Below are 121,896 nucleotides of genomic sequence, written 5' to 3'. Positions count from 1 at the left end.
GATAGATTGTTATACGTGAAGGCGCATGTCTCGTTGATGCTAATTTTCATTGGCTACCCCTAATTATATCGATTAGCTGGGTAATTTTGATTGGCTTGTTTGTTAAACACCATTCCCACTCTTTTTTATTTCGACACTTACTTTTATACATAAGTCTATAAAAAATTTTTAATTAAAAATTTTGTAATGTACAAAAAAATTAATTAATTTATCAGTTATTAAATTTGATAGTTGAAAAAAAAAAAATAACTTGCTAAGTTCTGAAATGACTTTTAAAAAAATTATCAAAATATTTAATTGGTGTAATTATTATTTCGACACTTGAGGTTGCCAATATAAATTTAATATTTAATTGATTGTTCATGGAATTAAAAGGCGATGTATGATACAATTATAGATACTTTATTACTCATTGTTATCTTATAAAAATTTTGTAATAAAAACAAAGTTAAAATTAAAGTAGTTATCTACAAGTCGTCGTGGCAAAACCAAAGTCCTTAAATTGAGAGAATTATCTAATTTTTAAAATTATTCATTGATATGCATAAGATGTCGATATTAATAATATTTATTGCATTAATTATCTTTGAAGTATATTTAATTGAGTGTAATATTATTAATAACGGCAATGACTTAAAAAAATCATTCGAAAATAAAAAATATGAATGGGTTGTTGTTATCAAAGATGTTTCGGTTAAATCTAAGTTTTGTAAGTACAATTATTTATTTTTATTACTATTATTATTACACAAAAAAAATTTACTTGATTCAAGAGGAAAATTCTTGAACCAAAAAAAAATTTAGAAGAATTTCGTTGTCTTGAATCAAGTAAAATTTACTTAAACCAAGAAGAATTTCTTAGTAGAAGCGCCACGTTACATTATATGTAATTTTTCTCTTTTTCTTTTTTTCCGTGAAATCTTTAAGGATGTTAAATTATGATATTAATGGACTTGATCACTTTATTTTGTAATAAACTATTTATTGTTGATACGCAATTGATACTATTCTTAAAATTTGAATTAAATTTTATTTTAAATTACCAGAATCTATACTAATAAATGGAGAGCTAGTTTTTTTGTCCGGTTATACTGCGAAAACTACTGAACCGATCAGAATAATACTTATACCATAAAAATTGATAGAAATATATAAAACTGTGCAAAGAATTGTTGCGAAGAATCAAGAACAATAACAATAACATTTTTTGTCATTATTATATTCATTAACACTTATTATATTATGATATTTATCATTTTACTTATCCGGGCGGAAAGTGACAACTTTCGTCCCGCTGCGCTAAACTAAGTTGCCGCTTTCCGCCTTCGTCGGACAAAAAATAGTATACACTCCTCGGGAAGTAAATAAGAAAGCCTCAGATCACATGTTTGTTGACCTCGGCTTCGCCTCGGCCCTTTAATTTAAAATCTCTTTTAAAATCTCATTTAAATCTCCCACATTTCGGAGAAGGTTTTAGTATATGATATGGAGGTGATTACTTATCCGGAAGCTATATTTTTTTGACTTAGAAATAATGAATTTTTATTGTAACTACATTTATTCTATTCGATTGTCATTTGTTTAAAATAAATTTTTTAATTCTATTGGTTATGTTTAACTAGGCAGATTTCTTCACTTATGAGACCTTCAATTTCTTTAACTGAAACTTTCAATGCTCATTACAAATTTTTTTTTTATATCAATTATTAGGGTGGCGCAAAAAAACCGACTATTCTTTTTTTTTAAGTCTCGAGTGAAAAAATGTTAGTTTTTGATGTTTTAAGAGCTCTCTCCAAAGGACAGCTTAAAAAAAAATTTTTAAGATGTCGCTCCAAATTTTTTTAAATTTCAAAAATCGTCAAAAATCGAATTTTTATTTTTTTTCTCGTTACGGTATAATTTTATAGACTAAAAAAATAAGTTTCTGAAAATTTCAGTTCAAAATTTGAATTTTGAAAGGTCGCTCATAATTTTTTTCAATTTATTAGTGCATTAGTTTAGATTTTTTCGAGCGACCTTTTACTATTCAAATTAAAATTCCATGCATTTTTTTTTTTATTTAGTACAATAATCGATAAAAATACATCACGAGATGAACTAAAAATCAAGCACAACATAGAAAATATAATTTTTTTTAATTTAATAATTTTATTTAATCAACTGCCAGGCGTGGATTCGAATCCCAAGCTGGTCTTAGAAACCAGCTTGGTTGAGATTTGACCTTGCCGCGTAGGTTAAGATTTTTTCAAACCAAAAAGACCCCAACGTACCACTCCCAACAGTTAAAAGTCGGCGATATGACTAATTAAAGAAAAAAAAAAAAAAAATTATGAGCGACCTTTCAAAATTTGAATTTTGAACTGAAACTTTCAGAAACTTATTTTTTTTTGGTCTATAAAATTATACCGTAACGAGAAAAAAAATTAAAAAAAAAAAAAAATTCGATTTTTGAAATTTTAAAAAATTTGGAGTGACCTCTTAAAAATTTTTTTTTGAGCTATCCTTTGGTGAGGGCTCTTAAAACATCAAAAACTAACATTTTTTCACTCGACTCAAAAAAAAAAATAGTCGGTTTTTTTGCGCCACCCTAATCAATTATTATTAATTTTTGTAAGAAAGACACGGGAATGTTATAATGATTGCACATTAAAAGTTACAATGAATATTAGCTAGAATTATTACATGGAGAAAAGGTGCATGCCAATTCGATAGAATTGGGAATCTGTGCAAGTCAAAACAATACTCTAATTAAATTTCAAGTCTAGATCTAAAAATGCAATTCTATAAAGCGCCCAGCAGAGCGGGCGAGTAACATTATTTTCTACAATATGTTAATGATTATTGTTGCAGACATTAGTTACGGGTTTATTATTAGTCCGCAAATCATATTAACATCAGCGCTGGCAATATCAGGGTAAGTCTTAGCTACAATAAAATTAAATAATTTTTAAAATAATTGCAAATCCTTTATTAAAAAGTTGGTGTGACGTTTTCATTGTTGTCGCTTTTCGTTACTATGGTGACCACTTTGGCAACGTTTACCATGGCAAAGATTATCATAGCAACGGTTACTATGCCAACGGTTACCATGGTAACGGTTAAATATTAATGAGTAAAATTAGTAAAAATATTAATTAATTAAACTGTCAATAATAAACATTTTGACAGAAGCGCGCAAAGCGCGTTCGATTTTCTAGTTATAATTAAATGTGAAATAAAAATTGATAAAATTTCAGAAGAAAAGCAAGCGACCTAATCGTCAGAGCTAACTGTACTAGCGGTATAATTAATTGTAAGGACAAATTTGTAACAAAAATATTTTTACCAATCTCTGTGGACACTTCTGAATTTTACTCCAACGATTACGCACTTTTGACTCTCAAAACACCCTTCTACTTCGCTATCAATAACCCCGATTTTAGCAGAGTTCAATTAACTGAAAATTACAGCGAAATTAACAAGTCCAAATGTTTTATTTTCCGATGGAAGTATAATTTTTCCCCAAGTAGTAAGTTTTCAATTTTATCAATTGTAATTTAGATTTTTTTTTTATTTTAAGGTATTAATGATAAAAGTTTATTTTTAGAATTTAATTTCGTTTTTTATTGATAAGAGTTTGAAAGTTGTTACTGATAAGACTTGAAGGAATAATTTTTTTTTAATTCTAACATTTTATTACTTAGAAAATAAATAATTTTTATTAAATTTAATAATACAACATGAATTTTAAATTGTAGGATTTAAAAAAATGTCGTACGATATTAATATTTGTAAAAAAAATGTAGTATCAATTAAAGCTTATGAGGCTGAAAAATTACTCAAAGATAGGGATGGAATAATATTTTCTACCGAATATGATACTGAATTTAAAGTAACTATGGTAAATATTTAAATTATTTATCAATTTAATTTAATTATTATTGCTTATTCGTAAGATTATCTTGCACTAATTTTTTGAAAATTTCAACAGAGTTTTTATGGAAGTCCATTGATTTGTGATGCTGTTGACAACTCTCAGAAAAAATATTTGTTTGGAATCTCAATATTCGACGCTGAAGTGACTTATATGTCCGTTAACAGAAAGAAATTTACTCCGACAGTTAAATTAATTGGATCGTACTTTAATATTGTCGATAATTATTATCAACTACAGGCAAAAATTTATGAAGCTAAGAAGTATATAAAAAATCATAAAAATAGCCAGTTAACAAAATATGTTTAACTGTTAAAATTTTTTTTTAATCTACACGGAAAGAAAAATATGGGAACTATTCCCATAATTTTATGGGAACAGTTCCCAGGCAATTATAGGAACTGTTCCCATGAATTATGGGAACTGTTCCCATAATTATAGAAAATTTTCCCAGAATTATGGGAAAATTTCCCATAATAATGGGAATGGTTACCATAATGGTATAGGAATGATTTCTATAATTATAGGAATGATTCCTATACAATTATAGGAACTATTCCCATAATATTATGGGAAATATTCCCATAATGATATAGTAATGGTTCCTATATCATTATGGGAACTATTCCCATAATGGTATAGGAAAGATTCCTAAAATATTATAGAAATCATTCCTATACCATTATGGGAATCATTCTCAAAATAAAATAAAGATACTGGTGACTGTTAGCCGAGTCGTCTAAGGCGCATGGCCGATAGAGAACTCGGACTAACTTACCGGCCAGGCGTGGGTTCGAATCCCAAGCTGGTCTTAGAAACCAACTTGGTTGATATTCGGCCCTTGCCGCGTAGGTTAAGATTTACACAACCCAAAAAGACCCAACGTACCACTCCCAACAGCTAAAAGTCGGCGATATGACCACAGCACTTAAAACCGACTGTAAATAATAATAAATAAAAAAAAAAAAAAAAAAGGAATAAAGATAAAATCTTCGTGAGTTCGAAATGATTCCTATAATATATACACGGAAAAAAAAATTGGGGCAGCCACATGATTTTCATGTTGCAGGCAATAATAGTTAAAACAACAATAATAATTAAATAATAATAATCTATATTATTAAGAGAATAAGGAAAATTTTGTGGCCAGTGTATTTATGTGATAAAATGGGTTTTTGCTTGGAGTTGAGCCTTTTCAAGGTTTCATATCATTCTTACCAATAGTCAATTTATTATAATAAGAATTTAGGCTGCGTTCGAAAATGCTCTGTGTCTAGATACATAATGAAGAAATGACCTTGTATCTGGTAAACTATTGGCATTTTTGAAGATATAAGCTCATCCCGATGTTACACTCATCAAGAGCTTTCATTTGAGTACCCACATGCATTTTTTATATATTTTTTATATATACATATATATAATATATATATAAATATATAAAATATATGAAAAATTGATGTGGGCACTCAAATGAAAGGTCTCGATGAGTGTAATGTCGGGATGAGCTTATATCTTCAAAAATGTCAATAATTTACAAGATACAAGGTAATTTCTTAATTATTGATATTTTTAAAAATATAAGCTCGTATTGATGTTACACTCATCAAGAGCTTTCATTTGAGTACCCACATGCATTTTTGATATATTTTTTATATATACATATATATAATATATATAAATATATAAAATATATGAAAAATTGATGTGGGTACTGAAATGAAAGGTCTCGATGAGTGTAATGTCGGGATGAGCTTATATCTTTAAAAATGTCAATAATTTACAAGATACAATAATTTACAAGGTCATTTCTTAATTATTGATATTTTTAAAAATATAAGCTCGTGTTGATGTTACACTCATCAAGAGCTTTCATTTGAGTACCCACATGCATTTTTGATATATTTTTTATGTATACATATATATAATATATATATAAATATATAAAATATATGAAAAATTGATGTGGGTACTCAAATGAAAGGTCTCGATGAATGTAACTTCAATATGAGCTTATATCTTTAAAAATGTCAGTAGTTCACAAGATACAAGGTCATTTCTTAATTATATGTTTAGAGATAGAGCATTTTCGAATGCAACCTAAATATCTATTATAAATTGACTATCGACGAGAATGATATGAAACCTTGAAAAGGCACAAATTCATGTCAAGTCCTTTGCAATGACCCTAAATTTCACTAAAAAATCGATTTCATCATGTGACTATCCAGGAGACAAAATTTTTCTTATTCTCTTAATAATATAAATGATTATTATGATTATTATTTAATCATTATTGTTGCTTTAACTATTATTGCCTGCCACATGAAAATCATGTTGCTGTCATATGAAAGTCATGTATCTTCCACCGGAATGTTTCATGCGGCAGTCCCAATTTTTTTTTTTTTCATCTAAGATTTAAACCTATATGTTTTGGGAACCGTTCCTATACTATTATGGGAATGGTTCCCATAAATTATGGAAACCATTCCTATAATAGTATAGGAATGATTGCTATAGCATTATGGGAACCATTCCCCTAATGGTATAGGAATAGTTCCCATAATTTTCTTTCTGTGTAGTGTCTTAATTGTGAAATTTTTTTATGTAATTAGTTTAAAAAAAAATGCAAAATTGTATTACATAAAATCTATAATTATAAATTAAAAAGTCTTTTTTTATTTTGACTGAAAAAATTACTAAACAAATATACGTAAAAATTTAATTTACACTTTTTGGTTGAGAAAATAATAAATTTTAGTTATAAATTTAAAAATTCATTATTTTTTATGTACATATTTATTTACATGGAAAAAAATTGTTTGGGAAAATTACAATTGTAATATCATAATCCAGAACCAGACTTTTAATATTTTAACTTTCATAATTTACATATTAAAATTCACGATGTTACATCGTGAAAATTCGCAAATTGGTTAATTTTATACTTTATAATTAAGTGAATAAAACGTAATAATTTTATTGTAGATTGACTAAAAAAATTTGAATCAAGAAAAAAATTCTTAAACCAAGAAGATAATTTTGAAGAGTTACATTTTCTTGAATCAAGGAAAATTTACCTCAATCAAGAAAAATTTCTTACACTAAAAAAAAAACTAACTTGATTCGAGAGAAAAATTCTTGAACCAAAAAAATAATTTTGAAGAGGGTAATTGTCTTGAATGAAGACAAAAAATTTTTGAATCAAGTAAAATTTCCTTAAATCAAAAAAAATTTATTAGTTCAAGAATTTTTCTACTCAAATCAAGAAGATTAAGTTCTTCAAAATTATATGCTTAATTCAAGAAAATTTTTTTTTCTGTGTAGTTTAGAATTTTTTTACTCAAATCAAGAAAATTAATTTTTTTTAATTTATTTACTTGATTCAAGTAAATTTTTTTTTCTATGTAGGAAGTAGATTTATTAACACTTCAATTAATCTACTGAATGTCAGATCTTTTTTTTTTTTTAATTTTCACTTGCTTAAAAAAAATTTATAAAACTGCAATGCCAGAGAACATCTCTTAATTTAAAAGTAATTTTTATTTTGATTCGACACTATCAATATAATATATAAAATAAAAAACAATTTTTGAGGATAAATGTTGATGTAAATTGTAAAAATTGTTTTACTAAAAAACATAAACAAATTTAAACTCAAGCCCAGCGAAGCGGGCAATTGATAGCTAGTGATTATATAAATAAATAAATAAATAAATAAATAAATAAATAAATGACTGTCTTGAAGTTAAATAAATATAATTAAACAAATATAGGTTCACCTATAAACTTACAAAACCTCAAAATGTTTTAAAGAATCAATCAATCAATCAATTAATTGACAGTAAATTTTTTTTCAAAACTTCTATCAACAATTTATGGCTAATTTATAACCAAAAAATGGAGTCCAAAAATTTACTGTCAACAACCTTTGATGGTAGGAGCCGGACGAAGAGTAAAGAGCGGAAGCTACGTCCAAGTAAGAAGTTGATGTGAAAAATAAAGTAAATTATATTAAAGCTATTTGAACATTGAAGGGATGTCAACTATAAGATACAGCGTGCAAATGGAAAGAGAGTCCAATGATACCAGAGAAGGAAGACAATTGTTGATTAAAAACGAGAGCAAGTCATTGAAACGACGGTGGGCAGCTTTGGGACTTTTTTGTGCGCTCAATAGTACCCAGTGTTGTGTCTGGAATACGTGGGGCCCAATTGGAAAATCGGTTATTGAAGCTTTTCCTAATTGGAATAAAAATTCATTGGCACTTATTTCTAATTGGGGGTGTATCACTTATTTGACTTGTTGTTTGCCTTGTTGTTGGCTGCTTAACGAAACAGGTATTGAATTTTATATGTATTTATATATTTATAAATTATAATTTATAAATTATGATACGCACGGAAAAAAATTATTTGAATCAAGAAAAAAATTCTTGAACCCAGAAAATCATTTTTAAGAGTTTTATTGCCTTGAATCAAGGTGAAAAATTATTTAATCAAGTAAAATTTATTTAGGCCAATAAATATTTGTCAATTAGAATTTTTTTAATTGAATCAAAATAATGAAGCTCTACTGAAAAAAAAAATTAACTTGAATCAAGAGAAAAATTCTTGAACTAAAAAAATAATTTTGAAGAGTTTCAATGTCTTACATCAAGAAGAAAAATTTTTGAATCAAGTAAAATTTACTTAAAGAGATCCAAGTACCCTCCTAGTGTAAAGAATGTCTATAAAAAAGTAATACGTAGAAATACTATTGTTATGCATCTTAAAATTAATTTTTAAATTAATTAATAACATTTTTGAGGGAATTTCCGATGAATTTACTCGTTAAATAATTATTATTTAATTGACTAATGAAAAATATAGCACTCTGAATTACCGGTATACACTTGACAACACCGCAAGAGTTCCCTAACCTTCAAATTTATTCATGTTTACTGTCTAACTAAAATGACTAAGATCTTCTAGCATTTTTAAAAAACCGCGGTTACTTATGCGCCGAGTAACTGCGCAAGCGGTGTTGCCAAGTCAAATACAAGACTTTAAAGAACGCAAGTTCCGAGTGATTTTTCATAAAAAATATAAAATATCTCCGTAATACGTTCGGAAAGGTACTTTTTTATTGTTTTAATCGAAAGCTTATTATTTTTTCAATCAAATTCAATGAAAATAAAATTTTTTTAAAATCGATTGCATTAAATTCTTAACCAAATACACGGCTGGTGGAATCTCCATTTACCTACATGTAAAAATTACAATTTTCAAACCTAATTATTTGATTAAATATCCTGGAAACCTGTTTTTTAATTTTTTTATTAATTATTCGGCTACGTATATTAAATTTACAAATTTTATTTTAATTAAGTTAAATTTTATTTTAATCAATTATTTAAGGAGATCCAAGTACCCTTTTAGTGTAAAGAATGTCTATAAAAAAATAATAAGTAGAAATACTTTTGTTATGCATTTTAAAATTAATTTTTAAATTAATTAACAACTTTTTTGAGGAAATTTCCGATAAATCTACTCATTAAATAAATATTAACATTTAATTGACTAATAAAAAATATAGCACTCTGAATTACCGGTATACACTTGACAACACCGCAAGAGTGTCCCTAACCTTCAAATTTATTTATGTTTACTGTCTAACTAAAATGACTAAGATCTTCTAGCATTTAAAAAACCGCGGTTACTTATGCGCCGAGTAACTGCGCAAGCGGTGTTGCCAAGTCAAATACAAGACTTTAAAGAACGCAAGTTCCGAGTGATTTTTCATAAAAAATATAAAATATCTCCGTAATACGTTCGGAAAGGTACTTTTTTATTGTTTTAATCGAAAGCTTATTATTTTTTCAATCAAATTCAATGAAAATAAAATTTTTTTAAAATCGATTGCATTAAATTCTTAACCAAATACACGGCTGGTGGAATCTCCATTTACCTACATGTAAAAATTACAATTTTCAAACCTAATTATTTGATTAAATATCCCGAAATCTTACTGTTTTTTAATTTTTTTATTAATTATTAGGCTACGTAGATTGATTTTACAAATTATCAGGAAGTTTTAAAAATTTGACTACTTCGCGTGGACCTCCTTGAACCAAGAAAAATTTCTTAGCTTAAGAATTTTTTTACTAAAAGAAAAAAGTTCTTCAAAATTTACTTGATTCAAAATTATTTTTTTTGATTTGTTAATTTTTTTTGTGTATATATATTTTTATTTAATTTTATAACAATTTATCAATTATTTTAAACATACATGATTATTAACTATTAATTGTTAATAAATAAAAAAAAATTAATAATAAATTATTACAAACAGATCTATCAACGCCATTAAAGATAGCCGCCATTTTGTCGACACTCGCGACTTTCATCCGTTGTCTTTCAATGCAAGCGACAGTCTTCACCACGTAGGTGCGATATTTTTCCTAAAAAAAATAAAAACCTGCCACTAAATTTCTCATTATTAAATCATAAATTTTCAATTTAAAAAAAAAATTAGAACCGCTCATATCGCAGCAATAGTTAACGGATTATCCGGAGTGATAATAGGACCCGCAACAGCGCTAGTATCAGCGGTCTGGTTTTCAACTGGAGAACGAACAACAGCCACAGGAATTTCATCAGCTGTCAGCCAAGTTGGCATGGCGATTTCTTACGTCCTGGGACCAGGATTAGTTGGAATAAGTCATGTCAATAACACAATTTCTTTGCGTAGCCAAAAATCAGCGAGTATTTATCGGATGTTTCCGCTACCCGGAATGTCCTTTAATTTGACCGGGAAAAACCGCAGCGCCATTCCCGCAGAAACGTCCGTTTATCAAACTACTCTTCAAATACAAATCATGTCTTTAATGAGAATCGGTATATAAGCTATTGTCTTAATTATATGCGTAATTATTGAGTGATTCATATTAATAACGCTTGAATTACTTACAGAGTTCGTTGTACAGTGCTTGGTATTGATCGGCATTCTCACGTGCTTCCCTAAGCAGTCGCAAATATCCAACTCAAACATCCAAGTTTCGACGCCTGGGCTCTCGGAGTCTCTAATTAAATTGATCAAGTAAATAATTGAGATTTTAAGGAAATAATTAGTGATTTTAAGGATCAATATAAAAGCTAGGTTTAAGTAAGACTATTTAGCGCCTCACCCTACGAAAGTCCCTTTGGCGCAGAGGATAGCGCGTTGGACTTCTAATCCAAAGGTCGTGGGTTCGATCCCCACAAGGGATGACAACTTTTTTTTTAAACTAAATATTTCAATTGTTCTTATTAAAAATGATAGAAAAATTAATTAAAATAATAATTCAGTTATTGTAAAGTAAATATTTGAATTATGGAAATATTATCAGTCTTATCAATTTTAATGATGATTTCAATGATAATTTTAATTGATAGATGTGACTTTTATTTGTATCACATTTATGTGTTTTATGAAAATATTTAGTATGTTCAGTATTATAAACATTATTTAACGTTATAACTAAAGGTACAATTCGATAAAATTAATACTACATATTAGGTACTGGTCTTTGGAAACATGTTATTTTTTAGGATGATTTTTTTGCCTGCCTTTTTTGTTATTTGACTAATAAGATAATTTTTTTATTTTATACTTAAATCAGATTAATCTATATAATTAAGAGAGTAAGAAAAATTTTGTGGCCAGTGTATTTATATGATAAAAAAGGTTTTTATGGTTAAATTTGGTATCATTAGAAAGGTATTGACTTGAATTTGTCCCTTTTCAAGGTTTCATATCATACTGACCGATAATTTACGATTATAAGTATTTAGGCTGCATTTGAAAATGCACTATTTCTAGATACATAATTAATAAATGATCTTCTATCTTGTGAACTATTGACATTTTTAAAGATATAATCTCACCCCAACATTACACTCATTGAGACCTTTCATTTGAGTACCCACGTCAATTTTTCATATATTTATATATATTATATATATGTATATATGAAAAATATATTAAAACGCATGTGGGTACTCAAATGAAAGCTCTTGATGAGCGTAACATTGAGATGAGCTTATATTTTTAAAAACGTCAATATTTGAGAAATGACCTTGTATCTTGTGAACTATTGACATTTTTTAAAATATAAACTCGTCCCGATGTTACACTCCTCAAGACCTTTCATTTAAGTACCCACATCAATTTTTTATATATTTATATATGTTATATATATATGTATACATGCAAAATATATCAAAATGCATGTGGGTACTCAAATGAAAGCTTTTGATGGATGTAACATCGGGATAAGCTTACATTTTTAAAAACGTCGATAGTTAAGAAATTACAATGTAATTTAACAAATATCTTGTGAACTATTCTTATTTTTAAAGCTATAAGCTCATCTCGATGTTACACTCATCAAGACATTTCATTTAAGTACCCACATCAATTTTTCATATATTTATATATTATATATATATATATATAGCAGCATATATATAGCAGCATATATATATATATATATATATATATATATATATATATATATATATATATATATATATATATATATAAGCATATATATATATATATATATATATATATATATATATATATATATATATATATATATATATATATATATATATATATATATTAAAACGCATGTGGGTACTCAAATGAAAGCTCTTGATGAGTGTAACATCGGGATGAGCTTATATTTGTGAAAACGTCCATAGTTAAGAAAATACAGTGCAATTTAACAAAAGTAATTATTTAATGAAGCAAAATTTTTGTTTATTTATAGTTCACAAGCCACGGCAGTCACATAGTGACTGCAAGATTGCTAACTTTTTTTAAATATTCAATTTAAATTAAAAATTTTTCTATGATTTAGGAATAGAAGTATGTGGTTTCTTTGTCTTTCTGCTGCATTGACCCAAGGTATGACTGGTCCGTGGTTAGCGATGATTACAATGGCTTTTGGAACCATAACATCGGTAATTACATCACTAAAATTCTTTTGTATTGATAATAATAATGATAATAACATACTGACAGGGAGAAGCTGACAAACTAGGATTTTGGACAATAGTTCTGAGCAGCATCCTTTGCCTGGTAGTATCAAGAATGACGGATATATTCCAAGGACATCTAAAACTCGCAATATCAAGCCTACTGGTGATATCATCAGTTATGTTCTTTTGGATAATTCTCCTCGATAGCAAAGTATTGCCCTTTAATAGATACGAGCTCTACGCAGCAGTAGTACTTGGAATATCTACTAATTGGTCAACTTCTGCGCTCTACCTGGAGTTGGCTTCTGAAATATCTTTCCCGATTTCCGAAGCTATCGTCGGGGGATACATGATTTTTATGTCGAATATCGTCGGGATGATATTTTACTTGTCTTACTGCATTCCCGGAATGGGTAAATATTTTTCTTAAAAAATTAAATAAATAAATTAATTAATTAATAAATAAATAAATTAATTAATTAATAAATAAATAAATAAATAAATTAATTAATTAATTAATAAATAAATAAATAAATAAATAAATAAATAAATTAATTAATAAATTAATTAATTAATTAATTAATTAATTAATTAATTAATAAATTAATTAATTAATGAAAGAATAAATAAATTATTTAATAAATAAATTAATTAATTAATTTTATTCTTTGATTTTTAGGTGGAAGATGGTCAACTTGTCTAGTGTTTGCTAGCATTTTTGTATCCGCCATTTTTATTATTTGCGTTGAAGAACAATACAATCGCACTAAGGGAGAAAGTCAGCTTGTTTCTGAAAATATTTCCTGAAAAATTTATTAAATATAAAATTTAATTTAGTATGTTTTTATTTATTGGTAATTTAATAAAAATATCAGAATATTTTTAAAATTTTATATTTTTTACTCAGTTTTTTTGTTACCTTGAGAGTAATTCTTTAATTTTAGTTTTAAAATCAACCGCTCGGTGACTCTAGTTTCTGGATCATGAAGAATTTTAAATCTGTAGTATTTTTCGAGCTGTAAAATTTTTTTTTCATAGCAAATAGTCATTTTAAAATTTATTATTTTCGAAAATATTTTAAGTTTATTTTATTTTTTATATAAAATGTTTTTTATCTCAAAATTAAATGTCAATACAGAAATTTATTTTGTAAAAATAAGCGATAAATTTTTATCAACAAAAACGAAGTTTTATTTATAGATCTTAGTCATACGTTTTTTTTTTTTTTTTATTTCAGCGGTTAATTGTTGAATAAAAGAATACGAATTTTTATTCATTGAGAAAATTAATTGTTTTTTTAATTTATAATAATAACTTGTTCTAATTTAATACTAAAAATAGAAGACAAACTTTTAATTAATTCTCTAATATTAGATAAAATTATTGTTAATTTTTAAAATATAATAATAATAATAATAATAAAATTTGTTTACACAAAAAAATTTATAAAATTAAAAAAAAAAAATTATTTTATTTTTAAGAAGACGATAAGTTTAATTTTTTTATTAAATTTATCATGATTCATTATTTTGATATTATATAATTTGTTTTGGCGGTAAAAATTATGGCATTATTTTATTTTTAAAAAAATCGAATGAATTTATCAATAAAAACTTTTGTAAAATTAAAATATTTTTTTTTTATTATTTCCATGACTTTTAAAACAATTTTTTGCTTGCATTAATATACATTTTATCATATTCCACAAAAACAATAACGTCATCTGTCTAAAATAACGTAATTCATTCCTTATTTTAATTTTAATTAGTCGAGCGGTTTAACATTAAAAAAATGTACTCTCAAAATTCTTGATACAAAAAAGGTCATTTAATTAGTTAATCATGAGAAGATATTAATAGAAACTAAAATAATTAAAAAATTTATCATTCATGTATTGATTATGCATAATAATTATTATTCATGACTTGTAGTAAAAAAAATATATATATTTTTTCAGTTAAGAGTACCGAGTCTACTTGCAATTGAATCGAGAGTTTTAAAAGTTTGCAAGGAGATATAACATAATACACACAACACATAACATAAGAAGAAGTCAGCCTTATATGGTTGGAGAAACCGTGACGTTATTCAGAATAGAAGGAGAGTAGGCCGAACGGTTTACATGTAGTAATATATAAATATAAGAAATATGCGTGTAAGTGTATAATGCACTCAAGATCCTCGCCCACGGAGAGTCACGATTCAATGACGCCTGCAAATGTTTAAGTAAATAAATTTTATACTAACAAATATAAAAACAACAATTATTATCTAAAGAGGCGATTTTTTTTTCTAAATTAATATTCAATTAATTATGTTTTATTTTTATTATCATTTTGGGTCGTTTTCAAGCTCATCAAGTCATTACTTAAGAGATTAACTATCAATTTGATAAGTACATAGCTCTGAAGATGTGCTGGATTGATTTTATTTATTATTTATATGTTATTGTGATATAAATAAATTAGAATGAAAATATTACAATGTAAATTATATTATATGTTGTATATGTTAGAAAGAAGTCAGAAGAAGTCTGGTCATGCTTCGATTATTTAGGAGCTGGAGCATGACGAAATACAGATAAAATTCTCAACTATTATCATCATATACTATTGAAAGTTATTCTTCAATGTAAGGCTGCTGGCTATATGTTTGCTCAATTATTTTTTTATTTTAAATACTTGCCAACCTTCTTCTTCTTCTCTCTACTGTTTGTGGGAGGAAGTTTTTTTTTTTAATTAAATTAATAATAATAGTAAAAATTATTATTATTATTTAAAAATAATATTTTATAAATTCTTGTAAAAAAACAATAAATATTACAAAATTTCAAAATAATGAATCGTAATAAATCTGATAAGAAAAACTTAATTCTTATCATCGTAAATAAAACAATTTTTTTTTAATTTTATAAATTTTTTTGCAAACAAATTTCATTATCGATATTATTAAGAGAATAAGCAAAATTTTGTGGCCAGTGTTTTTATAAGATAAAGTGGGTTTATATGGTTAAATTTGGTATCGTTGGAAAAGTCTTGACCTGGAGTTGTGCCTTTTCAAGGTTTCATATCATTTTCACCGATAGTCAATTTATGATGATAAGTATTTAGGCTGCATTCGAAAATGCTCTATCTCTAAATTCATAATTAAGAAATGACCTTGTATCTCGTGAACTATTGATATTTTTAGAGGTATAAGCTCATCTCGATGTTACACTCATCAAGACCTTTCATTTAAGTACCCACATCAATTTTTCATATATTTATATATATTATATATATGTATATATGAAAAATATATGAAAAATGCATATGGGTACTCAAATGAAAGCTCTTGATGAGTGTAACATCGGGATGAGCTTATATCTTTTAAAACGTCAATTTTTAAGAAATTACAGTGCAATTTAACAAATATCTTGTGAACTACTGACATTTTTAAAGATATAAGCTCATTCCGACATTACACTCATCAAGACCTTTTATTTGAATACCCACATGCATTTTTGATATATTTTTCATATATACATATATATAATATATGTAAATATATGAAAAATTGATGTGGGTACTCAAATAAAAGCTCTTGATAAGTGTAACATCGGAATGAGCTTATATCTTTTAAAACGTCAATAGTTAAAAAAGTACAGTGCAATTTAACAAAAGTCATTATTTAATGAAACAAAATTTTATTTATTTATAGTTTACAGGCAGTCACGTAGTGACTGCCAGATTGCTAGTTTAAAAATAATAATTTGTAAAAAAACAATAAAAATCCCAAAACAATAAATCTAATTAAAAATAAACTCCTATCTTCCCAATAATAAAATAACTCAAAATAAAAAATAAAACCAAACCAATTCAATTTTTTTTTTTTGTAACGAGATTAATAAATAAAAAAATAAAAAAATTCATATAAAAAAGAAACTTTCACTTGTCATTGGAACCCCATGTAAGTAAATACTCGCCAATCGATACTTAAAAAAAAAACTTAAATATATTCCCACGATTTTCGCCACTGCTATCCAGAATTTTCTCCATACCAAATGACATCCAGCATTATTCTACATATAATACATATACAGCAATTGTCTCGAGTCTGACTAGAGTCTCTTAACTTAATTATCCGTCTGCCTCCAGACAAAGCGATCCCTACATACTCAGTAAATCTAGTACAACAATAACAAAAAAATAATATTTAACTTCCTCAACAATACATCCATACATCCTATGCATGCATGTATACATGCCTTTATTTCTCCAGCGTGGGTTTTCAGCTGGAAAAGAGACAAAAACAAAATAAAAAACATGCTCCCGCCTGCCTGACCTCATCGCCGTAAATGGTACTCACCAGCAGTCTGACGTCACTTATTCAATGACACTGGTATATGGTACAGTACTCGTAATTAGATATTTAATAATACTATAAGTTAAATTAATCTACATTACGTTAAATCTCATTTTATATTTTCAATTCGCAAATTTCTAACTTCTAGCTTAAGGAGGTTCGAGGGAATTTAATGTAAAAAATAACTTCCAACTTTGAGCTTTGAATTTAAATATACGTATAAATAAATACGTAATTTATCTAATCCCAAAATTTGAAAAAGATTCACCGTTTAGTTACTTAGATATTAAATTAAAAAAATCACATATTTTATCTCCTTATACACGGGCTCTTATGGCGGGCAAACGTTTCGTCGAGACTTTAATTATTTTTTTCAATATTAACCTTCCAACTTTAACGGATAAAAAACTATACACAAGAAACTTTGATTATTGCAAAATATAAAAACAATTTAATAATAATACATTACCGATATAATTTTTGAAATATTTAAAGTCAAATTTTATGCTTGTAACTCGTTTATCGTCAGCCATTTATTCGAATAAAGATTTGACAACATCGCTTCAACAGCTGAGAAAAAAGAAAAGGATAGAAATATAGTTATAGAGAGAGAAATGTTTAACTCACACACTCATCCACGTCTCTGTTATGGGTATAATCAAGCGCGCTATTGCCAAATCTGTTTATTTATTCCGGCAAGTAATAAATACAAAAGTCATTTTATTACTTTACTTTATTAAATAAGTAAAAATCATCAATTATTTAATTATTTAAATTATTTTAAATTAAAATAAAGAATTTTGACGAATATTCGGAAAACTAAAATTTAAATAAAATTTTAACATTATTTTGACTCATCAGTTACGCTCGAATTTCCTTAAAAAAAATGATTACAATTAGCAACAATATTAAGGAAGTTCAAGCGAATCTAATATAAAAAAATAATTTCCAACTTTGAGCTTTGAAATTAAGTATACGTATAAATAAATACGTAATTTATCTAATCCCAAAATTTGAAAAAGATTCACCGTTTAGTTACTTAGATATTAAATTTAAAAAATCACATATTTTATCTCCTTATACACGGGCTCTTAAGGCGGGCAAACGTTTTGTCGAGACTTTAATTATTTTTTTCAATATTAACCTCCCAACTTTAACGGATAAAAAACTATACACAAGAAACTTTGATTATTGCAAAATATAAAAACAATTTAATAATAATACATTACCGATATAATTTTTGAAATATTTAAAGTCAAATTTTATGCTTGTAACTCGTTTATCGTCAGCCATTCATTCGAATAAAGATTTGACAACATCGCTTCAACAGCTGAGAAAAAAGAAAAGGATAGAAATATAGTTACAGAGAGAGAAATGTTTAACTCACACACTCATCCACGTCTCTGTTATGGGTATAATCAAGCGCGCTATTGCCAAATCTGTTTATTTATTCCGGCAAGTAATAAATACAAAAGTCATTTTATTACTTTACTTTATTAAATAAGTAAAAATCATCAATTATTAAATTGTTTAAATTATTTTAAATTAAATTAAAGAATTTTGACGAATATTGGGAAGACTAAAATTTATATAAAATTTTAACATTATTTTGACTCATCAGTTACGCTCGAATTTCCTTAAACAAATGATTACCATTAGGAACAATATTAATAATAAATTCGTTTTAATTTCACGGGCACTCCAGGTTATCGGCCCCTTCATGAACCGTGTCAGAATAACTGTTTGTGCATTCGGACGTTAAAATATATTTTTATTACATGCAATAGCTATTATTAAAACCCAGTTGTAGTTAAATTATTAATTAATAACTATTTTAATATTAATAAAAAAATACTAACTTGATTTTCCAGAGAAGAAGTTCGTTGGACGCATAATATAGAGATAGAGAGCATATTCTTCATTACTCATATATATATTTATATGTAAGCCTTTATACTATTTTTAGCCGTTGTCTCGACGCAGCGGAAACAAGGACTATGTTTATTTCATTTTATTAAGTCAAAGGTATTCCTCTAGGTACAAGAATTCTAAATTCGTTCACTGGTACATTCTAATTATTTTTTTATTGTAAATTGTCATCACCAAAATATTTATTTTATTATTTTTATAATTTTCCTAGAAGGTAAAAATAATAAATAAAATAATAGTAAAGATTAGAAATAATTTGAATAAGGATTTTTTAATTAATTAATTAAATAGAGTTAAAAATTAAGGTTTAATTTCAAGAATAAGTCGCGTGGAGCTTGGTAACGAGAAAGTGGGGTCACCGAGGCTATAAAAGTCCCGCGGCAAGACAAACCAAGCCAGAACGTACTAGAACGTTTCAATCGCCGGCAACTTCTGTTTTTTTATCTCTACTTTACATTCTTCACCATTAATTATATATATTTATACATCCGAAAACTATATAAATATATAACGGAGTTTTGTAATTAATATTTTATTACAGTTTTTTGTGATTTGTGATTGGATCTTGATCTTATTTTTTATTTAAAAATGGTAAGTTTTTATTTTTTTAATTTTTTTTAAGTGCCACGTGGGATAAATTTATTTTTAGATATTTTGTTTAATGACACACTTGATTTATTTTATTTATTTTACCGAGAAATTTTTTAACAAATTTAAACAGAAAAAAAAAAAACATTTTTTTTGTATAAAAAAAATTTTCAGAATTTTTCTAATTCGTGTGAATTTTTTTCCGTGTTTTAATTAAAGACTAAATTGATTAATGCGATGTTATTTATAGCGTGAGTGTATCTCAGTCCACGTCGGGCAAGCAGGAGTTCAGATCGGTAACGCTTGCTGGGAGCTGTACTGCCTTGAGCATGGAATTCAGCCGGATGGGCAGATGCCCTCAGACAAAATGCTCGGCGGGGGAGACGACAGTTTTAACACGTTTTTCAGTGAAACCGGGGCCGGAAAACACGTACCCAGAGCTGTTTTTGTAGACTTGGAGCCTACTGTTGTCGGTAAGTTGGAAAATTTGTGTATTGGAGGCCCTTATTCCCCCTCCGGAGCTTGGTTAACCACTGAGAGCGTCCTTATCCCCTCCTGTCCCCACTCCGCGGTCCTTTAACCATTTTCGCAATTGAAAAATTTATTTTTTTAGAAATTTATCTATTATAGACGATTTTTTATCGTAATTTAAAAAAAATTTTGTCTTCTTTGTTTCACTTTGTTAAATTATATCGATAAATAACTAATTTTTCTAATTATTCTAATGATAAATAATTTGATCTAGTTTAAAAATGACTAGGAATTTAAATTGCGCGCTTCGCGCGCATTAATTTTTTAACCAATAAGGAATCGGGGACCAAATTTTTGCGATAATTCGATACTTATTTAACTTCACACTTATTTTTATTTCATCTATTTTAATTAAGAGGATAAGAGTCAGTCAGTCAGTCATTTTGAGAACGAGAAGCATTTAAAAATTTTTTTTTTATTTCTTAAAAATATTTTTTCGATTTTATTAAATTAGATAAATTCATTTTTAATTTCAGCTAGTATTTGTTGACTTTTAATGAGTTTAAAAAAATTAGTCTTCATGCATTACTATATGAATCCTATTTTTTTTTTTTTTTTCAAATTTTCCTAAGAAACCTCGATGTCGGTTGTGGCGCTTTTGCACGCCTCATAGCGCGAAGCGCTCGAGGTTGTGTTTTACACTCGACTCGTCAAGGCCAAGCAATTTTGTGGTCTTTAAATGCCTCTATCACAATCATATTGCACTTGTACAATAATATAAGTATTATGATGAATTAAATCATCTTTTACTTTCTAAAATCATTTTATGTTGCTATTTTGAAAAAAAAATAACGTATCGAAAAAAATTTTATGTGGACGTTCTGATGTCACTCCATTTTGGATGTATCAACGATTACTCCCGAACAAATTGATTTTTCGAGACCGGGCTTTTTTTATTAGTTTAAGAATTCGATGAACTGGTGCCGTATTTCATATCAGTAGCCTAATTTACGTATTTTTTTTTTTATATTGAATTTTTATTAAAATCCACTACGATACACACGTACAAAAACAAACGAAATTTTCTTATTTCTCTCACGTGAAAACTATGGCGCCACTTGATCAAGCTAGATTTTTTTAGACCGCGTGCACATATAAGAAAAACGGGCACTGATTTAAAAAAAAAAATGAAAAATACTGTACACAGTAAAACATTTTGCGTCATTGCGTCGAAAAACTTAGTGTTAAAAATTTTTGTGTTAGATATTTAATAGTTTTATGTGTAAATTCAACATTAATTTTGTTAAATCAACACAAAAAAGTGTTAAATATTTAACATAAAAATTTTTAACACAAAATTTTTTGACGCAATGACGCAAAATTTTTTACTGTGTAAAAAATTACTTAATTATTAATTTTTTTGTTTAATCAATTCCACAATTTATTTTTTTCTTAAAAAATGAATGAGGCGTAAATTTTTGGATTTTCCAAACTTTTTAACTAATTTTCTTTATAAAAATGACCAAATTTAATTTTGAAAAATTATTTTCAGATGAAGTACGAACTGGAACTTACCGCCAGCTGTTCCATCCAGAGCAATTGATAACCGGAAAAGAAGATGCAGCAAACAACTACGCCCGAGGCCACTACACCATCGGTAAAGAAATAGTAGATTTGGTATTAGACAGAATCCGTAAATTGGCCGACCAATGTACCGGTTTGCAAGGATTTTTAATATTCCATTCCTTCGGCGGCGGTACTGGTTCTGGGTTCACATCGCTTTTAATGGAGCGACTGTCGGTCGATTATGGTAAAAAATCAAAACTTGAATTCGCGATCTACCCCGCGCCCCAGGTATCAACAGCGGTTGTCGAGCCATACAACTCGATCCTGACGACTCACACCACATTGGAACATTCCGATTGCGCGTTTATGGTCGACAACGAGGCCATTTACGACATCTGTAGACGCAATTTGGACATTGAGCGACCAACATACACCAACCTAAATCGTCTAATCGGGCAAATAGTGTCTTCGATCACGGCCTCGTTGAGATTTGACGGAGCACTTAACGTCGACCTAACGGAGTTCCAGACAAACTTGGTACCTTATCCAAGAATCCACTTCCCCTTGGTGACCTACGCTCCGGTAATTTCCGCGGAAAAGGCTTACCATGAACAATTATCAGTTGCGGAGATTACCAACGCTTGTTTTGAACCTGCGAACCAAATGGTAAAATGCGACCCACGTCGCGGAAAGTACATGGCTTGCTGCATGCTCTACCGAGGCGATGTCGTCCCCAAGGACGTAAACGCCGCTATAGCGACCATCAAGACCAAGCGTACCATTCAGTTTGTAGATTGGTGTCCTACCGGCTTTAAGGTTGGTATCAATTACCAGCCGCCGACAGTGGTACCTGGCGGAGATCTTGCTAAGGTCCAACGTGCTGTCTGTATGTTGTCCAACACAACGGCCATTGCTGAAGCTTGGGCCAGATTAGATCACAAGTTCGACCTTATGTACGCCAAGAGGGCTTTTGTTCATTGGTACGTCGGCGAGGGAATGGAAGAGGGCGAATTCTCCGAGGCCAGAGAAGATTTGGCTGCTTTGGAGAAGGACTACGAAGAAGTTGGAACTGACTCTGTTGAAGGAGAGGCTGAAGGCGCAGAAGAATACTAAATTATAATATTTTTTATTTATTTGTTACTGAGGCTTGTTTCTTTGTTAGTTGATGCGAATTTTTAGGGAAAAGTTGTGATAAAATTTTACAAAATAAAATATGACCGCTTGCTAGGTCCAAGGCATTTTTTTTTATGGTTAAGTCTGATTAGAGGTTATTGTAATTAACTTCTGTTTTTGGATTAAGATTTTTAAAATTTCGCATCAATTTAATGAATTTTAAATGCACGGAAAATTTATATGAATTTTAAATTTTTATACAAGAGTAATTACTGTTTTAATTTTGAAATAAATTTAATGAAAAATAAATATTATACAAATTAATGCATTTTTTTCTTATTTAACTACACTGAGAGACGTTTATTTGGCTAATAAAGGAGAAGGGCTCGTTGTAAAATTTTTATACTATTTATTTATTGAGATATTCATGAAAATATATTTGAATATATTATAATTAATTGATGAATATTAATTTTTTTTTTTTTCAGACTAGATTTGTTTCAATGACTTAATATTCGTATAAATGACAGCAAATGGAAGCGACGCTCGTGGCTATTTTAATAAACATATATTAGTATTTAAGAAAATTTTATTCATATGAAATATAATTTTATCAATATTAACTGAGTTTTCTTTTCAAGTCCAAATAAACTTTTTTATTACTATTAAATAAAATTGTCTCTCAGTGTAGCTTTTACTCGCCCGCTCCTCTGGGCGCTTTATAGAATTGCATTTTTAGATCTAGACTTGAAATTTAATTAGAGTATTGTTTTTACTTGCACAGATTCCAAATTCTATCGAATTGGCATGCACCTTTTATCCATGTAATTATTCTAGCAAATATTCATTGTAACTTTCAATGTGCAATCATTATAACATTCCCGTGTCTTTCTTACAAAAATTAATAATAATTGATATGAAAAAAAAATTTTTAATGAGCATTGAAAGTTTCAGTTAAAGAAATTGCAGGTCTCATAAGTGAAGAAATCTGCCTAGTTAAACATAACCAATAGAATTAGAAAATTTATTTTTTTGCTCAACGGGTAGAAAGCGTCAACTTTCGGCCCTCTGCGCTAAACGAAAGTGCCGCTTTCTGCCTTCGTTGAGCAAAAAAATAGTAGGGGAAGGACGGGCAAAACGGATATGTTAATTTGAAAATGAAATAACAAATATATATTACAATCATATGCATTCTTAACTTTGGCTAATAATTTTTTGGGTAATTGAAGTTTGTAATTAAAGTAAAATAAAAATAATAACAAAGAAATTCTTCTTCGAAATTAAAAAAAAAAAAAAAAGTCAACATTATCCGTTTTGCCCTACCAGGGCGGGCAAAATGAATACTCAGGTCGCGTAAAACGAATACTGATTGGAAAATACATTTCAATCAAAACAATCGTCGCAAAAATATCAACCGCGTCCTGAATATGAAGAAAAAAAATCAAATCTGCATCGTCCTTAACAACATTAAACTAAGTATTGTATACTTACGATTTAAAATTTTATTTTTTTTCCTAAATTTCAATATTTATAAAAAAAAATTCCCACAAGTATGCAAAACCAATGCTTTATCGATAACGGTAAGTGTAGTTACATAATAGATTGATAGATTGCTGTCTAAAATGTTTCTATCGACCGACTAGCGATTTAAAACGATTATTCATTTTACCCGCCCTCTCCGTCTTGCCCGTCCGTCCCCTATACACTCCACGGGAAGTAAATAAGAAAGCCTCAGATCACATGTTTGTCAACCTCGGCTTCACCTCGGCCGACAATTACATGTGATCTGAGACATTTCTTACTTTACTTCCCTAGGTGTGTAATATACTATTAAACAAATGACAATCGAATAGAATGAATTTAGTTACAATAAAAATTCATCATTTCTAAGTCAAAAAAATATAGGTTCCGGATAAGTAATCACCAACATGTCATATATACTAAAACCTTCTCCGAAACATGCTGCATCTTATGGTATAAATATTATTTCGATCGGTTCAGTAGTTTTCGCAGTATAACCGGACAAAAAAAAAACGGCTCTCCATTTATTAGCATAGATTTTTAAATTTGCATATAAATTGAAAATTTAATTATTAGTAAGAATGATTTTGTTTATTATGATATTGATTTGTTTAAAGAAAGTCGATTTTTGATTTTTTTTTCAAAGCCGGTATTATTCTAGAAATTTTTATGAGTAAAACTAAAATTACACAATTATTCAGCAGATAATGAAAAATGTGTACTTTCGAAGTAAAAAAAAAGTGTGTAGGCTCCATCTAAGTAGTTAGTTTTAAATTTTGGGAACTTGAGTTGCACAGTATGGAGACTATACACCATATATAGTCTCCATATTTTCCATGATTTTGGGTTTTCTTACCACGTGTTTCGCTACAATCAATCCCAGCGTTGTATTCTAGTCACCCACGTTGCATAAAAATTTTTTCAGGAAAGTTTTGTTGAATGTAAGTTTACAATTGTTAATTTCTGACTTTTTTTTTAATAAAATTTTCCAAAAAGTCAACATTTTTTATTGTAACGCTTGGGTACATTCAAAAACTTACCACTGAAAATTTTGAAATTTTAAACGTGAATTCTGAGTAAGTAAACTATTTTTAATTATACAAGACAATTTTAAAAATTTTTTCACATTAATAAGAATCAAATAATTTTTTAAATGGTTCGGCTGTCTCATTTTGAAATACAGTAAGGTAAAGTACCGAGTAGCTACTCAGGAACCAGTACCTGCCCACTCTGTGTATTTGTATATCTATATTCACAAATGCAGATATACAAATACATGGCGTGAGCAGGTACTGGTTCCTGAGCAGCTACTGGGTACTTTACTTTAACTAAAAATAGTTAGACCTGTTTTTTTTTCTTATCGTTACATTTTCTTGTACTTTAAGGAAGTTCGAGGGTAACTAATGAGTCAAAATAGTGTTAAAATTTTTTTTTAATTTTAGTTTTCCCAATATTCGTCAAAATTTTTTATTTTAATATAAAATAATTTAAACAATTTAATAATTGATGATTTTTACTTATTTAATAAAATAAAGTAATAAAATGACTTTTGTATTTATTACTTGCCGGAATAGATAAACAGATTTGGCAATAGCGCGCTTGATTATACCCATAACAGAGACGTGGATGAGTGTGTGAGTCAAACATTTCTCTCGCTGTAACTATATTTCTATCCTTTCCTTTTTTCTCAGCTGTTGACGCGATGTTGTCAAATCTTTATTCGAATAAATGGCTGACGATAAACGAGTTACAAGCATAAAATTTGACTTTAAATATTTCAAAAATTATATCGGTAATGTATTATTATTAAATTGTTTTTATATTTTGCAATAATCCAAGTTTCTTGTGTATAGTTTTTTATCCGTTAAAGTTGGGAGGTTAATATTGAAAAAAATAATTAAAGTCTCGACAAAACGTTTGTCCGCCATAAGAGCCCGTGTATAAGAAGATAAAATATGGGATTTTTAAAATTTAATATCTAAGTAACTAAACGGTGAATCTTTTTGAAATTTTGGAATTAGATGAATTACGTATTTATTTATACGTATATTTAAATTCAAAGCTCAAAGTTGGAAGTTATTTTTTACATTAAATTCGCTCGAACCTCCTTAAGCTAGAAGTTAGAAATTTGCGAATTGAAAATATAAAATGAGATTTAACGTAATGTAGATTAATTTAACTTATAGTATTATTAAATATCTAATTACGAGTACTGTACCATATACCAGTGTCATTGAATAAGTGACGTCAGACTGCTGGTGAGTACCATTGGAAAGACTTTGAGGAATATTAATGACAAATTATGCCTAAAAATGTACATAACAATAATAATAAACATAATAAGTTGTTGAATAATTTTTCAAGTAAAGGCATTATTTAATTTAAAAAGACAATATACATGGATTGTATTGCTGCACACTTTAATAACGAAAACATACAATGCACTAATATTCACTAAATTATTATTAAATTCAATTTTGATAATAATAATCATAATATTGATATTAATAATGATTATATGCATCTAAAATTATTTCTTCTTTATTTTTGACAGAAAATGGTATCCCATTTGTGATTATTATAATAAAAACTAATAATTCATTGTAATAAATATGGATAAAACTAAAATTACGCAATTACTCATCAGATAATGAAAAATGCGTACTTTCAAAGTAAAAAAAAAATTAGGAAAATGGTTGACCCTGAAGGCCATCCCTGCAACTTCCCGCTACTGTCGTAATTAAGCGCTCAAAATCGCAATTAGTACGTTTTTGAGATCTTCGAGCTTAAAAATATAATTTTTGTGTAGTTTTGAGCTCTGCGAGCTCAAAAGTCTGATAGAAGTTTAATAAAACACTATTTTTTGAATTTTCAAACCGCAATAACACTTGAATCAATGTACCGATTTTCACGTGGTGGGTGGCATTTGACGCAGTTTTTAAAATTTTATGATATATTTTCAAACACAAATTGATCAGACCAGAAATTTCAGTGTAATTCGAAAAAAACACTTTTTTTCGATTTCTTTCGTCAACGATAACTCACGAACGAATCAACTGGCACCGATTTTGACTGGCTTGGTGGCGATCGACGTGGTTTTTTGATGTTAAGAGCTGATTAGTTTTTGAAATTGATCGGTTAAGCCGTTTGAAAGTTATTAAAAAAAAATCACATTTGAAAAAAAATTTTTTCGCAGTTTTTTTAAGATTTCTCAAAATTTATCGGTCCGAATCGGTCCAATTTGTATTCAAGATATAAGTTCAGTCGAACCCTTTCGAATGGCGCCAACCGCGATCAAATTGGTCAAGCCGTTCAAAAGTTATGAGAGGTTTACATACATACATACATACACATACACACACACACACACACACACACATACACCCACACACACACATCCATACAGACATACAGACACCATTGCGGGAATAGTCAGGGAAGCTTCCTAGGACCTCAAAACGTCGAGATCTGATGAAAACTCGATTTTCGAAAAACGAGGTAAAAACAATAACTTCCCGATTTTTGAAAATTTTCAATTTTCTTAGCGGGAAGTTAAAAAAGAAAAAGTACCTGTAGGCTCCATCTAAGTAGTCAGTTTTAAATTTTGGCAACTTGAGCTGCACATTAGTGCACAGTATGGAGACTATACACCTTATATAGTCTCCATTTTTTCCGTGATTTGCAGTTTTCTTGCAACGTGTTTCGCTACAATCAATTCCAGCGTTGTATTCTAGTTATCCACATGGCATGAAAATTCTTTCCGGAAAGTTTTGTTGAATTTAAGTTGACAATTGTTAATTTTTGATTTTTTTTTTAAAATAAAATTGTCCAAAAAGTTAACATTTGTTTTTGTAAAGCTTGGGTACATTCAAAATCTTACCACTGAAAATTTTGAAATTTTGAACGCGAATTCTGAGTAAGTAAACTATTTTTATACAAGACAATTTTAAAAATTTTTTCACATTAATCAAATTTAAATAATTTTTAAATAGTTCGGCTATCTTATTTTGAAATACAGGAACTAAAAATTGTTATACCTATTTTTTTTTTTTTTTTTTTTAGTACTGTTACCCTTCAAGTAACTAATCATATTTTTTCATCGATATTTTTGTTGATATATCTTCTACACTTAAATAAAACTTTTTATTAATTTACCGTACGAACTTTTTTATTTTTAAGTAAATTTAAAAAAATCTAAAAAATTTCTATTACTGTTTTGAAATGAAGCAGCCTAACTATATAAAAATTTCATACGATTTTTCACATTCACATGATTTTATATTTATAATGTTTTACTTTATTTTGTATAGATTTTATTTAATACAAAAAATTATTTTTAATTAAACAATAATAATACTAAAATTGAGAAATATTTGATAATTTTTATAATAAATAAATCATAGCAAGAAAAATTATTTTTAAAAATTCCATTTTTCGAAGCTCAAAAAAAATTATAAATGCAAATTTTTAAAAATAATTTTCTCGGCCTGGTTTATTAAAAAAAATCATACAATTGTCAAATGTCTAAAAACTTGTGTCATAAAAAATATTACAAAATAACCATATTTTTATAGAAAACAATACCTATAATGGCCAATCTTTCAAACATGCTTGCAAGTGTAAAAATTCCGAATATCCGCTTACACGAAATCAATGTAACAGCTGTCGAGGAATTATTAAATCAACCAAACAATAACGTCAACATGATAGTTTATAACGAGGGTCGAGCACTCCGTAATTGTAAAATTCTTTTATGCATGGCCGCGATGTACTGTGCCATGAGATTAATAAACTATTTGATTAATCGAACAGGTAATTTAAAAAATTTTTTCACATTAATAGAAATCAAATAATTTTTAAATGGTTCGGCTGTCTCATTTTAAAACGTACTATTTAAAAATTGTTAGACTTGTTTTTTTTTTTTTTTTTTTTTTTTTTAGTACTGTTACATTTTCTTGTACTTCAAGAAATCATATTTTTTTACCGATATTTTTGTTAATATATCTCCTGTGCCTAAATGAAATTTTTTATTAATTTACCGCTCGAACTTTTTTTTTCTAAGGTAAATTTAAAAAAATCTAAAAAATTTCAATTACTTTTTTCAGATGAAGCAGCCTAACTGTATATAAAAATTTAATACGATTTTTCGCGTTCACATGATTTTATATTTAAAATATTCTACTTTATTTTTGTATAGTTATTACTTAATACAAACAATTATTTTCAATTAAAAAATAATAATACTAAAATTGAGAGATATTAGATAATTTTTAGAATTTTTATAATAAATAAATTTTAGCAAAAAAAAATTATTTTCAAAAATTCAATTTTTCGAAGCTCAAAAAAAAATTATAAATGCAAGTTTTTTAAAATAATTTTCTCGACTTGGTTTATTAAAAAAAAAATCAAAAAATTGTTAAATGTCCGCTAACTTGTGTCATAAAAAATATTACAAAATAACCATATTTTTGTTCAGACTGGCAGGCAAATACGAGAATTCCGAAAATTAGCTCAAGAAAAAACAATGTAACCGTTGTCGAAGAATTCTTGAATCAACCAGACAACAACATCAGCAGCATAGTTTTTGTCGAGGATCGAGCATTCCCTAGTTCTCGTTATTCAACTCTTTTATGCGTGGCCGTGGAGAAACGCGACGAGGAATTAATAGAATATTTGATTAATCGAAAATCCAATCGAGTTGGTTCGGCTTATGGGAATAGAAATCCTTTGTATATAGCAGCCGTAAACGGAGACACCAAAGTGTTCAAAAAATGGTATCACCTGGGTGCTAATATTCATTTAAAATCTAAAATACGTTTGTCACCGTTAATGTTGGCCGCTCGCTTTGGACACTTCGAAATCATAAAGTTCCTGATTGAACAGGGCTTAGATGTGAATATAACCGAACGAAAATGTGGTTCTAGCCTATTGCACCACGCTGCTGCTAGTTCAAACTATAAATTAGTGAAATTTTTGCTGGATAATAACGCGGAAATTGACGCCAAGAAACGTAATGGTGAAACTCCAATCTTGTGTGCTATCTCCAACGGAAGAATCAACATTGTCAAGTTATTAATTGCGAGAGGAGCTGATATTAACAACGGTCAGGGCACTATTAAAAGATCTTCGCTAATATACAAAACTCATAAAAAAAAATCGAATCTTAAATATTTACCGAGTTTCGACGAGCCGATAACTGATGTTCATATTTTCAACAATTTGAGACAGACAGTTCTTCATTATAAATTGTCAAGCTTCGATACCTGCGCTAAAAGTTGCAGCGTTGACTTTAACGTTCAAAATTCAAACGGTCAATTTGCTTGTGTTTGTATGATGATTTCTAACCATTTTGCCAAACATGCCATCATTACACGGCTCATTATCACGTTAACATCAGCTGGTTTAACAGTTTGTGAGGGAAATCGACAAGCTGTTAAAAAAGGCTACGATGGTTTAATAAAAACGTGTCTCGAAGAGCTCCAAAAAATGAAAATTAATAAAGTCGGTGTGAGTAATATCACATTTTTTAACGTTTTACATATGAGTTTTCATTATTTAGCGATCCGTTTGAAATTTGCGAGCTTGGATCAAGTTATCAATAAAGGAAAATTAAAAATTGCGTATCCGTTGTACGAAGGATTGCTTTTTCATAAATTGTCCAAGGTTCAGCAAAGAATAAAATACTTGGAAGAAGTTGAAGAATTTTTTGAAGGAATGTTATGGGATTTAGGACTTCCGTCCACTTTTATAAGAGAATTATGGTCCTATTTTACCAATACACAGTTGCAGAAATTAATCTTGCATAAAAAAGATAATTTAAGTAGGTTTTAGTAATTTTACGTGTAAGAATTTTTAAACAAGACTGTAAATATAATTTTCTTGCTCTCCTAGCCGAAAGTACGCTCTTCCTGGCAGCAATTTACTCCAGGAAGAGCAACTTTTATGGCCTGCTCTAACGCATGCGCACTACGCATATTTTCTGGAACTTTTTACAACTAACTAACAACTATTCGCTCTGTGCACAACTTCAGCGCCACGGTACGTTTGAACTACAGGGGGCTATTGTAATATATTTTATTATGTATTGAATGGCTGTTAGTAATAATAATATTAAATAATAAATAAAAGAATGCTTTATTAATTAAAGGGAGTATTTATAATAAATATTTGTTACCGTAAAGTGTTCTTGTGCACTAAAAAATAAAATGTAAGTATAGTTAATACCGAAAAAGTAGATGAAAATTAATTTAGCAGATATTTAATAATTTTAAGAATTTTTCTAATAAATAAATTACTGGATAAAAAATTGAGAAAAAAAAATTGATATTTAAAAAATTTAATGAATTAAAAATGCAATTTTAAAAAAAAAAAATTTCGAAACAATTTTTTTTGTTAAATAAAATTAAAAAATGGTCAAGTGACAGCTAACTTTAATATCATAAAAAGTAGCATAGAAGTTAGCACACATAAAGATTGGTTAACGTCAGATTAAAATCAAATAAAAAGAAAATAGAAAAAAATTTTTTTTAAAATTAAAATTATAATAAAACTTGAATAAACGTGAATAAACATTTAATTATTTTTTTTTTATAAATAAATTTTGATTCAACGAAATTATCAAAATCTTTCATTGTTTCAAAATTTTACAAATTAAAAGTGCTGATTGTTTTTGAGTACAAAAAAATAGATTATGTTTGTTAACTAAAATTTACATATTAAAATTCAATAATAAAGCTGGGAAAACTTTTTTATTGATTAAATTTATCATTTTTAATTTTATTTTTTCCTTTGATTTATTTTCCAACTTGCTGTTGGAAATTTATAAAAATGACAAGCACATTTTCTACTTGTATTCTTACAACTTACAACACAACAACTTTTGTGACTCATTTTATGTATTTCTTTTTAAATAATAATTCGCTTGTATATTTAGCTAACTCGAAACATAAAAATATCCCCCCTTAGTATCGGATATAGCCACTCGTGGCGCTGACGGTAAATAAGTTTTTCCCCCACCATGGCTTCGCACTGAGCGAATAGAGTTCCTATTGGGATCCTTAGGATAGGCGTGGCTTAGGTATTAGACCTCTGGTATTCAAAAATGAACTACTCAAAGTAGGCTACACATGTACACATGCCGTAAGATGGACGGCGGAGTTTATAAGAAAGTCCTTCTTTACAAGCATGGAATGTGTGTTTTCCATACATGCTTGTAAATTTACGATTCTAGTAAAAAATTTTCTGTTATTTATAATTATAAAAATAATAATTATAATTATAATTATAATAAAAATTATTATTACAATAATAATAATAATAATAATATTTATAATTATAATTTCAGAAAAAAAAATTACTCAGAATAAAAAAAAAAAAAAAAAAAAAAATAATTTTCATAAAAAATTTCCTCAACAAAATAAAAAAATTGTATAATTGTAATTGTAAAATAATTAGAATAATTAATTGTAGAATAATTGTAAAAAAATTGTATAAAAAAAAAAAACATGTATACAAGATTAGCCTACCTTGAGTAGTTACACTTTGAACCGCTAGTTAGCGTATCAAAGTTCTAAGTTTCCCAATAGCAAAATTTTTTTCTCCGTGTGCCCTTGGTGACAAATGTACTATTATTAGGTTTTTGTAACTTTACGTGTATGATAGAATTTTTAAACAAACCTAATTGTAGATGAAATTTTAAAATAAATTAAATAAAAAATAATTTCTAAACAAAATCATGCATTTTTTCTTTTACTAGAATTCAAATTTGCGCGCGCAAGCGCGCGCCTCATATTTATGGTCATGATATATTTATGTGTCGTTTATGTATATTATATTCACTTTTAACCAATCAGAATGAGAATAAATATTTTCAACCAATCACATCACGAATAAATTGGTTTCACATATATTTCATCTCAATTTTATTATGGGATTTATTTGAATACTTGCACATTAATATTAATTATTTAATACTATAGAAATTATATACCATTTGAAAGACTTTGTTAAATATTAATGACAATAGTTATAATAATAATAATAATAAACATAATAAGTTGTTGAATAATTTTTCAAGTAAAGGCATTATTCAATTTGAAAAGACAATATACATGGATTGTATTGCTATATACAGACATTAATAACGAAAACAAACATTACATTAATATTCACTAAATTATTATTAAATTAAATTATAATAATACTCATAATACGCCAATATATCGCATCTCTAATACAGTGAATCGCTTTTATCAATGGGAACCTGCACTTGATATGTTGAATTGTCCTAATGGCTATGTAACTGCGTTACTTGGCAAACTAGCAACTAAGTGGCGTTAAAGATGTGCAATTATGAATTAATAGTTAATAAGTAATTTTTAATAGGTAATAATTAATAAGTGATAAGCAATAATTACTCAGCAATTTTTATGAGTATAAATGAATGAAATCACTATGCTAGCTATGTCATCTTGTTATACATCAAAAATTTATTTTTCTTATGTACTAACGATTGTATTATTAACCCTGTTAATGGCCTAGGCTGTTGGGTTTGTTTATTGAAATAAAATAAAATAAAATAAAATAAAATAAAATAAAATAAAATAATATCAATATTAATAATAATAATAATATGCAACTGTAATTTTTTTTTCTTTATTTTTGACAAAAAATGTTCGCTCATTTGTGATTATTGTAATAAAAAACTAATAATTCATCGTAATAAATATAGGTAAAACTAAAATTACACAATTACTCATCAGATTATAAAAAATGTGTACTTTCGAAGAAAAAAAAAATACCTGTAGGCTCCATCTAAGTAGTCAGTTTTAAATTTTTGAAACTTGAAGTGCACAGTATGGAGACTATACACCATATATAGTCTCCATATTTTCCGTGATTTGCAGTTTTCTTGCAACGTGTTTCGCTACAATCAATTCCAGCGTTGTATTCTAGTTATCCACATGGCATAAAAATTCTTTCCGGAAAGTTTTGTTGAATTTAAGTTGACGATTGTTAATTTCTGACTTTTTTTTAAAGAAAATTTTCCAAAAAGTCAACATTTCTTTTTGTGAAGCTTGGGTGCATTCTAAAAGTTACCACTGAAAATTTTAAAATTTTGAACGCGAATTCTGAGTAAGTAAACTATTTTTAGTTATATAAGACAATTTTAAAAATTTTTTCATATTAATAAAAATCAAATAATCTTTAAACGGTTCGGCTGTCTCATTTTAAAATACAGTAACTAAAAATTGTTAGACCAATGTTTTTTTTTTTTTTCTTCATTACTGTTAAACTTCAAGTAACTAATCATATTTTTTCACCGATACTTTTGTTAATATACAAAAAAATAATAGTTTAAAAAAACTAAAAACACGCTTTTTATAGAAAACCAAACTAAAAAATAGAAAATAAATTTAAATTAAGAATAGTGTTAAAAATTTCAATAAATATAAATTAATAATAATGTAAATAAAAATGTATTTTATTTTAAAAAGCGTGGGGTGCTTTTTAAGATATTATCAAAATGATAATCACTCTACTCATATCTGTCAATAAAATATTTATAACTATTGACACCATGCACCCCACGCTTTTTTTAAAATAAAATACATTTTTTTATTTACACTATTATTAATTTATATTTATTGAAATTTTTAACACTATTCTTAATTTAAATTTATTTTCTATTTTTTAGTTTGGTTTTCTATAAAAAGCGTGTTTTAGTTTTTTTAAACTATTATTTATTTTTTTCTTTTTAGTTTGGTTTATTTATAAAAGCGTGATTTTTTAGTTTTTTTAAACTATTATTTGTTGATTATCAAAAATATTCAGGCGCGCAAATTACCCACGGAGAGTTACATACTGACATACTGACATACTGACAAACTGACATACAAGTGAAGCTAATATAAAGCGTGTAATATTGTATCTTCTGTGCCTAAATGAAATTTTTTATTAATTTACCGCACGAACTTTTTTCTTCTAAGGTAAATTTTAGAGAATCAAAAAAATATCAATTACTGTTTTAAAATGAAGCAGCCTAACTATTTATAAAAAATTCATAAAATTTTTCGCATTCACATGATTTTATATTTATAATATTTTACTTCATTTTGTAGGTATAGTTATTATCTGAATAAAAAAAAGTATTGAGACAAAGAAAAAAGTATTGAAAAGTATTAGATTGACTAGAAAACCAATACTTTTTTCTTTATCTCAATACTTTTTTTTATCAGGGTTATTTAATATAAACAATTATTTTTGATGAGAAAATAATAATACTAAAATTGAGAGATATTTGATAATTTTTAGAATTTTTACAATAAATAAATGATAACAATGAAAATTATTTTCAAAAATTCCATTTTCGAAGCTCGAAAAAAAATTACAAATGCAAGTTTTTTAAAATAATTTTCTCGGCCTGATTTATTAAAAAAAAAAATCATAAAATTGTCAAATGTCTGTTAACTTGTGTTAAAAAAAATATTACAAAATATCCATATTGTTGTAGAAAACAAAATGTTTGCCAACCATTCACTTACGCTTGAATGTATGGAAATTCCAAAAATCAGCTCAAAAGAAATCAATGTAACCGTTGTCGAAGAATTATTGAATCAACCAGGAAACAATGTCAACATGATAGTTTATGACCAGGATCGACCATTCCCTAGTTATACAACTCTTTTATGCACGGCCGTGACGAACAGTGACGAGGAATTAATAGACTATTTGATTTATCGACAAGCTAATCTAGATCAGGATTCACTGTATGGGAATGAAAATCCTTTGTATTTAGCAGCCTTAAAAGGAGACACCAAATTGTTCAAAAAATTGTATCACTTGGGTGCTAATCTTCATTCAAAGTCTGAAATACGTTTGTCACCGTTAATGATAGCCGCTCGCTGTGGACACCTCGAAATCATAAAGTACCTCATTGAACAGGGCTTAGATGTGAATATAACCGAACCGGACTGTGGCTCTAGACTATTGCACCACGCTGTTACTGGTTCGAACACTGAATTAGTGGAATTTTTGCTGGGAAATAACGCGGAAATTGACGCCAAGAAAAATCATGGCGAAACTCCACTCTTGTGTGCTATCTCCTTCGAAAATATCAACATTGTCAAATTATTAATAGCGAGAGGAGCTGATATTAACACCCCTCGGAGCTCTATTAGAAGATCTACGGTAATGCACGACGTTCATCATAAAAAATCGATTCTTAAATATTTACTGAGTTTAGACGAGCCGATGACTGATGTTAATATTCTCAACCAAGCGAGACAGACAATTCTTCATCATCAATTGTCAAGCTTCTACCCCTGCGCTGAAACTTGCAGCATTATTCTTAATGCTGGCGTCGACGTTAACGCTCGAGATTCAAAGGGTCAACTTGCTGTTAATTGTGAAACGTTTTTTAAACATCATAACGAACATTCCATCCTTGAACGGCACATTGTCAAGTTAATATCAGCCGGGTTAACAGTTTGTGAGGGAAATCGACAAGCTGTTAAAAGAGGCTACCATGATTTGAGAAAAGTGTGTCTAAATGAGCTCCAAAAAATGAAAATTGATAAAGTCGGTGTAAGTAATATCACATTTTTTGACGTTTTACATATGAGTTTGCATAATTTAGCGATCCGCTTGAAGTTTGCGGGCTTGGATCAAGTTATCGATGAACAAAAATTAAACATTGCGTATCCGTTGTACGGAAGAATGATTTTTTATAAATTGTCCAAGATTCGGCGAAGAATAACATACTTGGAAGAAATCGAAGAATTTGTTGAAGGAATATTATGGGATTTAGGACTTCCGTCGACTTTTATCAGAGAATTATGGTCCTATTTTACCAATATAGAGTTGAAGAAATTAATCTTACATGAAAACAATTATTTTATTAGGTTTTTGTAATTTTACGTGTAAGAATTTTTAAACAAGACTGTCAATATAATTTTAAAATAAATTAAATAAAAAATAATTATTAAATGAAATCATGCATTTTTTCTTTCATTTATTTGAACACTTGCACATTAATATTAATTATTTAATACTATAAAAATTATATACCATTTGAAAGACTTTGTGAAATATTAATGACAAATTATGCCTGAAAACGTATATAATAATAATAATAATAACAATAATAATAATAAACATAATAAGTTGTTGAATTATTTTTCAAGTAAAGGCATTATTTAATTTAAAAAGACAATATACATGGATTGTATTGCTATATACACACTTTAATAACGAAAACAAACATTACATTAATATTCACTAAATTATTATTAAATCCAATTATAATAATAATAATCATAATATTAATATTAATAATAATAATATGCATCTAAAATTTTTTCTTCTTCATTTTTGACAAAAAATCGTCGCCTATTTGTGATTATTGTAATAATTAACAGTGGCTCGTTTTAACCCTGTGATTGTTTAAATAATAAACGTCCACGCTGTCAATAATTATTAAATTTTCAATTATTAATAATCTGTTTTAGATTAAGAAAGATGATATGAAGAAGAAAAAATGCGATTATAATTACAATAAATCTATACGATTGTATTTTCCTTACACAATAATAATAATAATAATAATAATAATAATTAATGTAATTAAATAGCATATTATAGTGCGATGTCTAAAAAAATTTGTCTTTTATGCTTAATCAAATACACTTTACTCATAAATTTACATGTTTATTATTGCCCTTACAAACTTATCGAGCTTTAATTAATAATTATTATTTATTAATTCTATCGCAAATAAATACGCGAGTTATTAATTGATTAAATTTTAAGTTTTGTTCCCGCCTTTAGCGGGCCGTCCCGCGTAGTGAGATTAATTAGTACGTAATTTATTTATTTAAATAATGTGTGTGATTATATACAGTTCAAACAATTTATATAATTAATAATTATAATAATAACGAAATAATAAAAATAAGATAGTAAATAAAATATTTCTTGAAGTTATTTAAGAAAAAAAATTGCGGACTGATTATTTCTAATTATTAAAAGCTCGATATAATCTAAAAATTGAATTAATATATATTTATATATTTATAGATGTATACATTTTTATTTATAATGATAATTATGTAATTATTAATTAACCTTTCATTTTACAGTCCCTTTTTTTTATTGTTTTTAGTTTTAAGACTAAACATATATTTTGGCTCACGTTTATAATGATTATTAATTTTTATGATTAATTGTTAATTTATTATAAATTATAATTCAAAAAATTAATTTTTAATAATAAGACATAACAAAACAAAGTGTCTTTAATTTTGAGCAAAAAATTCAAAATAAAATTATTGATAATAATAATTAACATTAATAAAAAATATCAAGTAATTATAACTATAAATTAGCCAACAACTATTCTAATTATTAATTATTAATATGTTAAAAAAAGGTGTGTTATATATCGTGTCCTCTTTTTGCAATTATAAAATATATATGCTCCGAGGATTATTGGACCCCGTTTTTGGGTTAATAGTCGTGTATCACAATTTTAATTTTAGCAACTTTGATAACATTTTATTTAAGAGGACAGATAATTTAATCGTACAGCAATTATTTTTAATATTAACAAATTGATAATATTTTTTAACAATTTTGATCTACACAGAGAAAAAATTTATTTTTTAAAATATGGACATTTTTATAAGAATTTGATTTGTTGAAAGTTTTCATAAATTTTATTTTTTAATTGGTGAAGTAAAAATTTTTCTTGCAATAATTTTTTTGTTGGAAAAAAAAAATTATTAAAAAAAACTTGAAAATTTTTATTAAAATTATTTTTTCCAACAAAAAATTTGATTTCTTTAGCTAAGAAATAAAATTGTCTAAAATTTCCAAAAAATTAATTTAATTTCACAAAAATATTTAATTTTTTTTTTTTTAAATAAATTTTTAATAGACAACTTGAAAATTTTTATTAAAATTATTTTTTTCCAAATTTCTTTCAATAAAAAATTTGGTTTCTTTATTTAAAAAAATAAAATTGTTTAAAATTTCCAATAAATTAATTTAATCTTATAGAAATATTCATTTTTTCTCTTCAAAATAAATTTTTTCTCAGTCTAGAATAATTTTTAAATATTTTCTCGCTGCGCTAACCAAAAAAAATTATTTTTTAAAATTATGGGCATTTTTATAAGAATTTAATTCGTTAAAAATTTTATTTTTTAACTACAGAAATAAAATTTTTTCTCACAGTAATTTTCTAGTTAGAAAAAAATAATTTTTAATAGAAAACTTAAAAATTTTTATTAAAATTATTTTTTTCTAAATTTTATTCAACAAAAAATTTAGCTAAAAAATAAAATTGTTTTAATTTTCCAACAAATTAATTTAATCTCACAAAAAATATTTATTTTTTTTTTCAAAACAAATTTTTTCTCAGCCTAGAATAATTTTTAAATATTTTCTCGCTGCGCTAACCAGAAAAAATTTATTTTTCAAAATATGGGCATTTTTATAAGAATTTAATTTGTTGAAAATTTTTTTAAATTTTATTTTTTAGCTAAAAAAAATAAAAACTTTTCTCACAGTAATTTTCTTGTTAAAAAAGAGTTTGGAAAAAAATAATTTTTAATAGACAACTTGAAAATTTTTATTAAAATTATTTTTTTCAACAAAAAATTTGATTTCTTCAGCTAAAAAAAAAATTGTTAAAAATTTTCAACAAATTAATTTAATCTTACAAGAAAATTGATTATTTTTCTTCAAAATAATTTTTTTCTCAGTCTAGAATAATTTTTAAATATTGTCTCACCAATTTTTAATTTCCAAATGTATATTAAAGATTAAAAACCTCAAAAGTATAGTCGATATGTATATAAAATTGACAAAAATAAATTTAAAAAAAAAATTAATTAGAAATATGTGTGTTGTGTGTGATGTGTAGATTACAATAAATTTGAATACAATTTTATTTATTTATTGAATATGAGATAAAGCACTCGTTCAGCCGAATAATCAAGTTTACAATTGCAAGCCTCATTACTTCATTAGATTTTTCCTTACTAGTTAACAGTAGTTACTTTTATTTAATAAAGCTGTTTTCTTATTTATTTATTTATTTATTTATTTTTTTTTTTATTAATTAATACAATAATAAATATTATGAATTTATTTACTGTCAAAGTTGCATTATACTTTAAAAGTTATACGTTTTAAATATTTTTTCTTCAATTATTTTTATTTAATTATTATTTCCGGTTTACGATACAATTGAAAATGAAATCTCACTTTACGCTTCTATTTATTAACGATGTATAATTATTTAGTTAGTCACTCATACGTCTTAAATGGTTTTTTATTAGTTAACGCTTTAATACATTGCTAGCTTTACTCATAATCATTCTCCCATAATTGTTAATATTTTTTTAATTAATTAATAATTAATTATTTGTTTTTTTTTACATAAATATTGCGTTTACAAGATAATTTTACAAAAAATCTTTTACCCTGGAATAATGTACTTTATTATTTATTTTATTATAACTGCGACAATTTTATTTGAGTTAATGCGTCGCGTGACACTCGATGTAATATTTTATGAATTTTTATAAATTCGTATCGAATTTCTCATAGGAGGATTTTTTTTAATACTGATTTTACACCCTGTATTTCGAAAAGGCATTCAAAAAAACCCGCTAAAAATTTTAAAGTATTCAAATTTGTCAACGCGCCGCTTGGTAAAAAAATGGCCGCTTAGCAACAGCTGTTTTCTGCCGGTTTTAACGCAAAAACGTTAATTAAAAATAAATTAACTGTATGTTTATGCTAATTTTCTACAGGTTTGTGTAATTTACTCTTCTAAAGCAGATAAAATACAATTTATTAATTTTAATGAGCAAAATTGTTATTATAAATTCCAAAGTTGAGATTTTAAGGACAATATTTAGAAAGTTTGGAGAATCCAAAAGTGCACGCCTCATAATCTCATTTTTCACAATAAAATTGATTAAAATAAAATAATAAAAAATAGAAAACTATGCTATGGTTTAGTGGCTCAATAATTTTAAGGTAAGGAAAAAAGTACTATAATAAAATGTATAGATATATGTACAAAAAAAATACACATATATTAATGACCATAATTAAGAAATTACCTTGTACTTTGTGAACTATTGATATTTTTAAAGATATAAGCTCATCCCAATGTTACATTCATCGAGACCTTTCATTTGAGTACCCACATCAATTTTTCATATATTTATATATATTATATATATGTATATACGAAAAATATATCAAAATGCATGTGGGTACTCAAATGAAAGCTCTTGATGAGTGTAACATCGGGATGAGCTTATATCTTTAAAAATATCAATAGTTAAGAAAGTACAGTGCAATTTAACATAATTAAGAAACGACCTTGTAAGTTGAGAACTATTGATATTTTTAAAGATATAAGCTCATCCCAATGTTACACTCATCGAGACCTTTCATTTGAGTACCCACATCAATTTTTCATATATTTATATGTACTATATATATGTATATACGAAAAATATATCAAAATGCATGTGGGTACTCAAATGAAAGCTCTTGATGAGTGTAACATCGGGATGAGCTTATATCTTTAAAAATATCAATAGTTCTCAACTTACAAGGTCGTTTCTTAATTATGTTAAATTGCACTGTACTTTCTTAACTATCGATATTTTTAAAGATATAAGCTCATCCCGATGTTACACTCATCGAGACCTTTCATTTGAGTACCCACATCAATTTTTCATATATTTATATATATATATTATATATATGTATATATGAAAAATATATCAAAATGCATGTGGGTACTCAAATGAAAGCTCTTGATGAGTGTAACATCGAAATGAGCTTATATCTTTAAAAAACGTCAATTGTTAAGAAAGTACAATATAATTGTAAATTAGTTTTTTATAAATAATAATTTAACGACAGTGAATTGAACGCTCATATTAATTGAGAAAGTCCTAACTAAGTGTGTTACTTTAGATAATAAAAAAAAAATCATTTTTTCGAGCAATTTCCCTGCCACATTAATCTGTAAGTGCGATATAAATAACAAAAAATCAATTTCAGTTTTGAGAAAACTGCTTTTTTTGAAATGTCGAGAGTAGAGCACTATCTCAACGCTTCTCTTATGAGGCGTGCAATAAGGAAGAAATTTATTTAAAGAAAGTCGTATTTAATAAAGCCAAATAATACAATAAATTTCAATTGTTTCAAACCTATAGTTGAAGATTAATCCGTTATAATCGGCTTAAGGTCTTTGGAAGTCCAGGTGGTTTATCGCAAGCTCGCAGTAGGTTACCGTGACAACTTTTGTTAAGTTGGCTCAGTTCAATCCACTTTTAAATATAAAATAATGTTATCTTTGCCTAACAGCTATTATTGCCAGACTCAAGTGGCCTCTTGTAATTAAAAATCCATTCCTCGACAGTAAAATAATAATAATATTAATGATAATAGTAAAACCCCTTTTTTTTAAGATAAGAGGCAAAAATTAGGTCAGATTAAAAAATACTTTTTTGAAAAATTAATTGAAATATTTTGGCACACCTATATACGCTTGGCACTCTATTGAGCTAAATTTTTTTCCTACTTCCTCCCTATGAGATTTCGCTATTCAACTTTTGGCACTAAATCCACATTTTCATTATAAGTATTATACGCTATCTATAATATCAAATAATAATAATAATAATTAGTAGCGCCAATAACTATTATATGATTTATTTAATATTTTAAATTATAATTATTATCATCATCGAGTATTTAAAATAAATTGGTCGCGCGACGCTACCCAATGTCTATAAAAACTAAGTTATCTTTTAGCTGATTGCCTTGCATTACAAAATAAGTTGTGAAGCTGACAAGGTCGTTAAAAAATTTTTTTTCAATAATTTATAATGAAGAAATATAAAATTCAAGGTTTTAATTTGTAATTTTATGGTTTTACAAAATTTAAAAAATTTAAATAATTTATTTAAATGTTAAGACCTTGTCAGAATCGCACGCAGTAAGGATAAGGCCCCTGCACTAATAGATTACTCTACGCCACGATCCATTTTTAATAATTTATCATTCTTAGAAAATATTATAATGTTAAAATTATATGACACTGAAATTAAAAAGTTAAAAAAATTTTTTAAATAATAAATTATGGTCAGAAAAATTTATTTTAAAAATTTCATCTTTAGAGGCTCTAAAAAATTATTTGCAATTTTTTATAAATAAAAATCATAGTTAGAAAATTTTATTTTAAAAATTACATTTTTAGAGGCTCTACAAGGTTATTTTTAGAAATTTTTTAACTCATAAATTATGGTCAGAAAATTTTTTTAAAAAATTCCATTTTTAGAGGCTTTAAAAAATTATAAGTGCAATTTTTTATAAATAAAAATCATGATCAGAAAAATTTATTTTATAAATTACATTTTTAGAGGCTCTAAAAAATTATTTTTAATTAATAAATTATTGTCAGAAAAATTTATTTAAAAAATTGCATTTTTAGAGGCTCTAAAAAATTTTAAGTGCAATTTTTTATAAATAAAAATCATAATCAGAAAAATTTATTTTAAAAATTACATTTTTAGAAGCTCTAAAAAATTATAAGTGCAATTTTTAATAAATAAAAACCATGGTCAGAAAAATTGCATTTTCAGAGGCTTCAAAAGATTAGTTTTAGAAATTTTTTAACTAATAAATTATGGTCAGAAAAATTTATTTAAAAATTGCATCTTTAGAGGCTCTAAAAAATGATGTGTAATTTTTTATAAATAATTTTCTAGACCAAGTTTATTATTAAAAAATCAATTGTCTAATTTCAATGTCATAAAGTAAAAAAAATTATTAATTTTTGTATTGTACTATATATTTAATAAATAAAAAAATTATACCACACTTAAAAATATAAAAATGATAAAATAATAAAAATTAGTGCCACGTTTAGGTATTTTAGAAATCAATATTTGTTTTTTTTTTTCCGGCACATTGCGATCGCGACTAATTTAAATCGTGGCACACACGAAGCGTACAATTACAATGTTTATACATTAATTAAATTCTTATTATTTTTATTTTTTTTTTAAATACAGTAATTATTATTAATATTATTATTTGTTAAGTTACTTATTAGCTTGTTACTTATGATAATTGATATTTATGATTAATAATAACATACGGCGGCTTACAATCAGCCTGGATAATTAAAAAGACGACGCGTGTTTGTTTTAAATCTCTCGTTATTATTTTGTCTTTTCTATTCCCTTTGCTATTCCTTTTGTTAATTGTAGGTGTAATTAAATTATTTATACATTACAATATGTGTGTAGATATGTCGTTAATTATTTAAAATTGGCTCTATTAATGATATCGGTGAATTATTTCCCGGTTAATTATTTATACCAAATGCCAATTATAAATTCGGTAACGGTCGTCCTTAAATGAATTTGTTTTAATTAATTAATTAATAAAAAATCGGTGATTTAGTAATCTAATCGGAATCAATAAATATTTTAAATAATGATAAGCCGCGGATGAATCGCGTATGCACTCTACCTTAATATTAATTATTAAAAAGCCCTGTACTGATGTGTATCTTTCATTCGTTATAATTTTAGATATTTTAATTAATTCTTTTAAATTGCCCTTAACTACTTACTAATAAACCGATACCGATTCTAATCACAGCAATATTTATTGTTGATACACAATCATCTCACTAGATTCATTCTCCTTAAAATAATTAATTTTTTTATTTTTTGGATTCAGTTTCAAATTAGTCCGATTTTCTAGGGGCGTAATTTTTTAAAATTTGGCGGGAATATTATTTTTTTTTTTTGTTAATTTTTGTATCACTGTTACGCTGCCTACAATAATTAAATAATATTAATACAATAATTCGTTTAATAATTAACAATTAAATAACAATGAATTAATTTTCAAATAATTTCCCTCAAACAATACTTAAATGTTACTTTTTCTTTTTTTTTTTCAACAACATATATTCTTCTTTGAACACAATAATTATAAAAAAAACTTGTAACAATTAATTCTCTTAATTTTGATATAATTAATTATAATAATTAAACTTAAAATAATAAAACAAAACAATAATTGTAGGCATAACAACTTGATAATTTTTTAGAGGTTATACAATATACATTCATTAAGTACGCCGCCATATTGTTAACCAATGAAATGTTTACAAAGACATAACCTCTATTCGTACAATAAAATAATTGGTAGAGACTGCATTAATTTAATTATTCTATTGCAAATAATTATTAATCAATAATTATAAAACATTTATATTTTTAAAAACGGAAGATTTTTTGGGAAGAAATTTCGCCTCAGCTTCAGTCAAAAATAATTAATTATAAAAACAATAACACATAATTTTAATTAACAATTTTAATATATTAAATTAATTAAAACAGTAATCGTAAAATCAGTCGAACAAAAAATTTAACAAATAAATTTATTTACAATTAAATAATTAACACATTTACTAAAGCCTCGTTAAATCACAGAATTTAATTTTTAGAAACTGAGGCGACAAGGAAGCTCAAATTGGCACAATTAGAACAAAATTTTTTTATTTAATTGTCAGGTTAAGATATGTACTTCTATGTCTGCTTCGAAGCTACTCGGATATGGATCAGCAATTGTAATTATAATTTATATTAGTAAATATAATATATAAAAAAAGACTTAATTGCTTATCAAGAATATCAGTCGTATTTAAATATGTAATAATAATAATAATAATAAATAATTTATGATAGATAAGGAGAATGATCAAAAACGGAGGGGGGATTTTCCTTTTTCTTCTTTCCATTATTAATTTTCAATGTCTCCTAATGAGAAAACGCACTTTGAACTCTTATCCTCGTATAGCGCTATTTCTTCACTAATTCATTTATTGTATAATAAATATATTTATATATTTTTATGTATATATAATATATATATATTTATATGATATTTTTATATTTGTTCATATTTTTTAAATTTAAATTCCACAATAACTGCCTAAAAAATCCCTAGATGGCGCCAGCTCAGTCATTAATTCTGCGCATGCGCGCGCACGGTTCCAGGCCGCCATTTTGTGACAACTTTATTAACCACACATTTTTTTCTTTTTTTCCCACAAAAAATTAATAAAAACTAAAATTTCTTCTTCAAAAATCTCCGGTTCGAATTTTACGAGTTCAATAAACATTACAATTAATGAAGCTCGTTATTAACCGGATTAATTATTACTTTATAATAAATTTCTAATCCTTTTTCTATCATTAGTTAATTAATAATTAATAAATATCCACCCCTCCATCGGTTAAATAATTAAATTTCGAATTAAATTTTTTGCATGCAAAAGCTACGCATCTACATTAATTCCGAATTAATAATCTCCGTAATTAACTGTATTAATTACTTTTAAGCATACAATTAATTTAATTTGTCGAATTATTAATTTTTAGTTAAATAATTACCAACTATCAGTTAATAAATATTTCTTTCTTCAGTAATTATTATTATTAATATTTAATATTCTTTAATATATAATTTCCTTTTTTTTTTTTATTATTTTTTACATAAATTATCGAGACGTGTGAACGGTGCTAATTAAAACGTAAATTTATTAAATAACGAGGATAAAGTTGTGTTATTTAAAAGCGTCAATTCACCGATACATTTCACCTTAAATATTCATTAATAATTATAATAAATATATATATATTATTATTGATATTATCATTAATTAATAATATGTAATAATAATTATAATTACAATGTTATCGGTTAACCCTGTCTGTCCGAATTATTTTTTTAATTCTCATTTTTTATTTAATAACACGTGTAAAATATCTATCCTCAAATAAACCATTCATTAATCAATGATTAATCTCAATAATAGATGATTAATCACCATTAACGTTCACTCGTCTCCTATCCAGTCGCCGGAGTCGCAGACAAGTAGAAAATACTGACTCCCGGTATTTTTATTTTTAATATTTTTTTTAACCTCATTTTATTAATTAATTAATATATTTTTTTTTTTGTCTCCCCGTTAATTATTTTTGTTAAATATAAAAATGAAAACTAACGTATCTTTGGCTTGTTCCCTTTACCAATCGGCAGTTTTTAACTGCGATGTCCATATTATTAATTTATTTTTTTTTTTTTTTATTTAATTATCTTTTATATTAGTTTTTAACCTCGTTTGTATTAACCATTATTTTAGGTAATCTTCCTGTACAATTTTTTCGGCTTTTGTTCTTTTTTCCTTATTTTTCATTTTCTTCTTTTAATATGTTAAGCGTTAACTTTTATTTCTTCACGCGTTATTTCTTCTTAACAATTGAATTTTATCAATTAATTAATCACACGTTAATTAATTAATTAATTAATTAATTAATTTAGTGAATTGGTGACTTGACAATGTGATTCGGTGCGATGTAATGGTAAGCGGGAATCGCCATTCCTGCGGTCTCCATCGATATCCTGTAACAAATATTTTTTATTATTATTTTTTTAATGATATTAAAAAAAGTTATCACAAAAAGAAATTTAAAAAATATCTACAAGTCACGAGGCTTTTTTTTTTAATAAAATTCTGTAACTTTTTTTTTGAGAGTAATTTAAATAAAAAAAAAAAAAAATTTTAAAGTTATAGAATTTGAGAAAAAAAAAAAAAAAAAAAAAAATAGAAATTATACGGAAAGAATAAGATAACACTGGATATCATCCCAGAATATACAGAGTGAAAAAAAAATTTCAGATCGTGGCTAGTATAATCCAGATTACAATGAATATAATCCAGATATCACCCAGTATAATCTGGATTCTTTTTAGCTACTAGCTGAAATTTCTGTTCACTACAGATATCACTGAGTATAATCTGGGATGATACTCAGTGAAAAAAAATTTCAGATAGTAGCTAGTATAATCCAGATTACAATGAGTATAATCCAGATATCACTCAGTATAATCTGGGATGATATTCAGTGTCATCTTGTCCTTTCCGTGTAAAAAAAAAAAAAAAAAAAAAAATATAGAATGAAACGTAATGAATATCGACTCTGGTTCAAAGTTTAAACTTGTGTGAACATTTAGAGGTCAATAGGAAAGTTCTAAAGGAGCTCAGAGTCGATAACTATTTATTTATTTGTTTACAACTTTTAACTGTTTAAATACAAATTAATGTAGAGAAGGTAAAGATTGCAAAAAACGGTTAAAAGGACAAGTAGATTAACAGGACTACAGAGGAGTGGATGGTGCTTACCGAAGATGGGCAGGAGCCTGGGTCATAGTTGGTTGAAATTGAATTGAGTGTATTGAATTCAATTGACACATCCTCTCTTTCTCTCTTTACATTAATTATTTTTTTCTTTTTACACTGATCTCTCGCTCGCTCACTTTATATTCTTCCGAATAATAACATTCCTTTAGCACAATTATTAGCTTAGCACTCTTAGGCGTAGTACTTACTATAAATACAAAAAAATGATAATATAAAAAATGAACGATTTTTTTTCATAAAAATTGACAATTATCTGAAAAAAAATTATTTTACGCAGCGCAGTCTTATATTTAAATGAAGTATCACTTGCTTGTTGTTAATCAATTAAAAAAAAAAAAAATAAAAAAAAAACTCTTTCAGGATTCGAACCCTGTTCTTTTGTAAGCGTTTAAAACGTTTTTTTCTCGACGCTAATGTAAATTTCGAGTGCTACCACGTAGACGCAAATTTTTTTTTTTATTTAATTAATCAACAAACAAAGAAGCGATATCTTCAATAAAAAAGGTAAATAAAATCTTAATAATACGTTTTTAAATAATTTTATTTTGTATTAAACACGCCTAGCTTCAACAAAGTGATACAATTTAGCCAAGTGCTTGCTAAGCACATTAAGATACCATCTTTCACCTAATGTACTTGTTAACCATACATTACAATTATATTAATAATAATAACATTTTTTTTATTATTATTATTAATATAGTCTTAAAATAAGAAAAAAAAACCAATGTCTTGATTAACTTACACTATACTGATTTACATTAAAATATTATAATTATTTTTTTTATAATTATTATTATTCTAATTTCACATTTCATAACACTCGTACTGCAATAAAACCAGACTATCAAATAAAAAATCCTATAAAAGATTTCTTCACGGTCCCGGTTGGTTAAACCATTCAGAACGCTACTAATTGTAAGATTGAGCACGCAATTTATATTTTTATTTTATTTTTTATAATTATTACTTTGACTTGATGCAATGACTTGACACCCGACAGTTAAATTTGATCAATTGTAATTATAAACAATCTATCGATTTTTAATAATTTTAGAAAGATCTACATGTAAAGTTGTGAAGAGTTGTGTTGATATTACGTGCCAAAGTTTAACGTTAAAACAATGAGTCATCGGATAATTTTAAACTTGTAAATTGTCGAATGACTCCCATTGCAATAATTATGAAAAAAATTATTAAAAAATGTGCTTAAACTACTTTAATAGTATCGTTAATTATTAATCATTAATCATTACTATACATAAGTTTTATACCAACTTAATGATTAATTAATTATAGAACTCACTGGAGTCGCACTTGTCTTTCTTATTAATGGTTTAATATTCATTAATTATAATAATAAGCTCGCCAATTTATTTTAAAATGAATTGTTTAAAATAAATTATTTAATTACTTGTTTTATGAGCAGACATGATTAGAATTTTTTTTTAACGTCAGCGCTTATATTTTATAATTTAGATTTTAAAAATACCTTACAAATTAAGGAAAATTTGTAAATTTTATCTAGAAAATTTTTTAATAAGAGCCATTAAAGGACAGTAATAATAATAATTACTAATTATTAAGTAAGTGTAAATACTTAAGTGACGCTGCGAGGATTAGAAGATAATTATAAAAATTTTTCCTAGTTATAATTTAGAAGTAAAAGAAATTTTTTGTTATTATTTTATATTTTTTAAAAGAAGTTTTGTTTTGTAAAATAAAATTTATCAACAGAAAATTTTTTTCGAATGTAAAAAAAAATTGATTTGGATGTCAGAGACTCGAACCCGGTTCTCACGTGTTTATTACAATGCGACTTTAACTCTTCGCCACTGCAATTTTAGTAAGGTCTTTAAAAATGAAAAATTTTTTTTTTTATAATAATTTTCAACTGTTTTGAAGTTGAAAAAGTTGAAGAATCTTTTAAGGAGATCCACGCGAGGTCAAATTTTTAAAACTTCCTGAAAATTTGTAAATTCAATCTATGTAGCCTAATAATTAATAAAAAAATTAAATAACAGGTTTCCGAGATATTTAATGAAATAATTAGGTTTGAAAATTGTAATTTTTGCAAGTAAGTATTTCTACGTATTATTTTTTTAGACATTTTTTACACTGGAAGGGTGCTTGGATCTCCTTAATTAGACATACATCATTTTTCATACAATTAAGAATTATGAACTTCATTTAATATAATGAATACATTAAAATCAATAATGTATTAATTATATTATTCTCATGAGCAGAATCATACACTAACGCCATTTAGCGAGTCTATAAATTAAAAATCATTGGCATCTTTCGGGAGAATTTAAAACAATAATTAGATACTATATTTAAAAAAAAAATGATAAACACTGACGTTGTACAAGGACTTTGGGTTAACACATAAAACAATCCGCTATTTTGTCGTCTAAAGCGGTCCAATAATCAATATTAATATTAATTAATAACCTTAGTCAATTATCAATATTAAATTTTATTAATTAATTACATGACTTCAAATACACACAATTTAATTAAGAAAATTTATATCCTCACTAAATCTACGCGATAAAAAATACATTTTTTTCATGATTAATAGTTATAACAAGTAATTCAATGTACTTGACCAAACAAAATTGTTTACCCAAAACTTTTACCAAAACACTATATCATACAGTAAACAATTTTTTTTTGTACAAAAATCAATTGTCAATTTTTCTCAAAATTTATAACCTTACTTTTTTTTCTTACAGTAATTAGTTTAACAGAAAAAAAAAATTACAAAGGTACTTATAAAATAAATATCAAAACTCATTTGTAATTTCTTCACAAAAATCTAAAAAATAAATTCAAAACAAAATGATAAAACTTCTCGCGTTTTTTACAGTCAAAATTTTTCTAAATTACTTATATTTCCCAACAATTGGCACACGAGCTTGATTTTCTTTTTTTAAACATAATTTTTATTAAATCTAAGCGTGTTACCGTCATTACTACTAATTATTATTATTATATTGAATTAATCAATAGTTACAAAGAAAATGATAAGAAAAATATTGAGGCTAAACGAAAAGAACAAGATGACACTGGATATCATCCCAGATTATACTCAGTGATATCTGTAGTGAAAAAAAATTTCAAATAGTAGCTAGTATAATCCAGATATCACTCAGTATAATCTAGATTATACTAGCTACTATCCGAAATGTTTTTTCACTGAGTATTATTCTAGATTATACTCAGTGATATCTGTGGTGACAAAAAATTTTAGATAGTAGCTAAAAAAATCCAGATTATACTGGGTGAAATCTGGATTATACTCATTACAATCTAGATTATACTCATTGTTATCTAGATTATACTAGCTACTATCTGAAATGTTTTTTCACTGAGTATCATTCCAGATTATACTCAGTGATATCTGTGATGAAAAAAAATTTCAGATAGCTAAAAAAATCCAGATTATACAGAGTGATATCTGAGGTGACAAAAAATTTTAGATAGTAGCTAAAAACATCTAGATTATACTGGGTGATATCTGGATTATACTCATTATAATCTGGATTATATTAGCTACTATCTGAAATTTTTTTTCACTAAGTATAATCTGAGATGATATCCAGTATCATCTTGTTCTTCCTGTGTAGGACTCGACTTGGTGAAAAATTATCAAAAAAGAAAGTAATAATAATAATAATAATGAAAAGTATGTAATTATACGGAGATAATTCAGTAAGGATTGTACTTGGTCCTTTCAGATTTAAATTTGCCGGAGTCAGTGGGTCCAGGAGCACCTGGACTGCGGAGCCGTGGAGTGAAAGTCTTGTGGGAACGGTGGACCCCAGTGGTCTGGACTGGTAAGGTAGCGGTCGCCGCGCCAGCAGCGCCACCTAGCAGCTCCGTGAGCCCGCCGAGGGCTGTCAGGCTAGAGAGGGCGTTGAGGGCTCCTGGCTTGCTTAGCAGCTGAGCCAAGGGGATTGCGCTGGCCAAAGGAGAGGCAGTGGTAGTAGTATTAGAAGGGGAAGCACTGGACCCGCTAGCCCCGGGAGTGGTACCGCTGCCAGGGTTTTGGGTATTTTGGGCCTCTAGGTTAGCTTTCTGCAGTTCGACACTGGGGAAAAGACACAAATGTATATAAGAGGTCAGGGTGGGATTTATTTATTTCATTATTCATTATTCTTATTATATTTTATATTTATATAATTATCTACGTTTATATCAGTTTATAGTTTATTATATTATAAATAATTATAGTAGTTTATTAGATCAAAATAATTATTTTCACTAGAATTATGCTTTAAATTATAAAAGTTTTTGGTGAATACTTTTTTAGCAATACTCGTTTTTTTAATTACTTCTTTCAATTCTAATCATTCTTTTTGGTATTTTCATTCAAAAATTTTGATTGTAATTGATAAAAAAAAATAGTGAAAGCTGTTAAAAGTTACCGTAGTTCTGTCTCAATTTCTCATAAAACACTAATAAGAGCAAGAAAGACAACCTGGATAACTTTTAAGAGCTTTTACTGTATCTTCATGCGAAAGTTCAATTTTTAAGACGTTAGAAGGCGCCAATGGTTTATTTTAAATGATGTTACGGGCGCCATTTTGTGTAACACTAAGAAAAATTTACAATTTTTTATTCTTTTGTTCAATTTAATATTGAAAGTACTATTTTTGATTTTTTTATTTTTATCGTTTCTTAAAAAAAATGTATGCGCATTATTAAATAGTTAAAATAATTTTTTGTTCAACCTTCACAGACATTTTCATCTAAAGATGCTTGTGAATTAATATTAGCAACCTTGCAGTCACTATGTGACTGCCGTGACTTGTGAATTAGAAAAAATTTAAAATTTTGCTTTTTTAAATAATTATTTTTGTTAAATTACACTGTACTTTCTTAAATATTGACGTTTTTGAAGATATAAGCTCATTCTGATGATACACTCATCAAGAGCTTTCATTTGAGTACCCACATGTATTTTGATATATTTTGATATATATATATATATATATATATCAAAATACATGTGGGTACTCAAATGAAAGCTCTTGATGAGTGTATCATCGGAATGAGCTTAGATCTTTAAAAATGTCAATAGTTCACAAGATACAAGGCGGTTCCTTAATTACGTTAAATTGCACTATAATTTCTTAAATTTTGACATTTTTGAAGATATAAGCTCATCCCGATGTTAAACTCATCAAGAGATTTCATTTGAGTACCCACATCCATTTTGATATATTTTTCATATATTCATATATATAATATATATAAATATATGAACAATTGATGTGGGTACTCAAATGACAGGTCTCGATGAGTGTAACATCAGGATGATCTTATATCTTCAAAAAAGTCAATAGTTTACAAGATACAAGGCAGTTTCTTAATTATGTTAAATTGCACTGTACTTTTTTAAATATTGACATTTTTAAAGATATAAGTTCATCCCGATGATACACTCATCGAGACCTTTCATTTGAGTACCCACATGCATTTTTGATATATTTTTCATATATTTATATATATAATATATATAAATATATGAAAAATTGATGTGGGTACTCAAATGAAAGGTCTCGATGAGTGTAATATCAGAATGAGCTTCAAAAAATTCAATATTTCACAAGATAAAAGGTAATTTCTTAATAATTTTTGCGCGTAAATTTTAAAAAGGATTTTAATAAAAGTTATTGATTATTTTATACCAATCAGACAATAAAATTGAATAATATAATTACTAAAACTTTTCAGAAGTAATTAATCAGAAGTATTGCTAAAAAAATAGTGCATGCATTTGAAGTCTCGACTGTTGATGTTTCAATGAATTTTTTTTTTTTATTGATTGTAATTGAATTTTCCGAAATGGTAAAGGAGGTTGTCGAGACAACAAAGTGTGAATAATCCAGAGCGCAACGAGACACCAAATTGTCGTAGTAATTAGAGGCCTCTTGATGCGCGATGGAGTTTAAAGTAAAAAGTAAAAGAGTAGAGAAAATGCCTCGCCGATTGATTGCGACGAGTTGAGCGAGGATGCAATTGATAAACTTTTTTTTTTTTTTACAAATAATTCAATACATGGCTCATGACATATGAGGTTTGATGACAAAAATACAGAAGGATCCTCGTGAAACTCGATAGCGAAATAATTAACGCATGAGCACTCTTAGTTTCAGTTTTCAGTGCTTCAATTAGATTGATTCAATATTTGATACAATTTAATTATTTTATATAATATTAAATTAACTATTCAAAAACAGAGTGCAAGCATGCCGTGAGTGCAGTTTATTGATTGATCTGATTTTTTCATTTAAAATTAGCAAAATTAATTTAAATTGAAATCGATAATTTTAAATAAAAAATTAAACGGTGAATTTTTTGTTTTTTAATTCAACTTTAAATTTATGAACGTGATTTATATACGAATTTGTTTTAAACAACTCATGAATTTAATCTTTGATCTTTTTTTAAGCCTTTGAATCGCGAGAGTAAAAAATTTGCAAGTCAATAAGTTTCATTAGAAAAAGAAACTGCTTTGTTGAGTGAAAATATATAAATTTTTATAGACTACGCTTTTTTTTTTTATTGTGTTAACTTTTTTCATGGAAATTTATGCAGAGTAATAGCAAATTAATAATAATACGCTTTCGGTAAAATTCACGGACAATTTTTTTTTTACTAAATTTATCTATTTTTTCAAGGAGGCAAATCAATTTTTTTTTTAAGAATATTTTTTTAATTTAATTGATTAATTTTATTAAATTTTAGTATAAATAATTGTTGATATTTTTAAAAATAAAATTATTTAAAGTCAATACAATATGCGTAGCTATAATGGAAAAATATATATTAGAAATATAAGAACTGAAGAAATTCTTATTTAAGAAAAAAAAAAAATTGTTACACACTGATAGGATTGATTTATAGTTAAAAATATTTGTTAATATTTAACAAATCATTTATTAGAGACCACTTTTTAGTCCTTAACAGATATTTCTTAGTATTTAAAAAGATTTATTAATGTTTAATGAACGAATATCAGATTTATTAAATACAAATAAATTATTTTAAATACTAAGAAATATTTATTTAATACTAAAAAATGGTCTCTAATAAATGATTTGGTAACTATTAACAAATATTTTTTGACACAAATAAATCCTTCTATCAGTGCATGGAAAAACGTAAACTGTAAAATTCAATTGGATTCTGGTTAATTTTTATAGTTTCAAACAGTACAGCGGACATCGGAGTGGCACGAATGTAAATATAACAAAACTTAATGTAGAAAGTGTAAAAGCCACAATTTATAATTTAATATTGAAAATGCGATTAGTAGCTGTCACTATAGTAAATAACGACTCTCTCATCTTAAAAAATTACAGTTTCAAACAGTAAAAATTGCCGTCTCAATATATAGTCTATACTGTGAGAAGGGGAAGGTCTCACACTCGGAGAATTTAACATTTGAAACAGTAAAAATTCTAGTTTTAAAATATATATTTTACCAGTCCAAGCAAATCAATAATTATAGTTTGATTTTTAGCGTTGCGTTTAAAATTTACCATTTTACTTTGTAAATATTAACGTTGCTTGTATTAGAAATTTACTAACTTTATTTTATACTTTTTACATATCATAAGATCATTTTTTAGGTACGAAATGATAAATATCAAAGTCAAAATTCTTAATTATACTTAAACATTTTCGACTTTCACATAGCGAGTATTACTGTTTGAAATAGTATTTTCTTCCATGTAAATAATAAATTATAGCATTTAAATGATAAATATTATAAAATGATTGTTAAAATCACGAGTTTATTGTTTGAACTGGTAATTTTTTCCAGTTGATCATTACTTATTATAAATCGACTATTATTTATTATAGTTTAATTTTTTCCGTGTGTCACTATAATAAATAACGACTCTCTCATCTTAAAAAATTACAGTTTCAAACAGTAAAAATTGCCGTCTCAATATATAGTCTATACTATGAGAAGGGGAAGGTCTCACACTCGGAGAATTTACCATTTGAAACAGTAAAAATTCTACTTTTAAAATATATATTTTACTAGTCCAAGCAAATCAATAATTATAGTTTGATTTTTAGCGTTGCGTTTAAAATTTACCATTTTACTTTGTAAATATTAACGTTGCTTGTATTAGAAATTTACTAACTTTATTTTATACTTTTTACATATCATAAGATCATTTTTTAGGTACGAAATGATAAATATCAAAGTCAAAATTCTTAATTATACTTAAACATTTTCGACTTTCACATAGCGAGTATTACTGTTTGAAATAGTATTCTCTTCCATGTAAATAATAAATTATAGCGTTTAAATGATAAATATTATAAAATGATTGTTAAAATCACGAGTTTACTGTTTGAACTGGTAATTTTTTCCAGTTGATCATTACTTATTATAAATCGACTATTATTTATTACAGTTTACTTTTTTCCGAAAATTTTTTTGGTATCACCTATATTAATATTATTTAAATAAAAAAATTTGAACTTATAAAAATCTTTTCAAAGCAGTTAATAATTATCATGACTTATTGCATTATGTAATTTAATAAAAAAAAAATCGATACTGTAAAATAAAAATTAGGCCTATTTTTCGTGTAAAAAAGCAATAACTAAACATGGCGTACACATAGAAGCGTAAAATAATTAATTTAAAAAAATTATACTGCTAAAGAAAAAACTGTAAGCATTAGAAGCCTCTGGACGGGAATCACCTAGGATAGGAAAATCTGCAAATAAAAATTAATCGCGGAAAATATTTAAGGAAACTTGGAACTAACTGTGGAGCTAAATGGAACAATAATCTTGAGGCTATAAATTTATCTAAAAAATTAATGTAAGTTTAATAATAATAATAATAATAATAATAATAATAATATTTAGTCTTAATAATAATAATAACAATAATAATAATAAGAGGACAGCCAGCGGTAATAGGAACAAATATTGAGAAAGAGAATAAGAGAAAGAGCGGAGTTGAATATCTGCAGGATACTCAGGAAACTGGACCTGGAAGACAGGACCTGGAAACAAAGGATTATGAATTGATTCGCAGCGTCTCTGGTCCTTATTTTCTTGACTGGGACTCACTCCTTGAAGGCACCAATTCCAGACGACTAGACTTGAAGATTAATCTTGTTCGTCGCACAGCTTTACTTTTATTTTTTGACTTGCTATTTATTTAGCTCTCGTTTTTTTTTACATTATGTTATCAAAAGAGGAACCGAGAGCTTTCCTCTTTTGAGTTCTACTTGCTTGTTTAACTAGCTCACCTGCAGTTTATTTACTTCAATGCTACTGTACATTGTGCTCGTCCTAACGGCCAGATGGATCTGTTTATTTTCTTTTTAGTTTTGTTTGTTTGTTAAATATGCAGACTACAATTGCTGCAATTACTTGCTTTAATACTGACAACAAAGCAATTACGTTATATACTAGCTTGGTTAATTTGATTTATTTATTTATAGACAAAATTATTTTTTACTTTAATTTTAAACCAAATTTCTAATTTTATTAAAGAACGGTACAGTTCAAAATTTAGAATTCATTTTCTAGCGTTTTAAAAATATTTTAGAGAAGTTATAAAAATTTATAGTAATAAATAAGGGATTTTTTTTAATGGCCAATTGAAGAAACTATTCAATAAACATAGCATAACTAATCGTTCATTTTTAATTGATGCTTTTTAAAAAAAAGAATAAAAATTTTGCTTTATTAAATAATGACTTTTGTTAAATTGCACTGTACTTTCGTAAATATTGAGGTTTTTAAAGATATAAGCTCATCCCGATGTTACACTCATCAAGAGCTTTCATTTGAGTACCCACATGCATTTTTTATATATTTTTCATATATACAAATATATAATATATACATATATATAATATATATAAATATAAGAAAAATTGATGTGGGTACTTAAATGAAAGGTCTTGATGAGTGTAATGTCAGGGTGAGCTTATATCTTTAAAAATTTCAATAGTTCACAAGATACAAGGCAGTTTCTTAATTATGTTAAGTAGCACTGTACTTTCTTAACTATTGACATTTTTAAAGATATAAGCTCATCCCGATGTTACACTCATCAAGAGCTTTCATTTGAGTACCCACATGCATTTTTTATATATTTTTCATATATACATATATATATATAATATATATAAATATATGAAAAATTGATGTGAGTACTTAAATGAAAGGTCTCGATGAGTGTAACATCGGGATGAGCTTAGATCTTTAAAAATTTCAATAGTTCACAAAATACAAGGCAGTTTCTTAATTATGTTAAGTAGGACTGTACTTTCTTAACTATTGACATTTTTAAAGATATAAGCTCATCTCGACATTACACTCATCAAGACCTTTTATTTGAGTACCCACATGCATTTTTTATATATTTTTCATATATACATATATATAATATATATAAATATATGAAAAATTGATGTGAGTACTTAAATGAAAGGTCTTGATGAGTGTAACATCGAGATGAGCTTATATCTTTAAAAATGTCAATATTTCACGAGATACAAGGTCATTTTTTAATTATGTATCTTGAGATAAAGAAGTTTCGAATGCAGCCTAAATACTTATCATAATAAATTGACTATCGGTGAAAATGATATAAAACTTTTAAAAGGCACAAATTCAAGTCAAGACCTTTACAATGACACTAAATTTCACCAAAAAAACCGATTTTATTATATGACTATCCTCAACTTAAAATTTTTCTTATTCTCTTAATAATATAGATGAAACAAAATTTAAATAATTAATATTTTGATAAATTTATTTTAAATATCAAATTAAAATTAAGTAAACACTTTTTAAAATTTTTTAATAATAGAATTAAAATTTTTAGATAAGCTACCGTGAAAATAAACTAAAAATCATTTTAATTTTAAAAATCACCTTGTTAAAGAATTTTGATAATATTGAAGGCATTTATCCTTGTTAATGAAAAATTATAAACGTTTGAAAAATATTCTCAAGAAAATATTCGCAGAAAAATATTTATGTAAAGTTAAAAAATTATTTTACTAAAAAATTTAAACTAAAGTTCAATAAAGCGAGCAATTGACAGTTAATATTTATTAAAAAAAAAAGATATCAAGTAATAAAGAGTACATTAGATTAAACAGTAACCTAGAACAGGACTTTAAGAGCTCTCGAGCAGATATTAGATGCTCCAGAATCTCGGAATTCACATCTATAGTCCGGATGATAACTTGAGGAGATACCTCCAGGGCTTGCGTAATTACTTGTCAGATATTCTCGACACTTTTCGCCTTATTAATTACGAACTATATACATTATCATATTACACAACTCAGAAATTGCCGTCATTAATTGTAATAATGATGATAATGATAATTAAAAATTTTTCTATTATCATCACATTGGCCTCGGCATTATCATGACAATTAGCTTTTACAAGCAATAAACTTGTTACTCGAAAATCCATCTGTCGTTATGACGCAACACAATCTTATGTTTCAGCTATTTGTTGTATAATCTATTGTAATTATTATTAATAATGATAGTAATATGGTAAATTAAAAATAATTCAATGAGACTAGACACTTAAACAAAATACACGCACAAATTTTATAGAACAAATTATAAACTCTAAATAATATCTTGAGAATATATGAGCATAAGGAATAGTAATAATAATAATAATAATAGGTAATATAAAATATATGTCTACATTTTTCTTCTGATTGCTTAACAGAACACGTTTATGTTCATGTTACCGTCTATGAATTCGCAATGAGAAATGATAAGAGTAAACATAAACATATATATATTTATAAATGTGTAAATAATAAATATTTATGAAATTCATCAGTCGAATAAAAAGATATTTCATGTTTTTAATTATTCAAAGGAGTTATTAGTTTCCCTAAGGAATATTTTTGGTTCAAAATTTTCATCAGACATATTGTTAAGATTAACAATTTTGTACTTTTGTAATTTAATAGTTAAGTATTTTATGATTTTAAAAATAAAGAAATTGCTTTGATTTGAAGGGTTAATTTTTTTTTTTTTCAAGTAAATTATAATTTTTTTTTTAATTTTTATTAATTAAACGAATTTGAATGTTGGATTGAAGTTTCGCGAATTTTTGTTTGTTCAAAGTTTCTCAATTTTCTTTAAGAAGATCCAAGCGAAGTAGTCAAATTTTTACAACTTCCGGAAAATTTGTAAATTCAATCTATAAATTTTTTTAATATGAGCCACTAAAGAACAGTCATAATAATAATCACTAATTATTAAGTAAGTGTAAATACTTAAGTGACGCTGCGAGGATTAGAAGATAATTATAAAAATTTTTCCTAGTTATAATTTAGAAGTAAAAGAAATTTTTTGTTATTATCTTACATTTTTTAAAAGCAGTTTTGTTTTGTAAAATAAAATTTATCTACAGAAAATTTTTTTCGAATGTAAAAAAAAAATTGATTTGGATGTCAGTGAGACTCGAACCCGGTTCTCACGTGTTTATTATAATGCGACTTAAACTCTTCGCCACTGTAATTTTAGTAAGGTTTTTAAAAATGAAAAATTTTTTTTTTATAATAATTTTCAACTGTTTTGAAGTTGAAAAATCTTTTAAGGAGATCCACGCGAAGTCAAATTTTTAAAACTTCCTGAAAATTTTTAAATTCAATCTACGTAGCCTGATAAATAATAAAAAAATTAAAAAACAGGTTTTCGGGATATTTATAAAATAATTAGGTTTGAAAATTGTAATTTTTACAAGCAGGTAAATGGAGATTCCACCAGTCGTGTATTTGGTTAAGAATTTAATGCAATTAACGATTAAAAAAAAAATTTATTTTCATTGAATTTGATTGAAAAAATAATAAAATTTCGATAAAAAAAATAAAAAAAGTAGCTTTCCGAACGTATTACAGAGATATTTTATATTTTTTATGAAAAATCACTCGAAACTTCTGTTCTTTAAAGTCTTGTATTTGACTTAGCAACACCGCTTGCGCAGTTACGTGGCGCATAAGTAACCGCGGTTTTTTAAATGCTAGAAGATCTTAGTCAATTTAGTTAGACAGTAATCATAAATAAACTTTAAGGTTAGGGAACTCTTGCGGTGTTGTCAAGTGTATACCGGTAATTCAGAGTGCTATATTTTTTATTAGTCAATTAAATGTTAATAATTATTTAATCAGTAAATTTTTCGGAAATTTTCTCAAAAATGTTATTAATTAATTAAAAAATTAATTTTAAGATAACAAAAGTATTTCTACGTATCATTTTTTTATAGACATTCTTTACACTAGGAGGGTACTTGGATCTCCTTAAATAAATTATTTAAAAAACTGAAATAAATTTAAATAAAATTCGAATATTGTAAATTTTTGTTGAATTAAAGTTTTCTAAAAATTAATTGCCTAAAAATTTATTTTCAAATAAATTACTGTTAAAAAAAGAAAAAAAAAAAAATTGACTCGACTGTTTAAAATTGTCAACTTTTTAATGGCATTTATTTTATGAAATTAAATTTTCCAAAATTAAATAAAAAAATATATAAAACATTATTAAAAAAAGTACAAAATTGTCTCACTTATAAATAATAATGTCAATAATGAAAATTTTTATTAAAATATCCAAACAAGGATGATTAAAAAAAAAAAAAAGTAAAAAGTTAGTAATAAAAATAAAAAAAAAAACTCACCTCATGTTGATAAGATACTGGGCAAGAGCAACTGCATCCGGATTACCAGTAATGGTGATAGTACGATCAGTAGCACCACCCTCACGCTCCTCGCAATTACTGATTCTGATCATAGCGCCGGATATCTGACGGATTTCGGCGATTTTGGTGCCACCTTTGCCGATAATGCACCCGATTAGTTCATTGGGTACAGTCATCTCGTGGGTCTGGTTGTTGGCTGCAGGCTGTTGCCGATTTGTATGATTTGTACGTAATTGACTCCCGGCTAATGCCGCTAATGCTGATAGTTTGTGAATAATACCTTGATTAGTTTTGTTATTGGAGTTTCCGATAAAGTTTATTTAAAACTTACCAGCTGGATTCAATCCCCCGGTGTTGGCTGGCGCGGCCAGTCCACCCAATCCCAGGGCTGCTAGACCAGCCAGTGGATTACTACCTAGTTTACCCATCTGTAACAATTTATCCGATTATATTACTCTGAGGCTTCGGGCATACTTTTGCAAGTGATTAGATTCTGCTTCTTTATTTTTTTTATTTATTTTAAGATAAGCTAGACTCAAATTAACTGGGGGAGGAGAATTGGCAAAACATCAATACGGAGAACACATTTTTTACTTTATTAAGTGTAATTGTGCGCAAAATTTATTTTTAATAATATTTTTTGTGAGAATATGTGATTTAAATTTTATTATTTAAAAGAAAAAAAAAAGGTTGAATTTTTTTGATAAAAAAAAACTTTAATAAAAAATTCATATTAAAAAAAAATTAAATAATTAAAGTACCTGCAGGTAATAAGGCCTAGTTAAGAAATATTTTTAATTAAAAGAAAAATATTGATAAAGTTTAATGCTTATCATTATTATTAATTATTTAATTATTTAAGGAGATTTTTTTGTAGAATATTAATAAAAAAAAAAATTTCATTGGGATAATCTTATTATTGAATTTAAATATTAAAAATGAGTAAAATATTCAATTAAACTTAAGTAATGCTAAATTGTATGACTTTATATAGATAAAAAAATTAAATTAAATCAAAAGAAGAAATCTAGAACAAGGAAACTCAATCTGAAGTTGTTTTTTGTCTTGAAACAAGCAGTAAAGTTTTTTGACTAAGAATTTTACTAAGTTAAGTAAATTTTACTTGGTTAAAGAATTTTTATGCTTGATTTAAAACAAAGGAATTATTTAAAATGATTTTCGTTGTTTGAAATTTTTTCTTTTGAATGAAATTAATTATTCCGTTTGTGTAGTAAAATGACTTTTAATTATAAATTTTTTAAAAGGTTTAATAATTTTATAATTAATTGAAATCAGGATATTGTAGACCAAAATGTTATTCTTAATTTAAAAAATAGATTACTGCGCATGACATTTTTTAATTTACAACAAATTGGAGTCCGTAATAAATAAAACGAAACAAATCCATTTAAATATATTCAAACTTCGTCAACAATGTTTTTAAAAAAATTAATCTATTATTTTCTAGTTAATAATAATTTGTTGTATATTAAAAAATGTTATGTGCAGTAATTTATTTATTTTTTAAATTAAGTGAGTTTTTACATTGAAAAAATTTTAAGGTATTGATTAATTGTTTGATATATGTATTGAGTATTTTAATTCAACAAGAAAAATTGTTAATTTATTCAAACGTCGCATGTTAAAATAAATTGAATAAAAAACATTACATCATTTTGGTCTACAATATTCTGATTTCAATTAATTATAAAAGAATTTAGACTTGAATAAAGCAAAAATGTGATAATTTTATTTGAGGTAAAAACTAGAATTTTTTTTTTAACTTAAAAATAAAGGACATTTTTAATTTTTGTTGATATTAATTAAAAATGGTAAAAATTTTGAACAATAAAAAAATATCACCATAATTTTTCATTTTAAATTATAAAAAAAAATTATTCTAATATAAAAATAATACTCTTATTGATTTTTAATATGAAGGAAGTTTAAATTATTTAAAGCAGATTAAAATTATCCGACTAAAATAAAATAAGCTCTAATTAATGACATTTTTTATAATTCATCAATTTATGGTATTGATTAAATTTTGTATTTTTTATTTTTTCACAAATTTCCCTTAAATAAGCCTTATTATCTTTTGGTACTTTTTAAATAAATTTTCTTATAAATATTGCCAAAAGAAAAAAAAAAAAAATCAAATGACTTTAAAATAAGTTAAAATAAAAGCAACATTCGACAAGAAAACTGTCAGCTACTGAGATTTAATTCGTTTACTTTTCTCGGGTACCTTCTATATATTTTGTCTCAGATTCTTAAATAAAATATTTGTGAAGAGAAAACCAATTTCCTTTTATTTTGACTTGAGAACGCTACGGAGTAATAAAAAAAAATAATATAATAAGAAAATATACATGAGATGACATGAAATAAAATCTCGGAAGAAAAGTTTAAATTTTTAAACAAATAAATAAATAATAATAAAACTACAAATAAACTCTCCGAATGATTTGCCATAATTTCTCTCTCTCTCTCAAAAAAAAATTATTGTGCGATTTTCTAATCTAAATAAAATCACCAGCAAAATACAGAAACGAACTAATAGTGTACATCTCTCACTGTCCATTTTAATTTTTTAATAATAACGATAATAATAATAATAATGATAATGTGTCAATGATAATAATAAATATTATACATGTAAAAAAAATGATGATAAAAATTTTTTTCAATAAAATAACACATTGTCATAAAACACTGTAAGGGCAGCCCACCCTCGCGCAAACTCTTTCTAATAAAACTCTTTTAAATAATTACTTGCCGAGCTAACTAATAATTATTTTATTAGAATTTAATTAATTATTTTTTTTTTAATTTAGTCAAGTGCCGAGTAAGCCATGCTGTTTATTTTTTCTAATAAGAGCCACTAAAGAACAGTAATAATAATAATTACTAATTATTAAGTAAGTGTAAATACTTAAGTGACGCTGCGAGGATTAGAAGATAATTATAAAAATTTTTCCTAGTTATAATTTAGAAGTCAAAGAAATTTTTTGTTATTATTTTATATTTTTTAAAAGCAGTTTTGTTTTGTAAAATAAAATTTATCAACAGAAAATTTTTTTCGAATGTAAAAAAAAATTGATTTGGATGTCAGTGAGACTCGAACCCGGTTCTCACGTGTTTATTATAATGCGACTTAAACTCTTTGCCACTGCAATTTTAGTAAGGTCTTTAAAAATGAAAAATTTTTTTTTTATAATAATTTTCAACTGTTTTGAAGTTGAAAAAGTTGAAAAATCTTTTAAGGAGATCCACGCGAAGTCAAATTTTTAAAACTTCCTGAAAATTTGTAAATTCAATCTACGTAGCCTGATAAATAATAAAAAAAATTAAAAAACAGGTTTCCGGGATATATAATGAAATAGATAGGTTTGAAAATTCTAAATTTTACAAGCAGGTAAATGGAGATTCCACCAGCCGTGTATTTGGTTAATAATTTAATGCAATTAACGATTTTAAAAAAATTTTATTTTCATTGAATTTGATTGAAAAAATAATAAGCTTTCGATTAAAAAAATAAAAAAAGGAGCTTTCCGAACGTATTACGGAGATATTTTATATTTTTTACGAAAAATCACTCGGAACTTGCGTTTTTTTAAGTCTTGAATTTAACTTGGCAACACCGCTTGCGCAGTTACTCGGCGCATAAGTAACCGCGGTTTTTTAAATGCTAATTCTTAGACATTTTAGTTAGACAGTAAACATAAATAAATTTTAAGGTTAGAGAACTCTTGCGGTGTTGTCAAGTGTATACCGGTAATTTAGAGTGCTGTATTTTTTATTAGTCAGTTAAATGTCAATAATTATTGAATGAGTAAATTTTTCGGAAATTTCCTCAAAAATATTATTAATTAATTTTAAGATAACAAAAGTACTTCTAGGTATTATTTTTTTAGACATTCTTTACACTAGGAGGGTACTTGGATCTCCTTAAAATTAAAATTATTCAACTGAGTTTCAAATTATAAATAAATGTTTTAATAATTTTGACTCTTGAATTTAATTTTACAGAATATTGAAAAATTTTCTGTTGAATAAAACTTATTTAAAAGAAATAAATATTAACCGCGTATATCACCTGTATTTTTATGAGGAAAAAAAGAATGAAATAAAAAAGCTAAAGCGATAAAAAATAAGCAAATAAAAGTAAGAAAGATGGGATCCTAGATCTTCATTCTCATGCATCCTTGGACAGTATCTAAATTCAAATATCGTTATAAATTTATCTACCAGTCCTTAATACATAATATGTATCTATACATACATATGTATAGAATATCCGTTCAATATAATATAATATAATATAATATTATATAATAGATCTATACTACAGCATAATACTGCATCTTACAAATCTTGTACTTCTTACATGCATTCATCTTTAAATGACTACCGTATATAATAAACTACCTGCAATATTTATTATACGTGAATGAACACAACTTATATGAGCATAATTTCTCATGTTTTTAATAAAAGTAACAATAATAATAATAAAAATAAATAACCGCAGTATTTTATCCACGAAAAAAAAAAATTACAATGTAATGATTTTTAATTTAAAAATGAAAAATAAAATTTTTTAAAGTTATGTAAATAATTCCATCGCGATTCGCAAGTCAAATTTTAATTTTATTAATTATAAAAAAAATTTTATTAATATTTTTAAGTGAAAAAAAAATATAGTAATTTTTTAATTTTACGATACAAGTTAAAAATTTTTATGAAAAAAAAAATTATTCAAAGCAAGACAAAGACAAAACACAAACAAGCAAAGTAATATTCATTTCCATGGATTTAATTTAATTGAAAAACATGCAAAATATTTAGATAATAATTCATAATTTTTTAGATTATAAAAAAATTCAGTGGTAAAAATAATGAATTATTGCTTGTCAAAGTCCTCTCGCATTAGGAAAAATTTTTAAAAAAAGAGAGAGAGAGAATAATGATATTAATAACTATAATTAAAATAACAATATAAGAGAGAACTCATCGAGCGTAAATATACAAGCAGCAAGCGAGGATTAGCGTCAGTCTGTACTTGCAAGGCACGGAAAAGTGAAAGATGTTTTTTAGTATTTAGTATTGTTGATAATAATAATTATTATTGTCAAATGATTGTTGTTAGTATTAGTAGATAGTAGAGAGTAAGTGTGGTTGCTTAGTTGATAGTTTATAGTTTAGGTCCTACGTCCTGATAGCATTGAGTACACGCCAGATTTAGTTCTTGTTATCCATTATCTGATATCTGATTGTGATTGATCATTTTGATTGCATTGACACGATGAAGGGATTCCACGCGTTAATTTACTGTTCTTGATTGGTAGCTCAATTATGTTTTGCTTAGTGACTTGTGTTTGTAATTCTAATTTGGTGATTAGACGATGATACTGATTTTTTTGCTAGATTTTATTTTTAGAGCAGTCAGTTATAAGAATTATGTTTTTTACTACTTTTGAATTTATATAATTGTATAATTGGTATAATTATATGTTAAGTTTATTTTGAATTAAGAAATTTTCTAAACCTAAAATTTTCGAACATATAAATTTATAACAATAAATACAATTTGTTTTAATAATTATGGAAGACATTTAATATTCTAATAAAAAAAAAATAGTTTATTAATTAATACATTAAAAAAAAAACCATGAATTTAATTTTTATAAAAATATTAAATAATAAAAGTTTAAAAATAATTTACATCTTTAAAAATGTCAATAATTAAGAAATGACCTTGTATCTTGTCAACTATTGGTATTTTTAAAGATATAAGCTCAACGTGACATTACACTCATCGAGACCTTTCATTTGAGTACCAACATCAAATTTTCATATATTTTATATATTTGTATATGTTATATATATGTATATATGAAAAATATATCAAAATCCATGTGGGTACTCAAATGAAAGCTCTTGATGAGTGTAACATCGAGATAAGCTTATATCTTTAAAAATATCAATAGATAAGAAAGTACAATGCAATTTAACATAATTAAGAAACGACCTTGTATCTTGTGAACTATTGACATTTTTAAAAATATAAGCTCACCCCGACTTTACACTCATTGAGACCTTTCATTTGAGTACCCACATCAATTTTTCATATATTTTATATATTATATATATGAATATATGAAAATGCATGAGGGTACTCAAATGAAAGCTCTTGATGAGTGTAACATCGGGATGAGCTTATATCTTTAAAAATATTAATAGTTAAGAAAGTACAGTGCAATTTAACATAATTAAGAAACGACCTTGTATCTTGTAAACTATTGACATTTTTAAAGATATAAGCTCACCCCAACTTTACACTCATCGAGACCTTTCATTTGAGTACCCACATCAATTTTTCATATATTTTATGTATTTATATATGAATATATGAAAAATATATGAAAATGCATGAGGGTACTCAAATGAAAGCTTTTGATGAGTGTATCATCGGGATGAGCTTATATCTTTAAAAACATCAATATTTAAGTAAGTACAGTGCAATTTAATAATTGTCATTATTTAATAAAGCAAAATTTTATCTATTTATAATTCACAAGTCACGGCAGTCACATAGTGACTGCAAGATTGCGAGTAAATATTAATCCTAAAATTTTCACACATTTTTATAAATTGTAAAAGACATTTAAAATTTGAAAATAATTGTAATTAATTAATCAATATCTGACTCCTCCAAAAAATCATATTTTTAATTTTAATAAAAATCCCATCATCACATCAAAATTAAAAAAAAAAAAAAAAAATGACCAAGTCCGGTACCGTCGGTCTATCAAAAATTTAGATAAATAAAAATTAGTAAGGGTGGGGGGCAAACGTCGTTAAGTATGCAAGTAAAAAACGGTCTGTAAGATAAAACGGTGACAAAGCGGTAACTTGTAACTGGGGTGTAAGGGGGTTGGGGGGCAGGTGAGGGGTTGGGGGTTGGATCACGAAAAACAAAAGACTTACGGCGTCTGCCAAGAGTGCGGGCGGGAGGGCTGCCTGCAAGTGTCCACTCTTCAGCAGGGGATCGGCGAGGCCTGCCACGCTGGCGTGTAGGGAACTCGGGTGTAGCGGATGATGGTGGTGGTGGTGGTGATGGGGTGGTGGTCCGGCAGTGAGATGCCCCGGAAGTAGCGGATGATGACCGTGTGAAGCAAAAGGTGAGGAGGGGTGGGCAGCCGCGAAATGCGATGGGGTAAGAGTTTGGTTGAGCGAGGGCGGGGGGGCAGGCCCGGCAGCGGATACCTGCAATGGCAATACTGTACTTACGTCCGAGTGGGCGGGCACCGCGTAATTACCCTGGATGGTGTAAGCTTGCCCACCAGCCAGGATCACTGGCCCACCGACTTGGGGTTTGGGGCGATAAGGAATCGTGGCACCTTTGGGAGGGGACTGCAACAGATAAAAAAAAACAACAAACAGTTGCGCGTTTTTGTGCGCATTATTAGTATTTTATTATTTTTTTTTTTTTTCTTATATTTATAAGTATTTATTTAATACAACGTCTAATTGGTTTAAGACGTTTTATTTTTTAATTACTTAAGTATCAAGAGATTTCATTTACTGCGTATGAGTATTTTATCCAATTTGCTGATTTATTACAAGCATTAAGATAATTAATTTTTTTTTTTTTTTCTAATTATCAATGCAAAAATATTGACATAATTTTTTGTAAATAAATTCTCTTGATAAATATGTTACAATTTTTAATAAATTAAAAAGAAAAAAAGTTTGAAGTATCTAAAATTGCACGACTCATAATGATGATTGAATTTTTCAATAAAAAATTATTATATAAAAATTAAATTCAAGTGTCAAAATGATTAAAACATTTATTTGGAATTTAAAACTCATTTTTTTAAAAATAATTTTAATTTTAAGGAGATCCATTATTGTTTTTAATTCTAATTATTGTTTTAAATCTAATTATTGTTTTTAAATCTAATTATTGTTTTAAATTCTCTCGAGATATGCCAATAATTTTTAATTTATAGACTCGCTAGATGGCGTTAGTGTATAATTCTGCTCATGAGAAGAATGTGATTGATACATTATTTATTTTAATGTATTAATTATATTAGATGAAGTTCATAAATCTTAATTGTATGAAAAATGATGCATGTCTAATTAAGGAGATCTAAGTACTCTCCTAGTGTAAAGAATGTCTATAAAAAAATGATACGTAGAAATACTTTTGTTATCTTAAAATTAATTAATAATATTTTTGAGGAAATTTCCGAAAAATTTAATCATTAAATAATTATTAACATTTAATTGACTAATAAAAAATATAGCACTCTGAATTACCGGTATACACTTGATAACACCGCAAGAGTTCCCTAACCTTCAAATTTATTTATGTTTACTGTCTAACTAAAATGACTAAGATCTTCTAGCACTTTTAAAAAACCGCGGTTACTTATGCGCTGAGTAACTGCGCACAGTAAAAAATTTTGCGTCATTGCGTCAAAAAATTATGTGTTAAAAATTTTTGTGTTAAATATTTAACACTTTTATGTGTAAATTTAACATTAATTGTGTTAAATTAACACAGAAAAATGTTAAATTAACACAAAAAAGTGTAAAATATTTAACATAAAAATTTTTAACACAAAATTTTTTGACGCAATGACGCAAAATTTTTTACTGTGCGCAAGCGGTGTTGCCAAGTCAAATACAAGACTTTAAAGAACGCAAGTTCCGAGTGATTTTTCATAAAAAATATAAAATATCTCCGTAATACATTTGGAAAGCTACTTTTTTTATTGTTTTAATCGAAAGCTTATTATTTTTTCAATCAAATTCAATGAAAATAAAATTTTTTTAAAATCGTTAATTGCATTAAATTCTTAACCAAATACACGGCTGGTGGAATCTCCATTTACCTGCTTGTAAAATTTACAATTTTCAAACCTAATTATTTCATTATATATCCCGGAAACCTATTGTTTTTCAATTTTTTCATTAATTATTAGGCTACGTAGATTGAATTTACAAATTTTCAAGAAGTTTTAAAAATTTGACTACTTCGCGTAGATCTCCTTAAATGTTACTCAATTTATGTTTGTTTCGCTAATTTACTAGAGAATAATAATTAAATTACTAAAGAATAATGATTAAAATAATTGCAGAGAGGAAACGAAAAAAATATTTTGATCGTAGAGCACTCTTTAAATGCTTCGCATTATGAGTTGTGCAAAATCTTGGTTTAAATAAAATTCATTTGAAGCAAGAAAATTTTTCAAACTTAAGAAATTTTCAACTTGATTTAAGAGAATTAAATCCTTTATATTAATGTTTGAAATTAATTACATTTAAGGTAAAAGCCCCAATAGATGATCATGTACCAGTATATGATCACTCCATGTATTTGTATCCCTATATTTGTGAATATAGATATACAAATACATAGAGTGATCATATACTGGTACGTGATCATCTATTGGGGCTTTTACCTTATATCTAAATTAAAATATTATTGAATTATTTTATACAATTCTTACTTTGAAACTTAAATTTTGGAGCAAAATTTTCCATTACGGATAAGTATAATTATACTTCTACTTTACGAATAAAATAAAAAATTTTCATTAATTATTTGTTAATTATTAAGCTTCTCTGTTGTATTGAATATAATTTCTTTAAATTTGGAATGGTGAATTGCATAAATTACAACAATATTCATCTAAAATTTATAAAAAATTGTAACAGTTGCATCAAAAATCTATTTTGCTTATAAAAGAAAGAAACAAAAAAAGAACAATTATCTCACCTCTAACATGACGCAGCAAATGTGGTATATGCACTGAGTAATAGACTCGCTGGTACCGGAGATAGTAACTGTACGTTCAGTGGAGCTAGGAAGCATTTCAGACGCGACCTGAATGAGCGCCCCAGTAACTTCCCTTATTTCTTTGATCTTGGAGCCGCCTTTGCCGATTAACGATCCACACTGGGACGCGGGGACGATCAGCCGTAGGGTGATTGGAGTACGTGGTGCATTGCCGCCACCTCCAGCTCCACCACCCGAGACGTCGTGAAACTGCGAGCACCATTCTTCGAATTTCTTGCAGATCAGGGTGAAAGCTTTGAAAATTGAATTGGTCGGTCCGGTTACTGTCACTATCCGCTCAGGACACGAACCATCTGATATGTTTATCTTTGCACCAGACTACAAAATAAAAAAAAAATTTTTAATAAGTTTTAAATAAGTACAAATATTTAAATGCTCTCAAACAAAGCCATTTTTCATTTATATTCATGTATATATATTAAAATTTATAAAAAATTTATGCAATTATTACAAGTAAATTTTTTATTCCAAGCAATAATTTCAAAATTGATTTACCAAAAATTGAGAAATTAAATATTTTAACAAAACTAATCTTGTTTAGATTGAAAGTTTAAAAATGCAATAAACGTAAAATAAATTATTTAATCACCTTGATTTTTTTTTATTTTACTTTCAGATAGCTAAGAGCAACAATTTGGTAAAAAATAAAAATTTTAATCCTCGTCATTCATTTGTCATTAATAAAAAAGCTTTAAATAAGAGCTCGATCAGCTGTTACTATTATCGCCATTTTTTTGCCGGCAAAACTAATCCGTAGTGACTCTATAGGACTATGCTTCAACTATTTTGGCGGGTTATTCAATAAAAGTTAAAAAAAAATAAATTTCTTTGACATTTTTTTAAAAATATAAATATAAATTTATAAAAAATAACTATCTTCTTATGCAAAAAAATTTTGTTTTATTACTAATTGATCTTTGTTATAAATATGATTTGATAATTAATTTCTGACGGAAAAATTTGAAATTTATTACTAAAGTTTAAAAACATTGAGTTAAATTTCATGAAATTTTTTTCAGAATAATGTAAAATTGCTATTATTACTATAATATTATAATAACTTGTTTATAATATTATACATCTGTTGTAAGACTATGTCTTATAATTTTATATAAATTATTATTGTAGTGACTATTATTCTTTAGTTACATATGTCATTTAGATTTACAATTTGTAACTTTTTGAAACCTTGTTATTGGCCTTGTGCTATTAGGTTATTATTAAAGAAAATAAATAAATCCATATTGCAAAAAAAATTTCACACATTATTGTTATTACAATTATTACACATTATTATTACAAAGACTCTTTTTTTTCTCGTTTTTTTCATTAATTAAATTTTAGTTAATTTTTCTCTTAAATTAATATTATTTAATTTTAAATACTCTCTATTGATGTATATTGCCGATAGGCGTATAATAAATAAATAAATAAATTATTGCAAAAAATTGAATTTTTATTAATTGATTATAAATATATGTTGTTTAAAAATTTGACTTAAAAAATGAAATTTATGAGACTAATTTATTCGCGCTCTTCTTAATTAATTAATTAAAAAAAACTTACTTCTTCCCGGAACCTCGTGACAATTTCACCCTTTTTACCAATGATACTTCCGACTTCCTGCAATCATAAAAAATTAAAAATAAATTATCTGCACAGATATCAACTAAAATTAAAAAAACAAAAAAAATGCCGACATAAGGAAGAGTGTCGCGGTTTCTTTGGTGTAAACTCTTACTCTATAATTAGACAATTAGACATGTCCAGGCTAAGAGCCAGGTCGGTTTAGTTAGTGGTCCCGACACGGTTTGACCCCGTGATAATGTCAGCGAATATATTTTGGCGGCAGAAAATACCTTCCCAGCTGACTAATAAACTCGCCTAGAGAGAAAGAGACAAAGTGAGAGAGAGAGAGGTAAAATAAGTCTAGCATAACAGAGTAGTAGTAGTAGTACAATAAAATAAAAGCAAGACTGTTAGTGACAAATAAAATGAAGTAAAGTATGCAATGCTGTCCATAAACTATAAATTTAGCTCACCAGAAGCAGACATTATATTGAAAATAGTCCCAGCCGGCAGCGTGTTAATGACGCCGTCGACAACTATTTGAGTGTTTAAGTATAATAGTGTGTAAGTACACAATTATCATAATTATTGTGTGTTGGATTCTCGAAAATAAATCCCAACACTCAGCGATATTTTATCTCGAGTATTAGACAGATATGTGTCGTGCATCTTTTAGCAAATGCTCACGTTGTTCTTCCCTCAATGTGCAAATCCAGATCAAGGTCCCTGATGATCATTTTGATGATGATGTGCGTCATAATCAGCATCAAGAGCAAAATGAAGAGTACAACCGCGGTATAAGTTGTTCAAAAATCAATGTCTAGTGTTTAGAGCACGAATAGGAGCTTACATTATACTTAGTGCATTGTACTCAGACCTATGCCGGAGTGAATTGAGAGATAGATGTTAATTTGTGGTCTATGCTCGGGATATTAAGGAAAATCCAGTGGGATATCATGCAAATTGCTCGTTCAATCACCGGCGTTCGAGCTTTCCAATGTGTATATTTAAGCCCCAATTAGAGTATAGCCGCGGGAATTACAAGTGCTTTCGATGATAACACTCAAACGGAAGTTTTTTTGCTCGCTAATGATCTTCAAATCATTTTTTTATTAATTTAAATTTATATATTCAAGTATTGACAACCTTAATGTATCCCGTACTGAAAAAAAATATATGCCGCATATACGGGGGCAAAAAAAAAAGTATGTGGCGTATATATTTTATATGTGCGACGTACATGTATTTTTGTCAGCATATATGCGCATATATATTTTTTCAGTGTGGGTATAGATTAATTATAATTTGTTTTATTACACTGATAGAAGCATTTGTTTATACACTGATAAAAAAATTTACTTGACTCAAGAGCTAAACTCTTGAACCAAGAATTCCATTTTGAAGAAAAATATTTTCTTGAGTCAAGAGAATAAATTCTTGACTCAAGAAAGTTTTCTTAGACCAAGAATTTAATCTCTTGACTCAAAAATATCATTTATATTTCTTAATATTTAACAAATTATTTATTAGAGACCACTTTTTAGTCCTTAACAAATATTTCTTAGTATTTAAAAAGATTTAATAAATGAATATCAGATTTATTAAATACAAACAAATCATTTTAAATATTAAGAAATATTTGTTAAGGACTAAATAGTGGTCTCTAATAAATGATTTGTTAACTATGAACAAATATTTTTTAATACAAATAAATCCTTTCATCAGTGCAGGCTGATTTTTTCTAAGAGTCTTTAATAAAGAATTTTCATAAAAACAATAAATTTTCTTCAGATTCTTTTGATTGTAATTTAATAAGTATGTAACAGTTAGGATTAATAAGAAGCTTAATTAGTTATTTGTTGAAAAACTTCTCTCAACTAAATTTGTACTTCATCTTATGCTATTTTACGCGGAATTTAATCAATTACATTAGTATTATCATCTTTATATTTACTTCATCGCTGTTTATTAAAAGTTAAAAGACTGAGAAATTTGAATAAATTCTTTCATTAAAATATTTTAATTAATATTTAATCAAGAAAACTTTATTACATTGCTTGCAGTAAAATTGAATTAATTGTTAAGTACGCAGTTTTATCGTTAAAATTGTTATCAATATGAAAAGCAAATAAATACAAGTTACTTTTTGTTTATCATTTGTATACTTGTAATGATAATTTTTATAAATGAAAAGAATAATGACTATCACTATGTGACTGCTGTAACTTTTGAACTATAAATAAATAAAATTTTGCTTTATTAAATAATGATTTTTGTTAAATTGCACTGTACTTTTTTAAATATTGACGCTTTTAAAAATATAAGCTCATCCCGATGTTACACTCATCAAGAGCTTTCATTTGAATACCCACATGCATTTTGATATATTTTTCATATATATATATATATATATATATATATATATAATATACATAAATATATGAAAAATTGATGTGGGTACTCAAATGAAAGGTCTCGATGAGTGTAACATCGGGATGAGCTTATATCTTTAAAAATGTCAATAGTTCACGAGATACAAGATCATTTCTTAATTATGTTAAATTACACAGTACTTTCTTAACTATTGACATTTTTAAAGATATAAGCTCATCCCGATGTTACACTCATCAAGAGCTTTCATTTGAGTACCCTCATGCATTTTCATATATTTTTCATATATTCATATATATAATATATAAAATATATGAAAAATTGATGTGGGTACTCAAATAAAAGGTCTCGATGAGTGTAACATCGGGATGAGCTTATATCTTTAAAAATGTCAATAGTTCACGAGATACAAGGTCATTTCTTAATTATGTATCTAGAGATAGAGCAATTTCGAATGCAGCCTAAATACTTATCATCATAAATTGACTATTGGTGAGAATGATATGAAACCATGAAAAGGCACAACTCCAGGTCAAGATTTTTCCAACAATACCAAATTTAACCATAAAAACCCATTTTATCATATAAATACACTGCCCACAAAATTTTGCTTATTCTCTTAATAATACACAGAAAAAAAAATTTACTTGAATCAAGTAAATAATTTTGAAGAAGAATTCATCTTCTTGATTTGAGTATAAAACTTCTTGAACTAAGAAATTTTTCTTGGTTTAGGTAAATTTTATTTAATTCAAGAATTTTTCGTCTTGATTCAAGACAATGACACTCTTAAAAATTATTTTCTTGGTTCAAGAATTTTTCTTTTGATTCAATTTAATTTTTTTTTCAGTGTATAAATAATAATAATAGCAACTTTAAAAAATGGCATTATTATTATTGTTGTTAAAAATTCATTATAATAATGTTTGATGGAAAACGAATAAATTCATAACACTGTTCGTTAACCTCGACATAAAGTAATATAAAGTGCTTGCATCTTTCGCAACATAACTAAAGATATTTAAACGAAACAGCCAAATCGTAAATCATTACCTACTCTGTTCAAAGTGAAGGAACTTTCACGTTAAGTATTACCACAATAGACTAAAGACTAAAGGAAGAAAGAGAAAAAAACACTTTGAAGAATTAAATTACAAAATAAGTAAGTTTAGTTGAACATGTGTACGCACATATTAATAACATACGTCTGCACGGATTAAATTTTATTGCACAATTGATAGACTATGAAATGTAACAAGTTTGACTAGTAATTTCCGATTATCCGCAGAAAACTACAGGGTTTACAGACAGAAATAGCTTATAAAAATAAGTATGTGAATAAGTGTATGTGTCTGTGCGGAGTATCCACACTAGAATCATCAAATAAAATCCCGAGATAGTCTAACGACAGCAATTGAGTCGGATTATATATATCGTTGGCTTTTTTATCGTATTCTCAGGATCCTTTCAACCAAGTAGTTGAAGGCAATGACGCGATTTACAAAACGAATATAGCCAGTAGAGAACATGAAGAAAATTTTATGAGAAGAAAGAAAACAACTTGGAGTCTTGCCAATTATTAGGCTAACTGTATATGTCCGTTTTATTCTCAGAAAATTTATATGGCTAATCAAAAACTAAAGTGCCTATTATTTTAGTATTTTAGTCTATTAATGTTTCAATAATAGTAATAATAATAATTACACTCTTAAAAATAATTTATTCATTCTTTATTATAGAGATGCATTTTTTGACAACGCCTGGGCTCGAACCCGGGTCTTCCGTGTTATCAATACCACGCTTTTTTCTATAACCAGCGTTTCGCTTTAAATAATCCAAATGGACTTGAATATTGCACGCCTCATAAGCGAAGCGGATGAGGATGTGCTCTACACTCGCTTTACAAAAATCAAGCGATTTCTTGAACTAAAATTGTCTCTATTTATTTTCTATCCCACTTGTAGAACAATATTTACACATAAATGTCATGGAAAAACACTAGTTTCATCACTTATGACATTTTTAAAAGACATTTTGCTTTTTAAATAAATAAAAAAAATGTTTAAAAAAATTATTCCGTGGACGTCCGGCTATCAAATGTATGTATGAAAACTGGCGTGGTCACGATAACTGCCGAAAAACTCAACTGATCAAGTCAATTTATTTTTTATCCGCTTCAGTATGATTTAAAACTAAGTCCTTTCGAAGATCACGGTCTAATTCAATGTAGTTTATTTATAATTAGCAATAAACTAAAAATCCACTAATCGTTTGTATATCTATATCTATGTAAATAAGGTTCGTTTACAATACATGCGTAATACCTTTTCTTTTTTGGGTGGACAATGGCGCGAAAGATTTAAAAGTATTTTTTGTATTTTATTTTAATCAATTTTATTATGGAAAATGAGATTATGAGGCGTTCACTTTCGGATTTTCCAAACTTTTAGATTAATGATTTAAGTTTAGTGAGAGAGGATTTAAGTAAAAGACGCTATAAAAGAAATTTAATCAATTTTTTGATTATGCTTTTTTTAATAATCTAGATTTTTAAGGAGATCTAAGTACTCTCCTAGTGTAAAGAATGTCTATAAAAAAATGATACGTAGAAATACTTTTGTTATCTTAAAATTAATTAATAATATTTTTGAGGAAATTTCCGAAAAATCTAATCATTAAATAATTATAACCATTTAATTGACTAATAAAAAATATAGCACTCTGAATTACCGGTATACACTTGACAACACCGCAAGAGTTCCCTAACCTTCAAATTTATTTATGTTTACTGTCTAACTAAAATGACTAAGATCTTCTAGCATTTAAAAAACCGCGGTTCTTATGCTCCGAGTAACTGCGCAAGCGGTGTTGCTAAGTCAAATACAAGACTTTAAAGAACAGAAGTTTCGAGTGATTTTTCATAAAAAATATAAAATATCTCCGTAATACGTTCGGAAAGCTACTTTTTTTATTTTTTTAATTTTTAGTTTATTATTTTTTCAATCAAATTCAATGAAAATAAAATTTTTTTAAAATCGTTAATTGCATTAAATTCTTAGCCAAATACACGGTTGATGGAATCTCCATTCACATGTAAAAATTACAATTTTCAAACTTAATTATTTTATTAAATATCTCGGAAACCTGTTTTTTAATTTTTTTTATTTATATTATTAGCCTACGTAGATTAAATTTACAAATTTTCAGGAAGTTTTAAAAATTTGACTTCGCGTGGGTCTCTTTAAAAGACAAAAATTGAAAGTATTCAATTGAAGGATTGAACACTAAGAAAACAACTAATTGATCCAAGAGAATTATTTTGGACCCAAGAAAAAAATTATTTTGACAATAATAATTTTATATTGTTGGTTCAAAAATAAATTTTTTCACAAGAATATTTTTAGACTACGCTGCAATTCCTAAGAAGGATATCTAAATTATTATACTAGCTAAAAATAATTCTGCAATTATTGATATAAATTTGAAGTGAATTTTTAATAAAATTTTAGAATATATATTTTACAAAAATCCAAATTTTAGTAAAAGTTTACAGAAGTTCAAAAAAAAACTTTGATTCGGGTTAGAATTAGAACTTTAATCATAATAATAAAAGCGATCTTTAAAGCAATTAATAAAAGCGTATAAATAACTCTAATTAATGATGCAATAAATCGAGTTTTTCAGCAATAGCACCTGTGATTAACGTTACTCCGACTAATAAAGGGTGGGATAAAAAATGTATATTGGCCAGTAGCCCTGGCAGTCGTCCAGTCTGCTGGAATCAACCTCCTTGCAGAGGTATCGCTCTTATTCCCCTGACTAGTACTCTTTGGGTTTTGGTCCAAAAAACCAAGAATGAGGACAAATAGAACCGTGAACGAGAAGCCTTAGAATAGAGAAAACCCAAAGTAACTTGAATAATAGAAAGAGGAGGAGCAGTAGAGACATTGACAATAAAAAAACTAAAGCTAAATAAAATAATGATATCGATAAAATCCACAAATGGATACTTAGAATACGAAGGTAGCTATTTTAAATCGATATCAGTTTGAATAAAAGTTTGCGATTATCAAGTTGAATTGCACTCGAGTGAATATTGACTGCATAAAAAATATCCTATGAATTTTTATCATTTAAATACCAGCATTGATTTTAAATTCTGCGAGGTATCAAACGTTGAAGGATAAGAAGTTCAAATTATAGGTTTTAGTTTAAGTCCTTAGTCAATTAGTCCTCGGGTGTGAGGAACTAATGGAAGGAACTTATCTGGTGAATTGGCGAACTTATTCCTTGTCTGGATGAAAAGTGGAAAAGTGCTGGGATGAATTAATGGAGTTAATGCCTGATAAAATCGTCTGCCAGTTGGCAGCCCAGTGAACACATCAACGGGATCATCCACACCAGACTCTCTTCTGATTTAATGACCGGCTGATATCAATCTCGCTTATATTAAAGATAATGGACAGATGCAACGTCTAGGTCTAAGGTCTATATATCGAAGATTTGATGTTGGATGCCAATGCAATGAAATTTAACGGAATCAAGTCCCATCAAGTTTAATGCAACGCTCTACTTGGCTAAACACTATTGGCATTAGTGTAAAAAATTATCAACTGCCGTTTGCTGGTGAGCTATAAGTCTCCAGGAGACATTCCGGCAACTTTTTGCGCTACATTCCCAGTTAAGAGTTCTGATCGAACCATATGTGCTGGTTTTTTAGTTCCGTTCAGTTACTGAGAACTTGGGGAGTAATTATTTTTAAGAAATTTTAGAAGTAGTTTTTTTATTAGAATTTTTGATATTTTTATAGAGTTTTGATGAATATTATTTTGTTAAGGGTGAATGCGTAGGGGATAGAAAAAAGAAAAAGCTTAGACGTTAGCGGAGGTTAGTTTTCAACGGGATTTTAATTGGAACCGAATATACGGCGTAGTTCTAAGAAATTTGTAAAAAAATTGATAAATTCCGATATTAATAATTATTCGAACAGATTTTGTAACCAAAATATTAACAAAACAATAGTAATAGTAATTTTTTTTTTGCCTTCTGAAGGCACCTCGGTACCTTAATTATAAGTTATGATTTATAAATGAGTAAAATTATTGAAATGTAGAAAAAAATTAAATTATTTGATAAATTAAATATAAAATCATAACTGAAAGTTATAAAAAATTTTATAAAGTTAATTGTAAAAAAACAATAAAAACTAGCATCTTTGCAGTCACTGTGTGAGTGCCGTGAGTTGTAACTATAAATAAATAAAATTTAGCTTCATTAAATAATGACTTTGGTTAAATTGCACTGTACTTTTTTAACTATTGACGTTTTTTAAGATATAAGCTCATCCTGATGTTACACTCATTAAGAGCTTTCATTTGAGTACCTACATGCATTTTGATATATTTTTCATATATACGTATATATAATATATATAAATATATGAAAAATTGATGTGGGTACTCAAATGAAAGGTCTTGATGAGTGTAACATCGGGATGAGCTTATATCTTTAAAAATGTCAATAATTCACAAGATACAAGATCATTTCTTAATTATTGACATTTTTTAAGATATAAGCTCATCCGGATGTTATACTCATTCAGAGCTTTCATTTGAGTACTCACATGCATTTTGATATATTTTTCATATATACATATATATATAATATGTATAAATATATGAAAAATTGATGTAGGTACTCAAATAAAAGGTCTTGATAAGTGTAATGGCGGGGTGAGATTATATCTTTAAAAATGTCAATAGTTTACAAAATATTTGTTAAATTTCACTATAATTTCTTAACTATTGACATTTTTAAAGATATAAGCTCATCCCGATGTTACACTCATCTACAGCTTTCATTTGAGTACCCACATGGATTTTGATATATTTTTCATATATACATATATATAATATATATATAAACCAGAAATTTGAATAGCGCGCTACGCGCGCGCCTAAATTTTAACCAATAATGAATCGTGGCCTGTTTTTTGCGAGTTTCGACCTTTGACTATCTTCAAGACTTTCATGTATTTTAATTTAAAGGATATGTGAAAAATTGATGTGGGTACTCAAATGAAAGATCTTGATGAGTATAACATCGGAACGAGCTTATATCTTTAAAAATGTCAATAGTTCACAAAATATAAGGTCATTTCTTAATTATGTATCTAGAGATAGAGCATTTTCGAATGCAGCTTAAATACTTATAATAAATTGACTATTGGTGAGAATGAAATGAAACCTTGAAAAGGCACAGATTCAAGTCAAGACCTTTCTAATGATACCAAATTTAATAATAAAAATTCATTTTATCATATAAATACACTGGCCACAAAATTTTTGTTATTCTCTTCATAATAAAGATTATGAAATAAAAATATTAAAAAGTTAAAATAAATTATCCGCGAGAAAACAAAGCGTTTAAAATAAAAAAAAAAATATATAAATATTTTCAGACTAAAAGATAATTTATTAGATAGAAAAAAAAAATTTTTTACAAAATGTCAAACAAAAACTCAACACTAAATGCCAGCCAACAAATGATTAAAAGTGAATGAAATATTTTAGTTAGCCGCAAGTTTGTTATTTATTATTATTTTATAAGATCTGTCTATTTCATTTTATTTTATTTATTTTTTTTTTCATTTTATCTTTTGGCGTGATGAGACGTTGCCAAAGATCTCGAGACGAGATGATACTCAATGTAATACAATAGAATTGTAAGATCTCCAAGCAGTTAGTAGTCTGGGGTACGACAGATCTGGCTAAAAGTTTTGGCTCCGGTCCAGCCTACTGCCAAGCTCAGTGGAGTACGTAGCACACAGCACACAGCATACAGTACACAGTAGTGAAGTAGTAAAGTAGAGTAAAAGGAAGAAGCAAACAAAGCAAAACAAAGCTAAACAATGCTAAAAACGAGTAAGACTTTTGAGAAGAGTAAGCCGATGGCAACTAAACTGGAGCTCATATATCAGGAGCCGGACAAAATCCTACTAGACTATTAATCGGGGCATTGATTCTTATGCTAAATACCTATTTTTATTTTTATCTTTATCCTGTTCAAGTAAAAATGACACACTTTTTCTGTTTGAGAGTGAGTTCAACTTTTTGTTGCAAATTATCATAGAGATACGCTTTTTTTTCTTTTTCAAACTGCCTGATCCATTCATTCAGGCCCGGTGTGGATATATAGACACCTACACTTTCACGTGCAGATGAATTACAGAAGTAGAAGAGAAGAATGAAATTATACTAAACAGATGCAGCTACATTAATTCAGAGATTATTTGACTTAGTGAAGAGAAATGTGACTTCTTTGAAATTTTAGTTCATGTGGTTGTCGCTAGACCTGTGGCCAGGTCGCGTGCACAGAAAAAAAGGTCTATTTCAGCCAAGAAAATATTTTTCTTCCTAATTATTTTCTTGAGCGAAAAAAAAATTTTTTTTGACACGAAAAATTTTATTTATTCCAACAAAATTAATTCTCTTGCTTTAAGAAATACGTATGTTGATCCAAGAAAATTTTTTTAAATCAAGAAAATCTTTTTGTTTTGAGAAAATTCAGTCTCTTGCTCCAAAAAATTTAATTCTTGATAGAAGCAAATTTTTTGTGTCTTGAGAAAATTTCTCTCTTGCTCCAAAAAATTAAATATAAAGATAGAAGTAAATTTTCATTAATATTTTTATTGATTAACATGTCAAATGGGAAGATCAAATAATATTGAATCATTTTTTTTCATTCAATATGTATAGTTGCACGCTAAAATAATATAAAATGGGTATCAAATATTCAAGAGAAAAATTTTCTCAAGGTAAGAAAATTTTTTTCTCAGCTGAAGTAGGTGGCGCTGCTTCCCTAAAGTATCTAAAAATCTTGATCAAATATAAAAATTTATTGTATCAAGTATTTATGATAATTTGAATTAAGAAAAAATTACTTCCACCAAGAATAGAATTTCTCGAAAAATTTTTACTTCGGCCAACACAATTTCGGTCTTCAGGCACCTGAAAATTTTCTTGAACCAAGAATTTTGTTCTCTAGTCAAGAAATTTTTCTTTCTGTGTGACTGTGCTCGCTTTTGGAGTAATTAGATTTGGGAAAATTCGAGATTTCGGATCAATTATTGAGAATATGGAAAATTTTAATTTAATAAGAAAAATTTTATCAATTTTGTAGGGCTTTTTTGTCTTATTTAGAATTTTAAGGGACAAAAATTAAAAATATTTAATCAAAGTATTACACACTAAAAAAAAAAGAGCTAGATGAAAAAACTCATTACCTTGAATTGGAAATTCAAAATGATATTCTTCAAAACTAACAATTATTTTGTTTTCTTTAAGAATTTTATATTTTTGGTTCAAGAAAAAGTTATTTAAAAAAAAAAAAATATTTGACTTGAACTAATTTTGAATGGTATTTAAGCCTTATTCATTGAAGGGATTGAAAATAAAAGCTATAGAAGAATTGTTGGTATTTGTGAAACATTGTATATTGTTTCAAAATTGGTAAATTAGGTGGTTTAGTCAGTAAAATTGATTCACAAGTAAATTTCTAGAATTAATTCGAACTAAACACATTAAAACAAGAGTAAAATTTCCAAGAGAATATTTATCTTGTACCAACAATTTTAATTTTTTTCAGTGTAATATACACAGTGACCTATACCTTTATCTACGACTGAATAATGCGAGTAGAGTTAAAATAGAATCACAAGTCTAGTCAATTAAATTGAGAGCGTAAAACAATTTAATAAATGTCCGACTTTTGTTTAATTAAAAAGCAACTAAGACAAGATTAATAGATATAACTTTTAAATCATGATTACAGGGTTAATGACTCCTGGGGATTTATTTAATTGCCGGATTAAGCGCCGCCGTAATTAAATCGATATTTTTATTTCTAAGATAATTTAAGACTCCAGATTATTCTTTATCTATTAATTAACAACTTTATCACTAAGAAACTTCAAGAGTGTCAGATTTAGGAAAAAAAAAAAAATATTTCTTATTAAGAATAACCACGGAGGGTCAATTACACATAAAAAGCGTAGACATGTCTAGAAAAACAGGCTGCTGGAAATTTCATAATGTCGGGAATGAAAAAAGAGTGAGTTTGAGTGGAAGGAAAAAAAATATGCGAAAAACAACTTGAACTGAGTACGGAGGAGGTGTAGGGATAGGAGGAAAAAATAAAAAGAAGCCCCTTGACTTTGCTTCCCGTCTTGGTGGTGGTCGTCGGTGCGAAAAAACGAGGGTGTAATGAGATTTAACGTGAAAGCTCTGTATCTGGCTTTTGGAGTAGAGTCTCGAAGCTCGAGCTGAAGCTAAGAGGGGGGTTCAGTTGATGCATCACATCGTGGGAACCAGAGTTGCAGTAGAATGAGAACGTGATATTTTATAGAAGAGGAAAGATGAGGAAACCCTTACCGAGACCGGCTGTCTCATCTCTTCTATATTACGCGCAAAGGGTCACGATATTGTGTACTGTACATACATACACACGCTGGAGGATGAAAGTGCATGTATACTAATTTTATGCATGCCGTACTCTACTCCGTACATGAATATGTGAAAGAAGTGTGTAGTCTAGTACATACAATGCATGTATATGTAGTATGTATGCTGTGGATTTATGAGGCGGAGGATCGTTCAGATATGCAGAAACGTGCAATAATTTTCATGTCGCACTTTAGCACGCCCGCGACAAGATGCTAGCGGTTTTTATGCCGCTTCTAAGACGTGTCTGTGCTCCTCTCCTCTCGCACTTGTACGCTTGTAGTTACACACACACACACACACACACACATGTGTATAAGTTTTAATGTATTATGTATAACATGTGAGACATAATAATAATACGTGAGAGCAAAATTACGAGTGGAGAGAGATGAAATTTGATGAACAAAAAAATTTAAGATGAAATCAATACCGGAATATGATACATTTTTTTACATTTATGAATATTCAATCCAGAGACTCATTTTTTTTTTTGTTACTGGAATATTGCTAGGAAAATAATTTTAAAAGAATATTAAGAATTTTTTTATTTTTTTTTTTTTTTTATGGGAGACCTGTTGGGTAATAAAGTCTTGCTAAGAGATATTTGTGATGGATGAAAAAAAATATCAATAAATTTCTACAATATAATAAACTCTAACTGTTACCGTTTTTTATGATGTTTAATTATATTTTTGCTTGTGGTAAAAGTTAGCATTTAACATTAATATTTTACAGAAAGTGTACTTAAATTATAATTAATATAAAAACTTGGTAATTAAATTGAATATTTTTCATATTATTACAAATATTCTCTTAGCTAGACCTTATTATTCACTGATCCCTTAAATTATATGATTAAGAAAATTTTTATCCATGCTTGTAAATAAAAATAAAATTAATTAAAAAAAAATTAATTTAAAAAAATTATTTTAATAAAAAATTACTAATCTAAAAATAAAAATATTTTTTCAAGTTTTTAAGATTGAATTTTTGATAGATTATTTTTTCAGTGCTAATTTATTTTTTGAATGAAACCAAAAAAATTACTTTTAACTTTAATTAATTTTTAATAAAAATTACTCAATCTACTGACTCAATTCCAAAGGATCAATATCAGTGGAGACGCAAATAATTATTGATTTTAGTCCGAAATAGTTTCCGCTAAAAGGTTTATTATTAATTAATCGCGGAGTGGAATATTATTATTCTATTTAAATAAATGTTTTGAATTTTTAAAAATTGATCCCTCGTAAATAGAATAAACGAATAAAAGCCTTGCATCTAGTAGTTGAAATCTACGAATTTCTGTGTAGATGTAGACGAGCAAACTATTGTAATTAAAAATTTAATTTAATACTTTTATATGAATAAATTGAATTTTCCTAAAACTGCTTAAGATATTTCTTTTGTATAATTAAATGTTTTACACATAATATTGTATCTCGGAATTAAATAGTTATTTTCAAAAAATTATTAATCTACTAAGAAATATCATTCAAGTTTATTAAATAAATAATTTGTATCAATTAAATTAATAGCTAAAAAACTTTACAAAAAAATTTGATTATTTTAGTAGCAAAAAAAAGTAAATAAAAAATGGATAAAATGAAGATTAAAATGGATGATAAATAATTGTTAATTAGCACGTAAATAATTCGTTAACGGTCAAATAAATATAATCTTTTATGAATCAACACTTTAATTACTGAATCATTTAAAATAACTAATTTATCAGTTCAAGCATTAAAAGATACCGGAATAATTTACAATATTAAATAATTACCAAAATAATAATATCTATATTATTAAGAGAATAAGAAAAATTTTGTGTCTAGGATAGCCATATGATAAAATCAGTTTTTTTAGTGAAATTTAGTGTCATTGCAAAGATCTTGATTTGAATTTGTGCCTTTTCAAGATTTCATTTTATTCTCACCGATAGTCAATTTATTATGATAAGTATTTAGGCTGCATTCGAAAATGTTCTATCTCTACATACATAATTAAGAAATTACCTTTTATCTCGTGAAGTATTGACATTTTTAAAGATATAAGCTCATTTCGATGTTACACTCATCAAGACCTTTTATTTAAGTACCCACATCAATTTTTCATATATTTATATATATTATATACATGTATATATGAAAAATATAAGAAAATGCATGTGGGTACTCAAATGAAAGCTCTTGATGAGTGTAACATCCGGATGAGCTTATATCGTTAAAAATAGCAATAATTAAGAAATTACAGTGCAATTTAACAAATATTTTGTAAACTATTGACATTTTTAAAGATATAAGCTCATCCCGACGTTACACTCATCGCAACCTTTCATTTGAGTACCCACATCAATTTTTAATATATTTATATATATTATATATATGTATATATGAAAAATATATCAAAAATGCATGTGGGTACTCAAATAAAAGCTCTTGATGAGTGTCACATCGGGATGAACTTATATCTTAAAAAACGTCAATATTTGAAAAAGTACTATGCAATTTAACAAAAGTCATTTTATTCATTTATAGTTCACAAGTCACGGCAGTCACATAGTGACTGCAAGGTTGTTAGTAAAAAATTAACATACGTAATAAAAATCAAGATAGAGATGAAGTGATAGCAAGAGGAAGAGATGAGTATTGATTTTCCTAAGAGACGAAAGTTGATTTTAATAAGAAAGGATGTGCTAACAAAAGCTTTTACTCATAGCGATCTCTGGGCTGCAGAACTTCTCTCTCAATATTAATAAATATCCTTGTACCAGTATTGTCCCATAAAATGCCTTTGATCGTTGACAATTAAATTGAGACACTCCATTTAGCAGATGGATTCATCGCAAAGGTCAAAGGTACAGGTACCACTACAGATTAATTTTATACTAAAGACCTGTGCTGAAAGGCTCTTGCTCATGTAACCGAGGACTAATTTTACAATGTAACGCTACGTCATGGTATAAGTGATATAATCTGCAGTATTCAATTATTATATAACTCAATCTTAAAGGTTGAATATTAAAAGGGTGATTTGAGAAACTTGCGACACTCTTCAAAAGTTTTATTTATATTTTTATCAGTATTGAAAGAAAGAGTACTCACTTTGCCCTGCATAATGAGCCGGATGGTGAGGGTGACCGAGGGGTCATCATTCAAAACTGGCTTGTTATCCATACCGTCGACAGATGTGATTCCCGTTTGTTTAGCCACTTCGCGGATTTTATGGCGCGATTTCGCGCCTGGGGAGTAGGGACTGGAGGAGGACAAGGACAGGGGTGAGGTAAGGCGTGTGATTTTGGTTGGGGGGGTTTCTGGGGATGTGCTTCTTAATCGCTCCCAGGTAGACTCGTTCTTCCCACTGCAACAGTTTAAATTATACAAATTGTTTATTATTACTAAATAACAAAATTTAATATATATTATTAAGAAAATAAGCAAAATTTTGTGATCAGTGAAATTATATGATAAAATTGGTTTTTATGGATAAATTTGGTATCATTCTCACCAATAGTCAATTTTTTATGATAAGTATTTAGGCTGCATTTGAAAATGCTCTATCTTTAGATACATAATTAAGAAATGACCTTTTATCTTGTGAAATATTGACATTTTTAAAGATATAAGCTCATTTCGATGTTATACTCATCAAGACCTTTCATTTGAGTACCCACATCAATTTTTCATATATCTATTATAAGATTAGCATGCATCCTTATATTATTTAGTCTCTGGCCGTCCGCTTTTTACATAAGAAAAAAGTTAAAATCTAAAAATCTGGGTCGCTATAGTTTGTGCTGATTATTTTTAATAATTTTAAATAGAAATTATAAAGATAATTGATAATAATCAAGTAATACGCGTAATAAAAAGCATGAACTACTATTATAAAATATCATATAAAAAAAAAATCAAAATAAATTTGAAAAAAAATTTGTAACCTCAAAAAACCGTTCTGCTTACGGTATATACACACTCGGTAGTCTGGCTTGAGAACGGAACTTGGCGCCAGACTCTATCGAGTCTGTTGATAATCTCATCAAATTAGTGTATTGTCATTAGTCCTCGATAAGTTTACGAAGTTTAAATGAAATCTGACCGTTTGAAGTGGGTCAAAATCAAGTTCACAGGAGTCGGTTACAAACAAACATACAAATGAAGCTTATAAAAAGCGTGTAAAAATTCAGACACAAATCTATGAAGCAGTACCGATAAATAACACGCAACAAGAATAATAGAAGTATCCATGAAGTTTTATCACGATTTTCGCCAAAAATTACAATTACATTTTATGTATTAAATATTACATCAGAAATATATTCAAGACTTATTTTTTTTTAATTAAAAATATGTATGAATTTATTATAATTACATCTTTATTTGAAGAATATATATTGTGAAAAAATTTTTTACAAGTAATAAATAATTATTTTTAATAGTATTTTCTAGTTTATATATATTATATATATATGTATATTATAGTATATATGAAAAATATATCAAATTGCATGTGGGTACTCAAATGAAAGCTCTTGATGAGTGTAACATCAGTATGCACGGAAAAAAAAATTTCGTTCTGGTAACGTAACTGTAGAGTTACCACAACTATACACAGTTTACTGTTCGTTGTAGAGTTACAGTAACAAAATGTTATTTAGTTCTGATAACTCAATGTTGTTGAGCTCTCAGAGCTCTACGGGATTGTTTTCAGAGCCAAACGGTATAGTTGGGAGCGCTCTACGTCGCGCAGTAGTGGAGTGCGCGGACTTATTTCATAACCTTCTAAAATGACAAACAGAATTATTTTGTTACTAATTCATATTATTAAAAATATATGAGGACAATTAAGTTCCCAATTTATTTATTTAAGGAAATAGATTTTTTTTTGTCAAATTGAATTTCGTTAGAACAGTTTTGTATTTATGGTTTTTCAAGGTTCATTTGCAGTGACTGTTAATTTAATTTATTAGTTGAATATATTGTGATAAGTGATAAGTTATCGGAATACATTAAAAAGACACCATTTAAGACAAAATAAAATTTGTTTTCGTTTATCTTTTCTTGTGCATATACGGTAGTGATTTTATGTCCAATATTTATTGATATAATTAAGAAAATGAGATAATTTTGTGACGACCATATTTTTATTTTACAAATAATTTTTATTTGTAATATAAATTCTATTATTATTTCATTTCTATTATAATACTATTCTTATTTGTCATATACAATTATTGTTGGCAATATAAATTCATTCTGCCGCATGTATTTATTAAATTTCCAAAAATTTGTTATAGTCTTAGAACGATCCTGTAGAGTTGTGAGAGGTAAATAACGTTTAGCTCTCAGAGCTCAACAATGTAGAGTTGCAGGAGCCAAACGGTATTGTTACTATAAGAATACGTTAACCTACTGGAACTTTTTACAACTAACTAACTACTATAGAGTTCCTATAGCAAAATTTTTTTCTCCGTGTGAGCTTATTATATCTTATAAAGCTATTATATAGCTTATTCTAAGTCTTTGGGGTGGCTGGAGGGGTAGTTCCGGGGCAGCTAAGGGCTTCATGATTTTTTATATAGTGTAGGGGTGTTGTAGGAGTCTTAAAAAAAATCGCCAGCTTCAAAGGGCCCTCGGAAGGATTTTTTACAAATTTTTTTTTCATGTCATAAGTGTTTGGGGTGGCTGAAGGGGTAGTTCCGGGGCAGCTAACGGCTTGATGATTTTTTATATAGTGTGGGGTGTTGTAGGAGTCTTACAAAAAATCGCCAGCTTCAAAAGGCCCTCGGAAGAATTTTTTCTGAATTTTTTTTTAATGTCATAAGTGTTTGAGGTAGCTTGAGGGGTAGTTCTTGTGATTTGAGGAGCCAATATATCATTCATAGGGCTCACTGTCTCTTCTTGAAACTAAAAAAACATTTTCAGTTATAGGAGTAAAAAAATTTTTTTTTTGATTTTCGTTCATAAAAAAAACGTTCGGAACTTCAGGTACATATTATATCTTTAAAAACGTCAATAGTTAAGAAATTACAGTGCAATTTAACAAATATCTAGTAAACTTTTGATATTATTGAAGATATAAGCTCATACCGACATTACACTCATCAAGACCTTTCATTTCAGTACCCACATCAATTTTTCATATATTTATATATATTATGTATATGTATTTATGAAAAATATATCAAAATGTATGTGGGTACTCAAATGAAAGCTCCTGATGAGTGTAACATCGGGATGAGCTTATATCTTTTAAAACGTCAATAGTTAAAAAAATACAATGCAATTTAACGAAAGTCATTATTTAATAAAGCAAAATTTTATTTATATATAGTTCACAAGTCACGGCAGTCACATAGTGACTGCAAGGTTGCTAGTTATATATAAAAAATTAAATTTTTCTGATTAAAAAAAAAAAAAATTAACTTAAATCTAGAAAATAATTTTGAAGAACTATCTTAATTGGAGTAAAAAGAATTTTAAACCGAGAAATTTTTCTCTTGATTCAAGTTAATTTTTTACAATTTAATTATGTAAAAAATTTTTTTTTCTAATTTGCAGTCAATTATCGACTTCGCTCAAGTATAAATATATAAATTTTTTCAAGTTTAAAATTTGAATTACAATTTATACTTTATTTTATGAACTTGAAATTATTAAAAAAAAAAATTAATATTAAAGAAATGCTTTAAAATATTTTGAACTTATAAAAAATAATTTTTTTTCAACTTACTAAAACAAAATTATAAAACGTTGATTATTTTTAGTGTAAACAAAATAAATTTATGAATACTAAATTTATGGAAAAAAAAAAAAAAAAAAAAAAAGTCGTAATTCATAATTCATCATTGTATTATATTCTTTTCTAATTACTATAGCTACTAAGTATCTGATAATTATAATAATCACTCTAATATTAAAATTTAGTTTATATAGAGCCAAATATTAATTCAAATATCAAACACTGTCAAAACTTTCAACTTTGTAAAATCAAGTAGCCCTGTCATTGGCCCTTTGGGCTGTTGGGCTTATGTAATGGAAAATAAAATAAAAAAATACTACTAACAATTTATCAAGTTTTATAATTGAATTATTCTGGAAAACATTTAAAATCGATTTCATAGTTGTATAAATAAATTTAAATAGAATTTTAAAAAATTACTAAATTAATTTACAGAATATTTTAAATTAAATATTGTTTATAATTGAAAAAGTTATATTTTCAAACAATTCAATTCTCTGTTCGGTTTGAATAAATACAAATAAAAATATAAATATAAATAAAAAGAAAATATTATCTGTGGTTATCGTAGAACAAGCGCTGTTTGCATTATAAATATAAAATTCAAATCTCAAAGCACAGCGACTAAGAAACAAACAGACATAAAATACACTGGTAATTTTAAAGGATAATAAAATCGTAGATTAAAGTAAATAAAGAATAATAGTAATAAAACAGTTACGAGTTACAAGTTTACTATTAATTTTTCTTTTATCAAATGAAATGAAATAAAAACATTCATAACAATAAATTGAAAAACAATAAAAATATAAGAAATTATTTTGAATTTAAATTGAATTCAATTTAAAATAGAGTTTATTGGAGCGCATAGATAAACAGCAATAGCGCTCTGCAAAAATTAAAATAATTAGCTGTGTAATTGTCGTGACAATGGTTGGTAATTAAAAATATTGCGAATAATCGAGCGATCTGACTGCAAATATATCGAGAGTAAAGCTAAAGGCTGGTGGTGCTGTTACTCCAGAAGTTAGACACCTGGTCGCGTTTTTTCCACTCGAAATTTTCTTTGTATTTTTTTTTAACGTCTACGTCTGGTGTACGAAAAAAATAAACGGGGACGGATAGAAGCAAGCAGAGAAGGGAGGACAAGTTTTACCCGGTTAGACCGTTACAAACTGAGATATGCCTTTTCTTTCGCTTTTGCTATACTGTATATATTGTACGTATAACATATATGTATACTCTGTACTCAGTTTTAGTTTTATTTAACTTCATTTTATCCGACTTGTCGTTTTGTCTCGATGCATGCGAATAAAATGCAATCTCAGGTTCAACTTGGATTGCTCCAATAAAACTTGACGACGTTGATGAAATTGAAATCAAAGGCTTTCAATTCTAAATTCAATTTATATTGATTTTTATTTTTATATACTTTAAAACTATTTTTATTCCTGGTTTTCATTTTTAAGGACGTTTTATTTTTCTTTTATTATTACTATTGTTATATCATGAATTGATAAATAACTGATTGTTGGATTTTACATTTTTTCAACAATTAATTTATTACTTTTATCTCATTTTATTTTGATTTATATTTGTTATTTATTTGCGAGGTTGCAAATTATTAAATTAAAAATTTTTAAATCAAATTAGTTATTGTGATGTTTAAATTTTCAATTTAAAAAAAATGCAATAGTTAATTATTTTTAATAATTAATTTTATAAAAAATGCACTTATTAAATTTTTTATACTATAAATATTTTGATCAAACTGATTTAATAGTCTATCAAATGATTAATAATTAATTAATCAAATTTTTAATAAAATTAAAAAAAAACTATGAATTTAAATAATTTTGACTCAGCAATTTATAAATTAATTATTAATAATTAATTATTAACATAAAATCCAACGTATTATTCTTTTATAAATTTAGAAAAAAATAATTGAGTAACTTTAGATAAATTAAACAATTTGGGTAACAAAATTCATTTAAATAACTGAATTTCCATGAATTAATTACGTTTATAAAAATATTTGTTTTCAATTTGCAAATTATTAAATTAAAATAAAATTAATAATTGTAATGTTTAAATTTTTAATCTTTAAAAAATGCGAGAGTTAAATTTTTTTAATGATTAATTTTTTAAACAATGCATTTATTAAATTTTTTATTTTATAAATATTTTGATCAAACTTTTTTAATAATCTACTAAATAAATAAAATTAATTAATCAAATTTTTAGGATGCAATTAAAAAAACTATAAATTTAAATAATTTTTAAATTAATTAATAAAAAAAATATTAACGATAATTAATTATTAATATAAAATCCAACGTATTGTTCTTTAATAGATTTAGAAAAAAACACTGCAAGTAATTTTAGATAAATTAAACAATTCGACTAATAAAATTCATTTAAATAACTGGATTTCCATGAATTAATTACCAGCGTTTAGCAGTTTATAAAAATATTTGCCTTCAATTTCATTATCATTAAAAAATCACTTACTTAAAAAATTATTATGTAAAAAAAAAAAAAAAATAAATGTTCAGCCTTTCGAAACCAATATAAGTGATTCTATGAAACAGACTTATGTATGTACTTGCAAATGAAAACCGTTAAAAGACTAGTTTATAGAAAAAAATTTTCCGCAGATCAATGACCGTGTCATGCAATTTCTCGAGAATTACGAGTCACAAAAACTAATTACGCGGATTATCTTTATGCCTCTCATATCAGCTGATATTTTACATACGTTAAATTTCATTCATACTTTATAATATTTTTACAATATTCTCGTTTGAATTTTTTTTTTTAATTAAATTTTTTTGAAAGAAATATTTAGATGATTTACATCTAGTGCTTTAGATGTTATTTTTTATTTTTAAATAACTATGTATTAATAAAAAGAAAATTTGAAAAAATTAGTGATTAAAAATTGGAAATTAAGAGAAAAAAAATTAAAATCACTTGCATAATAAAAATTAACAATGTAAATTAAATAAATGATATTTTTACAATAATAAAAATTTATGATTTTAATAACTCCATAAAACATCAGTGTTGATATTAAAAACAACAAACTATTTATAATTTTATTCATCAAATAAATTACTACTAAAAAATATCTTCAAAATAAATTCTGTCACAATATTTAAAAATTCCTACAAGTAGAATTTTTTAACGAAATAAACTATTATAAAATTGAGAATAAAATACAAAAAATTAAAAGAAAAACTGAATATAAATTAACTTATATTTTTTTACTCATTATTTCAATAAATTTTAAATTCATCATGATTTTAGTATCTCCAAAAAACATCAATGAAATTTTGATATTAAAAGCAATAAATACCAGACCATTTTTAGTTTTATTAAAATAAATTACTACTAAAAAATATTTTCAAAAAATCCCATCGCAATATTTAAAAATTCTTTCAACTAGAATTTTTCAACGAAATAAACTATTATAAAATTGAGAATAAAATACAAAAAATTAAAAAAAAAACTGAATATAAATTAACTTATATTTTTTTACTCATTATTTCAATAAATGTTAAATTCATCATGATTTTAGTATCTCCAAAAAACATCAATGAAATTTTGATATTAAAAGCAATAAATACCAGACCATTTTTAGTTTTATTAAAATAAATTACTACTAAAAAATATTTTCAAAAAATCCCATCGCAATATTTAAAAATTCTTTCAACTAGAATTTTTCAACGAAATGAACTGTTATAAAAATGTGAATAAAATACAAAAAATTAAAAAAAAAACTGAATGTAAATTATTAACTTATATTTCTTTCTCATTATTTCAATAAATTTCAAATTTATGATTTTAGTATCTCCAAAAAATATCAGTGAAATTTTGGTATTAAAAACAATAAATACCAGACTATTTTTAATTTTATTTATCAAATAAAATTGATTAATAAATAAATAAATTACTACTAAAAAATATTTTCAAAAAATTCCACCACAGTATTTAAAAATTCCTACAAGTAGAATTTTTCAACGAAATAAAATATAATGAAGAGAATAAAATCTAAAAAATTATAAAAACTATACATTATTAAATTATATATTTTTTACTCATTACTTAAAAAATTAGTCAGCCGTCTGTTGATTTAAATATCCTCAATAAAAATCCTAAAACTCATTAAATCTCTGTTCCTCATGATAAAAATTCCACCAGTACCCATATACAACATGCATAATTAAAATCAATCATAACCAGACATAACCAACCAACATCCAACATGTCACACGCAGTGAACAGTATCAGCATTAACATGAACCACAACCACCAGCATCCGGATTGTTATCCACACTTCTCTTATCCACCTCCACCCATCTCAAAAAAAACAATCCTAAATACTAAATAATAAATCATAAATAAAAAATATCAAAATTTTAAATTCCAAATGGGCGTTTACGCGTATCATGACCACATTTATATCTATGCATTCGAGGCTTATTAAATAGAGATGGCGGTTTAACGCAAATACTGAATGTCCAAATCGCTATAAACAAAAATATTATTTTTGCTATAACAATTCTAACAAATAAAAAAAAAACAAAACAATTAAATTAAGAAACAAACAATAAAAAAATTATTTAAATTTTAAATAAAAAGAATTAAATTTAAATATTTATAGTTGGCAATAAATTTACAGCATGGGCGAACAACTATATAAACGCCGGTTGATGTAAACGCCGCAATGGCGGTCTTAATAATATTATTTCCTCCTTCATAATAATTATAATTATAATTATTAATTACACATACTTAAATAAAAATATTTATGTAAAATAATTATTAATTAATATTAATAATAATAATAATAATAATAATGAACACTACCTAAGCGCACTTATTGGAGGTATTTATCACCATACACATTTACACACTGTAAACACTTGAATGTACTCATACGCACTTGTGTTAATATTTAATATTTTTCTAAAAAAAAAAAAAAAATTTTTTTTTATTAATTATTTTACAAATAATTATTTTATTATTGGAGTTAATTAAAAATAATTTTAACGCACTACACTAATTAAAATTCAACGTGGTTATTATTATTATTATTTTTTGAAATTATTTTTATTTATTATTTAAAAAAATAATTTTTTTTTAAATAAAAAAATAATTTTTTTTTAAATAAAAAAATAATTTTTTTTTTTTTAAATAAAAAATTATTAATTTTTTTTTAATAAAAAATTATTAATTTTCTTTTAATAAAAAATTATTGTTTTTTTTTTTAAATAAAAAAATATTTTTATTTATTATTTTTTTTTTTTTAAATAAAACAAATAGTTTGGAGAGGACAGTGGGTACTTACGCAGGAGTGGAGATTCAAGACTGGATACTTAAAAACTGGAGCTTGGACTGGAGTCTGGATCTGGAGAGTACTGAGTGGTTGATGGTATAGTATGATGTATGGTTGTATATTATTTAATTATATTAAAATTAAATAGAGGTTCGGTAACAAAACGTACAACGTGTAACTTGGTGTGATGATAAATAACTGTGATGTTGATAATGATGATCAAGATCCAGTCTGTTGGTTGATAAATACACTAGACGCGAGAAGTTAAAATGAATGAATGAAGCCGAGAACGCGAAGCGGTAACTGGTTACTTGTAACAACGACTTTAGTTTTCAGAACGCAGTACTGGTTAGGAGATTACTCCTTACTCTTACTGATTCTAGTTACTGAGCACTCTGCTCGAGCTCTATACTCAACGTTCTAAGGCGTCTTCCTCGAGACTGTGGAACTGAGCATAGTCTGTCCTGCTTCCTGCGCGGATAAACTGCGCGGTCTCAAAGTGTGAGCACGCGCAGAGGAGTTTTAGTTGCGGTAGGAGGTCACAGATGGCGGGAGGGGTCATTTGCACAACCGCGGGAGTTTTTATATTTTTAAATTAGATGACATTTGTTTTTAAGACTTTTTTTTTCTTAATTTTATGAAATTATTGTTTTTTATTTCAAGATTATTATTTTATGAAAATAAATTTAGCAGATATTTAATAATTATTAGAATTTTTTTTTTTTTTTTAATAAATTATGGCAAAAAAAATTAGAAAAAAAAATTGACATGTAGAAATTTTAAAAAATAAAAAATGCAATTTTTTAAAAGTAATTTTTTTCAACTAATTTGTTTGTTAAAAAAAATTAAAAAATTCTCTAGTGACTGCTAACTTTAATGTTATATTATTTTCGGTACACAAAAAAAGACAATTTTTTAATTTTATTTTACAAACAAATTTGTTCCAAAAAATTATTTTTAAAAAATTGCATTTTTTTTTTTTTGAATTTCTACATGACAATTTTTTTAATAATTTTTTTCGGGTCATAATTTGTTTGTTACAAAAGTTTTTAAAATTAATTTTCATTTCAATTTTTTTTAATTTGAATTGTAAGTTTCTAATTATCAGAATTGAGTTTTGTAATTAGAAATTGAATTTCTATAATTTTATTTCATTAATGACACTAATGTAAAAATATTTTCGTTAAATTACAGCCATAATTTTTCTAATTGTCAATTTTTTTTTTTTTTTTCATTATATTTATAATATTTTCATTTTTACGACTTTGAAGTTAGCAGTCACAATTTTTTATTTTTATTTAACAAAAAAATTTCTTCAAAAAAATTAATTTTTAAAAATTGCATTTTCAGTTTATTAAAATTTCTACATGTCAATTTTTTTTGCACTAATTTATTTCTTAAAAAAATTTTAAAATTTATTAAATATCTGCTACTTTAATTTTCATCTCATTTTTTAATAATGATTTTAATTTAATTTTTGTAGTTGATAAAAATGAAGTTTTTATCATTTTTTTTTAATAAATTATTATTAGAAAAATATTTTTAAAAAGTAGCAACAATGGTTTATAAAATTTTTCTTGGAAGTGAAAATTTTTTTATAATTTGTGATTTCTTTTTTAATAAAAATTTGAATTAAATTCTACAATAATAAAAAATGTAGAAATTTTTTATAAAATTTTAAATATAATAATTATTAATTTTGAATGACTATATAAAATATTAAAATCGTAATATGTATTTAGAAGAAATTATTTTAGTGAAATTCAGTATATTATCAGAAAGGTTGTCATCTGAATAAATACCTTTTTACAGCTTGACATTTTTTTCGGTAATATTTAATTTATCATCTAAATATTGAGGAGAGTGAGACAAATTTTATAATAGGCATATTTTTATTTTAAAATGGATTTTAAGGTCGTGACCTAAATTTTTACTTTTTTACGATTGATGTATTTTTCGCCGATAGTTAATTTCTTTTTTTTTTGGTTCTATACATTCGTTCTGTCACATTTTGCATTAAATTATTGGTAATTGATTCCGCTCTAGCATTGTTATTTTCTAAATTTATTTAAAAAGTACCCGAAAAATATCCCAAAGTTTTTTATTTATAATGTTTAATCCTTGACAGCCACATGGTGACTGCAGCTTGAACTCTATAGTTTGAATTAAGTAAAAATTATTTTTATTGATTTAAACAATTCTTTAAATTAATAAATATTCTCTCGATAATTATCGCAAATATATATTTTATATATAAGTATTTTTTTTTCTCATTGAAAATTTTATTATGAGATCAAAGTAATTAAACAACTTTTATTAGCGACAAAGCTAAAAAATTTAAATCAATATAACGTCAAGTAAATTGAAATGAGTTAGTGGATTGATGGATCAAACAGAAAGTGGATGTTTTGGAATAAACTATTAAGCGTGGTTAACAGGTAATGTAAATAACTATCGTAATTACGCGGACGTGGAGGTTGAAATTACGGCGCCGGTATTAATATGTGAGTGTGTAGATTTTGCATACATGTATGTGAAGGAGTGGGTGTTGTGTGAATGCATCTCATTATAAGTCTTTAATTTGCTCAGTTGAGGTTTAGCCAACTCGATCGCTTCTTTTTACAAAAACTAATTTTGCTGAACTATAAATTTTTATTTTTTCATCATTGTATTAACATATTCTGAGTATGCGAAATTTAAAGCACCGATCCGTTTCATTACTATATTACTTTAATTCTATACTTAATTTAATCAAATCTATACGTTAATTTATTACTTAATTCTATTTTTATTCCGAGGTAAAAAAATATTATGAAGTTAAAAATTATTTGGTCTAATAATTCAAAAGTTCAACAAATACATTAAAATTTTTCTTAAAGTTTTAAAACAATAAAGAGAAATAAAAAATAGAATATTAAATTGATTAATTTATAAAAATAATATTTATGATAAATTCATCAGTACAGTACTCCATATCGACGTTCTAATTATTAACAAATTGTTTAACTCCATTTTAGAGAATCTTTCATTTGTACGAAAAAAAAATTAGTTGAAAATTTATTATCACTTTCAAAAACCATTTAATATCATTAATATCTAATAGAGGTATAATATTTTTTTTTTTTTTTTGATCATTCAAATAATTTATAATTGGACTATTGATACATAAAAATGTTAAAAAATAAGGAGTTAGACCAATTGCTAATTAGACTGTGGATATAATAATTAGTATAGTTTTGCAGTGAGAGGTTCTTAGAAATTTTTATGCACTTTTGAATCGATCTTTATTTGGATCTATATGTCTCCTGATAAAAGAATTTTGTCAATTGCTAATTGATCTATTTATTTAGAAACAATTTATTCATTCATTAAATATAATTAATAATTTTTTAACGTTTAACTAATGCTACCTAACAAATCAAAAATGAATTGTCAACTAAATTTTTCAATGAAAAACTTAATAAACTAGAAATATTAAGAGAAGTAGGCAAAACTGCTAAGGACAATCCCTGGTTAAAGCACAAAGTACTTAACCAAATAGTAATAAATCAACAATCTAATAATACAAATATAAAACAAAACCAAAACAACAATATCAAATACTGTAAAGTAAATATTATAAACAAACGGCCACGTTTGTCTTAGTTTTTAACATGTATAAATGTAAATACTTGACTTAAGGCATAATTTATATTTATTTAGGTTTTTTAATAAAAATTTTTTACCTAAGAAAAAAAAAACAATAGTTAAACATGTAAAAATTATATAAATTTATAATAACAAACAATATTTGATACAATTAAGCAAAACTCGCAAGGAATTGTAAACGTATTATTGTACATTTAATTACAATAGCACTTACAATGGCAATTGCAATAACTGATGTACAAATTTAAATATGTCAATAAATATCTTTAAATAAAAATCAAAGTCAAAAATTCAAATTAAATATGTTTTCGAGTTTTGCACTCGAAAAAAAGCAGAAAGTTTAAAGGACAATCTTTAGTTCAATGAACTTTCAGATTTTCTACACAGGAAAAAAAATTTACTTGAATCAAGTAAATAATTTTGAAGAATTTTATCTTCTTGATTTGAGTAGAAAAATTCTTAAACTAAGAAATTTTTCTTGGCTTAAGTAAATTTTACTCAATACAAGAATTTTTCGTCTTGTCGAACTTTTCTTTAATATTATCAGTCCGAATAGTTGACCGCAGTTCAAATATTTCTGTAGTTTTCCCACTTGACTACCAACATTTGAATTTAAAATCCCATCACCCGAAAACAAAGATCCAACTTAGTACGTATCCGTTCATACAACCACCCTCATGTCAACATTAAAAGCTACTGAATGTCATATATAGATAGTGAGGATTAAAGAGCGAAATACAGCAGATCGCCTGCGGGTTAACAGAAAATCGCAAACATTCGTCTTTATATAACATAACACACCCTCACATTCACGTCGAAATTCACACACACAGATACCACCCTCGCGTCTATATTACGGAAATAGATATGACGTCAAGGAGCCACAGTTTAAAATCGATAAGCCGATGAGACAGGTATACATATATAGATATATGCCAATATCAGGTAGGAATACATATAATATCCATATTCTATTCGTCCATCTACACCAACACTCTGATATAGCATCCGTTAGTCTCCATCGCACTTCAACATTCACATAAATATTATTCCCTTCCTCCCAAGCAGTAAAGACAGGATTTAATCGCAAGACTTAGGACTAAAGTCTGCATATCTTCTGCATACATGTGCATATTTAGTCTCTTTGTTCTTCTAATTGGATATAATACAGTTCTACTATGTCAAAATGAACATGAAAATGAACAAACTCTCTAGTCCTTCTCGCTAACGTCCAAACTTTTGCCCGGGTTTCCAACTGCATATCCTGGATGTGGAACTGAAACGTCCGAATTGAAATGCTTTAATGAACCAAGCATAGAAGGTGTTTGTTTTAAAGCTGCCTGTCCTTAGTTATAACATCGAATTGCATTACACTGGCAGTCTCTTTTGCATCACAGCTTTAGCTGAGCTTCTGGTCCTTTGTACTAAGCCGATGCCGTCATCGATTGTCACCGCGTCAACCTGTTCAATAGCTTTTGTTTATTGTTTATTTATATATGCTTGTTTTTGTCTTTGCTCTATTTCTCTTTCTGTCTTTATTTATATCTTCATTATGATTTTATTATGAATTTTTACACTTGAATTGACAGGTTTTTTTTAACTCAGATTAAAAGTTGTGGTTGGATAATGGGGAACTGACGTTATATTTTTATATAGTGTAAATAACTGACGTTTAAATCTTTATTATAGGAATTTTTTACGGAATTTATTCTCTTGGTTTTCAATATTTTTTTTTATTCAATAAAGAAATTTTTTCATTCACAGAAAAAATTTAAATTGAAGAGGAACGTTTGTTTTGATTCAAGACCTTCTTGTTATAAGTGATATTTTTTTACTTGCAGTTAATTTGCATAAAACTGAAATTTTTAAATAATGATTTATAATAACGTTTATAAATGATTTATAATGGAAAGATGAACAAAAGTTTGATCGAAGAATATTTAGAATGTAATTATATAAAAAATATAGTATCAATTAAGGAGAAATTTAATTTTGCACGCCTCATAAGCAAAGCGGATGAGGTTGTGCTCTACACTCGCCTTACAAAAATCAAACGATTTCTTGAACTAAAATTGTCTCTATTTGTTCTTTATCGCACTTGTAGAACAATATTTACACATAAATGTCATGAAAATCACTAGTTTCAACACATATGACATTTTTAAAAGACATTTTGCTTTTTAAATAAATAAAAAAAATGTTTAAAAAAATTATTCCGTGGACGTCCGGCTGTCAAATGTATGTATGAAAACTGGCGTGGTCACGATAACTGCCGAAAAACTTAACTGATCAAGTCCATTTATGTTTTAAACGCTTCAGTATGATTTAAAACTAAGTCCTTTCGAAGATCACGGTCTAATTCAATGTAGTTTATTTATAATTAGCAATAAACGAAAAATCCACTAACCGTTTGTATATCTATAGCTATGTAAATAAGGTTCATTTACAATACATGCGCAGTACCTTTTCTTTTCTGGGTAGACAGTGGCGCGAAAGATTTAAAAGTACCCTAGTAGAAATAATCGAGTTTTCACTGGATATAAACCAGTAACTGGTCAGTGATATCGAGTAAAAAATTGAAATCGCGCCACTTACAACTAAGTTATAAAAATTGGTTACACCGACAGTGTATCTTTACTAGTGTGTGTGTGTGTTTGTTTATTTTTTTTGTTAACCTGTACGCATCATTATTGTAATTATTATTAAAAAACAGTATAAATCAATCAAAATTAGTGTTTATTAACGTGTAAATAATTTCCAATATATATTTCAAAATGGATGCAGTGAAAAAAAATGACACAATATATAAATTGCGACTGTGGGCATTAAAAACATATCTCCAATTCAAAATAATTATTTTCTTATTCTATTGTTAGATTTATTATTAGTCTATCCGTCTAATGATGTTATCTATTTTATAATGTACACATAAATGAAACTTTTTTATATCATATCGTTTATTAAACATTATTTTGAATTTATTTGACAATTTTAATAACTAATAATAAATTCAGAATTGGAAACTGACAGTTTCACTAAAGCCGCCATAATGTTTTGTTAGATCTTTAGTAAAACTGGCCAGTTACTAGACAGAAACTTGATATTACACTGGCCAGTTACTGGTTTAAGTCTAGTAAAACTGGCCAGTTACTGGCTAAAAACTTGATTTCATTTCTACTAGGGATATTTGTATTTTATTTTAATCAATTTTATTATGGAAATGAGATTATGAGGTGTGCACTTTTAGATTTTCCAAACTTTTTTATATTTTTTGCATAATATTTCCATAAAAGGTACAACTTTTTTTTTCCAATAAAACTCAATTTCTTAATACAAAAAAAATTTTTTTTAAAGGCTGAGCTTGTGTGATTGTACTTTTTCTGGTCCGAGCAGAGTTCAAATCCTATTGTTGATTTTTTTTCTATGTTAAGCTTATAAAAAAATTTATATTGTAATTTCAAGAACGTCGATCTTCTTGATTTGAATATTTATTTCTAAAGCTACGAGTACTATTTATTAATTAAATAAAACTTTATAGTTTATAACAAAAATTTTTATCTTATTTTGAAAATAAATTGTCTTTTAATAAAAAAGTTATTCGCTTTATTCAAATTCTCTAATAATATAAATTCAAATAAAATTTCTTCAATTAAAGGTAATTTTATTAATTAAAAAAAAATTGATTTTGTACAAATTAAACTTCTGCATAAACGTTGTTAACGATAAAATTAAAAAAACTCAAATTATAATTTTTAAATCAGGTTTACAATAATAATTACCGCTAGAATTAATATTATTAATTAATTTATCGATCAAAGTTGTGGCCGGAAAGAAAAAATAATTAAATAAACACATGATGTGACCCGAAGTATGAAAACCAATAGCAATGAAATAAATAATCAATTTTCGGCATTTACGCTTCATGTTTTCCTGAAAAAATAATGGTGTAACAACAATAACATCCTAGCAAAACAACCGAGCTATTATAATTCAGGATTTAAAATTAAACGTTGACCATGAACTGTTAAAACAATGTGCGGTACCGAAGCTGGGATGAATGGCGGCCATTAGGTAAACAATGAAACTACTACAGTGTAGTACAATGTACAATGTAACAGGAATGTGGGGTTATATTGGGTCTTTTTCTTCGTCCGGTGAAGCATCGAGCGTCGGTCGGTTCCATTCTCCATCGCCTAGCCCATCCATTCGTCTTCCTCAATACCCTTAGCCTGAGCTTCACCCGCCATTACTATTACTCGGTCTCTCGAGCTATTCCGCGAAATTTAATTATCATTTTAGGCGACGCAGAAAGCAATTATCGGAAATTCAGTTTGCCCTGGTCAGCGGAACCACTTTCTAGTTTCTAGTGTAGTCTTGTATAGTGTAGTATAGTGTGTGGTGTGTATACTATTCTATACTACACTATAGTAGCGGTCTACACTGTAGAGCTGGTTGGAGAAAAGAGAGCGGAACTACACTTGCCGAGTAACTGAAGTGACGCTGAGAAATGAGGTCTCGATTTCCATCAACTTTGAGGAGTGGGGAGGGGAGGAGAGGGCTGAGGTATAGTATGTGTACAGTACACTGCGGTGAGTGTTTATGCTCAGAAATATCGGGCAACTACTCGAGCCTCTATTCATTTCGGGGTTGCGTTCTATAACTCTCTAAACTCTTTACTCTGTGCTCGGTGCTCGGTACTCAGTACTAATAGAGTAAACTAGAAATTTCCGAGGATAAAATTCTGATGGAGTCAATCGAAAAGGAAGTCTCGGATCACATCTGCATGAGACAGCGAGGGCGTGGGTAAGAGGGCGTAACAACGTCCAATATCGGTCAGAGGAATTTCATGAAACGAACTCTATTTTACTGTCATACGAGAAGAGGAGACCTTTCATAAAATACTTTAGTTGATTGCTTTCTCAATTGTTTCTGTTGGGATTTTTAACGTTTCGATACTTATTTAAATATTTCATGTTCCATTATTATATAAAAAAAAAAAAGGATCCCGAGTGGAAAAAATGAACTTAGATGAGCTTAAATCAATTGTTTTAGTATAGCAGTTAAGTTTATTTAAGTTAATTTTTTCAACTCTGGATATCTTGGTTCAATAAGTAAATTATTTATTCATATTAAAATGTTAGGATGGATGAGTATTAAACAAAGAATAATTTTCAATAGCTGTATGTTTATACATAAATTAATTTTGAATAAGAAACCAAAAACATTATCAGACAAAATTATTAAAATTAATAATACTTGTAAATATAACACTAGAACTGGATCATCAACAGCAATAAAAAACACAAAAATATGTACAGCTGAGAAATACATAACATATAGAGGATATAAATGGTACAATACTCTGCCAAAAAATATAAGGAGTGAAAATAGAATGAAATACTTTATAAAATGTTTAAAACACTATGTTAAAAACAATTACTGACAAACAAGAATGTAAAATATTATTGTAAGCAGATAGAAATTGTAAATGTTTATTCTGTAAATATCGATACTGCCATTCTAATACGTCGTATCCCACATTTATAAAATTTTATAGCAGCCGGTAGAAACAGTTCATTTTTAACGTTGATTAAATGGGATTCAATGGATGAAAATATTTATTTTAAAATAGTTATTAAACGATTTGATCTTTAAACTTTTAATATGACTTGCATAATATTGTTGTGATTCTATTTTTCAAAAAACGTCGATATGTCAAATTTTGTGGGATACGATGTATAAGAGTGGCAGTATCGATATGTTTTTAAAATAGCCAAGGGCTAAATAAATTATATTATTATTATACTGAACATTTTGATTCAAAAGTTTCAAATAATTGGAAAAAGTAAAATCATTTTTGAATAAAAATTCCTTAATTACTAATCGATCTAAAGATTCAATTTGTATACGAGAATACTGTGTTCTAAGTAATGTCACTTCTTTTTAGGGTTCGAGTCTAGTCTAGAGTACAATTATTCATTTTTGTTAGTTTGTAAATAAATTTATATTATATAATGCTTGATCTCAGATAAATTTATTAAATTAACAAGTTCTTTACTTTTGAATGAAAATTTTTTTCAGATAAATTTAAGTAGAAATTATTTTTCAGCGGAAAAAGTTATTTTTTTCATTTAAATTTTGGACAAACTAGATTTTAGTTTAATAAGATTAAATGCTTAATTTAATCTATTTTTTGAGGTTATTTGACTTGAAAATATATATAGTAATAGTCTACTATAGTAAAAAAAAATTATCGATATCATTAAAGTACACGGAAAGAAGAAAAATAGAATAATTACATTATATAATGTAACATGGCGCTCCGTTGTTAATATTTAACAAATCATTTATTAGAGACCACTTTTTAGTCCTTAATAAATATTTCTTAGTATTTAAAAAGATTTATTAATTTTTAATAAATTAATACCAGATTTATTAAATACAAACAAATCATTTTGAATACTAAGAAATATTTGCTTAATACTAAAAAGTGGTCTCTAATAAATGACTTTTTAACTATTAAAAAACATTTTTTGGTACAAATAAATCCTTCTATCAGTGTATTACTATATTTATAATGTAATTTTTTGAGTTTTCTCAAAAATTTATTAATTTTATTAATTATTCTCAAAAATTTAATTAATATCATAGTTGTATAAAACTTTATTGGAATTATTCATAATTCAGCAATAACTGATCACTAATAACATGTGTAATTTTTTATACAGCTGAAAAATTGAGAGCAATTGCAGCGCCGCCTAAAAGTCGGCGGATAGAACCACTGCTTAAATTAATTTTTACTCTCAAGTCCGATTAATATTTTATTATTGAAAAAAATTTAATAAAATCATAATTAGATCTCAATTTCAAAATGTCTGTTATTGTCACGGAAATTTTTGAAAAAAATTTCTTTCCGTGCATTAATAGTTAAATTTAAAAACAAATAATTCAATGTGAATAAAAAGTGATAATATAGTAAAGTAAGGCAATCTATTAAACAGAATCCTCGAAGTAGATAGATTAAACAAAAAAGGATTCACATAACATATACTACACTGAAATCTCGTGTCGTGTGTTTTCGTCTGTGCGGCAGACAGCGTGAAATTGAATCTGCCGCGTCTCTACCAACAGAATGAGACAGTCAGGATATACCACACATACCCACTACCTACTACCCCCTTATCCACGTCTCATATCGTCCCGTTAAACAAGATATACGATTAAAATCAATTTCTAGTTACACCATCGTTTGCTAACAAATTCTCATTTTCATTCTCATTATTTTTAAGCTCATTTCATTTTTCTTCAATCACACGCACTCCCATTATAATTTATAATTAATTAAACGTCAAAGTCATGCTCGTAAGAATGCTTTTTACGAAAACTAAAAAAAAAACGCCGACATTTTATATACGGAAAAAATAAAAATTTCATTTATGACGACGAAGTTAAGCATAATATAGATATTAACAAAACGCTTGCGCTCACATAAAAAGTATTCAAAAAAATAAACTCCTGCATACTTCTTCCAACTTTTTTTCGCTCTCTGACTCTCCCTCGTAAAATACTTTATATTAATTTTCTTTTTTTATTTTTAATATTCACTTTTTTTTTGTAGAATTTCGATTTTTTTCTTGGCGCATGTTCTCTCATGCCCATTAATTATACTATCTTGCAAATGAAATTAAAGTACATTGTTTCTGTCGGAAAACTTTAATTGTTAAGCATATAAATTAAAGTTGAAGTTAAAAAAAATACCACAAAAAATAATCTAATAATAAAAAATGAAGATTAAAGAGAATTCTAAGTGAGTTTTTGTTCGTAAGAAGTCGAGTGTAAAACACTTTGATTTAAAAGTTTGGTAGAAGCAGTAAGTTATCTAAGTAAATAATGGAAAATTGATGGATCAACTTTTAAAGAATTATGTCATAAAAGATTGACGGATTTGTTATATAATTTCCTTTTTCGCAAAGGGGATCAAACAGATGTGATGTACGTGTACGTTTCGCTACCAATCACTACTAAAACTTATACAAAACTCATACCAAGAATACGCTTCACCTAGAATATAGTATTTTTTTTTTTGGTTCTTCTTTTCGCATCCATTATTTCATCTGAATCACTTTATTTTATATGATTTATGATGAAAAATGACAAAAATTATTAAGCTTGAAAAATCTAAATGTGCACGCCGGAAAACTTTTCTGATTAATAAAAATCTATAAATAAGAAAGTAGAAAAAATGATATTTATTATTAAAATATTTACTATTGAATTGTAAAAGATGCGTAAATTTTAAAATTAGTTTTTGTTTGTCATTTTTAAAAAAAAATACTTGAATCTAGATTTTTAAGAGAATAAGAAAAATTTTGTGGCTAGTGTATTTATAAGATAAAATGGGTTTTTATGGTTAAATTTAGTATTGTTATAAAGGTGTTGACCTGGAGTTGTGCCTTTTCGTGGTTTCATATCATTTTCACCAATAGTCAATTTAGGATGATAAGTATTTAGGCTGCATTCGAAAATCCTCTATCTCTAGATACATAATTAAGCACTGACCTTTTATCTTGTGAAATACGGACATTTTTAAAGATATAAGCTCATTCTGATGTTATTTTCATCGAAACCTTTCATTTGAGTACCTACATCAATTTTTCATATATTTATATATATTACATATATGTATATATGAAAAATATATCAAAATACATGTGGGTACTCAAATGAAAGCTCTTGATGAATGTAACATTGGAATGAGCTTATATATTTACAAATATCAATATTTAAGAAATGACCTTGTATCTTGTGAACTATTGAAATTTTTAAAGATATAAGCTCATCCCGATGTTACACTCATCAAGACCTTTCATTTGAGTACCCACATCAATTTTTCATATATTTATATATATTACATATATGTATATATGAAAAATATATCAAAATGCATGTGGGTACTCAAATGAAAGCTCTTGATGAGTGTAACATCGGAATGAGCTTATATCTTTAAAAACGTCAATGTTTAAGAAAGTACAGTGCAATTTAACAAAAGTCATTATTTAATAAAGCAAAATTCTATTTATTTCCAGTTTACAAGTCACAGCAATCACATAGTGACTACAAGGTTGCTAGTATAAAATTAAGATTTTATAATGACCGCTCAATTTACCTGTTGTGACACCTGAGATGTATTCACCAAATAAGGAAATTTAATAGAGATTTTTAACTCTATGTAAAGTATACTCTATTTTGTTTTCCTTTATTTTTCTTAAGGTAACACTGCTCTCGATGAGTTTCAATTGATTTTTTATTAATTATGAAAAATCGAAGAATCTAGAAGTTCTCACATTTATTAGGCTTTTATTCCTCATAAATCTAGTTGAATTAAAAAATCTAAAAGTGCACGCCTCATAATACTCATTTAACTGTTATAAGAAAAAGGTAAGTCGTATTACTGACTTTTAAAATAAAACTCATACATCAAGTACTTGTGTTATAAAAAATTGTGCTTTTTTATTGTAAAATTTTTCATTGTAAATATGTCTAAGACTTTGTATAAGACTTTTGTTTGTAAATAATACACTACTTATCTTAAATAAGTGTACTATATAATTAATAAGAATGATTGAAGTTGAGTGGGCTCCATGTTTGCTGTTAATTGATAATGAAACACAACCGTGTTGCGGTGTGCAATAATAATTGAGATGAAAGAAATAAAAATAAATGTTTAAAAAATGACAAATGTTATAACATGATACAATGACGAATAATGATAATATGTGTATGTAGAAATAATTTATTGAATAAATGAATAAACAATTAGCGTTTCCCAAATATTGGAAAGTGGAATAATTCGTTGGGTTAATAATCTGATAGCAAACATTATTAAATCTTGTGATACAAACCGAGTTAAATTATTGCGAATCGCAAGAGATACAATTTTAGTTGAATATAAATAGACAGATATAGTGAGAGGAAGAGGAAATAATGGACTGCGGAAATGTCGGAACGCGTTTATCCTCTATTACACACTCACATTTGCACAAATTATTCAGCTGCATCACAATATCTATGATCTATTATATCAAAATTCGGATTATTAGTAAGATTTTGTTATGTTTGTAGTTAAAATTAAAAATTAAAAGATTTAATTCGCTACAGAAATTAGTTTTTTGTTATCTACTTTTTAATTTTCACTTAAAATCTTATCCGCTTCTCAAACTACTTCTTCAGTGCTTTTCCATTTGTTTTCGCAAAGTTGGGAGGATACTATTATTTAAACGAGCGTTTGCTCCAGGCTCTTTAACTTTGATTAATAAACTTTGTAATCAAATCCCAATGGGAAATCCACGGTTGATTGTTTTAACTATTTAATGATTAACAAGTGTCGCGAATTATCGGAATTTCGTCCCTTTATTTCTGTTTTTAAATTAATTTTCGATAATTTTTTATCAAAATATTAACTAACGCCTCGAATTAGAGCACTAGAAAAAAACTTTAATCTTAATTTTCATAGTGTGGAAAAAAAAAGGAGTTTAAAAATTTAAAAAATTAGCAGAGAAGCACAACGACTATGTGCATTATATCGTGAAAAGTTTTCCCTCAAGAATGAAAATACATATGTTGTTTTTCCTCTGGAGAGTAACAGTAATCTCTGTCTCGGGTTTTACGCCCTCGTAATTTATATTTTTTGTGGGTCTGCTCTGTTATCTCCGGTTGGAACTTGCGATATTAAATTTTTTCTTGTCTTACAATTATTAAAAATAATAATTATTATTTATCTGTTTAGTTTGATTCAAAGTTCGCGGATTAGAAACAATTATTTATTACTAACCCATTATCTTCCATATTTATATTAAAAAAATTTCTAGAGAAAAACTGAGTATATTTATGAATTTAGTAAATCATTACGCTATAAGCAATTTTTTTTCTTACTTTTATAAAAAAGTAAATTTTATTTATAATTGATGATAAAAAAAAATTATAGCTTCTATTTTATTGCACGCCTTTATTTTTAGTATTTTTATTTTAGTTTTTTTTTTTAAATATTTTATTTTATTTTTAGTTTTTTTTTTTTTTAGTATTTAAGTCTATTAAAGTTTCAACAATAGTAATAATAATAATTACACTCTTAAAAATAATTTATTCAGTTTTTATTATAGAGATGCATTTTTTGACAACATCTGGGCTCGAACCCTGCTCATCTGTGCTATCAATACCACGCTTTTTTCTATGACCGGCGTTTCGCTTTAAATAATCCAAATGTACTCGAATATTGTACGCTTCATAAGCGAAGCGGATGAGGTTGTGCTCTACACTCGCCTTATAAAAATCAAGCGATTTCTTGAACTAAAATTGCCTCTATTTATTTTCTATCGCACTTGTAGAACAATATTTACACATAAATGTCATGGAAATCACTAGCTTCAACACATATGACATTTTTAAAAGACATTTTGCTTTTTAAATAAATAAAAAAAATATTTAAAAAAATTATTCCGTGGACGTCCGGCTGTCAAATGTATGTATGAAAACTGGCGTGGTCACGATAACTGCCGAAAAACTTAACTGATCAAGTCTATTTATTTTTTATACGCTTCAGTATGATTTAAACCTAAGTCCTTTCGAAGATCACGGTCTAATTCAATGTAGTTTATTTATAATTAGCAATAAACTAAAAATCCACTAACCGTTTGTATATCTATAGCTATGTAAATAAGGTTCGTTTACAATACATGCGTAGTACCTTTTCTTTTCTGGGTGGACAATGGCGCGAAAGATTTAAAAGTATTTTTGTATTTTATTTTAATCAATTTTATTATGGAAAATGAGATTATGAGGCGTGCACTTTTGGATTTTTCAAACTTTTTTCACAAAAAGTACCGTTCAGATTTCAATAAAAATTTAGGTGATAAAAATAATAACCCTGAATAATTTTCCTAATTAAAAGAAAATCTATTAATAAAGAACTATCAAAAACTATTTCTGTCTCTTTTTCTGCAATAAAACGTTACCTAGGTATAAAACTACTTCGTAAATCAAAAGAGACTTTGTATATAATAAAGGCAAAAAAATTCTTCAAACAATAAAATCGACTTTCTTCCTACCAGTTTTTTTAGTTTAAGAATATTTTTTTTGAATTATATAAAATTTTTTTTCTGAGTTAAAAAAATGTACTTTTTTCGAGTAAATATTTATTAATTTCTTCATATTAGTTTTAAAAAATTTCTCGCACCTTTTGTAATTTAATTATATTTATTTTTCTATATAATTTATAATTGTATTCTTTATAAGCCCTGTTATTGGCTTCAGCTGTTAAGTTATTATTTAATAAATAAATAAATAAATTAAAAAATATTTATTAATATTTAAGAAGTAAAAAAATTGTCTCTAGATAAATAAATTGACAATTAATTAATTCTTCTAATAGTGTAGAATAAAAGCACAAAATTATTGATAACAAAGTTCTACAAACAATTATAAACTATTACTGTTACCAGTTAGTAAGTACAAAGTTGATTATTAAGAGATTATAATTATTAGCGTCTGATATAAAGTTTGTAATTAATAATAATCCGACGTATGCCGAGAAATAGAACATCAACACGGGCATGAAACATGTCAGCTTGCAGGTGAAAGCACCTTCACACCCTCTTGACGGCAACCCGACAGCCGAGACTGCGTGTGTGAGCAAGCTCAAACACAAACTTAAATGCAAACACAAACACCAACATACAGCACAGAATAAATCATATATATGTGTATGTGAGTGTGTGATGGTATATATTGCGTGGTAATTAAAGTGAAGTTAATGCTGTTGTCAAGAATTCCCGGATGATAGTAATTAGGCATCAGCATGTCGCAGTAAAAAATAAAGTACTTCTCCGTAAGTGGAATGATAAGGAACAAACTAACTTTCCGTTCAATTTTATTATATATGTCACATAATTTATTATATCCGCTCTTATATTTTCCGACATTTTATACCTTCTAGTCTCCGGAGCTGGAAACAGTATTCCTCTTTATCTTTTCTCTTCTTCGTTTTCCAGCTACTAGTATCTAGTACCGAGTGAATGCTCATACAGACAGACATTGATACGAGGATCCATATTTGTAATTTAAACACCCGGAGAGTATTTTCATTGGAAATGTCTATTGAGATGCACTTCAACGTCACAATCTTATTTATTTCCATCTCATATTTTCCACTATACTCTTCGTTTACGCTTCGATGTTTCGGTTAATTCACTCGAGGTAATTTTAATCTCTGCTAATTTTTTTTTAGATAAGTGTCTTGGGAAAATAATTTTTTTTTTTTTTTTAATTTGTAGAAGTAGTACTGGTAGATTTATTTAAGGCAACTGGAAACATTAGACAGAGAAAAAAACATATTTGCTTGTTATATCGTAACTGACTCAAGAGTAAATGTCACTCAGAGTTTTTAGTATCTTCAGTAAAAACATTCAACTTAATTGTATACAGAAAAAAAGGTTCACTTGAGCCAAGAAAATATTTTTTTTCCTAATTATTTTTTTGAGTAAAAAATTTTTTTGACACAAGAAATTTCACTTATTCCAACAAAATTAATTCTCTTGCTTTAAGAAATACGTATCTTGATCCAAGAAAATTTATTTAAGTCAAGAAAATCTTGTTGTTTTGAGAAAATTCAGCTTCTTGCTCCAAAAAATTTAGTTCTTGATAGAAGTAAATTTTCTTGTCTTCAGAAAATTTCTCTCTTGCTCCAAAAAATTAAATATAAAGATAGAAGTAATTTTTCATTAATATTTTTATTGATTAACATGTCAAATGGGAAGATCAGATAATATTTCATCATTTTTTTTCATTCAATATGTATAATTGCACGCTAAAATAATATAAAATGGGTATCAAATATTTAAGGGAAAAATTTTCTCAAGGTGAGAAAATTTTTTTCTCAGCTGAAGTAGGTGGCGCTGCTTCCCTAAAGTATCTAAAAATCTTGATCAAATTTAAAAATTTATTGTATCAAGTATTTATGATAATTTGAATTAAGAAAAAATTACTTCTACCAAAAATAGAATTGCTCGAAAAATTTTTACTTCAGCCAACACAACTTCGGTCTTCCTTCAGGCACCCGAAAATTTTCTTGAGCCAAGAATTTTGTTCTCCAGTCAAGACATTTTTCTTCCTGTGTAATTTTTAACATTAAAAGAGTAAAAAATTAATATAATTCATTTCTGTATATTTATTATTTTTTATCCGTATAGTATAGAGAAAATGAATAGTACGTTTGTATATTTTTTTTAGATTGAATTTTTGAATAATTATTAATATAAAAATTTAATTAGTTACAATTAATTAAATTACAAATTAATATAAAAATTTAATAGGTTACCAAACAATTTAAAAATGTTAGGCGGTTTAAAAAAATTTATTAAGTTGAAAATAACTAAATGGTTAAAACAAACTATAGAATAAATTGAGTTAATTAGCTCTTTTTTAATTTTTCAAATTTTTATGCTAATAATCTTGTCTTCATGGATATAAATTACTATACCAGTCCTATGTACAGATGGAAATCATCTCTATCGGACAGATATTTTGTATTGTACACTATTTACTATTTATTTTTTCAAATATCTGTATTTTCTGGTAATAAATTATTATTATTAATTAGATCAATTGTGGAACGTCTCTGTAATTTTTTACAGTAATTTTACGGTCACTCTGTAAAGTAACTTTTATTATTAAAAAATTTTCGTTTTTACCTCACATAGCAATAATTACCATTTTACATTGAGAACATAACTATTTTATTTTTCTATTCTCTCTTTGTACATTTATAGTAGTGGAAAAAAAAAAAAAAAAAAAAAAAAAAAAAGGATTTGTTTTTTTTCATTGAAAACTTTATAACTTTATTTTTATCAAATAATCACATCGGAACCTGTGATATTTTCAATATTTTTTATAGAGTAGAGTAAAGCTTTAATTTAAAAGTGGAATCAGTACTTTGATTGTTGGCGATTCAATAAAAATATAATGGTCGTCAAAAATCGAGATTGAATTTTTTATAAAAAATCCATATAATAGAGCCAGAGCAATTGATTTTTCTAACAATTCAACTCGGCAATTTGGAGTTTTACACAGAGAAAGGAGGACGCAGATATTTAAATAAATAGAAACAGAAAAATATAAAGGAAAAAGTAACGAGCAAAGCGGGATGGAGCTAGATAGACAGAGAAAGAGATAGAAATGGGTATCTGCAGATAAAAGCGGTCGTTCATCAGCTTCCAGTTTCCACGGCTACACTAGGGGGTAGCTGAAATTTTCGATAAACTGTAAAATGCTTAGACTACCCGCAACCAGTCGACTGGAATTCAGCTTTTAAATCTCTACCAAGTATTCATTCAACAACCTCCCCCGATACAGTACACGCTCAACATACTCCACATTTCCTCCCAATACTTTACATTTCAATCCTCTGAACGACTTTTTAACTCTAAATTAATTTCATTTTTTATTAATATTAAAATTTCGTTCATTATTTATAATTTCGTTGGTAAAAAAAAATCAGAGTAATAATGGCGGTAAAAATTGATAAGAATTAAAATAAAAAGTAAAAGCGCTTAAATTAATCGAGGGGGAGTTTAAAAAAAAATTTAAAAACCCGAAAATGAAGAAAATAAATTCCCCGAACACCTGGTACTCATGATCGAGATGGTAAAACGGAAGGCGCGGAGCTAACTGCGGGAAAAGGGGCCTCGGTATGGAAGATTGTTCTGTTGGCCGGAGTTTGGGGTTGGGGATGGAATTGAGGCTGGAGATTGCTGTGAACGAGCGATCCTCCCTGAGAAAGAGAAAGATAAAGAGAAAACCTCGGAACGGAAACTATGAAGCAAAAGAGACACTACGGGGTTAGAAATGGTTTCGGAGAGGAAAAGAGTTAATCCGGAAAGGAGACGTCATTACTGGCGCAATTTGCGATTCGATAAGTTGCATCGGGACTTAATAGTGTAGATACGTCTTCCCTCTTTCATTGTCCTCTTTCAATTATCCGATTGTTTTTATTCCCCACTCGCATTTTTTTTCGGTATAAAACAATTAACAACTCTTAAATAATTATAATAATCTTTTAGTTCATTTGCATTTATATTTTTATAATTATTATTAAATTATAAAACCAACAAATAATTGCACGCCTCATAAGCGAAGCGGATGAGGTTGTACTCTACACCCGCCTTACAAAACTCAAGCGATTTCTTGAACAAAAATTGTCTCTATTTATTTTCTATCGCACTTGTAGAACAATATTTACACAAATGTCATGAAAAAATACTAATTTTTATTTAGTATTTTTATTTTAGTTTTTTTTTTAGTATTTTATTTTATTTTTAGTATCTTATTTTATTTTTAGTTTTTTTTTTTTTAGTATTTTAGTCTATTAAAGTTTCAACAATAGTAATAGTAATCATTACACTCTTAAAAATAATTTATTCAGGCTTTATTATAGAAATGCATTTTTTGACAACGCCTGGGCTCGAACCCTGCTCTTCCGCGTTATCAATACCACGCTTTTTTCTATGACCAGCGTTTCGCTTTAAATAATCCAAATGTACTCGAATATTGCACGCCTCATAAGCGAAGCGGATGAGGTTGTGCTCTACACCCGCCTTACAAAAATCAAACGATTTCTTGAACTAAAATTGTCTCTATTTATTTTCTATCGCACTTGTAGAACAATATTTACACATAAATGTCATGGAAAAACACTAGTTTCAACACTAATGACATTTTTAAAAGATATTTTGCTTTTTAAATAAATAAAAAAAATGTTTAAAAAAATTATTCCGTGGACGTCCGGCTGTCAAATGTATGTATGAAAACTGGCGTGGTCACGATAACTGCCGAAAAACTTAACTGATCAAGTCCATTTATTTTTTATACGCTTCAGTATGATTTAAAACTAAGTCCTTTCGAAGATCACGGTCTAATTCAATGTAGTTTATTTATAATTAGCAATAAACTAAAAATCCACTAACCGTTTGTATATCTACATCTATGTAAATAAGGTTCGTTTACAATACATGCGCAGTACTTTTTCTTTTCTGGGTGGACAATGGCGCGAAAAATTTAAAAGTATTTTTTGTATTTTATTTTAATCAATTTTATTATGAAAAATGAGATTATGAGGCGTGCACTTTTGGATTTCCCAGACTTTTTTTTAAATTCTGTGCTAAAAAATTGAACTTACTGAGTGAGTATGACAAATAAATAAATTCGTCTGTGAATGACAACGAATTAGTCAATTTTGTGTATAACAGTAGAAATGATGACAACAGTGATTTGTTAATAACCTGACCGCTAGAAGGACAAGGATAAATCAAAACTATAATGATAATATTCGGGGGCAATTAATACCATGTGTATAGAGCGCAACTATTGCTTCTGAACCAGACGTTGACTACCTGTAGAGCAATAATTCGGTCGCGGTAATAAACTTGACGTGCACTTGAATCTCAATGATTTAGCGTCAAAGCCTGGTGACCGGGACAGGGAACACATGCCGACATGAAATTAACCTCCGAAGCAAACGTCCGTTTGACGACTCAACTTCAAAGGACAATTCGATAATCTAGAGCCACTGGAACTGGAAGAGCTACCTCCTAGAACTAACTCAAACCTCCAACAGAGGATTATATAACAAAAGGTCCCCTTTTTTTCTATCCACCCGTCAATCTTCCCTTCTGCGTAATCAAGAATTAATTACTATTTTTTATTTTTATTTCGTTTTCAATTCAATCCGATTCCATTCTCCTTTGCTGTACTCCCAACTACGACTAGTTTATTTTTTTATTTTCGTCTCGTTTTGTTACTCTGTATCCTCCTTTCGACTTTAGAGACTAATTCATGCATGAAAATACGAGATAAAAGTCATTGCCTGAAGCTCAAGACTCGTTTCTATTCATTTCAGGCTGTGTTGTTGTCCTTTCAGTCTCATTTTTTATTTCCACGCTTTTCATTTTATCTTCAGACTGTTTATTACTTAGATAAGATGCTTTTTTATGTCTTCTTATTTGCTCCTTTCTTTTTCTATCTTTAAATTTACTTATTTTAAAATTAATATGCCGTTTATTTTTTTCAAAAATGATTTAATTTTTCGATTTTAATCGTCAGCAATTGATATTATTATTTTATTTCTTCAAAACTCTTTAAGTTAAGTATATTATCTATTATTTTAAATAGTACTATAACGTAAGCAATAAATTAAAAGGGGGGAAAAGGTGGTGAAGCTCAGTGGATTGTGGTAGCACTGACTTATACTCTGTTTTAAATTTCCCGGTAGATAAAAAAGATAAATAATTCTCCATGCAGACAGCTTTACGCTGGGATTAAACTTACGATACATAATTATATTTATTGCAGCATCGTGTTTTATTAAGCTTCACATAAAAACTGTTAATAAATCAAATTATTATTCTTTATTTCTATTTCCTTAGCTCCAAGTAATCAATGTTTAGAATTTTTTTATTTTTATTACTTTCTATTTTAATTCTGGTTATACAGTTAAAGATATGGAAAATTTGATTAAGATTTTTTTTTAAGAAAATTAAATTTCCTAAAATAAAAGTTTTTTATCATTTTTTTGTATCTTCAATATCAAACTCAAATAACAATGTAATTTGTTATTATGATCCTACCTTGTCCACATTCCTGATATACAAATTATATTAAATGCTTTTTGGATTATACTCAGTGTAATCTCCGATTTTATCCAGTAATTCTTCTGGTTATACCGCGTAAGATTACACTGGATATTATCCGAAAAAATATCCCGTATAATTTGAATTACAAGGTATGTAAAAATAGTGTACAAGACGTATATTTTTACGTTTATACTTGTGACAATAAGATTTAACCTATTCATAGTCACGCTTGAGTTAACTCTAAAATATTAGAACTACAAAATTTTGTAGTGCTAATATTTCATTTTTTAATTTTAATTTTTGTGCAATACCAATTATTATGACAGAGTTATCGTGAGTATAATCCAAGTTTCTACCGAGTATAATTCAAATTATATGGGATATTTTTTTGGATTATATCCAGTCTAATCTTACGCGGCATAACCGCGAAAAATTACTGGGTAAAATCGGAGATTACACTGAGTATAATATAGGAGGATATCCAGTATCATTTTATTCTTTTCTTAAAGAATGAGATAGAAAACTTTTTTTTAGAAAATTGAACTTCCTACAAAAAAAAAAATCTCTTATAATTTTTTCGTATCTTCAGTATTTAACTCATAATTTTAAATTGAAAGTTAAAATTTTTTCAAAGTAAAAAATTGTTAATTAATTTTACCGTAATTTCAAAGTCAATGCATCACCTAAAGCTGCCGAGTAGAGTTTGAATAAAAATTTTAATTAATATTTTATTTATCAGAGCGTGAGGTAGCCTTTTTAACTCTCATAAAGGCTAAATTTTTAATTTAAAATCGAGCATATGTAAAAAATAGTTGATATAAAATCGTGTGTATGAATATAAATATAACATAAACTTTATTTTTATCCGAATGTAATATTAGCTCGTATGTTTTTATACGCAATTGCTCGAGGTTGATTCAACGCTTAGTAGTCAGTAAGTACCGAGCTTCAGGCTTACAGACATACGCTCACATACATACGTATACATAAATGCACCAGTCTGAAGCAGAAGCTGAGGGCTTATTACCACGAGCTGTTTCATTTCCAAATTTTATTCCTTTCCTTCTTTACTTTCTATATTTTTATTTTTATTTTATTTGCGGAAGCGCGGGATTATCCGCCGGATATCGGAGTATGCAGTATGCCCGAGTAGAAATGATCAGAGTTTAGTCGTCCGTACATTCCAGATGGTGTTGCATTGATATCAAATTTCGTCTGATACTTTTATTTGTAAAACCTTCTTTCAGCGGGAAAAATTTTGGTTTGCTTTACGTTTTTTATCTTACACTGAAAAAAGTAAACTGTAATAAATAATAAGTAATGATCAACTGGAAAAAATTACTATTTCAAACAGTAAAATCGTGATTTTAACAATCACTTTATTATATTTATCATTCAAATACTACAATTTATTATTTACATGGAAGAAAATACTATTTTAAACAGTAATATTCGCTATGTGAAAGTCCAAAATATTAAAGTATAATAATTAAGAATTTTGACTTTGATATTTATCATTTCGTATCTAAAAAATTATCGCTTGATATGTAAAAAATGTAAACTACAGTTACTAAATTTCTATACAAGCAACGTCAATATTTACAAAGTAAAATGGTAAATT

General features: G+C 26.8%; 4 protein-coding genes, 1 long non-coding RNA gene and 1 other non-coding gene across 13 annotated transcripts; 5 read left to right on the top strand and 1 right to left on the bottom strand.

Annotated features, from left to right (window-relative positions):
• The first annotated feature begins 672 nt into the window (after positions 1-672).
• On the top strand, positions 673-3,500 carry LOC123265926. The gene is made up of 3 exons (XR_006509697.1): positions 673-709; positions 2,851-2,914; positions 3,237-3,500. It is a non-coding gene; the product is annotated as an uncharacterized LOC123265926 (long non-coding RNA).
• Positions 3,501-7,736: 4,236 nt separating this feature from the next.
• LOC123265315 (solute carrier family 49 member 4 homolog) lies at positions 7,737-13,728 on the top strand. The gene is made up of 8 exons (XM_044729013.1): positions 7,737-7,892; positions 7,951-8,253; positions 10,247-10,337; positions 10,430-10,791; positions 10,867-10,993; positions 12,801-12,903; positions 12,965-13,334; positions 13,601-13,728. The coding sequence occupies exons 1-8, from the start codon at positions 7,814-7,816 to the stop codon at positions 13,726-13,728; spliced, it is 1,563 nt and encodes a 520-aa protein (XP_044584948.1). The 5' UTR covers positions 7,737-7,813.
• Positions 11,091-11,163, top strand: Trnar-ucu. Its single transcript has one exon. It is a non-coding gene; the product is annotated as a tRNA-Arg (tRNA).
• A 5,877-nt stretch (positions 13,729-19,605) lies between the features above and the next one.
• On the top strand, positions 19,606-22,934 carry LOC123265913 (tubulin alpha-1 chain-like). The gene is made up of 3 exons (XM_044729890.1): positions 19,606-19,785; positions 20,033-20,255; positions 21,806-22,934. Exons 1-3 carry the CDS (start codon positions 19,783-19,785, stop codon positions 22,930-22,932), a joined length of 1,353 nt encoding a protein of 450 aa, XP_044585825.1. The 5' UTR covers positions 19,606-19,782; the 3' UTR covers positions 22,933-22,934.
• Positions 22,935-28,013: 5,079 nt separating this feature from the next.
• Positions 28,014-37,390, top strand: LOC123265912 (putative ankyrin repeat protein RF_0381). 2 transcript variants are annotated; one of them, XM_044729888.1, is made up of 2 exons: positions 28,014-28,369; positions 35,966-37,390. In XM_044729888.1, exon 2 carries the CDS (start codon positions 35,974-35,976, stop codon positions 37,363-37,365), a length of 1,392 nt encoding a protein of 463 aa, XP_044585823.1. In that variant the 5' UTR covers positions 28,014-28,369; positions 35,966-35,973; the 3' UTR covers positions 37,366-37,390. The 2 variants fall into 2 exon arrangements, with proteins under 2 accessions (XP_044585823.1, XP_044585824.1); XM_044729889.1 differs by lacking the exon at positions 28,014-28,369 and adding an exon at positions 34,555-34,587.
• A 10,167-nt stretch (positions 37,391-47,557) lies between these two features.
• LOC123265909 (poly(rC)-binding protein 3) lies at positions 47,558-98,395 on the bottom strand. 7 transcript variants are annotated; one of them, XM_044729884.1, is made up of 9 exons: positions 98,117-98,395; positions 97,479-97,577; positions 88,967-89,222; positions 73,966-74,022; positions 72,319-72,717; positions 69,816-69,938; positions 62,851-62,947; positions 62,499-62,799; positions 47,558-47,976 (listed from the first exon to the last, which is right to left on the bottom strand). In XM_044729884.1, the coding sequence occupies exons 3-9, from the start codon at positions 89,036-89,038 to the stop codon at positions 47,892-47,894; spliced, it is 1,134 nt and encodes a 377-aa protein (XP_044585819.1). In that variant the 5' UTR covers positions 89,039-89,222; positions 97,479-97,577; positions 98,117-98,395; the 3' UTR covers positions 47,558-47,891. The 7 variants fall into 7 exon arrangements, with proteins under 7 accessions (XP_044585819.1, XP_044585820.1, XP_044585814.1 ...); XM_044729885.1 differs by having other exon boundaries at positions 62,499-62,778; positions 98,117-98,392; XM_044729879.1 differs by lacking the exon at positions 47,558-47,976 and adding an exon at positions 52,311-52,874.
• Between the last annotated feature and the right edge of the window lie 23,501 nt (positions 98,396-121,896).

This window comes from Cotesia glomerata, linkage group LG5 (genome assembly GCF_020080835.1).
Source record: "Cotesia glomerata isolate CgM1 linkage group LG5, MPM_Cglom_v2.3, whole genome shotgun sequence".
NCBI lineage: Eukaryota > Metazoa > Arthropoda > Insecta > Hymenoptera > Braconidae > Cotesia > Cotesia glomerata.
This window is presented reverse-complemented; position numbering and strand designations above follow the sequence as displayed.

What these genes read in the sequence shown, in the direction of transcription:
- LOC123265913 (XM_044729890.1), top strand. An exon ending in CTTGGAGCCTACTGTTGTCG is followed by an intron (nt 20,256 to 21,805) that starts GTAAGTTGGAAA and finishes AATTATTTTCAG; the next exon opens with ATGAAGTACGAACTGGAACT.
- LOC123265912 (XM_044729888.1), top strand. Translation starts at nt 35,974, where the DNA reads ATGTTTGCCAACCATTCACTTACGCTTGAATGTATGGAAATTCCAAAA.
- LOC123265315 (XM_044729013.1), top strand. Translation starts at nt 7,814, where the DNA reads ATGGAGTCCAAAAATTTACTGTCAACAACCTTTGATGGTAGGAGCCGG. An exon ending in AGAGCGGAAGCTACGTCCAA is followed by an intron (nt 7,893 to 7,950) that starts GTAAGAAGTTGA and finishes TGAACATTGAAG; the next exon opens with GGATGTCAACTATAAGATAC. An exon ending in TTACTGCATTCCCGGAATGG is followed by an intron (nt 13,335 to 13,600) that starts GTAAATATTTTT and finishes TTTGATTTTTAG; the next exon opens with GTGGAAGATGGTCAACTTGT.
- LOC123265909 (XM_044729879.1), bottom strand. Translation starts at nt 89,038, where the DNA reads ATGGATAACAAGCCAGTTTTGAATGATGACCCCTCGGTCACCCTCACC. An exon ending in TCACGAGGTTCCGGGAAGAA is followed by an intron (nt 72,718 to 73,965) that starts GTAAGTTTTTTT and finishes TTTATTTTGTAG; the next exon opens with TCTGGTGCAAAGATAAACAT. An exon ending in CGGTGCCCGCCCACTCGGAC is followed by an intron (nt 62,948 to 69,815) that starts GTAAGTACAGTA and finishes AAATTGTTACAG; the next exon opens with ATGGGTAAACTAGGTAGTAA.